The sequence below is a fragment of the Canis lupus genome, chromosome 20, assembly GCF_003254725.2.
Source record: "Canis lupus dingo isolate Sandy chromosome 20, ASM325472v2, whole genome shotgun sequence".
NCBI lineage: Eukaryota > Metazoa > Chordata > Mammalia > Carnivora > Canidae > Canis > Canis lupus.
In genome coordinates this window covers 51,274,556-51,379,434 of record NC_064262.1, presented here as the reverse complement: position 1 = coordinate 51,379,434, position 104,879 = coordinate 51,274,556, and the positions used below count along the sequence as shown (strand labels likewise).

The 104,879-nt window shown below is 49.7% G+C and overlaps 3 protein-coding genes and 1 long non-coding RNA gene across 9 annotated transcripts; 2 read left to right on the top strand and 2 right to left on the bottom strand.

Moving 5' to 3' along the window:
- Positions 1–8,934: 8,934 nt before the first annotated feature.
- On the bottom strand, positions 8,935–46,452 carry COL5A3 (collagen type V alpha 3 chain). 6 transcript variants are annotated; one of them, XR_004807328.2, is made up of 68 exons: positions 46,253–46,452; positions 42,380–42,541; positions 42,096–42,285; positions 41,864–42,020; positions 41,011–41,115; positions 40,342–40,494; positions 38,097–38,210; positions 37,850–37,996; positions 36,722–36,769; positions 36,607–36,648; positions 36,223–36,285; positions 35,812–35,886; positions 35,631–35,714; positions 35,391–35,447; positions 35,246–35,299; positions 34,724–34,777; positions 33,693–33,746; positions 33,558–33,611; positions 33,316–33,369; positions 32,909–32,953; positions 32,748–32,801; positions 32,521–32,565; positions 32,307–32,360; positions 31,926–31,970; positions 30,952–31,005; positions 30,825–30,869; positions 30,638–30,691; positions 28,989–29,033; positions 28,829–28,882; positions 28,582–28,689; positions 28,099–28,152; positions 25,123–25,176; positions 24,393–24,437; positions 24,101–24,154; positions 23,945–23,989; positions 23,516–23,569; positions 23,363–23,416; positions 23,219–23,272; positions 22,990–23,097; positions 22,727–22,816; positions 22,420–22,473; positions 21,555–21,662; positions 21,345–21,452; positions 21,205–21,258; positions 20,705–20,758; positions 19,976–20,083; positions 19,848–19,901; positions 19,591–19,644; positions 19,424–19,477; positions 19,236–19,289; positions 18,606–18,713; positions 17,915–17,968; positions 17,694–17,747; positions 17,333–17,386; positions 17,091–17,144; positions 16,812–16,919; positions 16,581–16,634; positions 16,004–16,057; positions 15,688–15,795; positions 15,346–15,399; positions 15,230–15,265; positions 14,723–14,776; positions 13,920–14,136; positions 13,723–13,835; positions 12,138–12,206; positions 9,998–10,237; positions 9,309–9,907; positions 8,935–9,036 (listed from the first exon to the last, which is right to left on the bottom strand). XR_004807328.2 is itself a non-coding variant. In XM_025457454.3 (67 exons), the coding sequence occupies exons 1-67, from the start codon at positions 46,338–46,340 to the stop codon at positions 9,761–9,763; spliced, it is 5,250 nt and encodes a 1,749-aa protein (XP_025313239.2). In that variant the 5' UTR covers positions 46,341–46,452; the 3' UTR covers positions 8,935–9,760. The 6 variants fall into 6 exon arrangements, 5 of the variants coding, with proteins under 5 accessions (XP_025313239.2, XP_035558658.2, XP_035558661.2 ...); XM_025457454.3 differs by having other exon boundaries at positions 8,935–9,907; XM_035702765.2 differs by having other exon boundaries at positions 8,935–9,907; positions 36,607–36,642.
- A 1,689-nt stretch (positions 46,453–48,141) lies between these two features.
- Positions 48,142–54,219, top strand: RDH8 (retinol dehydrogenase 8). Its single transcript, XM_025457456.3, has 6 exons — positions 48,142–48,263; positions 50,912–51,073; positions 51,663–51,842; positions 52,977–53,070; positions 53,387–53,570; positions 53,677–54,219. Exons 1-6 carry the CDS (start codon positions 48,161–48,163, stop codon positions 53,890–53,892), a joined length of 939 nt encoding a protein of 312 aa, XP_025313241.3. The 5' UTR covers positions 48,142–48,160; the 3' UTR covers positions 53,893–54,219.
- Positions 54,220–62,272: 8,053 nt separating this feature from the next.
- LOC118351617 (uncharacterized) lies at positions 62,273–68,981 on the bottom strand. Its single transcript, XR_004807327.2, has 3 exons — positions 68,843–68,981; positions 67,278–67,371; positions 62,273–62,321 (listed from the first exon to the last, which is right to left on the bottom strand). It is a non-coding gene; the product is annotated as an uncharacterized LOC118351617 (long non-coding RNA).
- On the top strand, positions 64,477–91,145 carry LOC112666483 (complement C3-like). Its single transcript, XM_025457457.3, has 41 exons — positions 64,477–64,609; positions 64,765–64,972; positions 65,434–65,608; positions 65,794–65,864; positions 65,961–66,049; positions 66,132–66,214; positions 66,451–66,538; positions 67,284–67,386; positions 67,489–67,609; positions 67,852–67,967; positions 68,637–68,777; positions 68,859–69,068; positions 69,297–69,506; positions 70,013–70,174; positions 70,440–70,569; positions 71,489–71,569; positions 73,354–73,551; positions 73,710–73,821; positions 74,112–74,206; positions 74,311–74,450; positions 74,833–75,039; positions 75,755–75,806; positions 75,984–76,070; positions 76,249–76,452; positions 77,812–77,887; positions 78,116–78,284; positions 81,160–81,252; positions 81,414–81,567; positions 82,490–82,659; positions 82,827–82,985; positions 84,385–84,444; positions 85,743–85,833; positions 87,097–87,142; positions 88,191–88,278; positions 88,599–88,685; positions 88,901–89,006; positions 89,358–89,447; positions 89,811–89,897; positions 89,984–90,073; positions 90,182–90,317; positions 90,739–91,145. The coding sequence occupies exons 1-41, from the start codon at positions 64,539–64,541 to the stop codon at positions 90,869–90,871; spliced, it is 4,989 nt and encodes a 1,662-aa protein (XP_025313242.3). The 5' UTR covers positions 64,477–64,538; the 3' UTR covers positions 90,872–91,145.
- Positions 91,146–104,879: the final 13,734 nt, after the last annotated feature.

The window sequence follows — 104,879 nt, the reverse complement described above, 5'->3', positions numbered from 1 at the left end:
CTCAGAGAGGTTAAGCCACTCGCCTGAGGTCACACAGCTAGGAAGTGGTGGAGCTGGGATTGGAGTTCAGGTCTCTGTGCAGCACTGGCTCCTGCCTGAAAGTAGACGCAAGACTCCTCCATTCATCCGCAAGTAGAGACAAGGCAATCGCTCCAGGCCCAGCCTGCTCTGGATCTGTGGCTATGAACAAGAAAGCCTTTGCCCTCAAGTAATTGAGAGTTCAGTGCATGCACAGATGGGCAGAGTTCTCGGAGCATGTTTGGAGAGCCCTGATCTAGCCTGGGGGTAGGGCAGGTCAGAGCCAAAAAGCTGAGTAAAAGTTGGCAGGGCTCAGCTGGCAGAGAGAAGAGCAGATGCAAAGGCCCTGAGGCTGCAGAGTACAGGAGGCTAGCTAGCTCTTCTGTTGAGGGCTGGTGACAAGTGAGCAGAGCTGCCAGACAGAAATACTTGGGGCCTGACAGGGAGTCCTGGAAGCTTGGAAGAGTGGTGAGTGGGAAGGGATATGGTGTAGTTTGGCCAACTAGCGTGAAGACTGTACCCAGGACAGCTGAAGATGTGTCTTCCCCATAACCCTGAATTTCCACTCATATTTATTCATACACCCCAGAGACGTTTATCCATGTGCACAAAGGCCCATGCCAGGATGTGTGAATGGAACAAAATGGAAAACACCTAAAAGTTCATGACTACAACAGATAACTATGCTGAGGTAAGCACTTAAAAACACACGACTAGAAATACTTGTGTCTGCATGGAGAAGACGCAGAAGTCTCTGGCTGAGCTAGCAAAGCAAGTTACAAAAGAACATGTTCAATATTGTACCAGTTATAGTTTTAAAACCTGCCAAAGTCCGTGCATCATCCATGGATACAGCCCCCCTGGATGCAGTAAACACGGAGAAATACTCCGAGGACAGAAGTTGCCACACTCCAGGGAAGAGAAGTGTAATGGGAATCGTGTGTAATGGGTATGGACTCTCAGTTTGGGAAAATGACAAAGCCCCTAGAGATGGACGGTGGTCGTGGTTGTGCAACAGTGTGAACGAACTCAATGCCACCAAACCCAACACTTAAAAATGGCTAACTGGGGTGGGGGTGGGGGTGGCGCCTGGGTAGCTCAGTTGGTTAAGCATCTGCTTTCAACTCAGATTTTGATCTCAGGGTCCTGGGATCGAGCCCCACATTGGGCTCCCTGCTCTCCTTCTTCCTCTGCCCCTTCACCCACTTGTGCTCTCTCTCAAATAAAAAAATAAAAATCTTTTAAAAATGGCTAACTGATAAATTTTATGTGAGGTATGTTTTATCACAATTTTAAATTAAAAAAAATTTAAGATTTATTTATTCATTCATGAGAGACACAGACTGAGAGAGAGGCAGAGATACAGGCAGGGGGAGAAGCAGGCTCCTCACAGGGAGCCTAATGCAGGACCCAATCCCGGATCCCAGGATCACAACCGGAGCTGAAGGCAGGCGCCCAACCGCTGAGCCACCCAGGTGTCCCAATTTTTTTTTAATTTTTTTTATTTTTTTTTATTTATTCATGATAGGCACACAGTGAGAGAGAGAGAGGCAGAGACACAGGCAGAGGGAGAAGCAGGCCCCATGCACCGGGAGCCCGACGTGGGATTCGATCCCGGATCTCCAGGATCGCGCCCTGGGCCAAAGGCAGGCGCCAAACCGCTGCGCCACCCAGGGATCCCTTTTTTAAATTTATACTCATTTACCGATAGCAGGAAAAGGAAAGACAAACAATAGCAGAAATGTGTACAGGGGCATCAAATGTGTGTACATTTTATTTTATTTTATTTTATTGACATTTTTAGGCTGGGCGGTGGGCACGTGTTTATTATAAAGTTCTCACTATATGTATTTTTTCTTTCTTTTTTTTGAGAGAGAGCACATGTGCATGTGCAAGTACACACGCACATACAAACACAGGCAGCAGGGGGAGGGGCAGAGGGAGAGAAAAAGAGAAAATCTTAAGCAGGCTCCATGCCCAGTGCAGAGCCCAACGCGGGGCTTGATCTCACCACCCTGAGATCATGACCTGAGCTGAAATCAAGAGAGATGCTTAGCCAACTGAGCCACCCAGGCACCCCACACACACTACATGTATTTTCTTATAACAGCAACACTTTTATAGCATTTCCCACATGGCAGATATTGTTCTAAGTGACCTATTTTAAGTAATTTAGCCCTCACACAACATGATGCTTAGGTGCATTATTCACCACACCATCACAGCCGTGGAGACTGTGGCTCACAGCAGTGAAAGTCACACTTGCCCTAGTGGAGGAGCAGAAGCTGGACCAGATGGTTTGGCTCTAACCATGCTACCACAGGGCCTCCACACACTTTCCACATTTCATTCATCGGCTTTGTAACTCCAGAAACATATCCAAGAAGAGGTGGTGTCTTGGAGGGGCCATGGGAAGGGACAGGAGGAACCTTCTGGGGTGCTGGAAGCAGTCTACATCTCACTTAAGGCATGTAGGCATTTGTCACAACTCAACACTCAAACAGAACACTCAAGGTCCGTGCATTTTATCCTATATGGCATGTCTCCGTGCACACAAATTATTAAAGAGAAATATACCCGATTCAGCAATCCCACTTCTGAGTATTGGTCCAAGAGAATTGAAAGTAGGGTCTAGAAGAGATATTTGCACACCTGTGTTCAGAGCAGCATTATTTACAGTAGCCAAGAATTAGAAGCAATCCAAGTGTCTATTGATGGATGAATGGATAAATAAGATGTGGTATGTCCAGATAAAGGAATAGCATTCAGCCTTTAAAGGGAGGGAAACTGGGATCCCTGGGTGGCGCAGCGGTTTGGCGCCTGCCTTTGGCCCAGGGCGCGATCCTAGAGACCCGGGATCGAATCCCACGTCAGGCTCCCGGTGCATGGAGCCTGCTTCTCCCTCTGCCTGTGTCTCTGCCCCCCCCCCTCTTTCTGTGTGACTATCATAAATAAATTAAAATTTAAAAAAATAAAAATAAAGGGAGGGAAACTCTGACACATACGAAGTGGATGATGCTTGAGGACATTATACTCAGTGAAATAAGCCAATCACAAAAGACAACCCTGTATAATTCTACTTATATGAGATGCCTAGAATAATCGAATTCACAGAGACAGAAAGCAGATGATGAGTGCCAGGCACTGGGAGAGGGGGAATGGGGAATCTGAGGGTTTTTGGGAGTAAACCCCCAAAAAATGGGGTTTACTGAGGACAGAGATACAGTTTTGCAAGATACAAAAGTTCTAGAGGGGGTGCCTGGGTGGCTCAGTCGGTTAAGCATGGAACACTTGATTTCAGCTCAGGTCATGAGGTTAAGCCCCGTGTTAGGCTCCTTGCTTAATGGGGAGTCCGCTTAAGATTCTCTCTCCCTCTCCCTCTGCCCCTGCACGTGCTCTCTCTCTCTCTCAAATGAATAAATAAATCTCAAAAAATAGTTTTAGAGATTTGTTGTACAACAATGTGAATATAGTTAATACTAGTGAAGTGCATGCTTAAAAGTGATAAATATGGTAAATTTTGTTATATGTTTTTTACCACAAAAATAATAAGATAAAATAAAATAAGAGTTATACTGGGGGGGGGGGAGCATGTATAAAGATGAGGCCAGCATCAAGGAAGATGAGCTTGCTCACTCTCTCAAATAAAGGAAGAGACAGGATGGCCTCTCAAGATCAATCTGGTTCTATGCTCAGCTTCCAGTGACCCTTTAAGATACAGACCTGCCCTCTCAAAAGGAAACTCTGGTGTCCAGGGCTCTCTAGACATAGAGCACACGTGCTTTCATGGGGACATGCCCTTGTAAGCTTGCCTGGCCTGTGTCCGTTTGTGAACCTGTACCTCACTGTCGGTGTCTCTAGGTCTGGCTGTGTGAGAAGTCACGTGGTACCCTCCCTCTCTTTGAATGAGCCTCTGCTTCAAGGATGCCTCCTCCAGATAGCCTTCCCTGACCACCCTGTCTCAAAGAACACCTCTTCTTGCCCTCCTCTCTGCCTTATTTTTCTTCATAGCGCCATTTGACATGTCACATATGTATTTGCTTACTGCCTGTCAGCCCCACTTGAGAGTTAACTCCACGAGAGCAGGGATCCTTGTTTTATTCAGTGCTGGATCCCCAGACTCTGTAACAGTACCTGGCACAAGTAGGTGCTTAATAAATATTTGTTGAGGGGCACCTGGGGGGCTCTGTCATTTGAGTGTCTGCCTTTGGCTCAGGTCATGATCCCAGAGTCCCAGGATCCAGCCCCATGCAGGCTCACTGCTCAGCGGGGAGTTTGCTTCACCCTCTCCTTCTGCCCCTCCTCCTGCTCCTCTCTCTCTTGCTTGCTCGCTCTCTCAAATAAATAAAATTATTATAAATTTAAAAAAAAATATTTGTTGATTGAATGAATGGATGAATGTGTGGTGTGGGCGAAGGGATCTCAGAAATGTCTATGACGTCAGTTTAGTTGAGCATATGCATGTACTTTATGTGTTGGTGGCATGTCTCTCTGTGTGGGGCTGTGTGTCCCTCTGTCTGCCTAGCATGTGCCAGACCCCCAGATGCAGTAGTTCAGGGTGTGACAACAGAGGTCTCAGGTGTGGCTACGCATCTGAGTGTGGGTTTATGAACATGATTCTGTGTGTGTGTGTGTGTGTGTGTGTGTGTGTGTGAGGGGGGCTTTGGGTGTGTCCAGGCACAATTGGGTGTGTGCAACTGTGTGCGTGGCCTGCTATAAATGTCAGCATGTTTGGATCTGGCTGGAGGCAAATGGGTGTGTATAACATGGGCCTACCTCTCTGAATCTGCCTATGGATCTGGGATGTGACAAGATGAGGGTCTGATTCCCTGGGCCCTTGGTCAATGTATCTCCAATGGTGTTGTGTGTATTTGTAAAATTCTCTACTCCACCCACCTCCTACAAACACGTATGAAGCCATAGGCAGCTCCCACACTGGCTGCCCAGCCCCGGCCCCAGTTCAGAACACAGAGGGTGTAATTGCTCAGGAAGCACAAGTGGTGTGATTAATTATGGCCGCTGAATATGCAAATAAGCTGGGGGGTTTCCCAGCAGCCGCCTGGGTGCTGGTGAAGATGCTGGGTAAATACAAGGAGCTGAGCGTGAAGCCCAGAATTCCCTCCTTATACCTTTGTCAATTGCCTTAATTTAGCAAGGCTGAGATTCTAATGCTTTAACCAGCTTTTAGCTAATTAAAGAGTATTCATTACACTATTAATTGATCCTCCCCTCCCAAATACCTGCACCAGGATAGGACTGGAATTGCAAAAGCAGAAGCCAGCTGACCTGCATTCAGAAACCATGGGCTGGGACGCCTGGGTGTCCCTTTGGCCCAGGGTGTGTTCCTGGAGTCCTGGGATTGAGTCCCACATTGGGCTCCCTGCAGGGAGCCTCCTTCTCCCTGTGCCTGTGTCTCTGCCTCTGTGTGTGTGTGTGTGTCTCATGAATAAATAAAATCTTTAAAAAAAAAAAAAAGAAAAGAAAAGAAACCGTGAGCTGTGTATGAGATATAATTAATTAATTAATTAATTAATTAATTAATTTAGATGTTCTTTGTTTATTTCAGACATAGAAACAGAGAGAGAGAGAGAGAGCATGGTGGTGGGGAGGCAGAGAAGTCCAATGTGGGGCTTGATCCCAGGACCCTGGGATCATGAGCTGAGCTCAGGATGCTTAAAACACTGAGCCATCCAGGAGCCCCTAATTTTATTTATTTATTTATTTATTTATTTATTTATGAGAGAGAAAGAAAGAGAGCAGGTGGGGAGGGGCAGAGGGAGAAGGAGAGAAAGGATCCTAAGCAGGTTCCAGGCCCAATGTGGAGCCCAACATGGGGCTCGATCTCATGACCCTGAGTCAAAATCAAGAGTCAGATGCTTAACCAACTGAGGCACCCAGGCACCCCTAAGATCTAAATTTTTTTTTAATGATGGAAGAAATTTCCCTAAAGGAGATGGCTTCTTATTTAGCAAAATCTCTAGCTCTAGACTCTGAGCAAGTTACTTTACCTCTGTTCTTCAGTTCCCTTACCTGCAAAATGAGGGTAATAACAGAACCCTCCTCAAAGGTTGTGATGAAGAATAAGTTAATTCACCCAGGGAAAAATTTGATGAACAGTGCCTGGCACGTAGATGCTCAATCAGTGGTCATTGTTATTAACAGTGTTAGTTGAACTAATCATGGGTTGTGTGGGTATGATGATCTGGTCTGCAAGAAATGTTGTGTTGTGAGTGGTTCTTTGACAGAAAGTGAGATAAATGTGATCCAAGTGTAGACAGTCTTAGAGGAAGGGAGCGAGGAGGGCAGGCAAGAAGAGGTACCAGGGAGGGAAATATGGCAGAGGACAGCAGAATTGTGTGAAATCCAGATTCGGGGAGCACACGCCACCAGGGACAAATTTACAGTGGTGGGGACTTTTAAGGACAAGGATAGTCAATATTAAATTCTAATTTGTTGACATGGCTGCAATGGGACCTCCTGGTTTGCACACATGCTTATATGCTGACCTTCAGTAAAAATTGGACTCATTCACTGTATTAGTCAGGATAATTAATAATAGCTGCAGTAACAAGCAACCCTTCAACATCTCAAGGGCTTAACACAATAAAGTTATTTGTTTGATGGAAGTCTTGCAGCATTCCTCCAAGCAGTAGCTCAGAGAAGTTGGCCTCTTTCTAGTTCCATGTAAGACACTCCCATCTTACAGATGTGATCTCCAAAGTCATTACAGACTGAAAGAGCTCAGAGGATCAAGCAGAAGATTTTATGGTTACCCACATCCCACTGGCCAAGACCCAGGCGCGTGCCCCAACCTAACTGCAAGGGAAGCTGGGAAATGTGTTCTCAATTAGGAGTGCTCTGAAAGAGGAAAACAACACATAGCATTGGTGTTACCATATGTGTTGAGTAAAGGATGTTTGGGAGAGGAACAAAATGGGAAGCAGGCCTGGGTGTACATTCGGATTGATAGAACAGTGTGAAAAAAATCAGCAAAAGCAACAATTCAGGAGAAGAGGTAACCAAGGGAAACACCATCCCCTCAAGAGTCATCATCGGTATTTTAGAGTTTCTGGATTCTTCACTGTGTGGGTAATACCTCCTCAAATTTCACATGGCTTTTCCTTTCATCCTTTGGGTCTCTCTGCTCAAATATTAACTCTTCAGTGAGATCTCTCCTGATGATCTTATTTCAAATATCCACCACTCCATCACTCTGCAACTTGTTTGATTTTTTTCCTAAAATCACACTACATAGCTATAGGTTTAGCTATTCTCTGCCTCCTTCATGAGTAATGTTGATTGAATGAATGAGGGAATCCAGGACAAGCACTCAGATGGCCTTATGGGACCTGGTGGCAGAGGTAGTAAGGTAAGCCCTGGCTTTTGGGGAGACAATTTACCCCAACCTGAACCCTGTAACTACTCAATCCCAACCTGACCCAACTCAACTCATACCAGCCCTCTGTCAATCCTTAACTCAATTCTGCAATGTCTATCAACTGACGAATGGATAAACAAAAGTGATATATCCAAAGAAATATTATTCAACAATAAACAGGAATGAAGTACTGATGCATGCTGCAACATGAACCTTGAACCATTATGCTAAGTGAGAGCATCCAGATCCAAACGGCCACACATTATATGATTCCACTTATATAAAATGTCCAGAATAGGCAAATACATAGAGAGAGCAAGATTAGTGGTTGCCTACCACTGAGAGGTTTGGGGGAAATGGAAAGTGACTGCTAATGGATATGGGATTTCCTTTTGAGGTGATGAAAATGTTCTGAAATTGATTGTGGTGATGGTGGTACAAGTCTGTGAAAATCATTTAATTGCATACTTTAAATGGGTGAATTATATGGTAAGTGAATTACATCTCAATAAATCTATTTTTAAAAACCCTCAACCCAATATCTAACCCCCAATTCAAGCTACCTCAAACCCAACTCTCCTCTTAACTGATGCTATCTTGACTTACCAAACTGCCAATCCCCAATCCCCATTCACAGCAACCCCTACTTACCTCTACTCCATTCATCCTCCTTCCCAAATCAACCCTCATTCATGTCAATCCAACATCTAAGTCCAAACTCTGACCTCAATCCACTGATTGCCCAATCTCCAACTCAGTGGATCCCATCATTAATACACAACTTCAAACTCAACTCACTCCAAACCAACCTCCAATTTGACTCATCTTCAATCCATTCTCAACATAACTCACCCAACCCCTACCCCCCAACATCCAGCTTACCTCAAGGCTCCGCTTCTAACATAATTCTCTCTATCCCCAACTCATCCCTTGACCTGCCACTCAGAAGTCTGACCTCTAGTCATGTTATCGCAAACCCAAATCACATCCCATGTCACCTCTTGATCTATTCCCTCACCCTCAGCTCAGCCAATAACTCTAGGACAAATCAAGATCAACGTGAAGATCTAACTATCTTTTCCCTCCCTCTCTCCCTCCCTCTTTCTTTTTTAAAGTTTGAGATCTTCCTAATAGGTTCACAATTTTTTTCAGCTTTATTGACATAGAATTGACATATGATATTGTGTAAGTCTAAGACATACAACCTGTTAACTTGATACACTTATATATCGTAAAATGATTACCACCATAGCATTAGCTAACACTTGCATCACATCACATAGTTACCATTTCTTTTTTTGTGGTGTAAGCATTTAAGATCTCTCTTAGAGATCTGGTGATTTTTGACTTTTCTTCTAAGGGCCTGAACTGGTAAACAGACCCAACGTCTCCAGAGAGTATCATAATTGGATGCCCCTACCTCCCAAAGTCACCTCTACCAAAAGGTACAATAAAACAGGTCACGGCAGATACCTCAGGTGAGATAAGAGCCTGACCTTATGAAAGATATAGCCAGCACTAGATGAAAGACACAGGGACACAGTTCACTGGTTTATTCTCAGACTTGAGATGCCAAATATGCCCTATGGCCCTGGAGCGGTGGGGATGCTAGAATCTCTCTCATCATATCCCAGACTTCCCTAAGGAGGAAGCAGATTAAATATACAACAGAGGGGATTTTCCCTTTTAATCCAGACCCAGGTATAAATAGGGCAGCACCATTAGGATCCTGATTCGCCCCCACTACCTTGGCTCCCCATCCCACCTGGCATGGCAAGGTGCATTTGGGGAGATATGGGTGGGGGGCAGTATTCAGAGCTGGGCTGAGGCAGCAGAAGGAGCACACAGCTCAGTCCAGGGAAGTCCTACTTCCCTCTGTAGTCTGACTTCAGTTTCTTCACTGTGAACCCACCTGAAAACAGGAATGAGTGAAGGGGTCCCAGCCTGGGATCAGGAGACATCCAGTGCTTAACTATTGAAAAGGGTAGCACCACAGGGTGTTGAGAGCACTGCCTGGGGCATGGGGGGAGGCAGGTGTGGGGGGCACTCATCAGCTCTGAGTTAGAAGTTCATTGCATGGGGCACCAGTGGTGGCGAGTTGAGGGTTGGCTGGGCATGGAGGGGACAAAGAGCCAGACTACAGTATGTCAGCTGCGGTGCAGTGAGGGGGAGGCCAGACTCTTGGGCCAGGGGAGGGCCGTCCCCAGCCCCCTGGAATGGAGAAGGAATATTGCTTGACCGTGAGGAGCAGATTCTCCCCTGGCTCCACAGTCACAGGAGACGATAAATATGATGGCTTCAAAGCCTCAGCACCAAAAGCGCCCCGTCTGGGGCTCCCTCATTGTCCCTCCCACCCCGAGACTCTCAGCTGCTAAAGCAGACAGGGCCCAGTTCAAACCCAAACTTCTGGTTCGTCTGGCCAAAGTCAGCAGCTGCCACGTCCCACAGAGGCAGAAACCCCACTCGGGAAGAGCTGACCTCCAAGAGGGTCTTCGTCTGTCCCTTCCGGAGCTGATGGTGGGAAGACAGAGTGGGGCGTTAGGAGGGCAGCCGAGGCCTCTCCCTACTCCAGCCAGCCCCTGCCCCTGCCCTTGCCCTTACCCGGCAGCCATCGTAGGGGACGGTGATGGTGGCCGCTGTCGTCTGGTTGAAAGACAGCTCCTCCCCGTTGGCCCCAAGGAAGCGCACAGAACGGCCGTGGTCGCCCGCAGCTTCGTCCAGCCAGGCGGCAGAGTTCTGGCAGGTGTAGGTGAAGCTCTGGTGGGCTGTGGCACTCAGCAACTTCAGGAAGGTCATCTGTACCACACTCACCGGGGACCCATCGGCGTCCACATAGGAGAACTGGGGGTGGGGTGGGGGGAAGACAAAGCAGGAAGTGAGGGTGCCCCATTCACCCCGACTCTCTCTGAGGAACCCACGTCCCAGGATCTCCAACCCCTGGCCCCACCAGCCATCCGGCATCCACGGTTCCCTTTGCGAGCCCCTAGGCCCACGTGGCCCCTGAGCACTTGAAATGCAGCCAATGAGATGGAACCTTCTTAAATTTTTAATTAATTGTTTAAGATTTTTACCTAATTATTATTTTTTTTCTACTTTATTTAACTCCTAACGAATCACTGAGCCTCAATCCAGGTATCAGGAAACTCAGGTGTGAAACAACTGGAGTACGTGAGTCTTCTTTTCTCCACTGCAATTTTATGAAAGCTAAGTATGGATTGAGAACTTCCAATGAAATTTAGTATCTAAATTACGATGTGCTATAAATGTAAAATATGCATCAGACTCTGCAGAACTCGTAGTGAAGAAATTTAAAATGCCTCACTAACCCTTATTTTGATATGACACTATTTTAGATGTACTGGGTCAAATAAAATATATTATTAACATATCCTGGGCTTGAGATAACTGGCTGGGTAATGCACCCCTTCTGGCTTCCTTCTCTTCTCTGCGTCATTTCCACGTTCCCCAAATGACGTTTTCTGGAATCACCTCCCAGATAAAGAAATCGCAACTGAGTCTTTGTCGAAGGGTCTGTTTTGGGGGAACCCAAACCAAGATACCCCCACACTATATTACAGCTTTGTTTCTTTGGTTTTTGTCTTCCTGTTTCCTTGGTTTTGTTCCTAGCAGAATATCAACTTCACAAAGTCAGGAGCTGTGTTTTACCAGCTGCTACATCCCCAGTGCTTAGCATATACATACAAGTTACATAAATAAATCCCAACTGAACCCACCTCCCCAGCCTCCTTTCTTTTTTAAAAAAGATTTTATTTAGTTATTCAGAGACACAGAGCAAGAGGCAGAGACATAGGCAGAGGGAGAAGCAGGCTCCCTGCAGGGATCCTGATGCAAGACTTGATCCCAGGAGCCCAGGATCACCTGAGCCGAAGGCAGATGCTCAACCACTGAGCCACCCAGGCACGCCCACCCCCTAGCGTCCTTTCTTACCACATTCTCCTTCACACTTTTCTAGAGCAGAGCAAGTGGCTTTTTTTTTTAATTTTATTTATTTATTCATGAGAGACAGAGAGAGAGCGAGAGAGAGGCAGAGACACAGGCAGAGGGAGAAGCAGGCTCCATGCACCGGGAGCCCGATGTGGGACTCGATCCTGGGTCTCCAGGATCACGCCCTGGGCTAAAGGCGGCGCTAAACCGCTGAGCCACCTGGGCTGCCCCAGCAAGTGGCTTTTTCTTTAAATTTACCAGACCCGGGATCCCTGGGTGGCGCAGCGGTTTGGCGCCTGCCTTTGGCCCGGGGCGCGATCCTGGAGACCCGGGATCGAGTCCCACATCGGGCTCCCGGTGCATGGAGCCTGCTTCTCCCTCTGCCTCTCTCTCAATGGGACTATCATAAAAAATTAAAAAAAAAAAAATCCACCAGACCCTCTTTTAACTCTTGACCTCTGTGTATGCTCTTCCCTCTGCCTGAACACTTTTCCCTGTCCTCCCTAACTTACTAACTCAACTTTTTTTTTTTTTTTTTTTTTTTTTAGGCTTCAGCTGGTACTTTCAGCACTGCCTCTGGATTTCCACCATACCCTCTGCCTCCTCCATCACACATCTGAGGCTGCCCACCCCCAACCTGCCACCCCCTCCTCCAAGCCTGCAACCACCATGAAGGCAGAGGTGAGTCTCCTGTTCCTTTCACCCTTCAGAGCCCCTCCTCCAACTCCCCCTGCACCAGTTTCCTACCAGTTTTCATACTACCCCCCACCCCCCACCTTGGCCTCTAGCAACTCACCTTCTTCCCTCGTCGGAATGTGCTATACCAGTTTCCTGGCTTTTCCCTGGACCAGGAGGCCATTTTTACCTGGGGATGGGAGGGAGTTGTCAGTGTAGACGATGCCCTGGGTGCCAGCTAGGTCTTTCCTACATTTACCTCCCCACACGACTGTTTACCCAAGAAAGACTGTTCCGTGGCCATGGAAGTGAGCTTGGCTGGTCTGCAGGGCAGCCCTCAACCAATGACCGATGAGAGTTGGCCCGGCTCCCTCTCCCTCCGGGTGGGACAACCACTGTCTCCCACTGTCTCCCGGAAGTCCCTGGGTGGGGGGGAGACTGAGCCCCTAGTGCACAATAGTGACATTTTAATCTTTATTGGCTGCCCCCTCCAACCCTTCTCACTTCCCCTCTCTTCTGATGCCACCTGAGATCTCCGCCTAAATAAATGACTTGCCCTCAAATGCTTGTCTCAGGGTCTGTGTCTGGGGAACCCAAACCTGGATCATTCCTCCCTCCCCCTCTCCAGCACCTCTGAGCAGGAGGAAGGTGAGCTGGTGAGAGAAGCTCAGGCCTCAGGTACCACAAGCAACTGCTCAGAGGGCAAGTCCTACATGACTGGGGGGTCTGGGTGAGTCTAAATTCCCATTGGAGGTGGGGGATGTTGAGCTCCCACTAAACCAGAGCTCTGACCAGTCAAAAATAGCAATAAGCAACGAGGACATCACCATGCATTTCCTTAGGCTCTGTGCTGGCTACAGATCTTACAGGCGGCGGAGGCCTCAGCACAGCACCACGCATCGTGTTTTATCAGTGCTCCTGACAAGTGCATCGGCACCTCAAATGTACAACCATCCTGGGGGAGATGCTTTCTTGAGCCCCATTTTACAGATGAAAAGCACTGAGGTGACATCTGTACCCCAACCCAGGGTTCTAGAGTGGGTGTGGCTCGTCCCAGGCCCTCCACTGTTGAGCCTGGTGCTTGGTGTGGGAGGCTGCTAGGCTCGGGGCTCCCTGATGGAGAACCCCAGTGTTCCTGGGGTACTAGGTGGTCTCACCCCTCCCCTTCGCTTGCCACAGCCTGGAGGGCAGTGTGTCGAGGGCCTATGAGACAGCAGGCCAGGAAGCAGGCAGATGGGAGGTTAATGGCTGGGCCTCTGGAGCCAGCCTGCCTTGGGTAGTCCCATCACATCTCTGTGCCTCAGTTTCCCTTGCTGGTGGAAAATGGCAGAACCACTGCGTCAGGTGCCTGGGACTGAGCGTTAATGCAGCTAAGCGCTGGGAACAGCTTGGCACACATACGCCCTATTTAAAGGTTTGACATCATTTCTGCTTTCTTTACTAGATTTTGTGTGTGTGTGTCAATCTTTCCTCATAGAAAGTGAGCTTCATAAAAGCAGAGGTTTGTTTTGTTTTATTTTTTGATTCTCTGCTGTAGTCCCAGCCCTCTACAGGACTTGGCATATAGCAGGTGCTTGGTTGAAGGAAGGGTAAGGCCCCAGACAGAGCCTGTGTGTACACTGGGCAGGCAGGGGAGGCAGGGGGTGGTGGGGGGTTTGGGATGGTTTCCAGAGCCCAGTTTCTCCCCCACTCCTCCAGGCACTCACTGTCTCAAACTTCTTGTCCGGGTAGAGACAGGTCTCTCCTCCTGCCGTGAAGTTGCAGAAAACCCTGAGCGCATCCCTCGCACAGCCCTGGTTGGGGTCAATCCAGTACTCCCCTGCCGCAGAGCCAGGTGTGGGTGAGTGAGTGAGGATGGGACCCCAGGGCTTCCTGCCCGCCCCCGGCCAGGGAGGGACCTCACCATCAGGCAAGTGTGGGTGATTGCGGTACAGCTCACTGCACACGAGGCCTGGGCGCTCAGCGGTGCCCGGAGGGCGCCGCATCTGCTCCAGCTCAAAGCTCAGCGATGTGAGTGAGGCCAACACCTCCTCCATGCCGCCCTCCGGGGCCTCGAGCGCCCCTGGGCCTGGGAGAGAGCGCCGGCGCCTGCGCAGCCCGTGCAGCTCAGCTGGGGGACCCTGAGCAGGGGTGGGGATGGAGGAGAGGAGAGCAGAGATGCGGGAGGAAGAGACAGGAAGAGAGACAAGCAGAGGTGAGAGAGACACCGGGGTGCGGAGGGATAAGAAAGGGGAGAGAGAGGTACGCGAAGGGGCGGGGGGACACAGAGAGGCAGACAGAGAGACACACACAGGAGGGAGAGACAGAAAGAGGCGGAGATGGGGAAAAGTCCAAGTAGTAACATGATGAGAGATCCACAAGGTGAGGCAAAGAAAGCAGAGAGAGAGAGAGAGAGAGAGAGAGAGAGAGAGAGGGAGAGAAACAAAGACAAAACAGTGGAACAAGTATTTGAAATAGAGATGGGGAAAGGCCAAGAGTGATGGAAGACAGAGAGAGAGATGGTGGGGGAGACAGAGCCAAGCAAGATGAGACCCAGTCAGAGCCTCGATGGATGTCCCCCTAAACCCCCAACCCAGATCCTCCTTCAGCTTTCAAGGCACCTCCCCCCCCACCTGCATGCCCTGAACACCTGCTGTGTGCCCCACCCAGTTCTGGGCACTGGGGGACCCAGTGGAACACCCCAACATACTCTCTGGGGGAACTTACCGGAGGGCCAGGGGGGCCAGGGGGGCCAGTGTCACCACGGGGACCAAAGGATCCCTGTAGGGAGAAATCACTTGGGAGTGAACACTGTCCATGAAGACCCCTTCCTGCCCACACATACACACACCCTCACACCCTCACAGCACTTTCACACCCACCCACACACACACGCACAGCGCTGGGGGAGGGACACGCCACGTTTGGCACCAAGTATAAAACGCACATTTCCTTTCCATATTTTAACATCTCCGAAATCAACATCTTAACATCTTTGGCATATTACAGTTTCCTTGTCAAAACTGCTTTCTTTCATAGTAGTTTCTAAAATAATGGCGCATCTTAACAATTGATGGCATCTTCGATTTGATAAAATACAACAGTAGATGTTGAATAAATATCCGCTGAATACGTGATTGAATGAGTCAATGAACAGAATGCAAAGGTATTGAGGGTGAGTAGAAGGGGGCAGGAACCCGGGATGTGGGAGCCCAAGGGATAGCGTATACTCACCGGGGACCCCTTGGAGCCTTTCTGCCCTAGAGGACCCTGTGGGGTACAGACAGGGAGACCTGGAGTCCCAGCTGGCCCACCACGGTGACCCCACCCCACAAACCACTCTTACTCACCGCCACGCCTGGGGGCCCAGGGTGGCCCAGAGAGCCAATGGGACCAGGGGGACCCTGAAGAAAGGACACCAAGGTCATCACTGATGGTGTTCACCCCTATGATCCAGGCACATACATCCCCCAGACAAGCCTCTAGTCTCCTCAAAAGAACAAGCCACAGACCCAGCCTCCAACCTGCAAATCCCCAGATAGAGCCTCCCCATTATCCCCAGACACAGCCCTTACCATCCTAGACCCAGGCTTCTAGAACCAAACTCACATAGTCTCTAAATGAGCCCCAATTCTGCCTCCCTTCCCACCCCTCCCTCTGAACACATTCTTCCCACTTGGGATAGAACTCACAGGTTCTCCCTTGGGGCCAGGGGGGCCCTGCACGCCTGGCAACCCCTGATCCCCTTTCTCACCAGCTTCCCCAGGGGGACCGATGAGGCCAATTAATCCAATGTGGCCCTGGAGAACAAGAGAGGCACATATGGGGAAAGAAATATGGTGGGAGGAGGGAGAGATGCTGGGGACTTTTCTTCTAGAGTCTTGGGGGAATGAGTGTGGGAGCAGAGGACACCCAACCTCCCAGCCCCAGCCCTCTGGCCAGGGAGGGAGGTAAAGGTGGAGAAAATGGAAGTAATTAGGGGAGAAGAGTGGAAAGATGTATCCTTACCTTTTCCCCCTTGAGGCCAGCATCTCCCTTCAATCCTGGAAGGCCAGAGGGCCCCTGGAAGGAGGGGGAGGCTCAGTTAGTGAGTCTCAAAAATGACATCTCAAGGTTCATGTGGGTGATTGGGGGATGGTCAGATGAGAAATTATCCAGATTTCAAAGGGGGACTACCAGGGATGTGTTCGTGGGGATGGTCAGGAGAGAGGAGGGGTGACAAGGGATAATGAAGGCATTGGAGCATGGTCAATATGAATGGTCAGTGGTCAGGATCAGTGTGGGGGGTCAGTGTAGACTAGCAAGATAGATGGTCAGTTTGGCCTGTCAAGATGGAAGATCATTGTAGTGAGTATAAACCACCAAGATGGAGGGTCAGTGTGGTTGGTCAGTGTAGACCACCAAGATGGAGGGTCAGTGTGGGTGATCAATGTAGACCATCAAGATAAGTGGTCAGAAGAGATGGTTATTATAGATGGTCAGGGTGGACAGTCAGATGGATAGTCAGTGAAGGGTCACTAAAGGATCGCTGGATGCCCAGAGTGGTTCTCAGTACCAGGACATCAGGGACAAAGAGGTCTCTTACCAGGGGTCCAGGAGGGCCCATCTGTCCAGGAGGACCCAGGAGACCTGGTTCACCCTAGGATGATGCAGAACATGAGGGTGCTGCCCTGGGCCAGAACCCAGTATGGATGGCCCCACACCACCCCCCACCCCAGGGTCAGCCATTCCAGATTGTGATGAGAAAACACGAGGTAGGAGCACACAGGGAGGGCCTGATCCCACCCCACCCCATCCTTGTCCCCACCCCACTCACCACAGGGCCGGGGATCCCTCGAAGACCCTCAGGCCCCATACGTCCAGGGGGCCCTCGAGCCCCCACTGGGCCTGTCATCCCTGGGGGTCCGTCAGGACCTGGCTCCCCCTGACAGACCAAGGCAAGGGAAGAACAGAAAGAGTCAGAAGGTACCTTCCTCCTGACCTCCAAGTCAAGAACCAGCAGGGAAGGGGAGGGAATTGGGGCAGCCATTCTGATGGCTCAACTGCTGGTCGAGGGTTAGTGTAGGGACCCCCTCCCTAGGCAGGGGATACTTACCTTGGCTCCTTTCTCCCCTTCTCTGCCTTCTCGACCCACACGACCTGAAGGACCCTGAGGAAGGAAAGAGTATGTGTTGGTAGGGGGCTATTAAGGCAAGGGGAACTTGTGGGAGTTAGGAGGGCCTATGGGGGTTGGGGGGCTTGTGGGAGTGAGGAGGGCCTATGGGGGTAAATGGGGGCCTATGGAGATGGGTGGGCAAAGGATGGAGCCAGGACAGCCAGGAGGCAGGTCTCACTTACCCTCTTGCCAGGAGGCCCAGGGGGGCCAGGTTCCCCAGAAGCCCCAGGTGGACCCTAGGGATATGTGACAGCACCAGGATACTATTAGCTCACATTGGTCGAGCACGACTGTGTTTTAGGATGCCTCTGATCCAAAGACAGCCTTCCCCAGACACCACGCCAACACCGGCCTTCTCCTCCCTCTTCCCTGAAGCTGCCCACATTCATGGCGAAGCCCCAGAGAGGCAAAGCAAGTGCATCTAACTCGGGGCCCTGGGCACCTCATCAACCTACTTCTCTGGCTCCCCAGTTCACCCCAGTTCACCCACTCACCCACCCCAACCCCCTCTGCCAGCACCACATCCTCTGCTCCCCCACTCACCGGTCCCCCAACATCACCAGGGTCTCCCTTCTCTCCTGGGGAGCCATCGATACCCTGTAGAGGAGTCATGGAGGCACTTAAGAATTTGAGGGTGAAACGTGGGGAAACATGAAAGTTATTTGCCTCACTGACCTTGCCCAAGTCTGTGGAGGTGGGGAGATGGGGACAGAATTAGGAATATGTGGGATTCATGAGTGGGGGAAGAAGGGGCTCACACTCACCGAAACTCCAGGGTCTCCAGGGGGTCCTAGATCTCCTGGGAGCCCAGTGGGGCCCTAGAAGACACAATGAGGAATAATCCCCTTTCTTAATTATTGGGCATTCATTCATTTATTTGACAGATAAACTGAACCCGGGCACAGCTTGGGCTGCTGAGGATATGCTAGTGAACAAAACACAAAATCCCTGCCCTGGTAGAGTGAACATTCTAGAGTCTAATGTGTGTAGGTGCTGAGCTAAGAACATTACACACATCACCTTACTTTGTCCTCCAGCCACCACCACCCCCAGCTCAGGACTCACAAAGAGGACTGACCCTCAGAAGAGAGGTCAGATCCAAACTGAGGTCCCACAGACCCTGAAGCTCCCCACTGCTCTCTCACCCGACCCCAATCCTCACGGCGATGGTGGGAGGGTCTCAACCTCCACCCTAATGCCAAATCCCACATCAGCCCCAACTCTGGGCATCAATCTCAACTGTTCCAACATTTTCAGAATGATTCCATGTGGAAGCAAGTTTCACCCCATAGAGTGACATACAACCATTCATATATTCATTATTCAGCCATGTTCTGGGTTGCTCAGGGAATCACCACATTGGAGGAGGAACCCCCGGCTAGAAGTTGGGGAGTAGGTTCAAGTGGACACAAGTGCCCCTCCACGATCTCTACCTTCACTTCTCCTGAGACTCACCACATTCCCTTTGGCTCCATCCTCTCCAGGGGGACCTTTCTTGCCTGGGGGTCCAGCAGCCCCAGATGGGCCTGAGTCTCCCTTTTCACCAATTTCTCCCTTGGGCCCCTTTGCAGAAAGAGAGGACAGAGGTCAGAATAGCCTGGACTCTTCAAAGGTCAAGGGTTAGCATCCCTGGACTCAGGAATCCTGGGATCAGAATAGCCTAGACTGTCCAAGGGTTCAGAGGTCAAAGGGATCTAGGACTTAATGGAATCAGGGGCCAGGATGGTCCAGTTGCTTAGAGATCATGACCAAGGTTGGTCTAGCCCACATGCCACGCTGGAGTGAATTAGAAAAGAGGATCCCTCTGGGAAGTTTAATCCCCAACTCAGGTTCATGGTTTGGGCCTGAGCCCCCATCCCCCAACCTGTACCCTCAGCCCCACACCCTCCTGTATGTACCACCTGAGGAACTCTATGTAGCAGCCCCATCTGAGACCTTCCAGGGCTGTCATCAAGATAACTGGGGATACCCATAGGTCCTGGGTCAGCGACTGACTCAGGCCTGCCCAGAGGTCAAAGCACCCCAAGATGCCCAAGGGTCAGGGGTTCCCTGAGATGGGTACATAGGCACAGGACAGTCACTCACAGGGATGCCTGGGGTTCCTGGGGGTCCTGGGTCTCCAGCCTCCCCTGGCTCACCCTGTAGGAGGCAAAGTAAGGACAGGAGAGGTCAGATTGTGAAAGGCAGGGAGGAGCTCCCCAGAACAGCCACCCCCAAGCAGGACTGGCTGTGCCTCCCCCACCCTAGGCAGCCCCCTGCCCTTTATCTCTCACCTTCTCGCCTACAGCACCCGGCTGACCAACTCCCCCAGGCAGCCCTGGAGGGCCCTGGAGAGAAGTAGGGGGTAGATATGGGACCATGAGATCCCAACAGCCTCTTTTTGGGAAATAGAGGTGCCCACCTCTCAGGCATCCTGCCCTACTCCCCACTGAGTCCTCACCTCTGGTCCACTGGGGCCATGGGGACCCCTAGGCCCTGGAGCTCCATGGGGACCCTGCAGGGACAGTCAGAATAGCATCCAGTGACCTCATGACTCCCCAAGGCACCACTAACCACCATTATCATCCTTAATGCTGGTGACCAGCATCATCTTAAAATGACAGTATGTCCTGTGACACCGCCCCCTCCAAATTGATTTAATGGCCACCACCACCTGCTATCCCCTTCCCCCTCCCACCTTCCCCACATTGTGCATACCATGGACCCTACATCTCCGACCTCCCCTTTCTCTCCAGGAGGGCCTGGCAGCCCCTATGGAACAAAGATGAAAGATTGGAGCACAGTGTACAGGGGAAGAGGCCACACCCCCAAACTCAGACACTCACCTGTAGGCCAGGGGGGCCAATCACCCCAGCAAAGCCTCTCACTCCATCATCTCCTTTCTGCCCAAAGAGGCCTGGTGGTCCCCTGCGCCCCTGAGCCCCATCTGCTCCCTGGAAGAAGGACAGAAGCAGGACACAGTTAGGGTCTGGGTCAAGGTTTGGAGGTTAATGATTACAGTCAGTGTTGGGGTTAAGTTTAGAAAGGGTCAGGGTTTGACTTGGCATTGGGGGTGCAGGTTAAGGGTCAGAGTTTGGGAATTAAGTCAAAGGTTGAGTCAAAGTTTTCATATGGGCATTGGATGGTGAGATGGGCATTGGGTGGTGAGTTGAGGTCAAGGTCATGAGCAGGGTTCAGATGGGGTTGAGATAGAATTTAGGGTTGAATTTGAGGTTGGGACCAAGGTCAGATTCAAGTTTGAGTTCAGGTCTGGGGTTAGCATTGGAGGGTGGGTCAGAGTTGGGGTAGGACAGGGTCAAGGCTCAGTTTTGAAGACAAAGTTTGAGTTGGGATTGAGGTTAAGGTCATGAGTAGGGTTAAGACTGGGACGGTGAGGGCCTTCAGGATTCAGGCTGAGATTGGGATTGACTCAGATTCTGAGGTGAGTTCCTGTCAGATGTCAGCATGGAGGGGTAGATCAGGGTTGGGGTTGAGTTGAGTCTGGGTCATGGTGGAGGATACTGTCCCTTCCCATCTGGGATCCAGGGGATGGTCGCAAAGCCAGGAGCACTCACCGGGGAGCCTGGGTGTCCCACAGGACCCCGTACACCAGTTGGTCCAGGTGGGCCCTGGGGGAGGAAGCATAGCCAAAAAACACCTTAAATTCAAGATTTGGAGGGCACTCAAGATGACAATCACTGCCTCCCACGCCTCCCACCGGGAAGCAGCTGTTGCTGTTCTGTCTTCCTAGCCACCAACCAATGGGATCAGACACAGACATCATCCTAAGCTTGGCTCATCAGAACTTTCCCCCAGGAGTCCCCCCAGGACCCAGGGGTAGAGCTGGCTCACGGATGGCTAGACACTGTGGCTGAAGTCCTAGAGGGAAGCTGGGGATGTGATGCCCCAGAGCCATGCAGAGTCACAGAGAGAATGATGGCCACCAAGGAAAGGGAGATGAGGGGAAACCACCTCAGCACCCTCCCCATTCTCAGCTACCCTGCCCCCCACCATCCTTCACATCCCTCTGCCTTCCCCCCCGGGACCACCTTCCTCACTGGGGCCCCACACTCACCGCATCCCCTTTATCGCCTTTGCTCCCTTTGTTACCAGGGGCACCCACCTCCCCCTGCAGAAGAGACAGGATGAGGGAGGACCGACTCGGCCTCTCCCTACCCTGAGCCCCAGAGCCCCTCCCTCTCCACGAACACTCACCTTGTCCCCATCCTCGCCAGAAGGCCCAACAGCTCCAGGGGGTCCCCGAAGCCCCAGGGGCCCTGGGATCCCATCTTTCCCTGTGGGGCCAGGGGGGCCACGTTCACCCTGATGGGAAGAGGGGATGTCAGGGGCCAGGGCAGAGGTGAGGTCCCGGTATGTGGGGTCCTGAGGATGCTTGAGGAACGTATGTCATGGGCAGGCACTTACCGGGGACCCCTTCTCGCCTGCAGGGCCAACAGGGCCTTGGCCTCCACTTTGGCCAGGAAGCCCGATGCCTCCTGCTGGGCCCACTGGACCCCGCTCCCCTGGGGAGCCCTGAAAACAGGGGTGAAAGGTCAGGAAAAACAGCAAAAAAATAGTTCTCATTGATGGAGGGTTTTCAAGCCTCCAGGCACTGAGTTAGGGAGTTACTGGTGTCATATCCACTCTCTTCCCTTTCCACAGTGGCCAGGGGGACACCTGAGAGGGCACACATGTCCCTCTGCTCACAGCCCTCCATGGAAATGGGCAATCCTCCTGGTAGCCCACGGGCCCTGCATGACCTGCCCCATTACCTCCTGCCCTCTCTGCCTCCCACTCACCCCCTCACCTTCCTTCCAGCCACATAGGCCTCCTGTTTCCTCCAACATGCCATGCATACTCCAGCCCCAGGACCTTTGCACATGCTATTCCCTCTGCCTGGAACACTCTCCCCCTATATACCCACATGGCTCCTCCTCACCTCCCTGAGGTCTCACCTTCTCAGGAGACCTTCCTTGATCAGCTCATTTCAACTGCTCTCTCTCCCTACTCCCCCCTTTTCTGTGCTATTCATCACCCCTGATTTCTTATTTCCCCAACTGAAACATAAGCTCCAGGAGCAAGGAGGCTTTTATATGTTGATGTCTGGCATGCAGGGAAGTATCAAATGGATCATCTCATGGATGGGGCCATGTCACAGATGAAAAAACAGGTCATGGGTGTGACCCAGGCCTGTTTGACACTCAAAATAGTGGACTTAATCATGGCAATGCCCTGAATCCCAGATGCCCCAAGGCCCCTCCACCCACCCAGTAGATGGGGTTATACTTACATTGGCTCCAACAGGGCCCAGGGGGCCTTTGTCACCCTTTAAACCAATAGGCCCCTGAAGGAAGAGATGATTCAGTCAAGAGATATCCAAGGCTGTGCCCAGGTACTATCTTCCTTCTGGGGGGTCACAGTTGCCCCCTTCTTCCTGGGCACTGAGGGTCAAGAGTCTATCTCGTCCAGGTCCTTCTGTCATTCCTTTACTTTCATGGCTGCCCCCACCCAGGTTGCCACCACCATGTCCCTCCTCCTCCTTCCCTGCCTCGCAGCCCAGCCAGGTATAGTTGAGAAGGGCTCCAAAGGATACTCACTGGGTCCCCAGGGGCTCCTTGGGGGCCGGGGAAGCCCCTGGGTCCAGGTGGTCCTTCCTTCCCAAGGGGTCCCGGTGGTCCCAGGTCCCCCTGCAGGGGTGCAGAGGAGGAAGGTCAGGCTCTGGAGAGAAAGTGCTGCCCCCTAGTCTGTGACTCTGGGCCCCCTCCGCCATGAGGCTGATTCTGAGCCTTGGGGTGGCTTGAGGCCATTGAGGAACCTTTGGGTCCACTCAGCTGAGATTTCCTAGGGGGCAGGGTCTCACCTTGATGCCCTCTCTGCCTTCCAGGCCCGGAAGACCTTGTTCACCAGGAGGTCCAGGAGGGCCCGGGGGGCCTCTCTCACCCAGAGGTCCTGCTTCTCCTGTCTTTCCCTGAAGAGGACAGAAGCTTATCTTGAATGGTCAGGGGCATGGGGGATTGTCTGATATGCACTTCCCCTGAATATCTCCCAACTGGTGCAAAACTGGGAAGACCTGTGGGGCCCATTCTGACCTGAGGACCCACGACACCAGCTGGTCCAGGGGGGCCCGTCTGGCCTTGGAAGCCCTGGGGAGAAAAATTGAAAGGGGTGTCACACAGGAGGAAGAACAAGAGAGCCTAATGGAGTCAGGGGTCAGAAGTCAAGAGGCCACTCACCAATTCTCCTCTCTGGCCAGGGTGCCCAGGACGCCCATCTTTCCCCTGGGGGCCCTGGGGAACAAGGTAGGAGAGAGACGAAGCATGACCCAGGAGTCTCCTCACTCCCCGGCTTCCCCCCAGGCCAGCCCCATCCAGGGTGTGCTCACTTACAGGAGGACCCTTTGGCCCAGGAAATCCAGGAGGGCCTTGCAGACCTGGGAGGCCCTGAAATGGAACCAGAAGCCATGGCCTCACCCCTCCTGCCTGGCCCCCCGAGCCCCACATAAGGACAAACATACTGAGCATATTGAGTGCTTTCTGCACACCAGGCAGGGCGCCAGACACACTACACACAGTCATCATTTCGTGTGTCACTGCAGCCCTTCGCAGTGGGGACTGTGGTTATTCCATCTTACAAAGAGGGAAGCCGAGGCCCAGAGAGGTGGAGTGACTTGCCCAAGGTCACACAGCAGGCAAGTAGCCGAGCTGGGACTGGAACTCACAGCTCCTGACTTTAGAGGCTGCATTCCTTCCACCTCATCATAAGGCCTCCTCTCTACCTCCTTGGTTTGTCTCCCATCCAGAAACCCACACACTCACCTTTTCTCCAGGGATCCCAGCGGCCCCATCCTGGCCCACATCGCCCTAGGACATAGCGGAGGAGATTCAGGCTGCAGGACGAACCCCACTGGGAGGGCTTCCAAAGGGCCTTGGGGAGACTGGGCCAGGGGGCCTGACTACCCACCCAGCCCATACCTTGGGGCCTGGCTGCCCGGTGGCACCTGGCTGCCCCCTCTCTCCACGGGAGCCCTGAGTAGAAAAGAAGCAAAGATTAGAATCAAGAGGGTGGGGTAACCTAGGAGATGAGCCTGAGTCCTCCGGGCCCCTCCCTCTGTGAGTCCTCCTTGCCCAACCAGAGACACTGACATAACCCAAACCCTCTGCCCTGTGCACTCACAACCTCCCCACAGCCTCTCCTCCTGCAGTCCCTCTTTCCAGCCCTGCCACCCCCCCCAGGCCCAGCAGAACCGGGGAGCCATCTCCTTACTGGTGGTCCCCGCTCTCCTTCCAGGCCTGGCTGCCCTGCCTTCCCCTGGAAAATAAATCAGGTGAGGGGCAAGCAGAAGAAAGTGACAATGCAAAGACATGACACACAAATGCATCCAGGCACAGACCCAAAATACGTTGGGTGACCTTCAGACTCAGTTGACAGCCAGAGCTCATGGTGCAATCTGTCCCTTGCACACGTGCATGCTCAACGTAAACAGACACGCGTGGATGCATAGGTGGTCACGGTCCTTATAAACAGAGCAGTATACAGAGACTCCTTGCCTATACACAGTGTCCATTTACGCAGTTACTGTGCACACACAGCACGCACACGTACACACTCAGTGTAGTCATGCATGCACGTGTGTATATCCATACGCTTTCACACATGCAGACACACCCCTCACACACATTTTACATCCATAGTTACATACACACACGCAGGCTTATGTCCTTGTTTGCCACAGGCCCACAAGTGGCCACAGCCAGACCCCATCTGACCAACACTGAGGCACACGCACACTTGTACACACAGACACACATGGAATCAAGCCAGCTGGGGTCACCCACATGTGCCCTGCAAAGCATGTGGGAATATGCATGCAGACAAGTGTTTCCAGGCTTAGATACAGCCACGCCGGGGCCTCCCCACCGTCCTGTAGAGATCCACAAATCATTCCCCCCACACAAGCCCTACCCTCTCCCCTGACCCCTGGATCACAACTCACCCGTTTCCCTTTTTCTCCTAATGGTCCCAGGGGCCCGGGAAAGCCAGTAGAGCCCTGAGTTGAGAGAATCAGAGAGAAAAAACGGGGGTGAGGAGTGCGTGGTAAGCAAAATTGACCCCTCACCCTTCAGCCACTCTGTCTTTTCCAGAAGAAGCCTCTTTGATTCCTCCAGCCCCATCCTCCTCCAAGACAGCCCTCTGCCTTCCTCTTTCCCCACCTTCAGCCCTTGCTCACTCCGCTCCAGCCACACGGGCCCCTCAATGCTACTTGGGCACTCTGGTCCACTCCTGCCTCAGGACCTTTGCACTGGTGCTTCCTTTGCCTAAACTGCTCTTCTCTCAGGACCCCACAGAGGCAGCTATTCCTCATCATTTGGATCTCATTTATATTTTTTTGTATATTTTTATTGGAGTTCGATTTGCCAACATATAGCATAACACCCAGTGCTCATTTAGAGGTCAACTCCTTAGGGAAGTCTTCTGATATCACCCTGACCGTCATATCCTTCAAGTCACCCTCTATCACATTGACCTGCTTTGTTTTCCTAAAATATTTTTTCCCAAAATATTTATATTGAAATGACTTTGTTCACTTGCTTGCTTATCCACTGTCTGTTTTCTCTGCTAGGCAACAGTGCTCTGGTCTTCTTTTTTTTTTTTTTAAGATTTTATTTATTTATTCATGAGAGACACAGAGATAGAGAGAGGCAGAGACACAGGCAGAGGGAGAAGCAGGCTCCATGCAGGGAGTCCAATGTGGGACTCGATCCCAGGACTCCTGGATCACGCCCTGGGCCAAAGGCAGGCGCTAAACCGCTGAGCCACCCAGGCATCCCGGTGCTCTGGTCTTATTCTCCTCAACCCGGTACATAGTTGGTGCTTACTTGATATTTTGTTAACTAACTCCAGTCCATGCTGTCCTGCTCATCTTGGAGACATCCTCCCTCCACCAAGTGGAAGACATCACAGGCTCTGCCGTCCTCTCCCACCCCTCATATTTTGAATCCCAGACCTACCACTACACCAGCTATGTGGCCCTAGAGAAACGGCTTACCCTCTCTGAGCATCGCTTGCCTTACTTGTAGCCTGGGAATACCAACAATACCTCTCTCACAAGGTCTTGGGCCTGGGATCAGATAGGATAATGTATAGAAAGTATTTCACGTGGTGTGTGGCACATAGTAAGTGCTTATGACATGTTAGCCATCATTGTTCAGGCTGATTATTACTGACTGCTATGGACTGAATGTTTGAGTTCTCTCAAATTCCTATGTCGGGGCACCTGAGTGGCTCAGTGATCGAGCATCTGCCTTTGGCTCAGGGTGTGATCCAGGGGTCCCTGTGTCTCTGTGTCTCTCAGGAATAAATTTAAAATTTAAAAAAAAAATTTTCATATGTTGAAGCCCTATGTGGAAGAACAGTATTTGAGATGGGACATTTGGGAGGTAAGTAGGTCATAATAGCAGAGCCCTCATGAAGGAGAGCAGTGCCTTTATAAGAAGACTGGGGGGGTGGGCCTGGGTGGCTCAGTGGTTTGCCTTTGGCTCAGGTCATGATCCCAGGGTCCTGGGACTGAATCCCGCATCAGGGTCCCTGTGGGGACCCTGCTTCTCCCTCTGCCTGTGTCTCTTCCTCTCTCTGTGTGTCTCTCATGAATAAATAAATACAATCTTTAAAAAAGAGAGACTCCTTCCCTCCCTCCCTCCCTGTTCCTGTCTCTCTATTCCTGTCTCTCTCTCTCCCCCTCTCCCTCTCTCTGTCCCCCTCTCCCCCCCCACACCCCGCCATGTGAGGACACAGAGAGAAGACAGCTGTCTGCAAACCAGAGAATCCTCACCAGAATCCAACCATGCTAATGCTCTGATCTCAGACTTCCAGCATCCAAAACTGTGAGAAAATAAATTTCTGTTGTCTAAGCCACCCTGTCTAGAGTATTTTTGTTACAACTAAGATACTGATTGACGCTGGCTAAGATACCAACGTCAACTTAACCAACACACCATGCCTTCTGTTATGTATTGCACGACGCCCAAAAGACATGGACTGGTCTTGGCTAAGAGGCTTTGCTCTAACTCTCATGAACTCCTGCCTCCAATCCGTTGCCTTCTATTCTTAGGTATGGTGCCTTGAGTTTATTCCCAAATCTGTTTATGTCAGTTGCCCTTGCTATTGGAGTCACGTGACTTCATGAAAGTTTACAACAACCGACGGAACGCAGAAGGGAAAAGGAGAGACGTCTACCAAATCTAAGTTAAATGAAAAAGGCTCAATAAAAAGGGAAGTCACTAAAAAAAGTTGCTGTCAAATGAGGCATGCACAAGATAACTGCCAGATGGAGATGACAAAAGTGTGGAACTCTGGAAGCATTCTGTACTCAGATTTCTTCCAAAGTGCCTAAGTTTCTGTTCCACTTTATATAAACCCAAACTATAAATCTTCAGTGATGTAATGTGGGTGTGGTTTAAGCAGAAAGATATGTCTAATCAGCAGCCTCATCCATCAAAAAAATTGGCAACCAATGTACATTTTTATATAAGCACATTTTATTGTAGGTTATAATTCAAGATATGTCAGATATGTATTTTTTTTGTGTGTGATTCTCTTCCTTACTGGCTTGCTTTGAACCAGCCTCCATCACATCAAATAAAAAGGATCCTATAGTTTTATTATCAAAATTATCGACGTTAATTATATGTTATATATATATATTATTATTATAATCAAAATGATAAGGTAAAGACAACTGGTATCACCATTTTACAGTGAAGCAAGTGGGCTCAAGAGACTTGCTAGAGGTCACTCAAAAGATAAGGAATGGGTATTTAAACTCAAGTCTGGTACCAAAGCTCACGTCTTATGCTGTCTCTTAGTGACCCAGGGGGTGGACAGCTCACTCCCCTAGACCACAGGCCGGCCCTCTAGATGTTAATCAATCTCTGAATGCTTCTTTGCCCACCCTCAACCCCTAGCTTCTTACCTTAGGGCCTGGACGTCCTGGGTAACCCGGGAGACCTGGCACCCCAAGCTTGCCCTGCAGAGATATTATGGGACAAAGGTCGGAGATTGCAATATGAAGGTCAGAAAAGGGCAGGATGGCTGAGGTATGGTGACGGGACAACAGGGTGAGATTCAGAGAAACATGAGTTCAAGTCTTGGCTCCTGCCTGCTAGGGCCATGTCTTTGGGCAATTCATTTTAATTCTACTCTCTTCCAAATTTCAGTTTCCTTGTCTGTAAAATGTGGATAAAAATGCCTGTTGCCTGTGGTGGTTATGGGGATACCGTGCATGAAATTACTCTGTAATGCTGAGTTAAGGAATTGGAGATGGTAAGTGTGGTAGCAGCCTCCTGAGGTTGGAGATAAAAGAGCCAAGGGCAGAAGGCAAAGGGCCAGAGAACATCTTGGCTGCAGGACAGAAAGCTGGAGAGGAGACTGGAGAGGGTGACCAAGGTCCATTCACCTTCTCCCCAGCTGAGCCTGGGGGCCCCTCCTCGCCAGCCAGCCCCTCCTGTCCCTTCAGCCCTTCTGGACCATCCTCTCCCCGGGGTCCGGGGGGTCCGGGGGGCCCCTGGAATAGAAAGGAGGAGTCAGATCCTGTGTCATTCCTGCTCCCTCCAGCCCCCTGTCTTAGCCCTGGCACCACCACCCTCACTGTCTTCCCCAAGCTCCCCAGAACCACTAGATCCCTCATCTGGAAGTCATCTTACCCGATCTCCTTTAGGCCCCCCATCGCCCTTGAAGCCAGGAAAGCCATCCTCTCCCTGGGTAAGAGAGAGTGTAGAGGTCAGAGGTCAGGGTTTCAGGGAAGGGACACAACTGAGACTCCCATTATTAGGGTTCCTCCCACCCAAGAACCTCCTTTCTCACCTGCTCTCCTTTCTCCCCCTGGAGGCCCCGGTTGCCAGAGGTACCCTGAAAAAAAAAAAGATCTCAAGTCTCTCCCCTCCTTAAGAAGGGCCCTCCACCTCAGTCCTCTCCCCCAAAACAGTCAAGACAGTCCCCAAAGGATACTGGACAGGAGTGGAAGGGGGCAGCCTCAGAGGAAATGACCTTTCCCCAAAGCCTGCTAGTGTGGTGTGCAAGAGGCTGCTCCTCTCCACCCCTCTTCCCACTGGCAACCTCCCAAGGTCATCTGTGTGGGGGTGTGCAAGGAAGGCCAAATTTCCGAGTAATTGATTCCAATCTCCCGGGGACACTGTGTCCACAGTTTCTTCTGGCAGGGGAGAGAGGATGAACATTCCAGGCCCCAGTCTCATTCTAAAGGCAAAGGAATGTTCCCCATTGTGCTGGCTACAATGCGACTCTGTGCCTGGCAACAAGGCGAGTCTGTGCTTAGCTACAGCGAGGCTGCTCAGTTCAAGCCCAGGTGCCCAAACCCTGGGCTTGGGTTGCAGTGAAAACTGCACGGCTACAATGTGAGCTCAGGGACTATAATGAAATTGTACTTGGAAGCAACACCACCGTGTTTTGACAATAGCACGATTGTCTCCAGCCACAGAGAGACACAATGTGACTGAGCTCAGAGACTATAATGAAATTGCACTTGGATACAACACAACTGTGTTTTGAGAACAGCATGACTGTCTGCAACCACAGGGGGATTCACTTGACCACAGTGTAACCAAGCTGAGGCTACCGGGATTCTCTGACCCTGGCTAACCCAGACTCAGTTACAACGTAGGCTTTACTTTAACTATACGTAACTTTGCCCGGTTACAACGTTAACTCCGAGACTGGCCACCCATAGGACTCTGTGGCCAACTACAATAGAGCCACCTCCTCAGTCACAGTGTAACTGAGCTTGCCTACAATGCAAAAATGTGATGAGCTGCCTCTTGGCTACCACCAAACTCTTAGACCACAGGTACCATACTTGGCTTCGGTGTAACTGGACTCATATACACGTGAATTCCAGTGTCCCCGACCGTGGTCAACAGTATAGCCCTTGACCTAGCCCAGCAATTCTGTGCTTGAGGATCCAAAGGCTCTGCGCTTGAGTTAAAATCCAGCTGCTTGAGCAGCCCAGGTGGCTCAGTGGTTTAGCGCCGCCTTCGGCCCAGGGCGTGATCCTGGAGTCCTGGGATCGAGTCCCATGTCAGGCTCCTTGCATGGAGCCTACTTCTCCCTCTGCCTGTGTCTCTGCCTCTCTCTCTCCCTCTCTCTGTGTCTGTCTCATGAATAAATAAATAAGATCTTAAAAAAAAAATCCAGCTGTTTGTTTCACTATGGTGCGTTGACCTATTTACAGTGAAATAGGTCCAGCCTTCTGATAGGCCTAACCATTCTCAACCACAAGGTGACAACTACACTGCAATATTTCTTCCCTCTGGCTGTTGAGCTCCAGGTAATGCACACACCTCTATATACTGTCACTCAGATTGAAACCCCACACCCACCACACCTCTCCTGGCAGACCAATACCTCTCACCACACATGCACACATATCTCACAAAGCTGGTTCCTTGGAGCCAATGCCAATGACTCATCCCTACGTGCAGGTCCCAAGTATCACGTACCTTCACACCCCGAGGTCCAGGATAGCCCGGGGGTCCTGCTGACCCTGGTGGACCCTGAGATGGAGATAAGATCAGTGCCATCCTGTTCTTCCCCCCTTAATGTTTCCAGTGCTCTCATCATCTCTCTCCCCATGAGCCCTGCCCACCAACCCTCAACCCCAATCCAGCCTCTTCCCAGGCCACTCACCTGTGCCCCTTTCTCTCCTGTGGGGCCCTCATGGCCTGGGTGACCCTGGAGAAAGAAGTTGTCAGAGACCAAGATTTGCCATCCAAATTCCCAAGCCTCTCCCTTCTGCCTGGCACCCAGTTCTCACCGGAGGGCCATCAGATCCCGGGACGCCTGGAATTCCTGGGTTTCCAGGGGGACCCTGAAAGAAGATGCACAGCAGGGGGAGATGAGGGTCTCAGAGTCTGGCAAACCAGCGGGAACAGCCTTACTCTGACATGCAGCTACTTGGGTCACAGAGTCAGCAAACCCCACAGGCTAAGAAATTTCCTAGTTCTGCCCAGGCTTGCTGTGTGACACTGGGCAAGCCCCCTTCCCTCTCTGAACCTCAGAAATCCTCCATCTCTGGGAGAGTTGAGACAAGGGAGGTAAAAAACAGTGTGTGGGGGGACTCCCCAGCCACATCCTTTCTTTAGAAGCGCCTCTGTCTTCATCTGAAGAGAGGTGGGCGAAGGCAGGCATGAGGTGACACCCTATGTTCTACGAATAGTTGACAGGTCCAGAAGTGGGTACCTTGTTCCAACTAAGCCAATCAGATTTTCGTCTGAAATTTGGGGGTAACATCTCACTTTATAGAAACTATGATCAGATGGATTTGGGTAAAGAAACTATAAAGTCAAGAGGGGCTGGGAGCTGAAATTATGATTAAAGCAGCACAAAATCATGTAGAAATAGAACTTGGGGGTGAGACCAGACTAAGACATATGCAAAAAGAAGCCTGTCTACTGGCGGAGATGGAACAAAGATGACACCACAGGGCCCCAAAGAAAGGGCTTTCCTGGCCCATAGCTCTTGCCAATATTTCTGATGACTAGCATCTGTGAGTTCCCCTAAATCCTGAGGATATCCCCTTCTGTGATCTAGCTTTTATGGATTTCTGTTTCTCCCAACCAACCCTTCCCCAACAATGATACTTTTTTAAGATTCTGGGCTTGTTTAAAGAATGCTGCAATTTATCATTATCCAGATCTAATAAAAGGGCCCTGGTGGGAGGCTTTTCCTGCAGACAGAGTTGAAGGAAGAAGACGGGAGAGGATGGTGGGAGGTGGGGCTGTCACTCACCTTCTCCCCAGGAGTGCCAATAGGTCCCTGAGGGCCAGGGAGTCCCTGGGGACATAAAAAAAGAGAAGGTGAAGATGGAACGCCTGGGTGGCTCAGTTGGTTAAGCATCTGACTCTTGATTTCAGCAGGTCATGATCTCAGGTCATGAGATTGAGTCCTGCATTGGACTCTGTGTTGAGCATGGAGCCTATTTAAGATTCTCTCTCTCTCTCTCTCCTTCTGCCCCTACCCTGCTTGCTCTCTCTCTCTCTCTTTAAAAAAAAAAAAAAGGTGGGGGAGGGGGAGGAAGGCATGAGAAATGGGAAGTGGGAAGCTCAGGGGTGGCCTATGACCTCGGCTGACAACTGCCACCCCCCAATTATTGAAAATGATGGCTCAAACCTGGGACCCAGGATTTCCCTGCTGTCCTGGAGGGCCTGGTTCTCCTGGAGGACCCTGGGGAGAAAGTGGGGGTGCTGTGAAGCTAGAAGGGATCACAGTGTTGAAGTGTCAGTGAAGTTGAAATGAGGGTCATAGGAGTGGACAGGGATATGGATGGATGATCATGGGGTCAGGGCATCAGAAAGTGTTTAAGGTCAAAATGCAGAACACATACCACATTTCCTTTGGCTCCTGGAGCACCATCAATTCCAACTACACCCTGGGGGAGGAGAGGGTGTGAGACCCGGGCAGATACCACACAGGAGCCTAAGTCTGAGACACTGAGAGGCACAGGTGGAAAGATGAGTGGGCAGAGAAACCAGGTAACAGGAATGGACATGCAGAGGGGACAGTGGTGAGAAGAGGACAAGCAGGGATGTGGACAGATAGTGACATTCTCACCGGGCGTCCCAGGGGACCAGGGGAGCCTCTAGGGCCGATCAGTCCTCGGGGGCCCTGCAAGGAGGTAGGAGCATTATTCCAGCATCACTCCTCTGAGGCCCCATCAATCGTGACTCCTTCCCTTGTGCCAAGCAAGGGGGCCAGAGGTCCCTGATACTCACTGGCTCCCCAGCTTGGCCAGTGGGCCCCGGAGGTCCTTCTGCTCCCTGTGGGAAAGCGTTCATCACTTGGTGAGTAGGGAGAGAAAATACTCAGAAAACCGACTTTGCTCATCTAGCCAGACACTTCCAAGGGATCCCAGAGTCAGTGCTTGAGGCAGTAACCAATAGACTGAGCACACGTGATTCAGTCCAGGCCCCTGATCCCAATCCTGGACCTGCAATCCTGAGTCTCACCTACTAACTCTGGTACTAGCCCCCAGCCCTCAATCTATCTTTTAGAGCCCCACGGAGGCTCCTGACCCTCCAGCAGACCCTCGCCTCTCATCCTGTCCCTCGAATACTCTATTCCTCTCTGACTCTCATTCTGACTTTCTAGCTTCTAGACCATTCTCTTTCCTCAAACTTACCTTCTTACCATCCTCTCCTGGGGGGCCAGGTTGTCCCACATGGCCAAAGTCACCCTGGAGTTAGGAGTAGAGGGGAGTTCAGAGCAGAAATGTGGGGGATAGAAACTAGCCCCCCAGGAAAGGAAATGAGACATAAGGGATGAGAGCTCACACACAGGCATGGAGGCTCTGATACTGGGGGGTGGAGAGGGAGCCGTGAATATCAGGGGGCTTGATAAGTGGGGGGGCCCTCACACACTCACCCTTTGGCCCTTCTCACCAGGCAGCCCTGGTAGGCCATCAAAGCCCCGATCACCCTGCACAAAGAGACATCACCTGAACCCCGAATCCTGGACCTGATAATCCCTCCAAGTCCCAACCCTGATCTTATCACCTACCTTAGGTCCTGTGTCCCCTGGAAGGCCCCGAGCCCCATCTGCTCCAGAGCGGCCCTATCAGGGAGATGACAGCATCAAGATAATCTGTTACTGTTTGTTTTTTGTTTTTTAGATTTTATTTTATTCATTCCTGAGAGACACACAGAGAGAGAGAGAGGGGGGCAGAGATACAGGCAGAGGGAGAAGCAGGCTCCATACAGGGAGCCCCATGTGGGACTCGACCCTGGGACTCCAGGATCACACCCTGGGCCAAAGGCAGACACTAAACTACTGAGCCACCCAGGGATCCCCACCTGTTACTATTTGTTGAGTACTTTCCTCATGAAGAATCCTGGGGGATTCTCTGTGTATCAGTTTAACCTCCCCAATATATCTCAAACCTGTCCATTATTTTTTATCTCCAGGCTTTCTGCTCTAGTCCATGTCACCACCATCACAGAAATTAAAATCTTCAGTCTCCATTAAATATCCAGTTCTGTGTTCCTCATTGCATTTAAAACCATCTGGAGTTACCTGGTTCTCATCACCTCCCTCAGTGATCCAGTCTTTTTTTTTTTTTAATTTTAATTATTCATGAGAGACACACACAGAGAGAGAGAGAAAGAGAGAGAGAGAGAGAGAGAGGCAGAGGGAGAAGCAGGCTCCATGCAGGGAGCCCGATGTGGGACTCGATCCTGGGTCTCCAGGATCATGCCCAGGGCTGAAGGCAGCGCTAAACTGCTGAGCCACCTGGGCTGCCTCCGTCTTTTCTTCTGCACATACTGTTCCCTCTACTTGGAATACCCTTCCTTTCCTGTTTACCCGGTTATACCTCCGATCTCAGTTCTAGCATCATTCCATCTAGAAAGTCCTCCTTGACTCTGTGACCTGGCCAGATACCTTTGTGACACACTCAGTAGAGCTGCCATTCTTCATCCTCCATGCCCTTATCCCACTAATTACACCAGCAGACCTGGGGGCATGGAGCTGAGGCTCCTATTGGGGGCTGAGGGATGGAGGAGGGATGATCTAAATACCTACAAGTTACTCACCATCTTTCCCTCCCGGCCAGGAGGCCCAAGAGGTCCCTGAAGGCCTCGGGGACCCTAGAAAAGAAAAAAAAAAAGGAGAAAGAAATGAAGAATAAGAAAGAAGAAGGACTTGTCTTATTTTATTTTAAAGATTTTTATTTATTTATTTATTTGAGAGAGAGAGCGTGCGCATCAGCAGGGGAGGGAGGGGCAGAAGGAGAAGCAGACTCCCTGCTGAGCAGAAAGCCCCGGTCCAGAACTCAATCCCAGGACCCAGGGATCTTGACCTGAGCCAAAGGCAGATGCTTAAGAGACTGAGCCACCCGGGCGCCCAGGAAGATCTTATTTTATTTTATTTATTTATTTATTTTTGTTTTTTGTTTTTTTTTTTGAAGATCTTATTTTAAATCATTCTCTCGGAAGGGCAGTAATTGCAAAGGTCTTCTCAGCCTCTTTGTCATTGTCCTCAAATAGCACTTTATTCTGTGGCTCTGGGAAAAGACCCTTCCCATCCAGTCCTGTCCCCATTGCCACCAATCTCACCTGTGGCCCTATGTCTCCCATCTCTCCTTTCTGACCCGGATACCCAGGGAGACCCTTGGGGGAAGAGAGATAAGGTACTGTAGTTAGTAGAAGGTTCCTCCCTCCACTGGTGCATCCCCCTCCCCCATACAGACTCCTTACTCACCACAGGGCCTGGGCGCCCAGTGAGCCCTACTGGACCAGGGGGACCTTTCATAGACAGCTGGAAAGATGGAGGGGAACAGAACTTCAGGTCTTGCACAAAACCCCAACACCCTCCCAAAAGGCATCTTCAGGAGACAAACACCCACCTGTCTCCTGACCAGCCTTCATTATCCTCCACCTCTGTTACTCTCTCAATGTCCTCCCATTACCCCTTGTTGGTCCCTGATTATCCTCCACTCACCTGAGCCTGTTGCAGTACTGCCTGAGCCTGGGCTTGCTGGAAGGAGACTGGGGGTCCTTTGAGGGAGCTGCTTGCAAACTGGAACTAGGGGACAGCTGATCATGAGGGGAGCCCAAGGAGAGGCCCCCTCCTGGGTCAGGAGTATACCCCCCAAGGATGTGCCACCCTATCTCCCTCTTACCGGCATCATGATCACAGTCCCTGGTAGACCCCGGATCCCATCGATGCCAGGCATTCCTGGGAGGCCAGCAGGACCCTGAGAGAGGGAGAGACACAGACAGGGATGGAGGTAGAGGGGTGGACAGAGACAGAGATGAGAGAAATGGAGGGGAGAGATACGGAGACATAGGGAGAAAGATAGAGATGAAAGGTACTCAGGGATAGGAGACAGATGAAAGAGAAAAGCAAGGGAAGGCCCCCAGAGAAAGAAGAGGGGAGACAGGTGAACAGATGAGGTCAATGTCAGCTTCAGCATGATGTCCTCAGTCCCTACCTCTCGGATCCATGTTCAGGCATACAAGTTCCCAACTTCAGCTTCATAGCCTGAAACCTCACTTCCCCAGAAGGATATAACCCAGAGGGAGTTTCTTACCGGCAGACCAGGGTCTCCAGGGAATCCTGGGGGGCCAGGAGGGCCTGAGGGGCCAACCACCCCCTGTTGGGGACAGAGGAACAGAGGTCATAAGAAGGGCAAAGCTTGAGCCAAGTTGACTTTTAATCCACCACTGACCCTGACCCCATGCAGACCTCCTTATCCATCACTGAGCCATACCTGGCCCCTCAATACTATACTGACCCACATCGACCCACACACACACACTTTACACCCCAACTCTTATTTTGATTCATCCTTTGAGCTTCAAGCATGCAATAATCTTTTAATGATATGGCAACATTATACCCCAACCCTCCACCCCAGGGGCTCAAACACTACAATTAGAAGAGAAGGAAAGAGGGGAATGCAGCCATGACTTACTCGAGGTCCTGGGGCTCCTGGAGGTCCCTCAAACTTCTGTCCCTGAGAGAAAAATGAGTGTGACCCTAGTCCTGGCCCAAACCCCTCTACCTTCTCCTAGCCCCAGACCTCTCACCTGTTCAATCACTGCCGGCTCTCCTTTTGCTCCTTTCTCTCCACCACCCTGGGGGCCGGGAAATGAAGAGAAAAGAGAAATGAGTCCTGGCCACGATCAAGGAGAAGAGTGTGGACTTTGGAGCGTGCTATGGTTTCCTAATCCCAGAGTTGTCTCTCACTAGCTGAGTGATGGAGAGCAACTTATTCAACCCCCATGGCCTCATTGGCAGAGTCAGTAGATGAATGATAATTGTATATATCCCACAGGAGGAAGAATAAATTAAAACAATGGTCAGCACATAACAAGCATTCAGGCTAAGTTGGCTATAATTATTCCCCTCCTCCCCTGTCCAACACCAAGGCTAGAACCTGAGCCCCTTCCCTGTCTGCACTATTTTCCTAAGAAATCTTATCCAATCCCTTGGCTCAGGGCAGCATCACTCTGCTGATGATTTCCAAGTCTTTATCTCCAGCCTAGACCATGTCCCTTGAACTCCAGAAGCATCTAACCAATCCCCCACTTGACATCTCCACTTGGATGTCAAGCAGGGGTTGCCAATTTAGCACATCCAAAATGAGATCCTAAGACTTTCCACGTGGTCTTCCTTTAAGCTTCTCCATTTTACTCACAGTTGCCACCATGCATCTACCAAGTCATCCTTGCATCTTTCTCCATCTCCAGTAGCAAAACCAAAATAGAGTATGGTCCAAATCTGTCCACTTCTCCCAATCCCCACCACCACCACCACCCTCGTCCAGGTCACCAGGCTATTGCTGCAGAGACTACTGGTTTCCCTGCTGCCCCTCTGGCTCCCCCTACAGTCCATATGCTGTTCAGCAGCCAGAAGGAGCTTTTAAAGCTCCAAGTCAGATCATGCTCCGCTTCAAGCGGCTACTTATCATGCTTGGACTAAAAGCCAAAGGCACCATCCTACCCACAAAGCCATCCATTAACACAGTTCCTGTCACATTAGCATCATGCTAATATTTGTCGACTACAGTGTGATGGTGGGAAGTCATTCTAGGCAAGATTAAAGAGAAGGCAAAAGAGAAAATGCAGTATGTGGCTCCAGGCAGGAGTCTCTGCCATCCTCTATACCCCCCCACCCCCCCCCCACACACACACAACCCAAGCCCTGAGGCTTACAGGAAAGATTTGAAACTGTGTCTGTGATGGCTGTTCTGCTGCCCGGAAGTCGGGGCCCATGGTGGGGCCATCTCCTTCTTGGTCCTCTTTGGCTAACTTAGTCTTCAGGGTCTTTAGTTCAGTTCCATTGTCAGGATCCAGGCCCCCCTGAGGACATTGGGACAGACCAAAGTTTGCACTGGACTCATTGTCTGCCACCACCATTGCCCCGGACTTTCCCTTTCAGATCCATTCACTTCCCACTGACCTCTAGCATGGTGGCATTGAGGCCAATGGTCACAGTGGTGGTGATGACCAAAGGTGTAGAAGTCGGAGGCAGAGTTGAAGCTGGTGTCTCTGTATTAGGGATGTCAGTGAAGGTCTGCAGCAGGGACAGGAACATCAGGTCTAGGATCAGTCCAATAAAGACAAAAGGAGGAGGCAGGCTCTGCACACACACACACACACACACACACACACACACACACACACCCCTCAGGAATGCCTAGTCTGGGGAAGGGAACAAAGGAGGATTCCCAAAAACATCAAAGGGGTGTAAGGTAGGGGGCTGGCCAGTGGAGGCAAATGTGTGCTGACTGGACCAGAACAGCCAGCAGGGGGAGGCCTCTTGTGTGGAAGAAGAGCAAGGCTGGGCCAGGTTGGGAGACCTGGAAGGCAAAGGGGGGCTGGCTCCAGAGCCCAGTGATTACAGTCAAGATCCAGTACTCAGGGCCAGACTCCTGGAAGCCTATCCCATGTGTCTTCTCCCAAGGCAGAACTCAGTGGTCAGCCAGCCAGGCTATAATCAGAGAGGCTTAGACAGCTGCAGAAGAATTTGGTCAAGGGCACAAAGAGGGTGGTAGAGGCCCAGGCGAGGAGCTGGGGCTGAGGAAGGAGTTGGGGAGGGATTCTTTTGCTGGGCCTGAGTGATCATTTCTTTCTCTCCACTAATGCTGAGAACAGATGTAGTGCAACCAGTGACTCTCCTCCAACCAGGGACCTCAGCCAATGGCCCGTACCAAGGATGCCTACCCAGTGACCCACGGGCTAATGATCCCTATTAATGACCTCCTATTATTCCTACAACCAGTGACCCATTAGTAACTCCAGTAACTCCAATTAATGACGCCCATCAATAACCCCTCACTAATGATCCCCACTAAGGGACTTAAACAATAACCTCCCCAACTAATAACTCACATCATTGCCTTGGAGGACTCCCAGACCTGGCCCAGCCTTGCTCTTCTTCCACACAAGAGGCCTCCCCCTGCTGGCTGTTCTGGTCCAGTCAGCACACATTTGCCTCCACTGGCCAGCCCCCTACTTTACACCCCTTTGATGTTTTTTGGGAATCCTCCTTTGTTCCCCTCCCCAGACTAGGCATTCCTGGGTGGGGGGAGCAGAACCTGCCTCCTCCTTTTGTCTTTATTGGATTGATCCTAGACCTGATGTTCCTGTCCCTCCTGCAGACCTTCACTGACATCCCAGCAGTCATTCCCATAACCAGTGACCCATCAGTGGCCCCCTAGTCAATGATTCGAACCAGTTATTCTCCCATCCAGTGACCTCCCCAACCAATGACCCCAACTAGTGATCTCCTCCACAATAAGCACTAGCTAGTTGCCCCTCAACTAATAAGCCCCACCAGTGACCCCTTAATCAATCATTCCCCTAATCTGTGATCTTCCAACAATGAATACCTGTGAGTGAGCCTAACTAGTGACCTCCCCCCCCAGTAGTAATTTCACTAATCAATGACCCATCAATGACTTTCCAACTTTCAACCCATCAGGGACTCCCAAAACAATGATCTCATCCATGACTCCCTGAAAGTCATTCCTTCAACGGGTGACTCCGTTGGTGATGCCACTAATACCTTCTAATCAGTGGTCCCCCACTGATGATCTGCCTTCCCAAGTAATGATCCCCATCAATGACCTCCCACCATTAAACCTAGACCAGTGATACCAGTAACGCCAACAGTGGTCTCTATCAATGACTTCCAACAATGACTTCCACCTAGGAACCTCCCAGACATTGACTTCAATCAATATCTCCCTAAAATGACCTCCCAACCAGCAATCTCTGTCATGGAAGCCAAATACTGCCCCCTAATTAGACTCTCCCAATGAATAATCCTCATCAATGACCCCAATGAGTCAACCCCAAGCAATGACACTCTAACTAATGAACCTATTATTCACCGAAGCTCATGGCTGCTCTTAAACAGTAGCCCTAATCAAGAACCCCCAATAATAAGGTACTCTTCTGGGTGTACCCCCTTCCTCCAGCTCCCAAAACTGGATGTTTGGGGAGCAGAGATGGGAAAACTCATAAGACACAACCAGCCTCCACCCCCCTACACACACATAGTTATCAGTCAGCTGAGAGAAGTCAAAGGTCAGGGATTGGAGACCAAAGGCAGAAAACTTGGATAAGGCACCAGCAGTCAGTGGGAACCAGAGACCAGAGGTCAGGCAAAGAGCAGAGGTGAGTGGCTGCAAATCCCTTACCTGGTTCTCCAGGGACCCAGGAGGTGGACTTGGCGTCAAACTTTCCTTATTCTTCTTCTTCCTGCCCTTCCCCTTGCGGCCTCGCCCTTTTTTCTTTCCTTTTCCCTTCCCCTTCCGTCGAGGGGGAGGAGTTTCTGGCTCACTTTGAGGGACCTGGGAAGAGGATCCCCATCAGGTCCAGAGCCCAATGATGAAGGCCTCATTGCTCAGTCATCTGGGACCTTGCTGGCACAAGGCCTATCAGTCCTATGTTTTGAAGCCAGGGCTCACTCAGCCCTGTGACCCAAGGTCAATTATATGATCTGGAGCTAGGAGTCACTCAGTTATGTGACCTAAGTCAAGGTTACTCATGCCTAGGATATTTTTTTTTTTAAGATTTTATTTATTTATTCATGAGAGACCCAGAGAGAGAAGCAGAGACACAGGCAGAGGGAGAAGCAGGGTCCCTGAGGGAAGCCCAATATCAGACTCCATCCCAGGACCCCAGGGCCACGCCCTGAGCCCAAGGCAGATGCTCAACCACTGAGCTACCCAGGCATCCCATGCCTAAGATATTTTTGAGGGCAAGAGTCACTTGGTATCATGAGTAGGGGTCCGAATTCACTCATTCCTGAGACCTGGAGCCAGCAATGACTCAGCCTGTGACTTTAGGACAAGCCCCTCACTCACCCCTGTGGCTATAGGATCCAGGTTGTCACAGCCAGGAAGGTACCTCTCACAGGCCTGGAAGGCAGCCTGAGGATCTGGGCTTATCAGCAACTCCTGAACATCTCCCTGGGGAGAGGATGGGGGTCAGGGAAGGGAGCCGCAGGCTGACTCTGACACCCCATTCCAAGCACCAAGGCTTGGTATTTCTCTACCCAGAGCACCCTAAGTATAAGGAGGGGGTGGCCCCACCACAGCCGCAGCAATCCCTCTGCCCCTCAAAATTGAGAGGAGGAGATTCCATCATTGTCAACACCAAATCACAATCACAAACCATACCCCACAACATCTGGCCCATCAGGCACATTGATTCCTTTCCTCTCAGATACATGGTGACACCTAATATGTGCCAGGTGCTCTCCAAAGCTTTGGGGACAAGGAGGGGAATAAGATGGATGTGAGCCCTGGCCCACGGAGGGGTCACATATCACAACACACAGCACAATCACGAGTAAAAGTAATCACACCAAAAACACATCTGTCACCAGCCACACAACACCATGCCTGGCCAGCACCCAATATCACAACCGCCTACACACAGTCACACACCATTGAAACAACCAGTGAAGTCCTGAGTCCCCAACTTATTCTCCCATCACAAGTCAAGTATGTGCCATCATGCATTATGGTTTTGTTGCTCTACAATCTCACACACCACAAAGATGCACAGTGATGCAGGCTGCTCTGTCTTCTCAGCTTCATGACACGAGATTTGAAGCTGGACATCTCCCTTTTCCTATCTCTTCTCCACATTAGGGCTGTGGACAAAACTCCCTCCCCTCGCCTGCCTCAGTTTCCACTATCACTGAACCCCTACCTCAAAAGTCTCCTCCCCAAGGTCCTGGGTCCCCAACACAGTGAGTCCAGCTGCGCTAATGAATCGTGGCCCCTGGCCCAATATGGGGGGCTGAGGTTCACAGTCAGCTACCAGAGTCACCATCCTGCCATCCACACTGACTGCCACACGGTGCCACCTGCAAGGGGACAGTCTCAGTGGGGGGTGCTTCTCACTCCACTTCTCTCTGGACCCCAACTTTCCCTATACTCACCTGCCATCCATGAGGTTGACTTGCTGGGGGAGGGGGCTGAAGGAGTCACCTAGGAGACCCAGGGCTGGCCCCAGAGCCAGGCCCAGCTGTCGAATACCACTCTCGTCATAGATGGATAGAAGGACAGACTGGTTGGCTGGCTGGCCCCGCAGGGTGATCAGCACAGAAAAGTTCTCAGGAAAGTGCCCATCTGAAGGGGCAGAGAGAAAGGAGCAGCTTAGATAGCCTAGCAGTGACCCATGCCCCCTGAATGACCCCCTCCAACCCCTCCTGCCCTGACTTACCTGGAAAGAGCTCCCATGTGGGGATGCCAAGTATGGTCGCCTTGCCAACCCTGAATGCCCGGTCACCCTCTGGGGCCCTCTGGGGACAGAGGCCAGGCCCGTCAAGGACCCCAGCCTGGCCCCCTCGCACGCCCAGGGCCTTTAGCACATCCACAGGGTCTTCTGTAGAGAGAGGCCGGGATGCAGGGCATTAAAAAAAAAAAACCTAGGACTCCAAACGAATAGCTCAGATTTGGGGAATTCAGCCCCCCACTGTGTTTGTAGGTCAGGGAGAAGGAGCAGGCCTGGGACCGGCACCCACCTCACCACCTCACAGCTGTTCCAGCCTCATCAGCCTGTTGACTCCTGTTTTATTTTTTTTTCTCCTTGGTTTTTTGGTGAGGAAAAAAAAAAGCTGACCTACTTTTGGGATGAATCAAGGCTTCCTGGCCTGAGCCCCAGAGCCAGACTGTCCCCTTCTCAGCACTCTCCCCCGCACAGACTCACTAGGGCTGCTTCCCCAGCCTGAAGCCCCCTGCCAGGGGAAATCCCCTTGGAGAGGAGGGGTTCCTTGTGTGTGTGTGTGTGTGTGTGTGTGTGTGTGTGTGTTTCCCCCCACCTCCTCCCTCTAACCTCCTCTTCTGACCACCACTTCCTCTGAACTCCTCCTCCCTGACCATTATCACCCATGATCTGCTCCTTTTTACCACTACCTCTCCTGACTTCTTCCTTCTGACTTCTTCCCTGATCACCATCACCCATGACCTCCTTCCTCTGCCTGTCCCAATCTCCTCCATCTGTGACCTCCCCCATTTTATCACCCTTTCTGACCCCCTCCTTATGACCACCTCTCTCTAATAACCTCTTGACCTCCTCCCTCGGACCCTATCCCTCTCATCCCAGCAAAGGAAGGCACTGGTCTGGCCCAACCAGAACCTAATCCAGGCCATCCTACCAGCCGCACCCCATACAGCAGGCCAGTGCTAAGTGGAACCACATGGCTTGGGCAGGGGAGGGCGGGGGCTTCCCCTGGGCTCAAAGCCCCTGCCTGCTCCCCCTCCCCCCAGCAGACTGTCCCACTGACCCCCTGACCCAGGCTCTTGGCAGGAGCCAGTTCTGTCGAATCTGCCCATGACCTCACCCTGGGGGCGGTTCTGCTGACCTCACCATTGGGAGTCAGGTTGGGGGGCCAGACTTGGGGGAGAGAGGGGTCTGGATGAGGGACCCTCATCCCAGCACCTCTTGGGTCAGACCCTTCATTCTCCAGACCTTACAGACCCCTATTCCAGCCTCAGCTCACTCTTACCCCCAACTGCCTGTTCTTTCTTCTCTTCCCCTCCCTGCCTCATCTCTGTCCCACTTTCTCGGCTGGTCTTTCCAGGTCTCTCTCTGCATCCAACTCTGAATCAGTCTCTCTCTCTCTTATTCTCTTACTTCCTAGCTCTCTTTTTCTCTCTTTTTCTCTCACTCTCTCTATTGGTATTTCATATATATATATCTGTGTGCATCACTCGCCCCATCCCCTCTCTCTCCTCATCCACGCCCCCCAATTCTGCGGCCACCACCAGCCCCATCTCTAATTGCCTGTTCTCTGGCTGGGCTGTCATTAAGAGGTATTTGGGTTACAGTCCCCTGGGACTAAGATCTGGACTCCCAGGCTCTGTCAACCACAAGGGTCACTCCTCCATGGAATGATCATCCCAGCTCCCACCCCCCTGCAGGCTGGGGCCCGGTAGAGGGCTTAGATCCATGACCCCATACAGTTTGGCTCTCCCTTCACCCAGACCCCTGTCTCTATGCTGTGGGAAGGGTGTCCTTTTGACCAGCTGCTCATTCACATTGAAAAAGTCCTTCCCAGCACCTAACCCCAATGTCTCCTGCTTCAATCTTGCATCTCTTCTGTAATGACCTTTCAGAAACTGACTGCCCTTTCTTTTCTTGGCTGGTTTTGTGACAAGGAGACACACAAGAGGCATTGAGTCTTGCCTGCAGGGCCAGAGGGTGGGGGTCTGTCAGGGACCCAGGCTGACCTTCCCCCACACTCTCCCCTGTGCTGGTCAGGGCCCCAGGGAGATGTTGGATGAGGTTTAGAACATGGAGGGAGGCAGGCAGGGACTAGGCTGCAACGTGGTTGGGATCTCCTCAGAAATACAGGAGAGCCTAGGTGTGAGTGTGTGTGCTATTGTACGCATGCATGAGATGGTGCAAGCGTGTGCGTGACTCTATATGGACCAGGGAATGGCTGAGCATGTGATTTGTGGATATGTCAGTGTGTGCCAAGTATGTGGCCTCCGATGGAGAGACTAGGTGTGTTGTTTGATGTGTGGCTGGGTGTCCATGTGAGTCGGGGGCCTGCCAATAAGCTCAGGGTCCTGCAGGGGATGCAGGTGAGTCTGTGACTGTAATAGGTCAGACTCCAGATGGGGGTGTGTGTGGCTATACCTGGGAGTATGGCCAAGTCCCCCGGTAGGTGATTGGTTGTGAATGCTGGCCCTGTTGTGTGAGTACCAGTGGAAGCAGGCGCAAGAGCTAGAAGGCGTAGGAGGGTGACAAAGGCTGTGACCCTGTGGCGGGTGGCTGCTGGGGTTGCCCCGGGCGTGGGCACCGGTGTTTAACATTCCTGGTGTCCCAGAGGCCTTATATTCTGAATGGATGCCTGAGATTGCACGACTGTGTGGATGTGTGAGCATGGGAATGGGACAAGGGCCAATTTGGGATAATCCACGTGAGCAGCACCTCCCTGGACTCCAGAGAAAGTGAGAAAGTGCAGGATGGGATGTGTGCGTGCGTGTGTGTGCTGGGGGGGGCCGAGTTCACATTAGGCAGGGACTTCCAGAAGGGCCTAGCCCAGCCTCTCTCAGCCCAGGGATGCCACTTGAGGGACCACGACCTTCCCAAACCCCTGGGCGCCCCCAACCCCGAGCCTCGTGGGGCGGAGCGCGGCGTCCAGCCAGAAGCGCGCAGCTGGGCGTGCGTCAGCGCTGACTCACTCGTCCGGCGGCCCCCGGGACCCCTTGAGGCCCCTGAGAAATTCCTCAGGAAAAACACCCGCGGCGCGCTCAGAGGGGGTGGGGGGGGGAGCCAGTTCCACTTCCGCCCCCGCCCGCGCTCCGCCCCGCCCCGCGCCCCGCCCCACCTCGCCCCTCACCGCGGCCCTCCCGAGCCCTGTCCATGGTGCTGATCGCGGCTCTGGGGAGCGCGGGGTGGGGGGAGGGGCGGGGGTGGGGGTGGGGGCCGGGGAGCTGCGGGAGCGCCAGTTGGAGGCAGAGGAGGGAGAGGAAGAAGAGGGTGAAGCCATGAGGGAGGGGATGCAAAGGAAACTCTGAATCGCTGACCAGCCCCCTCCCACACTCGTCCCACAGCCGTCACCCGCAGCAACACCCCCTCACGTCCTCATGGGCCACCGTTTACACCCTCAAGTCACAACCGAACCCCTCATCGGCTCACCCAAAGGCAATCACACGCGTAACGCACGACTCTCTAAATCGGCCCCACACAGACACACCCACAACTCACAATCACACACTTGGCCAGGGATCACCCATCACACATATGCATACAATAAGCGTCAACTCCCACACACAATTTCCTACGCACAATTTCACTTCAAACGGCCTTACACACGTCGCTACGCACACACACCTATAAATTGCATTCATTCCAACGCACGCACCAGTAAAACGAGGTCACCCGTTTCCCCCGTACCCCCCCCCAAGCTGTCACACCCACAAATCGCCCAGAGTCCGCTGTGCGCGCCCGAACACAGCACCCCAGCCACGCGCGACACGCACGCCCCCCTTGCACGCCCCCCTTTCCTGGCTCCACCCCATCTTTGGGGACCTCGCTAGATCCTGCGCTTCGGGTTCTATTCCTATCTCTTCCTCTCGGGCTCACCGGCCTGCGTCCGGAGCAGAAGCTGCAGCGAAGCCAGGACGAAGCAGAGGCCGGCCCGCGGCTGGCCCAGGCCTCGGCGACTCCCCATCCCGGCGGGGCCCGCACGCAAGGCGGGGACCAGCCGGGGCGTCTACGGGGCGCGGCGACTCCTCAGGCTCCGCGCGCTCCCTCGCCGCGGCCCGCTCGGCGATCGGCTGGAGACTGCAAGAGACCCCGCCCTGGCCTCGCCCTGCGCTCCAGCGCCCGGCCGGGCGGGGCTCTCTGGAGGGGGGGGGGGCTGACAGCTGGTGAGGGAGTTGGGAAAGTTTGTGCTGAGTGCTGATTGGCCGGCTAGGGCTGGAGCCCTGGGCCGGGAGCGGGGCCCTTCTTGCCTCACCCCACCGTGGAGGAAGAGGGTCACTCCCTCCCAGCCTAGAATTCGAGGTCCCAGAATTACCCCAAACCCTTTCCTCCTAACAGGCTCCCTCAAAGGGGATCTTAGCCTCGTTCAAACCTTCAACCTCTATCTAAGCCCTGGAATTAAAGCCTTCAGCTTTATGCCAATCTTTTCTATCTCACCCAGACCTCCAAATGGGGTCCCAGCAGGACACCAAATTTTTCACCCACTTACTTTACCCTGGTGGCTTAGCCACACAATGGAAGGTACCAGCTTCATCCTAGGCCTTCCCTTCAGGTGTCTAAATAAAGAATCCTCTTCCCACCTCCAACTTCACACCAGATTACAAAGTGGGGTTCCCAGCCTTATCCTAAACCCTCTTTTCTCCACCCAAATTCCAGAATTGGATGTCCTGGCCTCATCCCCAAACCCTTGACACAGATTCCAAAACACAGTTCTCAATTTCCCCCAAACTCTTAATCTTAAAAAAAAAAAAAAAAAAAAAAAGTCCCATCTCCACCCCTAGCACTATTCTGACTCAGGTCTCCAGATGGGTGCCCTAGCCCCAATTCCAAATGTTCACATATGCCCCCATTAAATGAGGGAGTCTGGCCCTACTTCAAAGCAGGGCAGTGCCTTAGGGAGAGTGGATATCTGCCATTCCTGGGGTGAGGTATAGCCGCCCCTCACCCTACCGGGACCCCCCACTGTGAATCTTCCTTCCCGCCAGGGGGTCACATGGAGCTGTCTTTGCAATTGAACAAGCACAGACTTGTGGGATCTGAGGCAGCTTCTGCAGGGAGGGACCTATGGGGCGTATCCTGGGCCCTGAACTGCCCCACCGTGGGGAAGAGAGAGAACCCGGCAGTGTCTCCCTCCCAGCCTCTAGCTTCATGGACAAAGAGTCTCTGTGTCTCTGGAGAGGAGGGGTGGGGCCCCATCTGGCCTGAGGGTGAAATGGGGGCTGTGGGGTGCGGAGAAGAGAGGGAATCTCCCCAAGCTGCTCCCCCTCCCTCCTCAGGGACCTCAGAGGCTAAGACTTCTCCTGCTAAAAGATTCTCATAAAGATAGTGCCCTGCCCTGCCCTGCCCTGCTTTGCTGAGAACTTCTTGTTGTCTGCTCCCATCTTCTGACATATCTATGCCCGTTCTCTTCTTTGAAAGGATCCTTCTAGGACCACACTCTCGGCCACTTTCTCTCATTCTCTCCCTCCCATCAGAGACTCTGCCCAGAATAGACAGGAAGAGAATGCCCCTGCTAATTCCCCCAGCCCTGAATGATTTACAATCACAATAAAAAGATCCTAGTTGTGAGTGTAGCAGAGAGAAATTTTTAACAGATAAAGGAAAGAGGCTATTTTGAGGTGAAAGGATTCCCCCCAGCTGCCTGCCCAGGGTCAGTTCAGAATTGGTGCCCCTTCCCCTTGCAGCGGATCAGCTGGAGGGTGTCCAGAAGGGGGCGGGTAAGGCAAGGATGGGTGCTGGGGAGTCAGGTGCTGGCCAGCAGAGGTCACCCTCCGGGGAGGGATCAACATGGCTGACGCACCCCGGACTGTACTGATTTCAGGCTGCTCCTCGGGAATTGGCCTGGAGCTCGCGGTGCAGCTGGCTCATGACCACAGGCAGCGCTACCGAGGTTAGAAGCCCAGGGTGGGGCCGGGAGGGGCAAGGGTGGGCATGGCTTCTGAGGACCTTCATCCCTCCTGGCACCATTTCCACTAGCCTATCCCCCTCAGCTGTATTTGTGGGTTTGAGGAGGACACACGGAGGCCCCCTTCCCCCCTCTACTCATGAATCATCCCCTCATCCAACAAATATTTCCTAGTGCACCTAGTGGGTGCTAGGCACTGTTCTAGGTGCTGGAAACACAGCTGTGAACAAAACAGACAAAAAGCTCTGCCCTCAGCAGTGGTGTAGCGAGAGAAGACAGACCATAAACAGATTTTTAAGATTGTATATCTAGTGCTAAAAAGTGCTAAGAAACAAAATAAAGTAAGGGTGAGGTATGGTAGGAAGTAGGGGGTGTGTGTGTGTGATATTTTTAAAAGGACTGGTGGGGAGGGCTTCCCAAAGTTTGCACTTAGGCATTCCCTAGGACTATCCTCCCCCACCCCTCCCCAGATTACTCCTCCAAGATAAGCCTCTTAAGTGACTCTGACCTTGGGGGCTTAAGGGGGAAGCCTCTAAATCTAAGGACTTAGCCTCCTGAAACTGGAGCAAATTGCCCTAGTCTGCACTCCACACATGGGAACCCCTGACCCAGAGCAGCTGGAGCTGAAGTAGGCAAAGGGCTGCTATTTAAGAGGAGGTTGCAGGGAGCAAGGGAATTGCCCCACTTGGCAGAGCTGCTTCTCCCAACCCTCTGCCCTCTGGCTTAGAGACACACACAGCTTTGGATGTGACAGACTGAGTGCCAGTATGCAGGGAAGCAGTCGTGCTGTGTGTGTCCCTGTGGACAGACAGACGAGTGCATAAAACTGCTGAAGGATGTTTATTGAGTGCTTATTATGTGCCAGGTTCCGATCTAAGTGTTGTGCATCTTGTAAGTCATTTAATTCCCATATCACTCCTATGAGGTTGCCACTGACGTTAGCCCCATCTTAGAAATGAGGAAACTGAGGCAAAGAGTGCCAAAGATCCTTGCCCAACGTCACCTCACTGGAAAGTGGCAGAGTCTGGATTTGAACCCAGGCAACACAGTGCCTGGGGCTGCACTTGTCACTCTATGTGGATGTATGTGGTCCATTCATCCGTGCAACACCCATGAATCACAAAGGCCCACAGACAATATGAAAATGTCCACCAGGGTTGTGCATGTACGATTGTGGGCACACGCGTGAAGGATACAAACATGTATACAGGGGTTTGAGCTCAGCCCTCCAACAAATCCAGGTTCAATTCTCAGTTCTAACACTTCCTAGGGGTGGGACAAGCAAGGAACTTCATCTCGGTGTGTTAATCTCTATGACAGGGATAATCACTTTACTTATTCTGCTAAAGAACTATTGCTAAAGAACAAATCATTCCAAAATTTTTGGTGTAATAGAACAATGATAATCATCTATCTCTCATGGCTTAAAAGTCATAAATTTGGAAACGGCTTGGCAGTTCTGGGTCAGGACTATAGGCTACAGCTAGAGCAGTGGGGGCTAATTACAGGCCTGGACCGACATGTCTCCTCCTTCTAGTGATGTCAGGTCTTCTCCACGTGGTCCCTCTCTCTGGCTAGCTTGGGCTTCCTCCCATCATGACAGCCTCAGGATAACTGGGCTGCTACCAGGCAGCTGAGAATTTTAAGAATGAGCATTACAGGGGTGCTCTGGTGGCTCAGTCAGTTGAGCATCCAACTCTTGATTTCAGGTCACATCATAGTCTCAGGGCTGTGAGATTGAGCCCTGCATCGGGCTCCACACTCAGTGTGGAATCTGCTTGGGATTCTCTCTCTCTCTCTCTCTCTCTCTCTCTCTCTTTCTTTCTCTTTCAAATAAATAAGTCTTTAAAAAAAAAAAAAAGGAGTGAACATTACAGCAAACAAGGCAGAAACTGCAATACCTTTTCTGACCTAATCCCAGAAGCCACACAATGTTACTTTGACCATATCCTATTGATTCCCAGCTAGACAGAAGATTCAAGGAGAGGGAAATGAGATTTTATGTCTTAAGGGGGAGCAGAAAAGTTCTCAAAGAGCATCTGTGACGAAAGATGTTGTGGCCATCTTTGGAAAATAAGTCAGTTGCCTAATCATAGGTTCTTGTGAGGATTAGAGACAGTGCTTATTAAAGTGGTTAGCATAAAAGTGTTTGGCGCATTGTAGATATTCAATAAATTGACATTTCTGTGGATGATGTAAATGTGGCTGGTTGTATTTGCATGTACACACAATGCACATACATTGACTCTAAGTGTATATACATTTCTTTTCTCAAGGCAGTATGTTCTTTATTTATGTTATTGTCTTACTTGCTAGACTATAAATTCTGTGAAGGCAGGGACTTTGCCTATCTTATTTCATGCAATAGTCTCAGCACCTACAATACAGCATAGTATACACTAAGTAGATGCTCAGTAAATGTTGGCTGGAGGGATGGCGACAGGAGGATGGATGAAAGTACATGTAAGTGTATGTACACAATATGCATTTTTGTTTGTGTAGTGAACATAAGTATATAAATGTGTGGGTCTCCATCCCTCTGTGACTGCTCATGCAAGATCACGGAAATATGTAAATGAATGCACAGGGAAAAGGAACCCAGTGCTTGCTCCAACTCTGCTTTCTGTCCCCAGTGGTGGCCACCATGAGGGATCTGGGAAAGAAGGGGACCCTGGAGACAGCTGCTGGGGAAGCTCTGGGACAGACCCTTACTGTGGCCCAGCTGGACGTGTGCAGTGAAGAGTCAGTGGCGCAGTGTCTCAGCTGCATCCAGGGAGGGGAAGTGGATGTGCTGGGTGAGACTGAACAGCCCCTGGGATCACCCCCCCCTTCCCTGACCTAAGCACAGATCCTGGTTATAGTGAATTTTCTCCAGTCTGAACACCAGCCTTCTGGCTTCACCAGCAACCTCTAGCCCTAGACAGAAGGGGTAGACAAGCTGGCCAAAAGCTCAGGGTACCAGTTTATTTAGGATACAAGAAATAGATTGAGTCCTGGGGGGTAGGGTGGATTTTATTGAATAGGACACCTAGCATTTGGGGAAGACCATATGTATGGGGAAAGTTACTTTGATGAGTCATTTAGGGAAGGGAGCATGATGAAGAAGCAACACATGATCCCCCAAAGGCCTTCTAAGGAGGGTTGGTGTGGCCTTTTTGATGCAAATTGGGGTCAGAGCTGAATTGCTCTTGCATTAAGGGAAGTCAGCTCCCAGCAGCCCTTCTCCCAACCCAGGGTTCAGGTCCCCATAACAAATACTAAACTATATGTGAAGATCATCAAGGCTCAGCATTTGTCCACTCAAGATAATTCAGAGAGTGTCCCTAGAAGAGTGACACCAAAACGGTTGGAGAACCTCAAAGTAACCTTTAGTCCTTTCCTTAGTGAATAATGCTGGAGTAGGCCTGGTGGGGCCCCTGGAGGGGCTCAGCCTAGCTGCCATGCAGAATGTCTTGGATACCAACTTTTTCGGGGCTGTCCGTCTGGTCAGAGCTGTCCTTCCTGGCATGAAGAGAAGGAGGAAGGGCCACATTGTGGTGATCAGCAGTGTCATGGGGCTGCAGGGTAAGCCCTGGGGATGTCTCCCTGGGAATCCTCCTAGTCTGACCCTCCCCAGGCTAGAAGAATGGCAAATAGGTTTTCGCTCATATTCCAAAAGAGCCTGTGTTGAGAAGGATTCTGAAACTCTGTAGGAAACATCTCCGGATTAGATTGCCATGCTCCAAGAATAGGCAGTAGTGTTATGAATGCCGCCAATGGCCATCCACACCCAGCATCCACCCTACTTCCAGACACTTCTAAAAAATCTTTCCCAATAATCTCCCCCAAACCAAAGGAACCATCAGAACCCCCCCCCCCTTTTTTAAGTAGGTTTCACAGGCATGGAGCCCAACATGGGGCTTGAACTCACAATCCTGAGATCAAGACTTGAGCTGAGATCAAGAGTCAGACGCTTAACCAACTAAGCCATCCAGGCACCTAGAACTCCTTTCCTGTGACATATTCTCACCAAATACTTCCAACCAAGCCCCAGAGACAGCTAGCTTTGGGGCTCTGGGGTTCTGCAGAATAAGAGAGCAGTGATTGTTTAGTGATGTCTGATATTGGCCTACTATGGAGGTCACCTATTTGCCATCTATGCTCCTGGGTCTTTCCTCCTTGAACCCCTCTACATTCCCTCCCTCCTCCCCATGAAAATTCCCTGGGATCTGTCCCCCTCCTCAGCAGCCACCTGAAGAATCCACCTTATTTGTTACCCTGTCATGGGGAATCTGTGGCTACCACTCAGTCCCATCCCTCTGGCCCCTCTTCCAGCTGTACCTCCTGACCTCAGGGGCCACATTCATTCTCAATCAGGACAAATAAGAATCACTAAATAAGACTTGCCCTCAGGGACCCTGGCAATCCCATGCTCAAGTGGCCAAGAGTTTTAAAGGATGGAGGGAAGTAGGGTTTTCCGGGGCTAAGGCAAATGGGGCATGTGGCACCCCAAAATCACCTCATCCTGAGCATATGGGCTCATCCTTCAGCATAGGCGTCCATCACACATACATATAATCATCATGTTGACCTTAGATATCCCTCATTCTGATCTTCAAACCCTTTCTGCTCTGTCTCCTGAAGACCCCATATCCCTCTAGACCCACAAGCCCATCGCCCAGACCCCAAAGGGCCCCCAACCTCCTCCAATCTTCTCAGGTGTCGTGTTCAACGAAATCTATGCAGCCTCCAAGTTTGCCCTGGAGGGATTCTTCGAAAGTCTGGCTGTCCAGCTGCTGCAGTTCAACATCTTGTGAGGCTGGCATTTGGGTCGTCAAAGGGAAATGGGAGACAGTGATGGGAAAGATGAGGGAAAGGGAGGCAGTGAGGGGAAGTGGGCTGGGAAGGCAGTGATAGTGGGGAAACAAGGAAGTGGTAAGAAAGTGGAATCAGGAATGAGGGAAATGGAGTTATTAGAAGAGGGTGGAGCAGTATTGGGGGGGGCAGTGGAGGGGCTGAGGGAACCAGGAATGATGAGAAAAATGGGGGGAGAGAAGGGAGAGAGGGACACTAGTGGGGCGGTGACTGGGTTGGGGTACCAGACCCCCTACCCCTATCCGTGTCCCCAGCATCACCCTGGTGGAACCTGGCCCGGTGGCCACTGACTTTGAGGGGAAGCTCCTGGAACAGGTTTCCACAACCGAGTTCCCAGACACTGACCCTGACACCCTGCACTACTTCCGGGATATCTACCTCCCTGCCTCCAGGGAGCTTTTCCGCTCTGTGGGACAGAGCCCACAGGATGTGGCCCAGGTGAGTAGGGAACCCAGAGCCCCAAAATATGGCTCAAGTATGTGAGGGTGCCCCACCCTGGAAACCCCCCTCCCTGAATCCAAGAGCTCAGGGCTCCACCCCATAGGTCATTGTCAAGGTCATCGGCTCAGCCAGACCACCCCTGCGCCGACAGACCAACGACCGCTACACTCCGCTGGCTGCGCTCAAGGCTGTGGACCCTTCAGGCAGCCTGTACGTGCGCACCACCCACTGCCTGCTCTTCCGCTGGACACGCCTCCTCAACCTTGGCCTTCGATGCCTGGCCTGTGGCTGCCTCCGCTTCCGAATATGGCCCCGGTGAGCAGAGAGCCTCACCCAACCGTCCCCACCTCTGAACACCCAGGCCTTTTCAGTTTACACCCATCTCCAAGGCCAGGACAGATCCTTCTCTCCTTCCTTTCTACCTCCCTTCCTCCCCTCTCTCGGCAGACTCTGCCTGCCCCACTCTGTGCCTAGGCATTGCTGAGATCCCAGAAATCCCTCAGCCTCCACACACACACCCCTCCCTGGTCAGGGCTGAGTCCAGAGCAAGGAGCTGGTGTTGTGTCTGGGAAGGCAATGGAGGCTTCCTGGAGGAGGGGACATTGTTGCTGGACCTTGAAAGATATGATAGACTGCCTCATTCAACCTCTGGAATTTTTTTTTTTTTTTTTTTTTTTTTTTTTTTTTTTCTTTTAACCTCTGGAATTTATTATCCTGGGCCTGGGAATACAAGGATGATCTAAAACCCCCTCCACATAGAACTGAGTTGACTAGGTCAACTTTTCTGGTCACACATTCCATCAGCAAAATGTTTGTGCACTCACCAGCAGTGCATGTATGTTTTTTCATAAAACATATATTTGTAACCACTAGCAATCACTATATTAAATATTTAATAAAGCTCAATTTCTTATGTCTAAATAAAAAAATTAAAAATCAATAAGGTTTACTTCACATACATTAGAATGGCTACTATAAATAAACCAAGCAAAAAAAAAAAAAAAAGCAAACAAAAACTCCAGAAAACAACAAGTATTGACAAGGATGTAGAGAAATTGGAGCCCGTAGGTATTGCTGGTGAGAATGTAAAATGGTGAGATCACTCTGGAAAATAGTATCGTAGTTCCTCAAAAAAATGAAACAGATTTATCATGCGATCCAGCAATTTCCTTTCAGGGTATTAACCAAAAGAATTGAAAGCAGGATCTCAAAGAGAGAGAGATGTGTATGTGTATGTACATGCACACCCATGTACATAGCAGCATTATTCACAATGGCCAACAGAAGACTGGATGAACTCAATGAAGTATATCCACATGATGGAATATTATTCAGCCTTAAAAAGGAAGTCAATTCCAACATCTGCTACAACATGAATAAACCTTGAGGATATTTATGCTCAGTGAAATAAGGCAGATAGAAAAAGGACAAATATTGTCTGATTCCACTTGGATGAAGTCCCTAAAGGAGTCAAATCCATAGAGACAGGAAGTAGATGGTGGGAGCCAGGAGGGGTGGGGAGTCAATATTTAGTGGGCACAGAGTTGGAATTTTGCAAGATAAAAGAGTTCTGTGGATGGATGGTGGTCATCCAACAATGTGAATATTAATGACTTGATATTAATGAACTATACAGTCAAAAATAGTTAAAATGGTAAATTTTGTGTTATGTATTTCTTATCCCAATTTTAAAAATTTAAAAAAGCAATAGGGGTCCTACTGATGCTCCCAAGAGAGTGCTCCCATGTTTCTTGGCCCTCATGGAGAGTTTGGAAGCAAGTGGAGTCTAAGTGTAAATGTTAACTCTGCCTCTTGTTCACCCGGTGACCCTGGGCAGGTGACTTCCTGGTGTCATTATCTGGAAAACAGAGCTAGCAATACAACACTGAAATGACAAGAAAAGCACCCTGCACCGTTTTCCATTTCACTTGGAGTTTTTGCTGTGGTTCATGTCTAGCCACCACCTTGGAATGCCAGGCTCCCAGCGAAGGTGTTTTAATTGACATTTGCTCTTGCAGCCTTACTAGATAAATAGAGGCCCTCAGAACCTGCCCAGTTCATAAACGGGGGAACCAAACTGTCCAGAGCAGAGCGGAGGGGCAGGAATCAAGCCTAAGTCTGTCCACCTCAGTCTATGCCAGTCCTCATGAATCTCCAGTAACTTCTAGGAAAAGAGAAGCTGATTCCAGGGCCCATGAAAGAGATCTCTTTGAGTCAGTGAAGAGATAATGGGGCTACTTAATATTTTTAGTAAAATGAACCCCTCCTGTGCTCTCCCCGACATTAGATTCTTGAAGCAATGTTGAAATACCTGCAAAAGAATGTAGATCCTGACGATGGTCGCACAGCCTTATGACTATACCAAAACCACTGAATCGTGTGCTTTAAAAGGACAAATTTTATGGTATATGAATTATATCTCAACTTAAAATTTAAGTACATTTTTAAAAAGATTTTACGAAGCACACGTTTGTAAGAGGTCTTTGGTTTACCTCAGGAGGTTCACCCAAGGATTATATCAGTCAGTTTCCTCCACATTTGTTTTTTTGGTTATGTTTGGGTTCTGCCAATAGGAGGCATCAGCGGGAGGTGAGAGGATGGATGGAGAAAAGCCAAAGTATTTGTCCCCTAAGTTCCCTCTATGGGGGTCACTGCATCAGCAGCATCTCTCCATCTGAGGCCGCAGCTCAGTTTCTGAGAGTCACTCCCTCCCTCTGCCCCTTTCAGCTAAAATGGTGAGGAGATCCCACAATTGCCAGCAAGATGGCACTCCACTGTCCTCCACAGGGCTACACATCTTCTGTCTTCACCTTTGTAATCATCCCTGTCTTCACTGATCCCCAAAATACCCACTCTGAGTGAACTATCTCTTCCACCCAGCACTCTGACTGAGGTAATGTATGAAAGAGCAGGGGAGCAAAGTGCATACCCACTAATCCACCATCAGACTTCACCATTAGAACATTATTGAGATTTGCTGCCTGCCTTACCCCAAAGGTCTCCACTATCCTGAATTCTATGTCCAACATTCCCTTGTTTTTCAAAAAACTCCCTTAAATAAATTATTTTAAAAGACAAATTTGGGGGCAGCCCCTGTGGCGCAGAGGTTTGGCGCCGCCTGCAGCCTGGGGTGTGATCCTGGCAGCCCGGGATCGAGTCCCACGTCAGGCTCCCTGCATGGAGCCTGCTTCTTTCTCTCTCTCTCTCTCTCTCTCTCTCTTTGTGTGTCTCTATGAATAAATAAATAAAAATCTTTTAAAAAAAAAAGACAAATTTGGGGCACCTGGGTGTCTCAGTCAGTTAAGGGTCTACTTTTGGATCAGGTCATGATGTCAGGATCTGGCATCAAGTCCCTTGGGGCATCATCAGGCTCTCTGCTCAGCAAAGGAATCTGCTACTCCCTCTCCCTCTCCCCCCAGCTCATGCAAGCTCTCTCTCTCTCTCTCTCTCTCTCTCTCTCTCTCCCCCCTCTGTCAAATAAATAAATAAAATCTTTTTTTTTTTAATACAGAGAGCATACAATCAGGGGGAGCTGCAGAGGGAGGGGGAGAAGCAGGCTCCCTACTGAACAAGGAGCCCAACGTAGCGTTTGATCCCAGGACACACATCCCAAAGACAGACCAACTGAGCCACCCAGACACCACAAATAAATAAAATCTTAAAAAATAAAAATAAAAAAGACAAATTTATCTTCTTGCCAAGGAGGAAAAGTCATCGTAGTCACCATATGTGAAGCCAAATTCAATAATTATTTACAGGTGAAGCATACAGTTTTCCAAACCCCATACTCATAGACTCTTGGAGTGAGAAAATACCAGACCTTCTCTCTCAGATTCCCTTGCAGCTAGGGAGTGGGCATGTGACCCCGATTTTACTCAGCAGATGCACAGGATTTAGATTTGAGAAACCACCACCCAAAGGAGGAGGGATCAGGAAAGGAAGATATCAGAAGGGACAGGGGCATTGAGATTGCCCAGGGTGGCCATTGAAGGTCAGAGCTGCCAGCTGGTTTCAGGAGAATGACTTAAACTGCGACCTTAGCTGCTGCCCTGCACCCCTACTTTGTCCTTTTCCATCTTCAAAGCCTGGTAATTTCATTAGTCCTCAATATCCACCAGAAAAAATCCTTTGTGGCTTAAACCACCCTGAGATAGTTTCTGTTGCGTATAAGGAAGTTTCTGTTGCCAATCCAGACGGCAACATAAAAACAAATGCAGTGGTGGAGGGGGGACCGTTATTATATTCCAGCTGGATGCTATTGCCGACCAACAGAACCTGGCCAATGTTCAGGTGTTGAAGACACACCCTCTATCTTCCCCATCTTAGCAAAGATAAGTCTGTTCTAGTTGCTCATTCCAAAAATCTTGGAGTCGTCCCTACTTCCTCTCTCTCTCATACCTCAGCGCTAATTAGATCCTGTTCACTTGACCTGCAAAATATATGCAGAACCAACCATTTTGCCACACCTTCTGGGCCCCCACCCTGATCCAACCGCCATCATTTCTCACCTGGAGTGTTGCACCAGCCCCCTCCCCCTTCCCCCCTTCCACACTTGCCTCCCCCTACAATTCATTCTCCACGTAACAGCCCAGAAGATCCTTTCAAAACAGCTTTTCAATAGATAAAATGCTCAGTGTTTTTAAAAATCAATATATATGCGTATATGTATGTATAAAAGGATCTTAAAAACAATTCTCCCAACCTCCTCTTTCCCTCAATTCCTGACCCCTCCTCCATCTCGAATTATCTAACCAGATTTTATTTCTAATTATACTAGAAAAAAAAAAAAAACCCTGATAATTGGATAAGCAAACTGTAGTATATACATACAAAGGAATGTTATTCAACCTTAAAAATGAAGAAAATTCTGGCACATGCTGCAACATGGGTGAACCTTGAAGGCATTATGCCAAGTGATATAAGCCAGACACAAAAGGACAAATACATTGTACAATTCCATTTATGTAAGGTACATAGAATATGCAAATTCATAGACAAAAAATAAAACAATGGTTAAAAGAGGCTGGGCAGGTGGAAATGGGAAGTTAGTGCTTAACAGGGACAGAGGTTCAGTTTGGGAAGATGGGACATTCTAGAGATGATCGGTGGGGATGGCTGAACAGTGATGCAAATGTGCTTGGTACCATTTAACTGTACACTTGAAAATGGTTAAAATGGTAAGTTTAATGCTCAGATTTTACCACAATTTAAAAAATAAATATGAAAAAAATAAATAAATAATAAAAAATAAATATGGAGTATTTTGATGAGAAAATAGAATACATATGTGTGTATACATATATATTTAACTTTTCCCAAAAAAGCAGCATACTATATACACCGAAATGTGAACTTTAGTTCTTTCCTTGAATAATATGTCTTGGAAGTGTTTTCATATCATCCCAAGCAGACATCCTCATTCTTTTGCACAGCTGCAATATATTCCGTTGTGTAGATGGACAATAATTTCTGCAACTGGTCCTGTGCTGATGAATCTTTGGGCTCTCTCCAGTCTTTTCCTATTATATAAACGGCTCCAATGAATAACCTTGTGTGCGTCCATCATTTCACACATGTGCAAGCATTTCTGTCATGGGATTACTTGGCCAAAGAAACTATGCATTTGTAATTTTTATGAATATTCTCAAATTCATCTCTATTGGAAAGGACTGATGTCCATATGTTAGCATGGTCACTTCTCCACAGCCTCACCACACTGCATAGTATTAGTCTTCTAAATTTTGGCCATTCTAATGGGTAAAAATTAGTATCTCCGATTTCTCTTATCTCAACTTCCATTTCTCTTATTATGAGAGGCTGACTGTCTTTTCAGACGTCAAAGAACTGTTTGTATTTCATTTTGTGTGAACATTCTGAGCACACGTTTTGCTCAGGGTTTTCTATTGGGTTGTTTATATTTTTATTATTAATTCCTAGAAACTCTTTACATATTATGGAGATTAGGGAGACTGTAATATGAAGTACACTTTTCCCCTATTTTTTTCAACTTTTCCGTGGTGTAAGTTAGCCTTATTTTTACATCATGGAATTATTCATCCTTCTTATTGTTGTTACCTTTGGATTTCAAGTCAGAGTAACAACAGACCTACCCAGACTGATTCTGTTAAGACAGAAAAATAATGTCACTCTTCTTTTCAAAATTCTCCAATGGTTCCGCCTCTTTCTTAGATTCAAATCCATAACTATGAGGCCTCCTACATGATCTGATCCTTGAATATAAATCTCAAATTATCACCCACTCTATCCATTTCACCCACTTCATTTTAGGAACTGTGACCCCCTTACTATTTCTTTCTTTTTTTTTTTTTTCCCCTTACTATTTCTTAAATGCTCTATGCACATTCCTACTTCAGGGCCTTTTTTAAAAAGATTTATTTATTTATTTATGAGAGACACACAGAGAGAGGCAGAGACATAGGCAGAGGGAGAAGCGGGGGTCCCCACAGGGAGCCTGATGCAGAACTTGATCCCAGAACCCTGGGATCAAGCCCTGAGCTGCCCTGAGCTGAAGGCTGACACTCAACCACCGAGTCACCCAAGCAGCCTCAGGGCCTTTGTATTTGCTGCTCCGACTGCTAGGAAGCTTTTCCCAGATAGCCACATAGCTCCTTCCTTCAGTTCAGCTTCTCAAAGGGGCCACAAGATGGTACTCTCTCACTGTGTCCCCTGAACCTGCTTTATTTCTCATCAGCTGACACATATTAGTTGTTTGTTTTTTGCTTGTCTCCCTCCACTAGAATGTCAACTCCATGGGGAGGAGACTTGTCTGCTCGATCACATCTCCAACATCTACAAGAGTATGTGGTACACGGTAGATATCCAAATATCTGACAAATGAAAGAATGAGTGGGTAAATCAATGCGTCAAAATGGGACTCTCTGCGGCCTAAGAAGGATTTCAAAACCCCTTTCTTGGGATCCCCGGGTGGCGCAGCAGTTTAGCGCCTGTCTTTGGCCCAGGGCGCGATCCTGGAGACCCGGGATCGAATCCCACGTCGGGCTCTCGGTGCATGGAGCCTGCTTCTCCCTCTGCCTGTGTCTCTGCCTCTCTCTCTCTCTGTGTGTGACTATCATAAATTAAAAAAAAAACAAAAACAAAAACCCTTTCTTACCACTCCCCAAATCATCATGCCCCACCTCCCTTCCAGGTATTTGCAAGGGCTGTTCTCTCCCCCTGAAACAAAACCATCTTCTGTCTCCCATTCCTAACCCTTTACCTGATTACCCTTACTTTCCTGAGACTTTCAGGTCACAGCCTAAATACTACTTCCTCCAAGATGCCTTCTTTGACTCCACAGGCTGAATGGGTTATGATAGGTTTCTCTGGACCGTCATAGCTGCTTGTTTCTGGATGTTTTTTCCTGATCAGGCTGTCGGTTCTGTTGGGGCGCATATCACATGGCTCTCAGACCCAATAATCAACCCCAAATGTGATCCCTCCTCCTTAGCAAGTAACAAGCTTCCTCTGAAAATTCTCACTTCGAGCCAGACCTCCTTGGACCGGGAGGAGAGGCATGTGATGGATGCCCTTAGGGATCAGGAAGCAAGGTCAGTTCCTGAAGCCTTTGGGGAACACAAGTGCATGATCAGAAGTCCTCAGGACCAAGAAATGACCAGAGGAGCCTGGGCTGAGGCAGGAAGCTACCAAGCAGGGCACATCTTGGGGGTTTCCCCCAGGCTAAGACGCTCCTGACACCTCTGACCTGAGCAAGAAACCTTTCTGAGCTTTGGGATTTCCTCACCTGGAAAACGGAAGGGCTGCTGGCGAGTAAGTCCCTACTAAGTGTCAGAGCTCAAGTGTTTCATAAATGACAGCCATTCCCTGAAATGTTGCTATGGGTATTATTCTCTGCCTCCTGGATCCTGGATCCTGCCCGGCCTTTCCCGGGAAGCTTTGGGCTGGAAGCCTGGAGAAGGAGAAAGCGAAAACAGGCCACCCATCCCTGCAAAGCCGTCCCTCCCGCCCTGGCCTCCTTGCAGCAAACCCAGGGTCCCAGGGAGGGGAAGGCGGGCGGGATCTGAGCGGCGGTAGCAGCTGCTCTGGGCTCGCAGCCAACGTCCCCTCCCTCCGCCACCCGCATTCCTGCGGGAGGGGGCCGAGCGCTCCTCAGCCCGGCTGGAGGCTCGCTGGCGCCCTCTCGCGGCCAAGTGCGAAAGGTTGAACTTGACCATTAACTGCTGTAGCGGCCCTAGGTGGGGCTCACAGCCGGTCTGCGACCCCCCTACCCTCCTCAGGCTCCCTCTCACACACAGGTTCACGTAACTTGCTGTGTGATCTAAGGCAAGGCACTGAACCTCCCTGTGCCTCGGTTTCCTAGCTGCACAGTTTCGAGCAGGACACTTCACCTTCTGGCGCCTGGGTTTTTCCATCTGCAAAGTGGGTCAGTGGGTCATTAGAATGAGCAGGTGAATGGGACGCCTGGGTGGCTCAGCAGTTGAGCATCTGTCTTTGATCCTGTGGTCCCGGGATCGAGTCCCACATCGGGCTCCCTGCAAGGAGCCTGCTTCTCCCTCTGCCTGTGTCTCTGCTTCTCTCTCTGTGTGTCTGTCATGAATAAATAAAATCTTAAAAAAAAAAAAAAAGAAAGAAAGAAAGAAAGAAAGAAAGAAAGAAAGAAAGAAAGAAAGAAAGAAAAAGAAAAGAATGAGCAGGTGAAGGCGGCTACAGTGAATACTCACTCCCCGAGGGAAGGGGTTTCCGTCCTGTTCACTGCTGTGTCTCCAGCATCTGCAACAAGGCCAGACATAAAAAAAAAACATAAAAAAAAAAAAAAAAAAAAAAAACAAGGCCAGACATGCAGTGGGCGCCCACATTTATTTCAAGTATTAGTTATTGAGCACATGCTTATTCTTCATTTAGGGGACCTGAGGCTGGGGCAGGGAGGAGCGGACAGACGTATGAGATGTGAGCTCCTGTCATTCATTCACCCACTTTCGCCTACACCCATTTATTCATTGGATGATAAAGCTCTATCACACCATGTTTTCAAAGTGTTTCCCACCTCCTCTGTTTCTCATTGGTACCCAAGAGCAATTTTTCCCTTCCTGGGCCCACCCTCAAGACAAAACTGAAACTGAAGGTAGCCGCAGGCCTGAGCATGTTTCAAAACAGAAGTACTGGCGTGGCAAGAGGGAGCCCAGACTGGACAGAAAGGTGGGAGAGATGTGGGTGGGACTGAGAATGAAACCCCTGGCACCCTTCACCTTTGGACAATGCCTTGCTGTGGACACCTAGGAGCCCCTGGGACAGAGAGGGGATGTGGACACCTGGTGTGGGGGCAAAGATGTGAAGGGGAGAGCTGCCCGCCAGCTGAGGGAGAGCTGAACAGAGCCAGCAGAGATTCCCTGAGAGCAGGGAACAGCAGTGGAATATGCCACCCCAAGTGGACACCAGTGTTCTAGAACCTTCCAAATTAGCTCTCATTTGCTCCCCTGGTCCAGGTCTTATTTTGATTCTGTTGGTTCTTTGCTTCACAAGAGACTGTTTACCATGGACTCAAGAGCATCACCTGCAGCCTCACGGCTCACCTGCCTGGCACAGGGCAAGTTGCTTTCACTCACCAGGCCTCAGTTTCCTTATCTGTACAATAGATGGGAATTCTTACTCTAGCATAAAGGTGAGACATTTATGGCTCTCCTGTCGGTGCACGTAGAGCGTGTAGAACAACACCTGGAACACACTAGGTGCTCAGTAAATGAGGAATAAATGACCAGATCCCACCTTCCCGCTTTGTTTCTAAAATACTTGGCTTTCCAGTTCTCTACAAAACTAGAGTCTGGGAAGTGGGCACACGTTGAACCTAATTAATAAAAGGCTGTGAAGCTGAAGGGGGAAATGCACTTTAAGCCCTTAGTAAGTCCTCATTAAATTTCCACTCCATGGGGGCGGGGATTTTGTCTATTGTGGTCACTGCTGTGTTCCCAGATTGCTAAGGAGGGCTGTGCTCATAGCAAATACTTAATGAATCTTTGTTGGATAAATGTATATTATCATTGTTTTCGGGGAGATCTGGGGTTCTCCAATAAGCAAGATTCTCCAAGCTGGCAGTGCCAGCTTCACTGAAAAAAAAATTAAAAAAAAAGAAGAACCAGACAAACTTGTCTGCAACCCGTCTGCTTCTAAGAGACAGACACCACAAAGTGGTCCAACATCTTTAAAGGGCATATTAAACAGGCAGCGAAAATTATTTCGGAACAGAGAAAGCCTTCTTCCAGGAATGCCTCAAGCATGATGTGTTTTTGTCCCTGGTTTAATATGTATAATTTGCCTCTGGAAAAGGAGCCCAGAGAGCTTGGCATAATTTAAGAACAATGGACAATGGTCACAATTTACCAAGCATAATTATGCAGAAAGATCCGAAGCCCAGCAAGAGGATTTGACCTGTGCATTTTTTAGAAGGTTCCATTATGGCAGGTCCTGGGGCTGGATAGCTAAATGCCAAGGCTGCTTACGCTTGGGGCCAGGGAATGAAGATATAATGCCTGCACTGCCCCCCATTTGAGCAACTACCCCAGAAACTCACCAATTTCACAAGGGCAGGGGTGGGGACAATCCTGTTCCTGCCCTGACTGGTCAGTCCCAATCAAGCTCTGAGCCCAGTCTCCCAACCCACATGGCCTAGGGTCCTTGCATAGAGAGGAATGCTTCAGGATAAGACCCCATGGGTCATGGGAAGGACAACTGCTCCCACCGCCAACGCTGGCCTCCAAGGGGGGAGCTCGTATATTTCCCTACCTCTGCTGTTCCCAGCCCCTCCTCAGCCAACGAGCTGAGGAGGGAGGAGCAGCCCTCTCGTTCCCCATTGGACTTATGGGAATTCCTTCCCCATGTCTGTTTAGATATTAACTCAATCAGGACAGGCCAAGGCAAACAGACCAGAGCTGGGGTGTTCAAGAGGATAGGCACCTGCGGCCTGGGGCTGCACACCACCCCATCCCCGCCGCCATGGACATGCCCTGGCCCGTGGGGTTGATTCTACTCCTCTTGAGGACCTCTCTTGCCCATGCCGAGCCACTGTGAGCCTGGGAAACTGAAGGCCCTCAGCCGCTGCCTGCATGTCTGTTGTCTGCATGCTTCCCTGCATGTGATTCTGTCTCTCTGCTCCTGCCCACTCCCCCCACCCCCCACCCCCGCCAAGTCCTCCCATGCTCCTGTGTTTGTCTACTGGCAGGTACATCCTGGTGACCCCTCGAGCCCTGCGGGTCGGCACTCCTGAGAACATCCATGTACAGGCTCACTCAGACTCCCTGCAGCCCCTCACTGGGAACCTCCAGGTGAACCTCACCGTGTGGGACTTCCCCATGAAGAAAACAGTGGTGGCTATGAGACGCCTCACTCTCTCACGAGCAAACCACTTTATGAAACAGACATCTGTGATGGTAGGTGACAGGCCTGAATGGGTGGCCACTAAGGGAGGTTCTGGGTCAGCAAGGATGGAGAGGGGCAGACTCTAGAAGGATTCCCCATGAAGGACACTGGGGAATAGATGCAGGGTTTGGATATGGTTATTGCTCCTCTTATGTCCTGTCCAGTCAGAAATCCAAAGTCCCCTGGGTCTGAGCTCCAAGAAGGGCAGTGATTAGCCGGAAGAGGTCTCTGTAAGAATTAATAAAAGGCGCCCTCTGCTGGTGGCTTGGGAAGCTGAGCTCGGACGGGATTGCAATTCCACTTGGACTGGATGTCCTTGCGCAGGAGCAACCTACAGAGCCAGACAAGACAACCTTGTTCTCAACGACAGATGGCCCCCATTCAATTGTTTCTCCTGAGATCTGGCTCAGGGCTTTGCTTCCAGGAATAGAGACTTCAGCAGAGCCTGAGGAGTGTGAGCATCTCTCCCCAGATTCCTGAGAGCCTGATATACCCCCAACAACCAGGGCAACGGTATGTCATCATCCGGGCAACGTGGGCATCCACCTCAAACCCTTCATTCATGGAGAAGATAGTGCTGGTGGCTCCCCATGCTGGCTACATCTTCATCCAGACAGACAAGACTATCTACACCCCTGAGCACTTGGGTAAAGCCCCCAAGCCCTTGGCCTAGGGCAGATGCTGACTCTCATTCCCTGTCTCCCCCACTGCCCTTCATATTCCATCCCCCAAGGTCTCCCTCTGTCCAATGACTCCTCACTGCCCAAGATCCTAATGACTATCTCCCTCTCCAGCTTCTGTCCAGAACTCAGAGCCTTTCTTCTCTCTCCAGTTCAATACCGAGTATTCACTGTGGACCACAAGATGGATCCTGTGGCCAGAATATTCACTCTGGACATCAAGGTGGCCTCTCTTTATGGGAAGATGCATCCCAGACACTGAGGTTATATCCTGTGCTGAAGGCCTGGGTCATGAACAACTCACCCCCTGTCCCCACAGAACCCGGAGGGGATCACTGTAATCAGCCAGAATCTGATAGCCAAGGAAGGTTTCTTCGCAAGCTCCTTTAAACTCCCAGAGATTGTCAGGTGCCTCACTGGGAGCCCTATGGATGGAGGGATGGAGGCTCTCCTCCTCAGTCTCCATCTCTCCTGACTCTCTGTGTCTCAGTCTTGGGACCTGGAGCATCGAAGCCAGTTACCAAAGTGCGGCCAAGCAAAAGTTCAAGGCAGCCTTTGATGTCAGGGAATACGGTGAGTAGGGTGTGATGGGCAGGGCAAGGTGGGACCCACAAGAAACAGGGTGGGAAGTGGAAAAGAGGTCTCATGGTGCACCTACTGTGTGTGAGGGCCCAAGCTGGGTTCTGGTGAACAGGACACACATTCCAATCCTTGGGGGTTGCCAGAGTCATGAGGAAGGAGTGAGCAGGGAGGGGACAATGGGGGAACAACAAAACACTGAGGGTACCCACTGCCTTTATTCCACCCAGTGCTCCCATCATTTGAGGTCCAGCTGAAGCCAAATAAGACTTTCTTCTACCTTAACGATGAGGCTCTGGGTGTGGACATTGAGGCTTGGTGAGTCCCCTTGTCCCCAGCTTGGACATAGGACCAGGAATGCCAAGAAACTGAATGAGTAGAAAAGCCGGTCACTTCTGTGGCACTTGAGGTATGGTAGAGGTAGAGGTATTCTTTGCCACCCATGAGATATTTTTGGCCACCTACATTGTTTTGCGAGGTTGTCCAGACCATGTCTGTCACCTGTAGGTAGTACAGACTATCCCTTCTGGTCTCTGGGGTTGTATAGGACACCTTGCCCATCTAATGGATTCGTGCCATATCTCACAGCTTAGACCATTCTGAAGGTCTGGAAGGTTGCACAGGCACATTTGCCATCTTATGAAATTGTCCAGACCACCTCCACAGCTGTATGAGGTTGTAGAGACCATATTGTCCAGTCAAGGTTGTAAGGGCCATGCCTGCCACTTCTCAACATTATTCAGACCATTCCTACAGCTCTATCATGCTATGCATCCTGTCTAGTCTGTCTCACGAGGTTTTATGGGCTACTTCTACCATCTTGTGAGGTTGCACAGGCCATATCTGCAACCCAACATGAGACTTTACAGGACATGTTTGTCACCTTCCAGGGTTGTGTAGATGAGCAATGAAACCATTCAAGTTTCCAGGGGCCACCTCTGTCCCTCCCAAAGATTTACCACTATCCCTACAGCCTCATGAGGTCATATATGACATCTCTGCAATCACATGAGGTTGTGTGGGTGCTTCAGAGACAGTGGGATGACCCTCCACTCACCCCCAGGTATATATTCAATAAGCCAGTGGATGGACATGCTCTGGCCATCTTCGGGGTGAAGCTGGATTCCCGTCGGATGCCCATCCAGAGCTCCCTGCAGAGAGTGGAGGTGATTGAGTCTTGACCTCTTCCCCCACCAATAGCCCTTTCCATTAACTTTCCTGTCTCCCCAAAAAACCATCTCTTCTTCTCTCTTTGGCCCTGAGAGCAGATCTCTGAAGGCCTGGGCCACATCTCCCTCCAGAAGGATACACTGATATCCACATTCCAAGGCCCAGAAGAGGATTTCATTGGGGCCTCAATCTTTGTCAACATCACCGTGTTCTCTTCAGGTACCACTCTCACCCAAGCCCCTGGCAGAGGTCAAAACAGCATTCTTGCTCAACCTAGACATGTGACCATGGGCCACCTCCCAGCCTGTTTCCATATCAGAGGAAGGTAAAAATGTCAGAAAGACTAAAAGGAGCTTAGATTGTGTTGCTGTCTTCCCTGTCTTGGTGAAGCCAAGCAGCCTTTCCACTTCCCCAAGAAACTGAACCTCCTCCACAGACCTCACAGTCCCCCATCTCTCCAGGGGGTGAGATGGTCCAGGCTGAGTCCTCCGGGGTGAAGATTGTCCGGAGCCCATACAAAATAAAGTTCACCAGGACACCCCAGTATTTCAAGCCTGGGATACCCTTCCACTTTAAGGTCAGATTCTGACTTCACTTCATCCAGGGATTCAGAGCTCCCTTCCCTTAACAGACCCCTCTCAGGAGACAAAAGCCCACACTGGACTCACCTGCCTCCGCCCCCCCTCAACAATACATCTGTTTGAGAACTGAACCATCATGCCTCTTGGACCAATCCCAAGTCTCTCTCAAGTCTCAACCCAGGTCCCCCAAAGCACTGTGATGGCCCCACAATTTCTTTGTAGGGGGCTTAGTGGTCACAGTCAGGTTAGAAGGTGGTGCTCGAGGGTTATTTTGAGGTTACATTTGTACAGCAAGCACACTGTTTTTACATGCATTCATTTTGAGTGACCTTGGGGAGTCTGATGGACACTAGAAAAACTAGAGACATCCTTTGGTGCCAGTCCTACTAAAGATTTCCCCCAGCCCTCTACATCTCTCCAATTCCCTCCACCTCCACCCCACCAGCACACCAACATCCAGGGCCACCACATATGATTGCATACTCCAAAATTTGAGGGGGTGCCATGCATAAAGACTCTAATATGAATGGTGCCCCTACTGTTGTTCAGTGCACAACTTGTACAGCTATACAAGCCAGTCCTGTCCAAATCAGATTCCCAGTACTCACTTCTCATGCCAGGCCACCCCCAGGCCTGTCTTTAATCTCACCCCAATTCCACCTCAGGTCTTCGTCTCAAATCCTGATGGGTCCCCAGCCTCTAGAGTCCTTGTCCAATGCCAAAACAATAAAGAGTACACCTCAGACAATGGAGTGGCCACCTTGACCATCAACACAGTTGAAAATCAGGAGCAGCTCTCTATCCTGGTACCAACCTAATGGGGCAGGGATGATGGACCTGTGTGAGCCAGAAGAGCTGAGAGTTTACTTACCCATCACTTCTCTCAGGTAGAAACTGCTGAGCCTCTCCGGCCAGAAGAGCAGGCTACAGCCAGGATGACAGCTTGGCCTTACTTGACTCAAGGTGGGTCAGGGAACTTCTTGCACATTGAAGTGAAGATGTTGGGCACAGATATTGGCAGCAGCATCCAGTTGAGCCTTAACACGAAACATAAGAATCATGACACCAAGGACCGCATCACTCACTTCACCATCCTGGTGAGTGGCTAGGACTAAAACTTAAACTAAGGAATTATTTCCCTGGGATATCCCTGGCTAGCTGGTTTGGAGGCACTATGAACAGTGATGCGAAGGTGGGAACCATTTGGGGTGGCCTCAGACTAAGGAGCTGAAGCAAAGGAGCCGTAAGTCTCCCTTGTGAGCTAAGACGGCCTCAGAAAAATGTTGACTCTACCCTTCTCATTCTTGTCCTCCCTTGTCTCCAAGGTCCTGAGTAAGGGCCGGATTGTGCATGCCAAATATCAATCAAAGCAACCTGGGAGTCACTACACATCAACCATCATTGATGTGACTGCAGAGATGCTGCCCTCCTTCCGCATCCTGGCCTTTTATTTACTGCCTCAGGGAACAGGTCAGGATCCTGAACTGGTGGCTGACTCCGTATGGATTGATGTGAATGACAGATGCATGGGGACGGTAAGCCAAATTCCTTGAAGTTTTACATTACCATCATAAAGCTCGGATGGGCCAAGAGGCTGTCCAAGTTGACGGGCTCCAAGTCTGAAGGCAGGGGAGAGTAAATGGAGATGTGCCCTTAAAAGCTCAACCTAGGGGCACCTGGGTGACTCAGTGGGTTAATTGCTTTCAGTTCAAGTCATGATCCCAGGGTCCTGGGATCAAGCCCCTGCATCAGGCTCCCTACTTATCAGGGAGCCTGCTTCTCCCTCTCTCTCTGTCCCTCCCCCTGGTTGTGCTCTCTCTTTCTCTCAAATAAATAAATAAAATCTTAAAAAAAAAAAAAAAAAAAAAAGCTCAACCTAAGGCATGGAGACTATGCAAGTATATGGAGTTGGGATTGGCCTGGTGAAGTTCTGGATGCTCCATCAGAGTAATAAGGAGCATAAACTTAAAAGTGGATTTGGGGAAGCCCCTTGGTAGCATACGAGCCCCTTTTTCTGACATCTCTCTTTTTCCTGGCTCAGCTGAAGGTTGGTTTGAAGAAAGAAGGACAATTCCAGACTTTGGAGCCAAACAGCCAGGTGGAAGTGAAAGTGACAGGTGATGAAGAGGCCACAGTGGGATTGGTGGCTGTGGACAAGGCTGTCTATGTCTTGAACAGCAAACACAAGCTCACACAGAAGAAGGTGAGAACACATGGGCTTTGGGCCAAGAGGTTGCCTAGAGGTTCTAACTGAGGCCTCAACTTCTTCAGCTGTAAAATGGGCAACACTGATGGATACAAGTATTCAAGGATCTAGAACACAGCTAGAGATTGGAAGGTGGTAAGAGCTCAATAGAAGGGAGGTGGTGTGAGAATTATTATTTGAGCCAGCAATTACAGTGCACTATTGCTCCTTTCCTAAAAAGGTCATACAGCTTCCAAATCCAGGCTCCTATCTTAATCCATAGGTCTGGGATGTGGTGGAGGAACATGACATTGGTTGTACAGCAGGCAGTGGGAAAGACAGACTTGCTGTATTCAAGGATGCTGGATTGGACCTGAAGATGAGCACGGGGATGCACACCCTGGCAAGCTCAGGTACAGGAAGGGAGGGGGTGGCGGCGGAGGGGGGCAGTGCTGTCTAATGGATAAGAACATGAAGTTTGGTGTCAGACAGGCTAAAATCTAGACTTACCCTTACCATGAACCAGTCACATTTCCTCTTCGAGGCTCAATTTCTCTGTCCATAAAATGGAGATAATAATAGAAGTGATTCACTACATCTTAGTTAAGATATAGATTTGTCCATGAGTAACAGAGATACAAACTAACAATAGCCTAAACAAGTTAGAAATTTATTTCTCACTCAGTAACAGTTATGAGGTCATTCTGGGACTCAAGCTCCTTCTAGCTTGTTGCTCTGCTATTTTCCAAGATGGCACCTCATCAGGACGTCATGCAAGGCAAAAGTATGAAGGGAAGTGGGAAAGAGAGACACTTTCTCAAATCTCATTTGCTGGAACTCAGTCGTGTAGCCCTAGTTGCAAGGGAGACTGGGAAATGTGGTCTTCATTCTGAGCAATACACAAAAGAGACAGGTTTCGTTGTCACAGATAATGGGAGGAGGTGGATACTAAGGACAACTTGGAGTGTCTCCTTTCAACTATCAATAACAGTTTCTGTTGACTACAAGCTGGACACTCTACTAAGTACTTTTATATGCAGGATCTCATTGAGAAAACTATAATTATACCAATTTACCTAGGTGGAGAAATTAATGCTCAGAGAAGTTAAATGACTTATTGAAAAAGTAAATAAAATAAAATAAAATAAAATAAAATAAAATACTTGCTGAAGATTGCACAGCTTTTAAGTGGTGAATCTTGAATATGAAGAGGCTATGGGATTAAGTGAAATGATGCTTAGAAAGCACTGGGTATTCTGTAAGTACCAAATAAATATCAAGGATGTTGATAATGATCTTGACAGTGGCCCCTTCATTCTTCTCGACCCTCAGACTGGCAGTGCCCTCAGAGCCCCCCTGACAGCCGCCGCCGCCGCCGCTCCCTGAAGAAGCTGGAGGCCAAAATAAATGCAGGTCAGAGCTAAACCTAGACATGCCCCTCCTGGCTCCCTAACCTACAGTATTCATTAGAGCTTAAAGGAGAATATTGAAACCACTCTAGGTACTTCAAGCAGAGAGGGAGGGATTTAATGATGGGAGTTTGGTACTTTCAAAATCATTAGATGGTCTGTAGGCTGCTTGCTGGAACTCAAGATCACCTCACTGCAGTTCTTGCAATGCATGAAATCTCAAGAAACTACTGCCAATATCTCTTGCAATGCTGGTGGATAAACAATGAAACGCAGCAACGTGTGCAGTACAAAAACACACGTAGAGTGGGGTTCACCAGTCAGCTACCACTGCCACAGAGAAAATGGTCTCCACTTCTTCCACCCTCCAAATCTTACACAACAGTGTCTCGGTACAGGAATCTAATCATATCCAAAAGCCTAGCAGCAGGAGAATCTGGGAAATGTAGCTTTTAGATGTCTAGGCTCTGTGAGAAAAGAGAGAGTGTAGACAAAAGGAGAGATGGGTGCTGGGTGCCAGTGGATAATTGCTAGCAAACCTGACATCCCCAAGGTCAAAGTGTGGGCCAGAATAAGAAGCTCTGAGTCTGGAGTTCGAGGAAGATGGGAGGCAGCACTGAGTAATGTTAGAAACATGGATTCTATGAATATCAGATTTTGCAGTCTCTTTGAGCAATGGTTATGACTTTATGGATCTAAATAAAGAGAACGTAAGTGAAGCCTAATAAAAATTGAGATAAAACTTTAACTCTAATTTTCATATTAAAAAAATTACCCTAACATCCTGGGAAAAGTTTATAATATAAACTATTGTTTCATTTATGGTAATGATAAGTTATATTATTTAACTATGATCATGTTATATGGTAAGCAATAAGATTTTTGAATTGCTATGTATTTTTAAAGATTGTTTGTTTATTTATTTATTTATTTATTTTGAAGAGAGAGTGTGAATGGAGGGAGGTGCAGAGGGGAAGGGAGAGGGTGAGGGAGAGAATCTCAAGCAGACTCCATGCTGAGTGCAGAGCCCGACAGAGGGCTTGATCTCATGGCCCTGAGATCCTAACCTGAGCTGAAACTAGGAGTCAGATATTTGATCGAATGAGCCACCAAGTGCCTGAGAATTGCTATATTTTTATCTTTTAAGTGTATTCCTTCAGTTTGCTAACTTAGAAGCATTCGATTTGACACCGTGCTTTACAAGTTTTATGGTTTGATTTTTTAAAAACACATGATGAAAATCAGAAATTGAAATGATAGGGCGCTTGGGTGGCTCCATCAATTAAGATCTGCTTTCAGCTCAGGTCATGATCCCAGGGCCCTGGAGTTGAGACCCAGGTCGGGCTCCCTGCTCAATGGGAAGTCTGTTTCTCTTCTCCCTCTGCCCCTCTCCCTGCTTGTGCTCTCTCTCTCAAATAAATAAAATCTTTTATAAAAAAGAAGCGGAAATGGTATCTCTAATATGTAAACATGGTATTATGAATCCCTGTCAAGAAGGAAGGGGAGGAGGAGAATGAAACCCCAGCAGCATGGATTCCAGTCCCAGCTCTGCCACTTGGGAGCTGTGAGATCATGGGTCAGTGAATTGATCTCTCTGTTGTGTAGCTTCCTCATCAGACCCCACCACATTGGTTCAATGTGAGGCTTCAGGGAGAAGGTACGAAGACCAGCATCTGCCGGAGTTATGGATAAATAGAGACTCGGTGTACGGGGCATTGAGGGAGATGGGCCCCAGCTTCTTCCGATCCCACTTAACCCCTCCTCTGTCCCTTTAATTCTGGCCCACAGTGAACAAGTTCAAGACAGAGCTGGAGCGAAAATGCTGTGATGCTGGGCTCCGGGAGAGCCCAGTGGGGCTGTCGTGTGAGGAGAGGACCCGGCATGTCCGCTATGGGCCAACCTGCGTTGCTGCTTTCCTGAGCTGTTGCCATCTGTCTGAGGCCCTGACTAGGGAGGCCCGGGAGGAACAGCTGCTTTTGGGGACATGTGAGGAAGCCATGGCAGGAGGGAGGGGGTTGGGGCTCGCCTGAGGGGCATGAAGTGCCATGGGACAAGTCAAGGGGAGATATGGGCCATAAGAGGATGGGGTGGGAAGACCATGGGAGAGATGCCAGGAGACACTGCCTCACACCCACTTCCTCCAGCGGATGAAGAGGAGGACTTAGGTGACATCTTCTTCGATGACCAGCCTGTCCGGACCTTATTCCCTGAGAGTTGGCTCTGGAAGAAGTTTACACTGCCGAAAAGTAACTCAGGGTAGGACCACAGTTCCCATGACAGCATCTAGTCCCTGGCCCTTTCAGGCATCAGTGGATGTCAGTCATAGCCAGTGGCCCCCACTGGTGACAGCTCTCAGTATACTCCCATGATAAGAACCACTCTGGATGGGGATACAAATCCCAGTGGTTCCCCCAAAAGGACAACCCTCTAGTGATGATGTCTCTGATAGGGTGACCCACTGACCCCTGAACAGTGACTCCCAGTGCAGAGGCTATGCACTGTCCAGGCAGCACAAACTCACTAATGCCCACCCCCTACCCCACCAGTTCCAGAGGCATCTCCCACTACAGCACTCTTGTGAATGTGCCAGATTCCATCACCACGTGGCAGTTAGTGGCTGTCAGCCTCAAAGCCGGAAAAGGTGACCCCATAAGCCCAGAGCTAAGGAAATGGGAGAATGGTGGTCCTGCCCAGCCCCAGGACAGCTGGCCTCTGCTTAATGCTAACACATTCCCCTGGCTCTAGGTCTCTGCGTCTCAGACCCCTTTGAGCTGACGGTTATGAAATCATTCTTTGTGGATCTCAAGTTGCCTTCCTCCGTGGTCAGGAATGAGCAGATCCAGATCCAAGCTGTGCTGTACAATTTCAGGAGACAGAAGGTCAAGGTGAAGCCTGATCCTTCCCCTCCTCTCAAACCATCCACCAGTGTGTTTTATAAAGGGTTTGGGGTGTGTCCATTATTCAAAGGGGCCAGTGAGGTGGTTGCCCTTTTGAAAAAGCTTCTGGGGTATATTCTCATTTAAAATACCCAATAATCCCAGCAGATGGCTATTATTGCTTTTGATGTAGATGCGGGGAAATTGAGGCACAAAGAGATTAAGGGACTTTCCTGAGGTCATGCAGCACATAGGCAAGGTCTTCACTCTCAACCACTATGCTGTGCTGTCACCTACTTGGGAATTTTAGAGTGGGGGCAGGGAGGGAATTGTGACCAGGATCCTGGGCCACCCCCTGAATCAGGACCCCTTAACTGTCCACCCTGTCCAGGTCCGTGTGGAATTCCCCCACAAGGAGCTGCTGTGCAGTGCTTCGAAGAAAGAAGCCCCATCCCGCCAGATAGTGGTCGTGCCCCCCAACTCCTCCAAGATGGTGCCCTTTCTGCTTCTCCCACTTGAGATAGGCAAAGTGGACGTGGAGGTCAGGGTTGTGAGCATTGGGGTTGAAGACCACATAAGGAAGACACTTCTGGTCAAGGTAATGGGTGCCCCCACCTCTTGTTACTGGTGCAGACTGCAGGGCTTCCCCAGGGCTCCCAGGCTGTGATCACAGGATGGAGAGGTATGCCCAGGATCAACAAACAGGCTTCTTAGAGGGGAATGAGGTACAAGAGAATGGATTTGAAAGTTCAGTCACAGAGCCCTCACTGTGGGACTTTGTTGTCAGACTTGGGTTCAAGCCTTGTCTCTGCTGTGTGACCTTGGACAACTTAACTATTCTGAGCCCTCATTTCCTCATTTTGCCAAGTGTGATAATCATCACACTGAGAGCTGTGAATAGCAATCAGAAAGCTGTGAAAATTATTTATATCACACATCGGACTGTGCGTGACCCATCAATAATATTTTATTTACTTCTCTTATTTACTTAATTCATTTACTTAACAAACACACGTTCAGCACTTAACAATATAAACTCTTTAAGAATAGTAACTCATTGAGCCCTAAGAACAACCATATGAAGTAGGAATCTTCTACGGATGAGAAAACTGAATCACAAAGAGGTTAAGTAATTTGCCCAAGGTCACACAGCTAGAACGTAGAAGGGTTGGGATTTGAACCCAGATAATTGGGCATCCAGTCTGTGCTCTTTATAGCTAACTAATCCCTCCTCCTACTGTCATTGTGATCGTCGTTATTACTATTCTTGCTGTTATTGCTGTTTTAACTTGCTTCATCATTGCATCTCACAGGCAGGAGGGCAGATAGAGCAAATATCCCACAGCATCCTCCTGAACCCCCAAGGTTTGTGGTGACTACAGGGAGCATGTGGGATTCTAGGGCCACATCAGGATGGAGGGAGGAGCTGAAATGAGGGGGTTTGGTCAGGTGGGCAGTCTGAGCTCCTCCTGGTTCTGCACACCCTGACCTCCCCAGCCCCAGAATCTGCTTGTCATAGAAGGTTGTGTCTGCTCAATCCAGGTCAAACCCAGATGGAACTAGTGCCAAGACGGAACTTTTTGAACATGGTGCCCAATACAGAAGCAGAAGTGTTTATCAGTGTCCAAGGTGCTTAGGACAGAGATGACTCCTGGGGGGAGGGATTGGGAGACTGGGGAGCTGGCTCCTCCCAAGCCTGCCTGGGCACAGGGGCAGGAGGGGTGGAGGGGTTGGGGTGCCCATGTGGTATGAGCAGGGAGCCATGGCGGCTTAGGCCATTCCTCAAATGACTCTGCTCACCTGATAGGTGACATCCTTGGCGAGACAATCCTGGGTGCCCTGACATCTAAAGAAACATGGAAGCTGCTGAGGGTCCCGACTGGTTGCCCTGAGCAGACGCTGAGCTCCTTGGCACCTGTGATCATCCTGACCCACTATTTGGACACCACTGGCCACTGGGGCAAGGTTGGGGTAGAGCTCAGGGAGCAGGTGATAAAGAACATTGTCAGCGGTGAGAAGGGTTCCTTCTGGGACCTCAATGAAAGTGTCTGGGACTCTCTGGAAGGGTGGCTAGGGCACCCCAAGGGTTGAGGGTGGCCTCCATGGGACTCTCCTCAACAATAACATTCATACTCTGACTCATCTCCTGGGTTACAACCTGGTACCAAGTCCCCCAGGTACTCCTTCATCTGGACCCCTCTCCCAGACTACAGTCTGACAATAGACACCCTGGTTTACTCCTAAAGCAGCACCCTCCAGGTTCTGTTATATCCAGACCCTGTCCTAGGTTACACCCAGTCAGTGCCAAGCCTTGGGCTATACCCTTAGAGAACAGCCAAGCAGAAAACTCCGGAATAACCTCCAGTGGTGGCCTCCCTATTACCCCTTTCCAAGTTATATCCACACCTCCCAGGTAACTACCAGAAATGCACACTCCTGGTTACACCTAGACAGGGACACTCAAGTTAATCTGGGCACTGGCCCCTCTTCCCAGTTACACTCAGACACCAAGTCTCCATTCAGGTGCTCTTAACAATACCCTCAGGTATCATCCAGACACTATCATCCCCAAAGTTACCCCCAAACCTCAAGCTCCCAAGCAACCTTCATGTAATACCTAACCCCAAAGTTACCCCCAAACCTCAAGCTCCCAAGCAACCTTCATGTAATACCTAAGTAGCAATGCTCAGAATACACTTGAGAGGTACCCCTCCAAGATTATACCCAGGAGTAGCCTTTCCTAAACTACGCAGACACGGGACGCCTGGGTGGCTTAGTGATTGAGCATCTGCCTTTGGCTTAGGGCATGATCCCAGGGCCCTGGGATCAAGTCCCCCATTGGGCTCACCTGCTTCTCCCTCTGCCTGTGTCTCTGCCTCTCTCTGTGCCTCTCATAACTAAATAAATAAAATCTTAAAAAAAAAAACTACACACACACACACACACACACACACACACACACAAAATTGCACAGACACAGGGACATCCCTAATTTATAGCCAAGAAACAACCCCCAAGGAAGCTCCTAGGTCGTGGCCCCCAGAGTACCCCCTTTCCTGGGTTCCACTTCCCACAATCCCCCTGAGCAGCAATCCCTAGTCATACCCTTCCCCAGAGGACCCCAATGGGGCGATTTCCCAGGTGACTCCCAGATGACACTGCACACAGCTCCCACAGTCACACCTGAGCCCTACAGGCACCTCCTGATCCACCTAGACAAGTCCCCTTCTATGGTTGCATCTAGATGTGATACACCCCCAAGTCACACCCACATCTTGCCCCCTAGATTATGCCTGATAACTGACTCCCCTTCACAGCCACACCCAAATGCCAAATCTCCCTGAAAGTTCTCCCCCACTCATTTCCCCAGGTTACACCCAGATGCTGACCCATCGGAGTGAACACGGCACCTACCACACCAGCAAGGGAAATCCGGGAAGTACCTGGTAAGAGCAAGGATTGGCAGCCCTGCCACCACCGCCCTGAGTGAAGCCTGAGGGCCAGCCTGGGACTGGATGAACCCAAGAGCACCCATGCAGTGAGGGCTTGGGGCAGGCAGCCTTTGGCCCAGAAAGATTGCTACCCCTGGAGCAGCAGGAGGAGTAGACTGCCCCTAGAGTAGATGCCCCTGTCCTAGAATCCCCTGGCTGCTATCACCCTGTGTTCCCCGACAGGCTCACAAGCTACGTGTTCCGGGTCTTTGCCCTGGCCTACCCTATCATGGCAACCAGCGTGCTTGACCTGCACTCTCTCTGTACCACTGCCAACTGGATCATCACTCAGAGGCAGGCAGAGGATGGGCACTTCTTGGAGGAAGGTGCCGTGATCATGGCATGGATGCAGGTGCCCACCCCTACCCCACCCCGCACCCCACCCCCTCCTGCCTGGCCTGTTCAAATAAAACCCAGGCTCTGTGCACTGATAGGTGAATCTCAGGCCCCTGACCTGTTTACAGGTAAAAAGAGAACAGGAAAAAGCCAGGGCCTGGCACCCAGCACCACATGCCCCTGCTCTGGACCACCCTGCACTCTGTTACTATGTCACAGGAGCTGGGCACATCTGGGACCCCAGCTCTCTCTCACCCCCACTTCCAGCAGGCTCCAATCCTGGCTCTCTTTCCTCTGGGCTGAGTCTTCTGAACCCCCTCCCAGCCATCCCTACCAAAGAGTCCTGCTCATCAGCCTCCAGGAATAGCTTTCAAACAGTCTGGGATGTCTCTCTCCTGTTCAAACACCTTCTACGGCTCACCGTTGTCTATGACAGTGTCTCTCTATTATATGCCTCCCTTCTGTATCTCTCTCCAAGTTTTATCTCTCACTACTCCCATCACAGATCCCTCCAACTCACTGTGTCTTTACTTAAGCTGCACTCTCTGTATGGAATAGCCATGCTCCATCCCTTTTTCTTTTCCCTGGCTGGCCAAATTATGCTTTATCTTTACATTTAGCTCAAACCCACCTCCTCCAGGGGTCTCCCCTGAATACCAGCCCTGTGCCTGTCTCTATTACTGCACCTATGACAGTAGGGATGTCATTCACTCATTCAACAGACATTAATCTGGCAAATCTGTGTACCAGGCCTTGTGCTAGACAGAGGGGAGACAGAGCAGTAAACAAGACATTTACAGTCCCTGCCTTGTGGTACTCACAAGCTGGGGTGTGGGAGGAAGATGGAAGTGCACCAAATAATTATAACTAGTGATTGTTTAGGTCGCAATTGCGCTAAGTTCCATGGGAAAGAAATACCAGGAGGTAGTATTTAATGGTCCATGCCTGGTCAAGGAACCTACAAAAGGAAGTGGGGGTAAAGCAGCAACCTGAAGGAGGAATAGAGTTGGTGGAGGAAGAATAGGAAAGATAGCGCTAGGCAAAGGGAGCAGCACATGCAAAGGCCCTGAGGCTCTGGCACATTTGAGGAAAAGGGAAAGACCAGAGCCCAAAGATGGGAAAGGAGGTAGTCTGTCCTGAGACCTGAGAGGGAGGAAAGATACCAGGGCCTGAAGCCTGTAGGGCCTTGGGGACCCCTACGCTGAGTCCTTCTGGTGTGGGGGGGGGTGGAGGAGGGAGCGGGTCTGGTTCATCATAGTTGGCAAATGTTTGCCGAATAAAACTCTGGGTGAATGCATGAACCCAGAAAAGACAGATTGCAACCCCAGATGAAGGGAAGAGTTAGGGAGTTGGGAGGTCTGTGTGAGCAGGCACCAGATGCCGCACAGAAAAGTGGTACAGAGAGGGGCTACAAACACGTTTCACTGGCTCATAGATCGGAGTTTCTATCAACAAACATTTATCAGGCACCTACAATGTTCCAGGAACTGCTCTAAGCACTGAGGACCTGGGGCAAACAAAATAGATAAAACTCTTTGCTCTCATGGGGTGGACACTCTAGTGGAGGACAGACAGGCAATGAGCATGAGAGAGACCTAAATGATGTGGCATGCATGTTAGAAGGGATATGGGGAAAGACTTAGGAGAAGGGCAATCAAGGTGATGGGGTATAATTTTGGAAGATGAAAAAAAAAAATAATAATTTTGGAAGATGGTATTTGTACAGACCTGAGGAGGTGAGGGAGTAAGTCACATGGATAATTAGGGAAAGAGTGTTCCCAGAAGAGGGAACAACATGTGCAAAGGCCCTGAGACTGGAAGTGCCCAGTATATTTGAGGAACAGTGAGGAGGTTGGGGCAGAGTGAGCAACCCTGGAGGAGAGATGGAGGAGGAGATCTGACAGAGGGGATGGGACAGATTGTGCAGGGCCTTTGGGGCTGCCAGGAGGACTTGAGCTTTTCCTCTGAGTAGGATGGGAGCCATAGAGGGTACTGAACTGAAGAGGGACACAACCTGATTTCAAGAGTTCACAGGCTTTATTGGCCACTGTGGGAAGAAGAGACTGTGGGGTGGGAATTAATTCCTTGGGGCTCTTATAAAAAGTGCCACCAACTGGCTGGCTCAAAACAACAGAAATGTATTTATTTTGTCATAGTTCTGAGGCTAGAAGACTCAGATCAAGGTGTCAGCAGGGCCATGCTCCTTAAGAAGGCTCTGGGGAGGAATCCTTCCTTGTCTCTTCTAGCCTGATGGCCTCTGGCAGTCTTTAGCATTCCTTGACTTCTAGCTGCACCACTCCAACCCCTGTCCCCATTTACCCTCCTTCTTTCTATGGGTCTTCAAATAGCCTTTTACAGACACTAGTTACTGGATAGTGTCCACTCTAGTCAATGTAACCTTCTATTAATTTAACTAATTACATCTGCAAAGACCCCATTTCCAAGTGAAATCCTATTCTGAGGTTCTGGATGGACACGAATTTTTGTGGGGAGGGCACTAATCAACCCAGTACTGAGGCTGAAGGTGGAACTAGAAGACTAAAGAGGAGCTTGAACCCTAAGTCAGTCATTTACTAGCAGGGGGGAGACCACCCTCTCTGACCATCACTTTCCTCATCAGGAAAATGGGACTGCTGTAAGAATGCTTTGAGATAGTGGAGAGTTTAACACATCACCCTCCGTGGCTGTTGGCTTTGGTTGGTAATGCACACCCCACAAAAGCACATCTTAACATGGTTCCTCCTCTTCCTCTCTCTCTCTCCCCACACTGCTTTCAGCAACCTCCAGCCCAGAGCTGAGCACCTGGAAGCTTTTCAAGGTCACACAGGAGAGGTTGGGGAAAGTCTCTCCAAGACACTAGGGAGATCATGGGTGTGATCTTGTATCCACAGGGTGGCTACCGAGGCTCTGAAGCACACATATCCCTCACAGCTCTTGTCCTGATCGCCCTGAATGAGGGGAAGGACTTGTGTCGGGGTATACAGGTAAGATCCAAAGAGGAGGGAGACTCTGCAAGCCCTCTAGATTCTCTGCCCCCAGGAAGTCGCCCCATCCTCATGTCCCTCTCAGTGCATTCCTCCCTTCTAACTCTTAGACACCTTTCTTCTAATAGCCTTCCTCTGGTTCCCTCTCTCTGACTTTCTAGAGTTTGACTGCCAGCATGGAGCGAGCCCGTAGCTTCCTGGAGGAATGCCTTCCAAAAATTCAGACAACCTTTGCCGTAGCCATAGTCTCCTATGCTCTGGCCCTCACCAATAGCCCCCGAGCCAATGACCGCCTGGACAGCTTTGCTAGCCATGGTGAGTGTAGGTCACTTCTTAACCAGCTTATGTGTTAACCACAACCATGGGGGCAGTGGGAGGGGGATTGTGTGATTTCAAATTTAGCAATGTGAGATTCATCACTTAGTGTTTATTGTGCATCTATGGTGTGCCAACTCTTTAGCTCAGACTCTGAGAAACCAGGGTAAGCAAGAATGATGTGGTCCTTGCTCTCAAAGGTCTCATTATCCCTGGAGGAAGCAATTAGAAGACAAACAGATCAACTACAAATTGAGACAAACAATAAGATGATAATATACGAGATAGGTGGGAGAGATGATGAAGGAAGAGGAGTATAGATTGGAGAACTGGAGAGTCCTCTGTGAAAAGGGGATTCCTAAGCTGGAATAAAAGATGAGAAGGCCCACCTGTGTGAAAGGCCAAGGACATTCCAAGCTAAAAGAATGGCATGTGCAAATACCCTAAATTTAAAAGGTGCTTGATATGGTCAAGGATGGAAAGAAGGTCATAAAATGTGGTTAACTGATAGGAGTCTGCCTCTCATGGCCTGCCCTATCTCATCCCCAAAGATCCTATACCATCCACTTCATTACTCAAGTCAAGAGGAATGGAGTTAGGAAAACTCACTTGCAGGGGGACCAGTGGGAGCTTCTCTAAACCTTAATTTCCTTGTCCCTAAATAGTTAAGAGTCCTCCTAGAGTATTCTGAAAATGAAGGAGCTTCTCTAAACCTTAATTTCCTTGTCCCTAAATAGTTAAGAGTCCTCCTAGAGTATTCTGAAAATAAAATGTTCATATGCCTCCTCAAGGAGTTTCACATAAAGGAAGTGCTCAACAAAATAGTGGACGAGAAAATTCAGGCCAGATGACACAAGGAGAGGACAGGTTTTGGTAGATGGGCCCAGTTTTGGGAGACAAAGTGGGCCTATCCATCTCCTAGATAAAACCCACTGGCCAGTGGACAACCTGGAGGACTCCCTGTACACCATTGAGGCCACAGCTTATGCGCTGATGCAGAAGGTGGAGTTGGGTCGACACAACGAGACGCACGCCATTGCCAAGTGGCTACTGGAGAAGCGGGAGCTAGGCGGAGGTTTCAAGTCCACCCAGGTGACCCCGGCCTCGGAAAGAGGGGGTGGGGGGCGCTAGCCGAGGTGCTGACAAGGCCGGCTCGCCGGAAGGAGCTGCCCGTGGTGCTGATTTGCCATGCTGGGGGGTGGGGAAATTCCTGGGGCGCTGTCGGTGGTGCTGATACACGGCTCCATCCCAACCCCTAGACCACCGTGGTGGCCCTTGAGGCCCTCACCCGCTTCCGGGAAGCTGTCCCTTTTAATAGTGTCCAGGATCTCCGCATCCAGATAAGCGTCCCCAAGAAAGCCTTGAACTTGGAGTGGTACATCGATCATAACAACGCCTACCAGCTGCGGTCAGCAAAGGTAGGGCACTGAGGGGCAGAGAGGAAGGCCATACACAGGTGGCACTGGGGATGAGGTCAAGAGTCATGTCCTTGCCAATCTCCCTCTCCAAGATTATCTTACAACTAATGTCTATACTGTTGATGTGTTGATTCATTTATTCCACCATTTCTTGAGCATCGATAGTGGGCCAGTCATTCTCTTGAGCAATGGGGATGCATTATGAAAGATCTATGCCCTCTGCTCTCATGAAACTTACAGCATAGAAAGAAACTAAGACAAAAAGTATTTTAAGATTTCTGGAAATAGGGGATCCCTGGGTGGCTCAGCAGTTTAGCGCCTGCATTCAGCCCAGGGTGTGATCCTGGAGTCCCAAGATCAAGTCCCAGATCAGGCTCCCTGCATGGAGCCTGCTTCTCCCTCTGCCTGTGTCTCTGCCACTCTCTCTCTGCATCTCTCATGAATAAATAAATAAAATCTTTAAAAAATAGATTTCTGGAAATAGGGAAAAGAAATGTGTGTAAAAGGGAAAAGATCCTGGGTGTGAGGAAGAAGATAATCTCCATGATCTTATCCATGGAGGAAGTGATATTTACCTTCAATACTTTGACCCGTCTTTATTGAACAATCACTCTATGCCAGACATTGTTCTAGGTGCTGGGAATTCAGTCACGAACAAGACAGAAAAAAAATCCATCTCCTTGTAGAATTTTATACTCTAATGGGTGAGACAGACAGTGAAGTAAGTAGAATACGTAGTATGTTACACGATGGCAAGTGCTACAGCTAAAAAATTAAGCAGAGGGGGAGGATGGGCACATCATCGAGTTGCAATTTTAGATAGAAAGGTCAGGAAAGTTCTCAACAAGATGGTAACATTTGAGCAAAGATCTTAAGGAAAGGAAGGAGCAAGCCTTGTGGATATCTAAGTAGAAGAAACAGGCAGTGCAAAGGCCCTGAGGCAGAAGTATCCTAAGAATAACAAGGGGTTTAAGCAGGGGTGATGTGAATGGATGTGAATTTGTAAAGTTTCTCTCCAGCTGATGAAGGAAGAATGTATGATGGAAACAAGAGTAGATGGAGAGATGCCAGGGAGAAGAATCTTGTGGTGGCTCCGTGCACAAGGAGCTCTGTAAACACTGTAAAGTAGACAGATTGAACAGATGTACATTAGTACACAGCCTGAATTGGCAGTTGTAGTTGATATGTGACAGTGTAGACATCACAAATGCTCTATCAAAAAGAAAAAGTAAAACAAACCATCTATGTGGGGGGGGGGGGGAGCAGTGAGTTACTAGACCCCGAGTTAGGGAAATTACTGAGGCCTCAGTGCCCATGTGTGTTTTCCTTCCCAACTCCGTTGTATTCGAGCCATGTTTTGCTGCCTCTGTGCTCAAATCCTCTTTTTGCTTCCTTTCAGTTCTCTGCCCAGGATGACATAGAGATCAAAGCCAGTGGCAGTGGGAGAGGCACAATCTCGGTAGGTCTGGTGTCCCACCATGAGATCCTTAGCTAGAGGCGCCCGGGTAGCTCAGGGGTTGAGTGTCTGCCTTTGACTCAGGGTGTAATCCTGGGTCCGGGGATCAAGTCTTACATTGGGCTTCCTACGAGGAGCCTGCTTCTCCCTCTGCCTGTGTCTCCATCTCTTTTTCTCTCTGTCTCTCATGAATAAATAAATAAAATCTTTTTTTTTAATGAGATCCTTAGCTGGAGCCCACCACCACCACCACCCTTGTTATTGGAAATAGAGGCAGTCTATTAAGACTGAAATCAGCAATAATTTTAGCTACCATTTAGGGCACTACCATGTGCTAGGAATCAAGTTAAGGACACCTTAAAACCTGCCCCTAGGGATCCCTGGGTGGCGCAGCGGTTTGGCGCCTGCCTTTGGCCCAGGGCGCGATCCTGGAGACCCGGGATCAAATCCCACATCGGGCTCCCGGTGCATGGAGCCTGCTTCTCCCTCTGCCTGTGTCTCTGCCTCTCTCTCTCTCTCTCTCTGTGACTATCACAAATAAATAAAAATTAAAAAAAAAAACCTGCCCCTAGAAAGTTGGAAAAAATATGGACTCCATTTAACAAGTGGGGAAATAGAGACTCGGAAGGGTCTTCACTTGTTATAAATCAAGAGGGAGGAGAGGTAGAGGCGAGAGGTCTTTGGGCCTGTCTACCCCTCCTATGCTGGGTCCCTGAATGGGTGTCTCTTTCTTTCCCCTCAAAGGAAGATTCTCCCTCCACCGTGTCTTTCAATGCCCGAAGGATAACTCTGCCCTTTCTTCCAATATCTGGGGGCCCTGTTATATCTTCTGGCTCCATGCCCTGTGGCCCAGGAGGACAGACCTCTTGTTCACTAAACTTGAGGCAGACCGTTTTCCTATTTCTGGCAATGGAGTCACAGTTGAAGCTCTGCCTTTGTGGTGTGACTTTGGAAATGTCATCCTCCTCCATGAGCCTCAATTAAATTTAAATTAAGTAAAATTAAAAATTCAGTTCCTTGGTTGCACTAGCCACATTTCAAGTGCTCAACAGTTATATGAGGCTAATGGCTACCATATATGTACAGCACAGGTACAGAGTATTTCCGTTACCTCAGAAAATCCTATTACACAGAAGTGGTCTAGATTCTAAAGAGTGTTCAGGTCACTGCACCCAGAAATTCAGGGGGCACAGACTTTGCTGTGAATTAGGAACAGGGACAGAACCTGGGCAGGCAAGGACTGGAGTGAGGAGGAAAGGAGTGGGTAGTAATGGTCTCTGACACCTTCCCTGCCCTGGCAGATCCTGACCATGTACCACAGGTCCTCAGAGTCCTGGGAGGGCACCTGCAACCTGTACCACCTGAATGTGACTCTCCATAGTACCTTGGAAGGTGAGCCTAGACCCAGGGATTCCTAGACCTTCTATTCTATTATTTTATTTTAGCTTTCATTTAGTAAGCACATTTATTGCCTTATTCAACTCTTCATCAAATATTTATTGAGCATTTACTATGTGTCATGCCCTGTTTCTGGATCCTGGGAACACAGGTATGAACAAGAAAAATATCCCTTCTTTTCCTGAATCCTCCTGGAAACAAACAATAATACGACAATAGAATTATACCCCTACAGCCATTTATTTATAACAATCTTCATTATAAAAAAATAAATATATAGCACACTTACATGATAAGTACCACATAAAATAAAGCAGGAAAAGGTGACACATACTTGGAGGAGGCCCAGGGGAAGCTGTCTGAGGAGATGGCTTTTGAGCTCAGACATGAAAGAAGTGAGAATGAGCCATGAAGGATCTGAGGGAATAGCATTCCAGGCAGATAGAACAGCAGGTGCAAAGGCCTGGAGGCAAGAATGAGCTCACTTGGTTTGAAGAAGCCATTGTGGCCACAGAGGAGGAAGGGGCAGGGTTTTCGGAAAAAGAGTTGGAGAGGTAATGGGAGCAGATGGTGCAGGGACTTGTGGGCCATAGTGGGAACTTTGGTTTTTGTTCAGAGTGAAGTGGAAGCTATAGAGGGTTCTGAGCAGAGGAGAGATATGACCTAGCACAGGTTTGCACAGACTCTCTCTGGCACAGACTGCAGAGGACAAGGACAGAAGCTGAAAGACTAGGGAGGAGGAGACTGCACTGGTTTTGCAGGAGATGATGGGGGCTGAACTGGGGTAGGGGGCTGTGGAGATGGTCAGAAATGGGATCCTAGAGTTCCTAGACTGAGGTACCAAGGAGGAAGAGACAGGACCCGCCATTGGGAGCTCACTGTAGGGATGAAGGGAATAAGACTCACCAGTCCTAGGACTTTTAGGGACTAAAAGTGACCAAGGCTTTGGCTTGGGTTGCATTTTGTCATCGTCGTCGTCGTCATCGTCATCGTCGTAGTAGTAGTAGTAGTAATGGTAGTAACAGTAACATAGTTCTGAAGCACGGATAAGGCACTGTGTTAAGTGCTTTACTTGCATTAACTCATTTAATCCTACACCTCCCCTTGGTTGAGAATAGTATGCTCCCTACTTACAGATTTGGTAACTAAAGCACGGAGAGTTTAAGCAACTTGCCCAAAGTCACAAGGCAGAGCCAAGATTTGAACCCAGGACACACTGTGTTACCTAGACTCTAAACTCCTGGCTTCTCTCTGCAGATAATAAAAAGGAGGAAGAGACCTTCCAGCTCCGGATGGAGACAAGGTCAGGGCACTAGGATCTTGGGCTGGAGGCAGGAGGAAGGCCTCACTTCCTGGTATCCAGACTCCTTACCAGCTTTCCTTGTGTACCGAATGGAGGGTGGGAGCCAACCAAGCTTGCTTCTCCATGCTTGCCCCCTCATCCTACCACCCATCCTGCCCTCCCCTGCCTGTCCCTGCCTCCCACCCTGCCTTCCCACGCTTGTCTACCATCCTGCGCCCCCCAATCCTGTCCTTCAACCTGCCATGTCCTGGGATGGCGGGCTCCACCACGGTGAACATGTTTCATGTCCCAGATGACCAAAACTGGTTCCAAGCCCACAGCTCTCTCCATCTTCATCTTCTCCAGACATCCCAGCCCTCACCCCAGTTCTGTTCTGTCTCCCAGATGCCCTCACCTGGGTCTGCCCCAGATAAAAACACTTATTGAGCATCTGCTGAATGCCAGGCTCTGTTCTAGGAACTGAAGGTACAGCTGTGAGCAAGTCAGCCCCTCTCTGCCTGGTAGAGCTCACAGCCTGTCAGGGGAGACAGACAATAACCAAATAATCATCCAGAATCAATGTAAAATGACACCTGTGACTAAATACGGCAAAGGAGAAATCCAAGGAGCCACAGGAGGGCAAATTAGAGAATGATCTGGTGCATGGGCTGGAGAAGGCTTCCCAGAGGGAGTGATGGATCAGTGGAAATTGCAAAGATGCAAGGATGTTTCAGGGAAGAAAGAGGAGTGAGGATTCCAGGCTGAGGACAGCATGTGCCAGGGTCCGGTGGCAGGAGAGGGATGCTTAGAAGCAATCGCGTGAAGGCTGGCTGGGAGGAAGTGAAGCAGAAGAGTGAGACAAGGCATCTGGTAAAGGTTGTTGAGCAAGGAAGCCACGCATCAGATTCCCATTTGTTACATCCGTCGGCTGCTGGGGGCAGAGGGGTAATGGGGAGACCGGGAGGAGGCCACGGACTGCACCCATGCAGACATGAGATGATGGCAGTAGGAGCTTTGGGGAGAGGCAGGAGGAGAGTAAGAAGAGACACCAGAGCTGTGAAATCCCCAGGTTCCAGGGAAATCGAGAGGCCACAATGAGCATCATAGAGGTCTCCCTGCTCACCGGCTTCTACCCCAACCAGAATGACCTCAAACAGGTAAGGTCCCACCTGTCTCCTCTTGAGCAGGCGGGGGATGCCCTAGCAACATCCCACACTCTCCATGTGGGCACAGTGGTCAAGGCCCCCAGGTTAATGCCCCATGGTCAGTAGCCACAGCCAACTTTTGATTGTCTCCCTGAATGACCTTAGACAAATCCTTGCCCTGATTGTGCCTCAGTTTCCCTGATACTAGTGTTGATGGGACAAGGACTGGGAGTTTGAGAGTGACTTCACACTGACCAGAGCTCCTAGAGCTGGGGACCTGGTGGGGTGGGGGGCGGTCTCTGCCAATCTGCAAGCCTCACCCTTTGCCCCAGCTTACGAGCGACGTGGAGATGTATGCCTTCCAGTATGAGACCAAGACGAGTTCCAGTGACAGCACCGTTGTCCTCTACCTGGAGAAGGTGAGGAAGGCTGGGTGTCCTCTTCCAGAGGCCTGTGAGCAGCCTGGTGGGCGGAGAATCCAGGGTCAGCACCTTGGGCAGTGTTGCCAGAGAGCCATGGGGTCTGAGGTCAGCTCCTCAGGCCACAAGGCCATGTTGTCAGTGTCATGGCCAAGGCCCTGCGGTCAGTGCCCTATGGTCAGTGGCCCTGGTCAGCTCAGGATTCCCTTCCCCAGCTCTCGCACAAGGAAGACACAGTGCTGGGCTTCCGGGTCCACAGGATGCTGCAGGCAGAGTTCCTGCAGGCCGCCCAGGTCACCATATACGACTACTACGAGCCTTGTAAGCGTGGGTAGGGGTTGGGGGGGCGGTGGTGGGGTATCCCCTGAAGGGACTGGGAAAGACTGGGCCAGGTGGGAGGGAAGGAGGGGCGGGGTCAGGAAGGAGGAGGGGCGGGGCACCGAAAGGGGTGTGGTTGAGGGGCGTGGCCTTCCCAGCAGGTCAAAGTTGTGGGGAGTCTGGAAGGGGATGGGACGCAGAATTGACCCGGCAGGGCCGGGTAGGGTGAGGGGCTTGCGGGGGGGGGGGGGGGGTGTGAGGGGTTGGGGGGGGCCTTCGGGGGCGGAGCCAGGGGTCACCCAGCCGGCAGGAACGCTGGCCCAAGCCAACCCCAGGCATTCGTCTGCCTCTCAGCCCGGAGGTGCAGCTCTTTCTACAACCTGCCCACAGAGCGGTCTTACCTGCAGAAGATCTGTCACAAAGATGTCTGCAGATGTGCGGAGGGTGAGGTCGTGGGGACGCTGAGGCCGGGGCTGCCAAGCTGGGATCCAGGAGCCCATCATCACCTCCTGGCTGTCTTATGGGCTGAGTTTAGGCAAAGAGAGTGAGACAGGAAGATAGAGACAAAGAGGACAGAGGCCCAGACACAGAGACTAACACACAGAGTCAGGCACAGCCAAAAAAGGGCCCAGATGGGGGAAAGAGACCCAAAGGAGACATAGAGAAGAAGGGAGTACCCTACAGACCAGAAAGGCCTGACCCAGAGATCTAGAGGTGGCTGGCCAGGGGCCAAATGGGGGTGGGATGGGAGGAGGCCCCCTCCCTCAGCACAGCCAGAGCAGCTGCCTTGCCCTCCCAATGCTCCAGAACAGTGTCCATCTCCAAGGAAGGATGGCAGCCAACTGAGGCAGGAGGAGCTCCAGGCAGCAGCCTGTGAGACAGGCGTGGACTTTGGTGAGTGTGGGAAGTGGCAGGAGGCAGGAGGAGGTCCACCTGTAGGCCAGATCCAACAGGACACCCTCCCGTCCCTGCTTTCCCAGTGTACAAGGTCAGGCTGGAGTCTGTGAAGGCCTCCACCTCCAACCCCTACATCTACTACAACATGAAACTCCAAGCCATCATCAAGGGTGGTATGTTCAAGGGGACAGAAGAGGCGGTGTGAGGTTCTACCCCAGGAACCCCATTGTGCAAAAGGGCCAGGCCTGTATACACTCACACATGTGTCTCCTTTCCTCCAGGTACAGACCCTGCTGTGCCCCTCACCATGAAGAAATTCATCTCTCATGCCACCTGCCATGACTCGCTGGGGCTGCAAGAACAGGAGACGTATCTCATTATGGGCCACACATCGGACCTTTGGAGACTCAAATCTGAGTGCGTGGGGGACTCCTGCTGACCCAGGACTCAGGCGGGGGCCCCCTTCCCGACCCCAGCCCAGTCCCTGGTGTCAACATTTCCTATTAGCACCTGTCACCTATCAACAGGAGTCTCAGGTTTCAGGGCAGCCCTAAAGGGAGGTATAGACCACTGTACAGCCCCAACTCCAGGGAACACCATTCACATGTAGATGTTGTAAATATAGATAAAGATTCAGTTTTCCAATAAAGGACACTAAAGAATCAGAGGAAGGGGAGCCTTTTCTAATCACCAGCCACGTGGACTACAGGCTGGGGGACCCAAGATGGCTGGTGGGGTGGACATGTGGCTGTGGCTCTGGGACACTGCCAATCAGGGTGGAGGAGGGCAGGGAGGGCACCAGGCTCTCCTCACCCTCTTTGCCATCTCTCACCCACAGGTACATCTACGTCCTGGGCAAGAAGACGTTTCTCATGCAGTGGCCGTCAGATGGGGATGTGGGCAAGAAGGAATTGTTGGACCAGATGAAGGAATTTTCAGAATATATGAGCATTCACGGCTGTGAGTCCTGAGACTCAGGTCTCCACTGCCCTCTGGAGTTTGTTTCCAAGCTGGTGCAGGCCACTGGGCTTAATTGCAAATAAAGACATTGGAGTGGATCCCTGGGTGGTGCAGCGGTTTGGCACCTGCCTTTGTCCCAGGGCGCGATCCTGGAGTCCCGGGTGCGAGTCCCATGTCGGGCTCCCGGCATGGAGCCTGCTTCTCCCTCTTCCTGTGTCTCTGCCTCTCTCTCTCTCTCTCTCTTTGTCTATCATAAATAAATAAATAAATAAATAAATAAATAAATCTTTCAAAAAAAAAAAAAAAGACATTGGAACATCATACCCAAAGTCCATACATTTGTCCCTGTCCCAACATTCATCAAGGGCTCTGCACAACCTACCCTAACATCGCAGTGACCTGCCTCCTCCCTCTCCCTCCTATTCCATTTCAATTACACTGGCCTCCTCTGTGTCTTCCCAACACCCAAGTAGATTCCTACCTCAGGGCCTTTGCACACTCACTGTTTCCTCTACCAAGTACACCCTGCCCCCAGGTATCTGTATGGAAGGAACCCTTCCCTTATTTGGATTTTTTCTTTCATATGGCTGAATAACATTCCAGAGTTTAAATGTTTAAATGTTGCTTCCTCAAAGATACTTGCCTTAATAACGTATCTAAAACAGACCCCCCCACCTTCCATCACTCTCTCCCTTTACCCTGCTTTATTCTCTCAATAACACTTATGAATATGAGCACCTGGGTGGCTCAGTGTTTGAGCGTCTGCCTTCAGCTCAGGTCATGATCCCAGGGTCCTGGGATCAAGTCCTGAATCGGGTTCCCCGCAGAGAGCCTGCTTCTCCCTCTGCCTCTGTGTGTGTGTGTCTCTCATGAATAAATAAATAAAATCTTTTTTAAAAATAATCCTTATGAATATATTATATATTTATTGGTTTTATCGTTAAATGGGCATTTCTCCTGCCTGACAATGTCAGCTCCTCAAAACCAGGGGTCATGAGTGTCTTGTTCACTGCAGTATTCTCAGCCTGCGGCAGGGGCTGGTACACACTAGGTGCTCAGGAAATGGTTGTTGAAGGAGTGAGTGAGTTATGAATGAATTTGGTGCCCACTGTGCACCTGGTCCTGATGGAAGATCTGTTGGGGAGCACCAAGGGAAAGTGAATGAGTTTCATCCATGTGGCCCAGGATGGGAGTGGGAGACCTGCCCAGCCAAGGCAGCGACTCCTGTGGCTCTGGGAACCCCCAAGTGCCATCCAGGATGGCGTGATCTTGGAGTGCTAATGAGGACTGGGTAAAAGAAGTAAAAAGGGAGAAAGAGAAATATGGGGCAAGGAGGCTGCTGGGTGGGCTGACTTTATAAAAGGTTTCGAAAAAAAAAAGAAAAAAAAAAAAAGGTTTTGAATACCAGACTAAAGGACTTGATCATTATCAAAGGCAGCTGCGAGCCATGGGAGATGGTTGAGCAGGAGAGGAACCAACCAGCCCTGAAACAGAAGGCCCAGCTGGTTGATGGGCGAGAACTGAGTTGATGACAGGAAACATAGGGAAGAGGCTGGAGCTGTGGGGCCATGGGGTAGCATGGTGGCAGCTTCCTGAGTTCAAAATTTGCCTTCACCATTTCCTGGCTATGTGATCTTGGCTGGTTACTCACCTCTCTGTGTTTTGGTTTCCTCATTTTTTTTAAAAGATTTTATTTATTTATTCATGAGAGACACACAGAGAGAGAGAGGCAGAGACGTGGGACTGATCCTGGGTCTCCAGGATCACGCCCTGGGCTGAAGGCAGCACTAAACGGCTGAGCCACCGGGGCTGCCTTAAAAAAAAAGATATTTTTTTTTAAGATTTTTTATTAAATAATAATAATAAAAATAAAGATTTTTTATTTACTTGAGAGAGAGAGCAAGCACAAGCAGAGGGAGAGGCAGGGGGAGAGAGAGTAGCAGGCTCCCTGCTCAGCCTGCTGTGGGACTCACTTCTGAGACTCTAGGATCATGACCTGAACCAAAGGCAGATGCTTAACCGACTGAGCCACCCAGGCACCCCTAGTTTCCTCATCTTTAAGGTTATTTCCCTCAGAGTCGTTGTGAGTGCCAGCATACAGTAAATATTCAATAAATTCTCACTGGCCTTTTGGTGACAAAGACAAGAGTCCATGGGAGACAGTGAAGCTGCTGGAATCCACAGGTCAGAGAAAAAATTGGGTCAAACAACCCCTGCTCAAAGCCCTCCCAAGCACTAGTGCTCTGACACCACAGCCCTCAAGGCTCTGCACTGTGGCCCCGTCAACCCTTGGCCCCATTGCCCCCCACTCTCCTCCTCACTCACTCATTCCAGCCATGCTGGCCTCCTCCATGGTTCCAGAAACTCCTAGCTCTTTTTTTTTTTGAGGGGAGGGGCCTCTGGGCTATGACATAAGCTGTTCCCTCTGCCCAGAACACTTTTCCCATGACTGCTTTCTCTTCGTCCTTCCAGTCTACTCAGAGAGGCCTTCTCCAGCCACCTTGGCTAGGTGAAATTGGACCTTCATCTCTCCCTGCAACCTAGCTGTGTCCTCCAGAGTGGATGCTACAGTGCCTGATGATATACTGGGTTCTTAACTTACAGCTTTGCTGTCTGTTTCCCCTCCTGGGCTGGGAGCTCCAGGACAGCAGAGAGGCATCTGACTTAGTCAGATACAATTGCATCAGCTCACGCAGGGTCTGGCACACAGTAGGTGTGCATTTCGCTGAATTAATGACTGAATAAATGAGAGAGAAGAAAGAGAGATGGGAAAGAGAGGGGATGATGGAAGAGAGAAGGAAAGAAGCCAGCAAGCAAGGGGGAAGATGGGTTCACATCTTGTTTCTGCACAGCCCTTAAGCTAAGAATGTTTTTTTTACATTTTCAAAGAGCTAAAGAAAAAGAAGAAGAAGAAGAAGAAGAAGAAGAAGAAGAAGAAGAAGAAGAAGTAACAGACACTGAACGTGACCTGAAAAGCCTGAAATATTTATTATCTTGTCCTTTATAAGGGGAAAAAATGTCTACCCCTGAATTAGTGCCTTAGTTATCTATTGCTATGAAACAAATTACCCCAAAACTTAGAGGCTTAAAGCAGGAATTATTATCATTTACAGTTTTGGTGGGTTGGGAATCCACAGGGAGCCACTGAGCTGCACAGTTTGGGCTCAGGGGTCTCTCACAAGATTAGAATTAAAACGTCAGCTGGAGGGATGCTCCCACATTGGGCTCCCCACAGGGAACCTGCTTCTCCCTCTGCCTATGTCTCTGCCTCTCTGTGTGTATCTCATGAATAAATAAATAAATAAAATCTTTGGGGCAGCCCCGGTGGCTCAGCGGTTTAGTGCCTGCCTTTGGCCCAGAGTGTGATCCTGGGGACGCAGGATCAAGTCCCACATCGGGCTCCCTGCATGGAGCCTGCTTCTCCCTCTGCCTGTGTTTCTGCCTCCCTCTCTCAATCTCTCTCTCTCTCTCTCTCTTTGTGTGTCTCTAATAAATAAATAAAATCTTTTTAAAATAATAAAATAAAATCTTTAAAAAGTAAAAATAAAACATCAGCTGGAAGGGCCTCTGGGTGGCTCAGTGGTTGAGTGTCTGCCTTTGGCTCAGGTCATGATCCCGGGATCCTGGGATCGAGTCCTGCATTGGGCTCCCCACAGGGAGCATGTTGTCCCCTCTGCCTATGTCTCTGCCTCTCTGTGTCTCTTATGAATAAATAAATAAATAAAAAATAAAAATAAAAATAAAAATAAAAATAGGGCAGCCTGGATGGCTCAGCGGTTTAGCGCCACCTTCAACCCAGGGTGTGATCCTGGAAACCGGGGATGGAGTCCCACGTTGGGCTGCCTGCATGGAGCCTGCTTCTCCCTCTGCCTATGTCTCTGCCTCTGTGTGTATGTGTGTGTGTGTGTGTGTGTGTGTGTGTGTGTGTGTGTTTCTCATGAATAAATAAATAAAATCCTAAAAAATAAAAATAAATAAAATATCAGCCGGGGCTGCTGTCATCTGAAGGCTCGTTTGAGGTTGGAGGAGCCACCCCCAAGGTAGCTCCTTCACATGGCTGGCAAGCTGGCGGTGGTTGTTAGTGGGAGGATTCAAGTCTTGCCATGTGGACCTCACAGTGTTGCTTCAGGGTTCTCATGATATGGCAGCTGGCTTTCGCCAGAGTGAGTGATCAAAGTGAAAGAAGCCACGGTGCCTTTTAAAGAGCTAGACTCAGAAATCACACACCTTCATTTCCACAACAGTCTATTGGTCACATGAGCTAGTGCAATTCAGTGCAGACAAGGACCACACAGGGCATGACTGTTGGGAGGCAGAGGTCCCTGCAGGCCATCTTGAAAGCTACCAACTACAGTTAGTCCCAGAGTTTGGGACCCAAGCAATCTAGCTCCAGAGTCTATGCACTCACAATCATGTATAGAGGTCTGTCAGTGGCAAAGCGTGGGTACATTTGTAAAACAGATTTCATTTTTTAGATAATTTATAAATTTACAGGGGCACCTGGGTGGCTCAGTGGTTGAGTGTCTGCCTTTGGCTCAGGTTGTGATCCCCAGGTCCTAGGATAGAGTCTTGCATTGGCCTCCCCGCTGGGAGCTTGCTTCTCTCTCTGCCTGTGTCTCTGCCTCTCTCTGTGTTTCTCATGAGTAAATAAATAAAATCTTAAAATAAATAAATTTACAGGAAAAAACTGAGAAGACAATACAGAGAGAGTTTCCCATATACCTCTGCAGTTTCCCTATGATTAACATCTTACATTACCATGATACATTTGCTATAAGCGACAAACCAATACTGATACATTTTTGTTCCCTAAAATCCACAGTCTAGAGTTCCTTAGTTTTCACCCAATGTCTTTTTTCTGTTCCAAGATCTCATCCAGGACACCATATTACATTTAGTCTGTGACAATTTCCCAGACTTCCCCTTGTTTTTTCATGTCTCTAGCGGTTTTGAGGAATACTGCTCAGGGATACTGCAGGATGACTCTTGATTGAGATTTACTTGATGTTCTTTCATGATCAGACTCGTGGGTTTATGGGATTAGAGGAGGAATATTGCAGAAGTAAGAGGGTATTTCCATATCATATTAAGGGTATATAAATCAACATAATTTATGACTACTGATGTTGACCTTGACCAACTGGCTGTGGTAGTGTTTGTAAGGTTTCTTTTTTTATATATATTTTATTTATTTATTTATTTATTTATTTATTTATTTATTTATGAGAGAGAAAGAGCACACAAGCAGGAAGTGCCACAGGCCAAGGGAGAAGCAGGCTCCCCAATAAGCAGGGAGCCTGACGCAAGGCTCAATCCCAGGACCTTGGGATCATGACCAGAGCTGAAGGCAGATGCTTAACTGACTGAGCCACCCAGGTGCCCCCATTTGTCAGGTTTCTCCTCTGTAAAGTTACTATCCCTGCTCTCTTTTCCACAGTGTACTCTTTGGAAAGAAGTCTCTCAAAGAAAAGAAAAGAAAAGAAAAGAAAAGAAAAGAAAAGAAAAGAAAAGAAAAGAAAAGAAAAGAAAAGAAAAAAGAAGTCTCTCTTCATGGCCAATACCAAAGAGGAGTTATGCTTCCCTTCTTTCAGGGCTGAATATCTACATTAATTATTTGGAATTCTTCTGCCCAGGACACTAGTCTCTTTTCCCACATTTATTAATCTATTCCATCATTAATTGGATTATAGCCCAATAGTACTTGATTTTGTTGTTTCCATTATTCTTTTTTTTAAAATATTTTATTTATTTATTCAGGAGACACAGAGAGAGAGGCAGAGACACAAGCAGAGGGAGAAGTAGGATCCACACAGGGAGCCCGACATGGGACTTGATCCCAGAACTCCGGGATCACCCCCTGAGCCAAAGGCAGACACTCAACCACAGAGCCACCCAGGCGTCCCACTCCAGTCATTCTCTTTTGGCCATTGGGAGCTCTTTCAGTTGGCACCTTGTAGGTAAATTTAAACTTTCATGTGTGCTACTAAATTAGATCCTAATAATGTTGGCCGCTTATATTTTCACTGCACCATAAATTGAAGTTTTTATTTTTTATTGAGGTGAAATTCACACACAATTAATCACATTAATGTGTACAATTCAGTGCACTTAATATATTTAAAATATTATGCAATCACCACCTCTCTCGAGTTTTGAAATTTTTTCATCACTCCAGAAAAACAGTCTGTCGCCATTAAGTAATCACTCCCCACTTCCCTCTACCTCCCAGCCCCTGGTAATGACTAATCTTCTTTCTGTCTCTATGGATTTGCCTATTCCGGATATATCATAAAAACGAATCAGGCAATAGGGAGCCTGGGCGGCTCAGTTGGTTGCGCATCCAACCCTTGATTTCAACTCAGGTCATGATCTCAGCATCATGAGATCAAGCCCAGACGGGCTCTGCACTTAGCCTGGCATCTGCTTGGGACTGACTCTCACCCTCTCCCTTTGCCCTCTGTCCCTCCCCACACTGTGCATGCTCTCTCTCTCTCTCCTTCCTGCCCCCCCTCAAATAACTAAATAAGTAAAATCTTTTTTAAAAGGGGTGCCTGGGGACACCCGAGTAGCTCAGCAGTTGAGTGTCTGCCTTTGGCTCGGGGCGTGATCCCGGATTCCCGGGATCGAGTCCCACATCAGGCTTCCTGCATGGAGCCCGCTTCTCCCTCTGCCTGTGTCTTTGCCTCTCTCTCTCTCTCTGTGACTCTCATGAATAAATAAATTAAATATTTTTTAAGATTTTTATTTATTTATTTATTTATTCATGAGTGACACACAGAGAGAGAAAAGCAGAGACACAGACCGAGGGAGAAGCAGTCTCCCCGCAGGGAGCGTGTCTTGGGACCGACCCAGGATCACGCCCTGAGCCAATGTCAGGCGCTAAACCGCTGAGCCATCCAGGAATCCCCAATGAATAAAATCTTTAAAAAAAAAAAAAGGAGTGCCTGGGTGGCTCAGTTGGTTAAGCATCTGTCTTCTGCTCAGGTCATGGTTAAGCATCTGTCTTCTGCTCAGGTCATGGTTCCAGGATCCTGGGATCAAGCCCCTCATCAGGCTCCCTGCCCTTCCGGGAGCCTGCTTTTCTCTCTTCCTCTGTCTGTCACTCTCCCTGCTTGTGCTCTCTCTCTGTCAGATAAATAAATAAAATCTTTTTTTTTTTTTTTTTTTTTTTTAAAGAATCAGGCAGGGACGCCTGGGTGGCTCATCAGTTGAGCATCTGCCTTTGGCTCAGGGCATGATCCCTGGATTCCAGGATCAAGTCCCACATCGGGCTTCCTGCATGGAGCCCTCTTCTCCCTCTGCCTATGTCTCTGCCTCTCTCTGTGTGTCTCTCATGAATAAATAAATAAAATCTTAAAAAAAAAAAGAATCAGGTAATATGTGACTTTGTCTTTCTAGCTTCTTTCGCTTGGCATGGTTTCAAGATTCATCCAAGTTGTAGCATATTCTTTGTTCCTTGTTTCTTTTATGGCTGAATAATATTCCATTGTATGGATGCACCATATTTTGTTTATCTGTTCAACTGTCCATAAACATTTGGGTCATTTCCACCTTTTGACTATTGTAAATAATGCTGCTATGAATGTGGGTGTGCAAATACCTGTTTGAGTCTCCCCTGAACATATCTTGGGATAAATCCCACTTGGCCATGGCATACAATCTGTCTAACATGCTGTTGGATTCAGTTTGCTAGTCCTCCTGTTCTCCTGGTTACCTACCAGCTTCTGGTAGAGGTTTGTCCCAAAGGGCATTAACAGCTGTGCATGCTTGAGAGCCAAAAGAAGACCCTGAAGAAGAGAATGGGAAAATGCCTGTGTCTTCTTGAGGTAGGTAGATTTGCATTACATGGAACTGTCCACAGCAGGTGCAGCTGAAATCCAGGTGGGCCCAGGAGATGGAAAGCAGGGCACTAAGAGGTTACACATACGGTGTAGCATAGATATGTTATGCATATCTACCTGTGTGCATTTATAAATATATAATTCCCCTCTCTGAGGCTGTATAATGTTCCAACCCAACTTTTCTGTACATTTTAAAAAATATTTTATTTATTGGGGATCCCTGGATAGCTCAGCAGTTTAGCGCCTGCCTTCGGCCCAGGGCTTGGTCCTGAAGTCCTGGGATTGAGTCCCACGTGAGGCTCCCTGCGTGGAGCCTGCTTCTCTCTGTCTGTGTCTCTGCCTCTCTATCTGTGTGTCTCTCATGAATAAATAAATAAAATCTAAAAAAAAAAGATTTTATTTATTTATTCATGAGAGACACAGAGGGAGAGGCAGAGACACAAGCAGAGAGAGAATCAGACTCCCTTTGGGAAGTGGGATGTGGGACTCGATCCCAGGACGCCAGGATCATGCCCTGAGCCAAAGGCATCTGCTCAACCACTGCCAAAGGCATCTACTCAACCACTGAGGCACCCGGGTGCCCCTTCTAATATTTGTTTCACTCTTAAATCATGTCAGTCACACATGAACAATATAGAAAAATTTAAAATTAGTAAAGGTTATTAGCTTAATCACAGAAACCAACCAACTCTGGCTAATTTAACCAGAAAAGTTTATTTAAGAACACTTAGGGGGGGGATCCCTGGGTGGCGCAGCGGTTTAGCGCCTGCCTTTGGCCCAGGGCGCGATCCTGGAGACCCGGGATCGAATCCCACATCGGGGTCCCGGTGCATGGAGCCTGTTTCTCCCTCTGCCTGTGTCTCTGCCTCTCTCGCTCTCTCTGTGTGACTATCATAAATAAATAAAAATTAAAAAAAAAAAAAGAACACTTAGGGGGTACCTGGGTGGCTCAGTCAGTTACACATCTTCCTTTGGCTCAGGTTGTGACCCTGGGGTCCTGGGATTGAGCCCCACATCTGGCTCCCTACTCAGTAGGGAGACTACTTCTCCCTGTAGCTCCCCCTGCTTGTGCACTTCCGTGCTCTCTCATTCTCTCTCTCAATCAAATAAATGATTTTTTTTATCTTTAAAAAAAGAGACAGACAAAAAGAAAGAAAGAAAGAAAGAAAGAAGAAAGAAAGAAAGAAAGAAAGAAAGAAAGAAAGAAAGAAAGAAAGAAAGAAAGAAAAAGAAAGAAAGAAAGAAAGAAAGAGAGAGACGCCTGGGTGGCTCAATGATTTAGCGCCTGCCCTTTTTTTTTTAATTTTTTTAAATTTTTTATTTATTTATGATAGTCACAGAGAGAGAGAGAGGCAGAGGCACAGGCAGAGGGAGAAGCAGGCTCCATGCACCGGGAGCCTGACGTGGGATTTGATCCCCGGTCTCCAGGATCAGGCCCTGGGCCAAAGGCAGGCGCCAAACCGCTGCGCCACCCAGGGTTCCCTAGCGCCTGCCTTTGGCCAGGGTGTGATCCTGGAGTCCTGGGATCGAGTCCCACATCGGGCTCCCTGCATGGAGCCTGCTTCTCCCTCCGCCTGTGTCTCTGCCTCTCTCTCTCCCTCTGTCTGTCTCTCTCTCTCTCTCTCATGAATAAATAAGTAAAATCATAAATAAATAAATAAATAAATAAATAAATAAATAAATAAATACTTAGGAGTGGGGCACCTGGCTGGCTCAGTCGGTAGAGAATGCAACTCTTGATCCTGGGGGTTGTGAGTTCAAGCCCCACATTGGGTGTAGAAATTACTTAAAAAAAATCTTTAAGGGACCCCTGGGTGGCTCAATCAGTTGCGCCTCTGCCTCTTGATTTAGGCTCAGGTCATGATCTAGGGGACACGATCTCAGAGGCCTGATATCCAGCCGAGCGTGGGGCTCTGTGCTGAGCCTGAAGCCTACTTAAGATTCTCTCTCTCTCTCTCTCTCTCTCTCTCTCCCCTCCCCTCCCCCCACCCATGCTTGCTCTCTCTCGTTCTCACTCTCTCTCTCAAAACAATAATAAAATAAAATAAACTCTTTTAAAAAAGGGATAGGGGAACAGTTAGGATCAATAGCAAGCAAATTAGGCTGAGGACCCAGGTGAAGTCCAAGGCAGCGCCAAGGAGAGGGGAGCCTGCTGTGGGCCCTGCCTGCGATCCACTGGGACAGGGACCAAGGATGGGTACCCAGAGCCCTCTCGTTGCAGACTTCACTGCCCAACCCCATCACCTACTTGAGGAAGGACTTTGACGTCCTCATGGACTGGCTCCTGACCCTTGGGAGTTTATAGAGCAACAGCAGGCAAAGAACAGGTACTACTGCTCCCACCCCAGGAATCTGCCAGGTGCTGGCCGTCGCTAAGTGCCAACCAAGAGCCGTCTTGGGCACCTATGAAGCAGAGATGTACTGGAGAAGAAACCAGCAAGTTGATGGAGAAATCATCAACATTATCCATGAAAGTCAGGAAGCCTGTCAGCAGAGGAAAAGCAGGAGCTACAGGCAGAGCCGTCCAAGGAGCTGGAGCAGTTCACCCGGTGGCTAAGGCCCCCCAGGACCATGATCACCACCTTGGGCCCCCGCTTTTCTCCGGGAACCCCCTGGCAGAATAGGAGCCCCACCTCCTGGCACAGGGAAAACCTGCGAATAAGGCCACGGATGCCCAAGGCAGCTCCTCCAGCCCCCTCACATGACTGTTACCATTACTGAAATAGAGTAATCAAACCTGAACCAAAAATGAGAACAAAACAGAACAGAACAAACAAAAAATACTTGGGAGCAATAGATAAAATATCCATACAATGGAATACTACTGAGCAGTAAAAAACGAACCAACAAACAAAAAACAACCTGCAGCCATATATACAGGCCACAGAATGGATGAACCTCAAAAATGTGAAGAGTGAGATAAGACACAAGCCATCATACGCTGGATGATGCCATTTATATGAAATGTCCAGAAAGGCAAATCTATAGAAGCCACTGGTGGTGTGAGGCTGGGGTGAGAATGGAAACTGACCGGATAGGCCCAAGGACTCTTCCTGGAGCAATAAAAATATTCTAAAACTGGGATGCCTGGGTGGCTAGGCGGTAGGGCATGTGCCCGTCGTGATCCCGAGTCCAGGGATGAAGTCCCACAACGGGCTCCCCATGGGGAGCCTGCTTCTCCCTCTGTCTGTATCTCTGCCCCTCTCTCTGTGTCTCTCGTGAATAAATAAATAAAATCTTTAAGAAAAGAATGGGTTTCACAACTCAGGAAAATGATTAAAAATCATTGAGGGGCTGCCTGGGTGGCTCAGTCATTTAAGCTTCTGCCTTCCGCTCAGGTCATGATCTCAAGGTCCTGGGATTGAGCCCCACATTGGGTTCCCTGCTCAGCGGGCAGCCTGATTCTCCCTCTGCCTGCTGCTCCCCCTGCTTGTACTCTTCTCTGTGTGTCAAATAAATAAATAAACATATTTTTAAAAAAATCATTGAAATGTACACTTGAAGAGGATGATCTTATGATATGTAAAACCTACTTCAATAAAGCTGATTAAATATATATATATATATTAGGGTACTGGGACGCCTGGGTGGCTCAGCGGTTGAGCATCTGCCTTTGGCTCAGGGCGTGATCCTGGGATCCTGGGATCGAGTCCCACATCGGACTCCCCGCACAGAGCCTGCTTCTCCCTCTGCCTATATCTCTGCTTCTCTCTGTGTGTCTCTCATGAATAAATCAATCAATCAATCAATAATAAATAAATAAATAAATAAATAAATAAATAAATAAATAAATAAAATGTTTAAAAAAATATATTAGGGTACTTACTGAATTTCCAGGAGACTGAAAATAAGGCTCCAGATCCCAAAGACAGAGAACCAGTTCTGGAGAAGATACGACTGCCATGGCTGTTGGATTGAACCACGACTAATAGTGGACACTGATCTTTTACCAGACCCACCACCCCAGCAGCCTCAGAAAACTGAATCTTGAGGCACATGGGTGGCTCAGTTGGTTAATCATCTGCCTTCAGCTCAGGTCATCATCCCGGAGTCCTGGGATCAAGCTCTGCATTTGGCTCCCTGCTCAGCAAGGGGGTCTGCTTCTCCTTCTCCTTCTGCTACTCTCCCTGCCTGTGCTCACTTGCTCTCTCTCTCTCTCTCTCTCTCTCTATCTGTGATCAATAAATAGATAGATAAATAAATAAAAAATAAGATGTTTAAAAGATTTTATTTTTTTTTTAATTTTTATTTATTTATGATAGTCACACAGAGAGAGAGAGGCAGAGACACAGGCAGAGGGAGAAGCAGGCTCCATGCACCGGGAGCCCGACGTGGGACTCGATCCCGGGTCTCCAGGATCATGCCCTGGGCCAAAGGCAGGCGCCAAACCGCTGCGCCACCCAGGGATCCCAAAAGATTTTAAAAGATTCAAAGAAAACTGAATCTTGCTATAGCTATTCATCACTGGTTGACTTACCTGTGGCCTCTCCTTCCCATCACTGCTTTTTTTTTTTTTTTTTAATTTTTTTATTTATTTATGATAGTCACACACAGAGAGAGAGGCAAAGACACAGGCAGAGACACAGGCAGAGGGAGAAGCAGGCTCCATGCACCGGGAGCCCGACGTGGGATTCAATCCCGGGTCTCCAGGATCGTGCCCTGGGCCAAAGGCAGGCGCTCAACCGCTGCGCCACCCAGGGATCCCCCATCACAGCTTTTGATGCTTAGTTAGGAGCTGGTTGGTGGAGGCAGGAGGAGGTGTGGTGGAAATAGTGCTGTGTATTCCCCAAATCTGTATCCTTGCTTTCTGACCACTCTGCTAAATGACATTTCCCAGACTCCTGTGCAGATGAGTAGAGCCACGTGATGGGAGATCTGTCTAATGGAGTGAGCAGAAGAGATGTGGCTCTCCTGGCTCAGGCAGTTAAGGATGGGTGTGCCTTCTCCACGGGCACAATGGTCAGAAAATCCAGTGAGTTCCATAAATAAAGGGCATTTTTTTAAAGGATGGAGGACTATTATATATTAAAAGACACTTGAGAGAACTACCTACCAAATGACATGTGTAGAGCTGGTTTGGATTCCAGTTTGAATGAATTAAATAAAAATAAGGCATTTTTTTTAAGATTGTATTTATTCATGAGAGACACAGAGAGAGATGCAGAGACATAGGCAGAGGGAGAAGCAGGCTCCCAGCGGGGAGGCCAATGCAGAACTCTATCCTAGGACCTGGGGATCATGACCTGAGCCAAAGGCAGAGGCTCAACCTCTGAGCCACCCAGGCATCCCAAAATAAGGCATGTTTGAAACAAAACACTTTTAGAAACAACTATTTTTTTTTCTTTTTGAAACAACTGACTATTAATTCGGAATGAGATATTAAGGAAGAACTGTTATTTTCCTGTGTGTAATAATGATATTGTGAATATGCTTTTTTTAAAGTCCTTATCTGTTAGAGAAACATGAAATACTGATAGGTGAAATTATATGATGTTTTGGATTTTCTTTAAAATATTCCAGCCCAGGGCAGCCCGGGTGGCTCAGCGGTTTAGCGCTGCCTTCAGCCCAGGGCCTGATCCTGGAGACCTGGGATCAAGTTCCATGTCGGGCATCCTGAATGGAGCCTGCTTCTCCCTCTGCCTAAGTCTCTGCTTTTCTCCTGTGTCTCTCATGAATAAATAAATAAATTCTAAAAAAATAAAATAAAATATTCCAGCCCCAGAGGTGCCCAGGTGACTCAACTGGTTAAGCAACTGCCTTGGGTTCATGTCATGATCCCAGGGTGCTGGGATCTAGCTTCCTTTTGGGCTCCCTGCTCAGCAAGGAGCTTGCTTCTCCCTCTCCCCTTTGCTCATGCTCTCTCTCTCTCTCTCTCTCTCTCAAATAAATAAATAAAATCTTAAAAAAAAAAAAATTCCAGCCCAGAGGTTTCGGTTCTCATCAAGATAAAATAAGCACATTCCATCCTGTCTCTCCCAGGAATGCATGGAGCAGCTATCTGATGACTCTGAAAAGTAAATGGATTAAGACAACATAAAGACAAGCCACAAATATTTGCAAAGCACAAATCCAGTAAAAGTCTTATCTCTAAAATGTACAAAAAATCAAAGAATTCTTAAAATCCAATGATAAGGGCAGCCCTGGTGGTGCAGCGGTTTAGCGCCGCCTGCAGCCCGGG

Coding starts and splice junctions, on each gene's coding strand:
- LOC112666483 (XM_025457457.3), top strand. CDS start 64,539: ATGGACATGCCCTGGCCCGTGGGGTTGATTCTACTCCTCTTGAGGACC. Junction 64,973..65,433: donor TGAAACAGACATCTGTGATG/GTAGGTGACAGG, acceptor ATCTCTCCCCAG/ATTCCTGAGAGCCTGATATA. Junction 75,040..75,754: donor GGAAGACACTTCTGGTCAAG/GTAATGGGTGCC, acceptor TGCATCTCACAG/GCAGGAGGGCAGATAGAGCA.
- COL5A3 (XM_025457454.3), bottom strand. CDS start 46,340: ATGGGGAGTCGCCGAGGCCTGGGCCAGCCGCGGGCCGGCCTCTGCTTC. Junction 41,116..41,863: donor TTGGGGAGGAGACTTTTGAG/GTAGGGGTTCAG, acceptor TCCTCTCCCCAG/GGAGATGTTCAGGAGTTGCT. Junction 12,207..13,722: donor CGGACAAGAAGTTTGAGACA/GTGAGTGCCTGG, acceptor TCCCATCCCCAG/GTAAAAATGGCCTCCTGGTC.
- RDH8 (XM_025457456.3), top strand. CDS start 48,161: ATGGCTGACGCACCCCGGACTGTACTGATTTCAGGCTGCTCCTCGGGA. Junction 51,843..52,976: donor CAGTGTCATGGGGCTGCAGG/GTAAGCCCTGGG, acceptor CAATCTTCTCAG/GTGTCGTGTTCAACGAAATC. Junction 53,071..53,386: donor CTGCTGCAGTTCAACATCTT/GTGAGGCTGGCA, acceptor CCGTGTCCCCAG/CATCACCCTGGTGGAACCTG.